Genomic DNA, 144,179 nt, shown 5'->3' with positions numbered 1-144,179 from the left:
AAATTTTAAATTTTTCCCATGGTGATAACCTTGTTCTCTTTACTAATTTAGGCCAATAAATCAAATTTCTTAATTAAGGCATTTACGTCAAAATAAGGTAGCCACATGATCTATCATCAAGAACATGTCATTTCACATAATGAGTACAAGTGTCAAGTGACACACACAAAATGCACTCTACATCACACATGACACATTCAGAATCAACACATGAAATACTACTACATGTTGGGACTAAAAATTGCATGGTCAATTTTGAGTAGCATTGAGAAATTCAAGCCATATGAGTGCTCATGAATGCATATGTACATGGCTATACCTTTGAGCCCCATAAGGTGTTTAATGCTTCTAGCACCTTTTATTTAGTGGGTCTATGTGTTCCACAAAGTTAAACTATCATTCTAAGCCATTTTGTGAAGTCCTATTTTGGACATTTGTTAAATCTGCATTTTTGTTCAAGTGTCAAACAATGACAGGAGGTTGTGTTTGTCATTGAATATCTCACACCTAGAAATGGTTTGTGTTTTTGCACTTTGGGAGTGTCTAGTTCCCATACCTGGGAACCTATGTTTAAGATTTCAAGTAATTTTTAATCTGTTTGACTATGTTTTGAATCCCTTAAAGTTGGCAGTTTACTATTTTCATGCTGATGCACATTGCACATAATTCTGGGAAGCCCTGTTTGATGTGTTATAACGTTGACCTAGTTGACCAAAATGTTGAATTTTGTTTTGCATTTTGTTTGATAAGTTTTCAAACGTGATTCCAAATGCAATTTCTAAAGTTTTACTGGTGTCATCATTTGTAGATTGTTTGGTACCCCTATTTAGGACGTTATATCTTAAAATCAATGATAGGTGAGATCAAATAGATTGCACCACTATGTTGTACTCTAAAAATACTTTAAGTGTGTCAGTTTGCAAGTCTTGACGAATCCATCTGCATACTTTTCCAAGTCCTTTCCATTTGCAAAAAAATGTTTTCTATCAGTGCTTTTAGTTTGCAAAATTCTAAGCAGCCCACTTTGACCACTCGCCATTTGCATCTTGTTATTCATCATGAGCCCAAATTGCAGCTTTATACTCTATTTGCCCAATTTTCAATGTTGTTTTCTAACATGTTTGTTTGTAGGTAGTTTTGAGAGTTCAACTTTGATAGTGAATATCTTTTAACCTCAAACTTTTCATGAGACAAGATTTGACATGGTGCAAGAATGTGGAACAAAGAGTCAGTGTGCCATTTTTCAGAGCTTGATCAGGTGTTCTGGTCAAATTTTAAGGCCAGTCAATAGACTTGCTAGCTCAAATTTGACAGTTTGCAAAAAATGATAGAATGAGATTTCAATGATAAATTAATGCTTGAAATCAATTCCAGTGAATATTGAAAGGTAAATGGGCCAGTTTGAGGATTCAGTTGTTTGGAAATGAAATTTTTTTTTAGTAGAACCCATGTTGGGGCCCGACTGATTACATTAGGCAAAGTGAGTCAAAGCATGAAAATATGTTTGGTATAATGATTTTCAAAGGTTTTCAAAAGGAAAAAGATAACTATGATCAGATCATTGATAGATGTCATTGAAAAATTTCATTTCATAGAGCCCTATCCATAACCAAATTCATATGGCATTTTTATGAGAGAATGGTTTGATTTCAACTCTTCCTTTGTTTGGGATTTTCAAGTGCATCTACATGAGAAAAATGAAGGAGCAATGTTTCAAGATAAGTGGGAGCCGAGTCAAAAGCAATGGATGGACAAGATGGGGAACTCACAAAAAGGATTATGATTTCCCTAGATGAGTTAAGGCCATAGCAAGATTTTACAATAACTAGTTATAATTTTGGAAATTATAAATTATAATTATACATTTTCTACAATTGAATACTAGATATCAAGATGATAACAATTAAAACATAGCTTTTTCCTTAATTTCTAGTAACCATAAAACTAATTGGAAAATTGAAGAAAACTTATAGTATGAGTCTTACCCCAATAGAAGCATTCATGGATTTCAATGATGTCAATGTTTGTAAGTAGGAAGAAAAAGTAGAAGTGGACAACCTTTCTGCTCGTAGAAGTATCCAGGTACCAATTTATAAAGCTTGTCAAGATAGCATTTCTTACAAGCTTCCATCTTATCCAAACTCTAAGTTGGTTGTTACTGAAAGTGATTGGCCATGTACATTGCCATTTGTGAGTTCTACTCTCACAGAGCCTCTTATTGGTTTTCAAGACAATAGGAACAAGTTAGAATTCTCTGAAACTCCTGAAGGATCATAGGTCAGTGAATTTGAGGAACAATTTTCTAAAATTATTAGTGAATATTCATTACGTCCTGATTTTTGCGAGCTAGAAAGATCAAAGTATGTTTAACAATCCCTTTCAAATCTAGAGAGAGAGGGATATAGCTTTTTTGGGAATGCTTCAAGAAATCAAACCTTGCAAAACATGAAAGAAAATAAACATTTTGGAAAGGAATTTATCAAAGGCAATCAATAGGGAAAAAATGACATATTTAAAAAGGAGGACCATAAAAAGGGGTAGAACAAGCCGATTGCAAAGGAGTAAAGACATGAAGCAAGTCAAATAGTAGTCTACACTAGTTCAAAGAAGCACCACACATTAGAGAAGATCACACCATAAAGGGTAGAGCCACTGCTTGCAACAAGCCCACAGCTAAGGGAAAATGCAGTCCAAGTCGTTTCAGGTAGAACCCATGCATTAAAGGAAGAATGGAATTTTTTTAAAAAAAAGAGGAATTCAATTCATGTATAAGAAGCCACTAGCAGATGTAAAAGGTTAAGGTGCGAAAGCATTGGATAGATGCATTTAAACTCATAGGCAAAGACATCCACGGTAGTCAAAGTAAAGAAGACATCATGAATTTCATTAAATCCACACAAATATGGAGAAAAGACGTTAAAAATGAGAAAAAATCTATAGATAAGGAGAAGGTTCAATATAAAAAATAGAACATGTAGCAATAAAGGATAGTTCAGGTAAAGCAAACATGCAATTTCTTGAGGAGGAGAACTTGTAGTTTTAAAGGGAAGTGGCATGAGTAGCCAACAAATGACAAATAAAATTTAGAAGTCCCAACGCATGGTTAAAGAAGACCATCTGGAAAAAAGGAGAGCTCACGGCATTAAAAAAAAGTCCCACACACATTTTAAAAGCAGAGCTAGAACAAAAGCTGTAGGTGCATTTAAAAATTGCCAACACACAAGGAAAGCTATTGTGGAATGAGGAGACATCAAGCAGGGAGCTCTACTCATACAAACAAAAGAAGACCCCATGGCTTAAATAAGAGGAGGTGCAAGTTGAATAATGATGTGGGAAAAAATTAAAATGGAGTCAATTCTAGTAGTCAAAGCTTGAAGACACAATCTGCAAACGTATAAAAGAGAACCCACATTCTATAAAGGGTCTCCATGCATTAAGAAAAAAGGAGTCAACATAATATCCATGGCATCAAAGAACAATTAGCAGCAACAAAAAAAGTAAAAACACTACAACTTAGTATTTTTTAATTAGGTGGGGGTAATCATAGCAGCATGAAAACACATAAAGAGCCTCATGCTTTGAAAGGAAAAGTCATAGAATTATAGGAATAGTCTAACCACTTAGTCCCACATTGCTTGTGGGTTGAGATTTATAGTCTTTAAATAGAAGAACAAATAGATGGTTTATTGTCTTCAAAACCAATGGCTTTTAGAAAGTTGCAGGCTTTTTTGTAGGGCCCAATGTGCATGTGGACAATTGGCAGAGTACAAAGGCATTATTTTGAACAAACATTGAAGCATGCTGATGTGGCAAGGATGCAATGAGAAGATGCCATGTGTCAAGATCTGAGGGTTGGTGCAAGCCTGCAAGATGGAAGTGATCATAGTTTAAAAAAATAAGGGCATGCAAAAAAATTGACCTGTGGCAAGTAGGTCTCACATGCGATGAGGTGACACCAAAGGACCAGTTTGAAAGGGAGCATAGGGTCATGACATGTGTCATGATCTAATAGGAAAAACCTACCCGCATTGTAGAAATGCACACTAGTTAAATATTGTAGGCAAGTGGAAATGCCACACATTGCATCAGGCCCAGAATAGATGGTGATGTCACAGATGATGTGGTGATCGGGTGGGCCAATCATTAAGTGCCAGATGGCAGTTCGATGGGAGTGTGTAGAAATCAACCAATTAGGAAGTGATACATGGCAAAAGGCTTGGTCAAAGCTACTTTAACCCTGAATTTGAAGGGTGTGGATAAGGTGGCACCAAAGGAGCAGTTTGAGAGGGAGCATAAGATCATGACATGTGTCATGATCTAATGGCCAACACCTACCCGCATTGTAGAAATGCACACTAGTTAAATATTGTAGGCAAGTGGAAATGCGACACATTGCATTAGGCCCAAAATAGATGGTGATGTCACAGATGATGTGGTGATTGAGTGGGCCACTCACTGAGTGCCACATGGTAGTTCGATGGGAGTGTGTAGAAATCAACCAATTAGGAAGTGATACATGGCAAAAAGCTTGGTCAAAGCTACTTTAACCCTAAATTTGAAGGGTGTGGATAGATATAAGGATTTATTAAAAAATGATTTTTTTCTTAATCATTTTAAAAGGGCACATTTAGAATTCCTTTTAAATCAAAAAGGGGTTTTAATCTAAACTTAAAACTTTACATTAATTTAAATTTTTCAAAATTTAAAATATTTGAAGTTGCAAACCAGGTAGCTATACTAGAGGGACATTTTTCAAACTGACTTCTTGGGCATTTTTGATAAGCAAAATATTCGATGTTATATATTGCCAAAATCGAGAGAGAATGAACTTTTCAATTTTGAGGTTAGTTTTTGCACAAGAAGTAGTATGTTGGAGTTATTCAAGATTTTCTCTCAAGTTCCCAATTTGTAACTGTATTCAAGTGACAAAGTTCAAAACTGATTTTTGACATTGTAATGACCTGAATATGGTTAAAAGGTAGTGAAAATGCAGTTTGCGTCAAATTTGGTCACCCATATTTAGTAAAAATTGAGATTTCACTAGCATTTCATGAGGCAAATCAAATTTTGGTGCAACAAAAGGGTTTTCATCATTGAACAAAAGATATTTTCAAATCAGTTACAAGATGATGATAAAACCAAATCAGATCAAAATGGTAGAAAGAAGAGAGAGGTTATTTAGTTGCAAAAGATGGAATTTCAAGTGGACGCATGTCATTTTGAGATCAGATCTGGGAATTCTTGCTGACCTATATCATTCTTTCTCTCTTTCATTGTAAGGGTTGGCAATTTTCTCTATGAGCCAGTAGGGTTCTAGTTTTGAGAAAAAAATCACTCACTACCGAGACACCATTCTCTCATGTGAACAATAGTTGTAAAGATAACATAGATATTTATGAGATGTTAGGTTGTTTCATGTTTTGATTTCATGCATATGATTGTATTGTTTCAAGGAAATATATATGTGAGGCCTCGCCCCAACCCATCGTAGCATAGTGATACATTACTATTATTTTGATACTCATGACTTGAGATGTTGAGACATTATCTGATGTGTAGAACATATCATATTGTTTCATACTGTGTGATGTTACTTTCATATATTTGATGTTCATTATTTGATGTTTTATATATATGTATGTTGATGAAATCAGTAAATGTAGGATTGATACTTTGATTTAAGATATTTTAAATGGTTAAGAATTAAGTAGGATGAAAGAAACCCTGATTGATGTATGTTTCAATTTATGTGAATTTTTGATACGTATATATATATATATATATATATATATATATATATATATACATGTGATTTTATTGGACTACTGATCTGTGCAATGAGTGTGTAGGATATTTTAGCTAAGAAAATCGACAGAGGAATAGAATTGATCTTTATGTACTAATTTTGGAAATCTTGTTGTTTGTAATTCAAGTATTTTAACTGTGAGATGTATGTATGCATCTTTCTGTGATCAGTAAACATTAATGTTCATAACTATGTTCTTTTAGTGTCTCTTGACACTCGTGAATAGTTTGTGCTCTTTAGCGTGCTAGTTAGGGTTAGCTGTGTAACCCATGGTACTAAGTCAGATTAAGTTAGTATCTTTTAGTAGTTTGGTACTTAATTGAGTTTAGTCACCCTTAATCTAGATTAGTACTTAATTTGCATTTTAGAGTTGTTAGTTGTCCTAATTATTTTCCTAGCTTTTGTTTGGATCTAAACCTATTCCTAAGGCTTTAAATAATGAAATATTTATACCCAAGGGGTATGGGTATGGGTTGGGGGTCTTTTCCAACCCCTAAGCCCCTTTTGTTGACTTTTGAGATCACTCAAAAAGTCTCATTTTATCTTTGTGCGAAAATTGCAAGTGGTTACCATGAGTTGCCTCACCTCACCTCCACTTAGTGATTTAACCATAATGTGGGTTGAGTTAGGAGCTTCTAGATTTGTAGGTGGGTGGAAGAAGTTATTACCTTTGTGGTGGTTGAGTTGGAGGCTTATTTAGAGGCCCTTCTTGGACTAGTGGAGGTTGTTACCCAAACTCTACATTTAGAGAGGATTCTTGGAAGATTGAAGCAAGGAAGAGGAAAGCTCTACTCGAACTTGTTCTTTTGCCATTACCTCTTTGTGAAGATAGGAATTTCCATCTCCCTTGTTCAGATTTCATGTTTGTTTCATGTTTATGCTATCTTGTTGTTGTTTGAATGCTTGTATGTTTGTGGGTATGTTGGGAAGATTTGAAAACCATGTTTTTTTGAATGTCTTCCTTTCATGTTTATGTTTGAATTTTGAGATTTTCTTGTATGGGTGTTTTGGTCTTACTCACCCTTGGATAGGGTAGAAGTGACCAATTTTGGGAAAGGTCTTTTTAGTTGGACTCCAACCAGTGTAAAGTCTCTTCTCAGGATGAGAAGAGGGAGAGAGGGTAGGGTGTTATGGGCCCCTACCTGTCAGCACAAACCTTGTATGAGTATGGCATGCTAAAATGGAAGAACGGAAGTTCTTGGTTTATAGCCTTAATTGGGCATCTATTTTCATGTTGTGCTTGACTTCTCCTATTAGAAGAATCCACCTTTCCCTAGTGTTGATTCATTGTGAATCCTATTATGAAAACCTTGTATGAATATGCATGTTTGATTGGTTTCTTGGTCATGTTGGTTGTCACCTGATCAGGTTTTGTTTCCTCCATGGTGCATAGAAATGTGTTGTAGAAATTGTTATGGAACCCTTGAGGAGGGTCATGAAGGAAATTCAATTAGATTGTTGTAAATTGGGATTGAAATCCTATGTATTTGTATTTCAAAACCTTGTTGTAATTGCAATGACGTCGGGTTTTCTTCCTGGTTCTTTCCTGGTTGAGCTTTTGAATCAGGTTTGCCAATAAAAATGGTGATTGAGTAATATTGCTTATCATGTGATTTAATTGTAATTTTGAGTTAGATGGATGCACATCAAAAATAGGATGAATGGTGATGGTTTAGTTAAGCAAAATTTTCAAGTTTCCTTATATGTTCAAAGATAAAAATTATGTTAAGAAAAGACAAATGTATATGGTTGATATTTTTCAATTCAAGTATGTTTAGGAGATTAATTAATCTGGTATTAATTTGACACAAACTATTGAATCTATGTGTTAAATCTATTCAATATTTTTTAGTATATTAGGTTGTAAAAAATTCCTATAGATTTTCTTTTTTTAAAAAAATTACCTCCTCTTGGTAATATATCAATTTTACAATTTATACTTAGAAAATTTTGAAAAAAAAAATTGTTTCAAGAGAGTAAAAACTCTTTGTCTTTTGTATGGGAAAAGAATTGTTACCCTTTTGGTAATATCTAAAAGATTCTCTTATTAGCCTCTTTGTTTTATTGAATATTGTATTTAAAATTAAAAATAGTAATTAAATAAACAAGAAAAAAAAAAAAAAACAAGTTATAACTTATCATATAAACTTAATATCCTAAACTTACCTAGAAAACTTGATGTCATCAATACATACGCATCTCCCTTGGTGGACGTCAGTTCTAAAGCTCTATTTTAAAAATGTTTTTTTTTTTTAAAGTTGTTGTGCAAAGTCAAACTATCATCATAGAGATGATGTCACCCTATCATCTTCATGGAATTTGTTTACCCCAAGATCTGTCTTGCAATGTGAAAAAAAGAAGGAATTAAATTTTGTTTTGAAACTTTGTTTTGTTTCCTTGCAAATTTGTTTTGGGCACCTCCTTTATGGATGAGTCTGCACCAGCTTAGGCCTTGGGCAAAGCGCTATCCTTGGCTAGCACTTGGGCAATGCTTGACCTTGGGAAGCGCTCACCCAAGGTAGTGGGTAAGGGAGTCATAGGGGTAGGGGGAAAGGTTAGCATAGGTGTGATGTGGAGGAGTTTGGGTTTAGGTTAAGTTAGGGGTTTAGTTATTGTATAGTTTAGTTAGTTTGTTTTTTTATTTATTTTTTTAATTTGTGTCATATTAAATGATTAAATTAAGTTAGAGTGTTAAGAGAGTTAGTTTAGATTAAGTTAATTTTAGTTAGTTTCTATATTTATGTTAATTTAGTTTATTTTTAATATTATTTAGTTTTAATATAAAGGATAGTTAGTTAATTAATTTTGCTTAGTAGTTAGCATTATTTTATTTCAAGTATATATAAGAATTAATTAATTATTATTTGGTTTGATTTTGATTATCATTGTCTTTAATGGAAATATATTAATTAAGTTAGATTCTCAATTTAGATAAAATTTAATTATTATTTCTTTATTGTAATCATAAAGTTTTCTTAAAATGCTAAATTATCATTGATAGATGTTGTGTTTTTTTTATATATAGCAAAGAGATTATAAAAATTATTTTTTTATAATATTAACCTTGTATGAGATGAAAGATACTATGTACTAATTGGTAAATCTATCTTTAATTATTTTGTTATAGAGGAAATTTAAATCTATTGTTTTGAGATTAATATGAAATGAAATAAACGTCGATATTATTTTAATAGCGAGAGCTTCAGTTTAATGATTTATTCCTTCTCAAGATATGTAACTTAAGATGAGTTTTAGAGAACCTTACTTAAACTGTGATTGCAAACTTATCAAACTTGAGCATTTTAACTATTATTTTAAAAAAAAATTGTGTGTTTCTACCTCATAGTTTGGGCATGGCATTTTGGTATCAGAGCTTGTGTTTCAACACTAAGAACCTGAGACCATTGTGCTTCCTAAACTTAACTCAACTTTTAATTGTGTAGATGCCTCCTATTACTCGAACCAACCGGTGAGGCAGAGGTCATAGGGCTAGGGGTGGTAGAGAGGGATAGGAGGATGGACCATCTCCACCACCACCTCCTCCACCTCCACCACCACCGAACCCAAACTAGGACATTATAGATGCACTTTAGACTTTGATCGGTGTAGTTCAGCAGAGAGTAGTACTTGTAGTTCAACCAGTTTAGCAGATTCCAGTAGTGGAAGTAGAGGGACCCAGAGCAGGCAGACCCAGAGTCGGAGAGAGGACTAGGAGTCCCCTGCTGAGATAGATAGAGGGTCAGGGTGAGCATGAGGAAGAGTCAATACACTAGAGAGGAACCCCACTTAACAGACCTCCTAGACATATAAGAGATGACAATAGGGAATTAATTCGACTTGGGCCACCATTATATATCGATTCCACTGAGGGGACAGTAGCAGAGGCATGGTTGTAGAGCTTATAGCAGTGCTTTACATTATGCCCTATGGGAGTAATCTAAAGGCACACCTAGCAATTCATCAGTTGAGAGGGGATGCCTCCAATTGGTGGCATCAAGAGGAGATCATAGGTGGAGTGAGGATGGACACCCTCACATAGGAGTCTTTACTAGAAAGATTCTCAGAGAGGTACTTGTTAGAGCATTTTTGACAAAAACAGATAGAGGAGTTCCATTCTCTTTATCAAAGAGGTCTTATAGTGGCTCAGTATGAGAGCAAGTGTCTCGAGCTCCTTCCTTATGTGGAATACATGAAGGACGAGAAACTACAGGTGCATCACTTTATCATGGATCTGAATTTCTCACTTCAGGGCCCAGTTTGGATGGCCTTCCCTACAATCTTTAGATAGGTAGTGGAGATAGCACTAGTTTCTAAGGATACTCAAGGTAGGTAGGAGTCATGGGATTAGTCTCAGAACCAAAACTCTTCGCAGCAAAAAAACCCCCTTGGAAAGGGAATTAGAACTATACAGTAGGGTCCTCTAAGGGACAACAGTCTCAGCAGTCGAAACCCTAGCAGTAGCAACAGAAAAAACCTTCTCAGAGTTATCAGAAATCCAAGGCCAAGTAGTGGTAGTCACAAGGTCCTAGGTAGGATCAGAAAGTACATGCCCCACAGTCTCAGTCAATGAAGACCTAGCAGTCTTCTAGGGCTGGATACAGTGGATCCAGTAGGTCAAGAGGCCCACAATAGTCTAGATCATAGGGTGCATGATCTTATACTCGAGGACCATGCTACACTTGTGGTGGAATGGGTCATATAGCTAGGGAGTGTCCACAAGGACATGCATCTAGTGGTCAGAGTAGGGCTTTTTCAGAGCCGACAGTTGGTGACATGGGTAGATCCCATAGAGTTTTTACAGTGTTTGACAACCGCCAGGCTGAGCATCAAGCCATAGTTATCGAGGCTACAGGTATTATTTAGGTCTATATGGTTGCAATTTTATTTGATTCCAGAGCTACTGACTCTTTTATATCTCCATATGCGGTGGACCATTGCAGGCTAGTGGCAGTTAGACATGATGTTAGTTGGGAAGTAGAGTTAGCCTCAGGAGCCAAAGTGTCATTTAGTTCCATGGTGCAAAGTTGTCAGATGCAGATTGGAGACATGTCCACTAAGACTAATCTATGCATTACCCCTCTGGGTTCTTATGATGTTGTTCTTGGCATGGATTGGCTTTATGCCCACAGCGCCAAGATGGATTGTCAACAGAAGAGGGTGGAATGTGTGGATGATGATGGTATCTCTAGGGAGATCTTTGGAGTGAAGAGACATGTGTCCCTTTGCATGATTTCCTCTATGCATCTTAGATGGTGCATGCGAAAGGGTTGTCAGTTGTTCACTATCACCATTAGTGACAGAGAGGAAGATCTAGAGGGGGAGCTATTGCTCAATGATTTTCCAATCCTGCAAGAGTTTGCAAATGTTTTTCCTTCAGAGCATCCTGGTATGCCTCCACCTCGAGCAGTGGATTTTCACATAGACCTTGTGCTAGGAGCCAAGCCAATTTTGAGAGCACCATATAGGATGACTACTCATGAGCTCAATGAGCTAAAGGCTCAGTTGGAGGAACTTTTAGAAAAGGGGCATATTCGACCTAGTGTGTCACCTTGGGGTGCACTAGTGATCTTTGTCAAGAAGAAGGATAGATCACTTATTTTGTGTATTGATTATTGGCAATTGAACAAAGTGACCATCAAGAACTAATATCCTCTTCCTAGAATCAATGATCTCTTTGATCAGTTTCAAGGTGCCAAGTATTTTCAAAGATTGATCTGAAGTTGCGTTATCATTAGTTGAGGATTGTGGATAGTGATATTCCCAAGACTACTTTTCATACTAGGTATGGTCACTACGAGTTCACAGTAGTACCATTTGGCCTCATGAATGCTCCAATTGTATTCATGAGCCTCATGAATGGAGTATTCCATACCTTTTTGGATAATTTTGTGGTTTTTTATCTTGATGACATTCTGATTTATTCTCATGATTAGAGAGAGCATGAAGAGCACCTAAGGCAGGTATTGTAGAAGTTGAGAGAGAATCAGTTGTTTGGTAGCTTGTTGAAGTGTGCATTCTTCAGACCCCAGATACATTATTTGGGTCATGTCATATTAGGTGATGGAGTCTCAGTAGACCCATCAAAGATTAGGGCTATCATGGATTGGCCAGCGCCCACTAGTGTTACTGAAGTGAGGAGCCTTATGGGGCTAGCAGGATATTATCGACATTTCATTTCAAGATTCTCTAGATTGGCACACCCCATCACATCTCTTTAGAAAAAGGGGAAGAAATATGAGTGGATAGAGAAGTGTGGTAGAGCTTTTCAAGAGCTCAAGAGAGCCCTCACAAGTGCACCGATTCTTGCAGTACCAGATCCTATTGTAGATTTTGTGGTGTGCATTGATGCATCTTTAGATGGTTTAGGGGCCATCCTTATGCAGGAAGGATGACCTATTTCCTTTGAGTCTAGAAAGTTGAAGACTCATGAACTCAATTGTCCTACTCATGACCTAGAGCTTGCGGAAATGGTTCATGCCTTGGTGAGATGGCAACACTTCCTTTTGGGTCATAGATTTGAGCTTCATTCCAATCACTAGAGCTCACAATACATATTTTTTTAGCCAAATCTTTATGCTAGGCAAAGAAGGTGGATGGAGTTTCTATGAGAGTATGATTTTGATGTTCATCACATCAAGGGAAAAGAGAATGTGGTTGCAGATGCCTTAAGTAGAAGGTGCCATGAGCTTTCATCTATGACTACTTGCACTGACTTGAGAGAACGGATCTTACAGCATTTACCAGCCGATGAGCTTTATGTAGAAGTGAGTCAAATAGTGCATTCTCAAAGACCCTTGGAATTGAAGTATTCAGAGTATTCCTTGGATTCTAATGAACTTTTGCATCATCGAAGACGTATGTATGTACCTTTCAATGGGGGTTTGTGTCAGCTTATTGTACTTGAGGCTCATAGAGCACCTTATGCAGTGCACCCCGGTGTTAAGAAGTTGCATGTAGATTTGAGGCAGTTGTATCACTGGCTAGGAATGAGAGTGTATATTACTAGCATTATTGTGAGATGCCTTGAGTGCTAGAGGGTGAAGGTAGAACACCGTCATCCTGGTGGGCTTCTTCAACCGCATGAGATTGTAGAGTGGAAATGGGATACTATATCTATGGATTGTATTGTTGGTCTTCCTATGTCATCTTGTTGACACGTTGACCAAGGTTACCCATTTCCCACCTATGCATACTACATTCACAGCATGAGATAGCTCAGGTGTTCTTGCGAGACATTGTTAGACTTCATGGTGTTTCCTGTAAGATCATCTCTCATAGAGACTCATTATTCACTTCTTCATTTTGGAGAGAGTTGTAGGAAACTTTGGGTACTAGGCTCAATTTTAGTACAATGTACCATCCTTAGACTGATGGCCAAATTGAGTGAGTGAATCAAGTTTTGGAAGACATGTTAGGTATGTACGTGATGGAACATCAGGTGAAATGAAAGGAATACCTACACCTTGTCGAGTTTTCCTATAACAATGGGCACCATTCCTCCATAGATATGCCACCTTATGAGGCCTTGTATGGGAGACCATGCAAGACACCCTTGAGTTGGGATGGGATTGAGGATCGAGTATCTATTGGTCCCCAATTAGTAAAAGAGATGGAGCAGTAGGTGACCTTGATTAGACAATGCTTGAGAGATGCACAGGATAGGCAAAAGAAGTATGCTGATGTGAAGAAGATGGATCGAGAGTATCAAGTTGGTGATAGAGTGTTCTTGAGGGTGCGACCACACAAGAGTCTAATTTGATTTGGAAAGGGATCTAAGTTAGCACCCTGGTTTATTGGACCATTCAAGATCCTAGAGATGATAGGACCTGTTGCATACTGTTTAGCCTTGCCACCTAGCCTATCATGCATCCATGATGTGTTTCATATTTATGTTCTTATAGGATACATTTATGATGAGTCTCATATTATAGATTGGGATTCTTTACAGGTGGAGTTGGATGGACAGCTAGCATTGGAGCCTATCCACATTATTGCCCGACGGACCCTAGCACTTCGAAGCCGAGAGCTAGACCAAGTTAGGGTCCAGTGGGATTATTACGATAAGGTTACAATGTCATGCGACGATGTAGCACCGATGTGATCTCAGTACCCTTATGTTTTTTATGAACTCTAGGAGGAAATTAATGCCTAGTGGGAGAGGATGTGAGGCCTCACCCTAACCCATCGTAGCATAGTGATACATTACTATTATTTTGATACTCATGACTCGAGATGTCGAGACATTATCTGATGTTTAGAACATATTATATTATTTCATGCCGTGTGATGTTACTTTCAGATATTTGATGTTCGTCATTTAATGTTTTATGTATATGTATGTTGATGAGATTAGTAAATGTAGGATTAATACTTTGATTTAAGATATTTAAAATGGTTAAGAATTAAGTAGGATGAAAGAAACCCTGATTGATGTATGTTTCAATTTATGTAAATTTTTGATACATATAGATGTATATATATATATATATGTACATATATATATATGTATATATATATATATATGTATATATATATATATGTATATATATATATGTACATATATATATATATATATATATATATATATGTATATATAAATATATGTACATGTGATTTTACAGGACTACTGATGTGTGCAACGAGTGTGCAAGATATTTTAGCTGAGAAAACTGATGGAGGAATAGAACTGATCTCTATGTGCTAATTTTGGAAACATTGTTGTTCGTAATTCAAGTATTTTAATTGTGAGATGTATGTATGTATCTTTTTGTGATCAGTAAATGTTAATGTTCGTAACTATGTTCTTTTAGTGTCACTTGACACTCGTGAATTATTTGTGCTCTTTAGTTTGCTAGTTAGGGTTAGCTGTGTAACCCATTGATGTAAGTCAGATTAAGTTAGTATCTTTTGGTAGTTTGGTTCTTAATCGAGCTTAGTCATCCTTAATCCAAATTAGTGCTTAATCTGCATTTTAGAGTTATTAGTTGGTCCTAATTATTTTCCTACCTTTTGTTTGGCTCTAAACCTATTCCTTAGGCTCTAAATCATGAAATATTTATGCCCAAGGGGTATGGGTATGGGTTGGGGGTCTTTTCCAACCCCTAAGCCCCTTTTGTTGACTTCTGAGATCACTCAAAAAGTCTCATTTAACCTTTGTGCGAAAATTGCAAGTGGTTACCCTGAGTTTCCTTACCTCACCTCCACTTAGTGATTTAACCATAGTGTGGATTGAGTTAGGAGCTTCTAGATTTGTAGGTGGGTGGAAGAAGTTATTACCTTTGTGTTGCTTAAATTGGAGGCTTATTTAGAGGCCCTTCTTGGACTAGTGGAGGTTGTTACCCAATCTCTACATTTAGAGAGGAGTCTTGGAAGATTGAAGCAAGCAAGAGGAAAGCTCTACTCAAACTTGTTCTTTGGCCATAACCTCTTTGTGAACGTAGAAATTTTCATCTCCCTTGTTCAGATTTCATGTTTGTTTCATGTTTATGCTATCTTGTTGTTGTTTAAATGCTTGTATGTTTGTGGGTATGTTGGGAAGATTTGAAAACCATGTTTTTTTGAATGTCTTCCTTTCATTTTTATGTTTGAATTTTGAGATTTTCTTGTATGGTTATTTTGGTCTTACTCACCCTTGGATAGGGCAGAAGTGACCAATTTTGGGAAAGGTCTTTTTAGTTGGACTCCAACCAGTGTAGAGTCTCTTCTCAGAATGAGAAGAGGGAGAGAGGGTAGGGTGTTATGGGACCCTACCTATCAGCAGAAACCTCATATGAGTATGGCATGTTAAAATGGAAGAATGGAAGTTCTTTGTTTATAGCCTCGATTGGGCATCTATTTTGGTGTTGTGCTTGGCTTCTCCTGTTGGAAGAAGCCACCTTTCCCTAGTGTTGATTCATTGTGAATCCTATTGTGAAAACCTTGTATGAATATGCATGTTTGATTAGTTTCTTGGTCATGTTGGTTGTCACCTGATCAGATTCTGTTTCCTCCATAGTCCTTAGAAATGTGTTGCAGAAATTGTTATGGAACCCTTGATGAGGGCCATAAAGGAAATTCAATTAGATTGTTGTAAATTGGGATTGAAATCCTATGTAATTTATATTTCAAAACCTTGTTGTAATGGCAAAGATGTCAAGTTTTCTTCCTAGTTCTTTCCCGGCTGAGCCTTTGAATCTGGTTTGCCAATAAAAATGGTGATTGAGTAATATTGCTTATCATGTGATTTAATTGTAATTTTCAATTAGATGGATGCACATCAAAAATAGGATGAATAGTGATGGTTTAGTTAAGAAAAAATTTCAAGTTTCCTTATATGTTCAAAGATGAAAATTATGTTAAGAAATAGCAAATGTATATGGGTGATATTTTTCAATTCAAGTATGTTTAGGAGATCAATTAATCTACTATTAATTTGACACAAACTATTGAATCGAGGTGTTAAATCTATTCAATTTTTTTTTGGTATATTAGATTGTAAAAAATCCCTATAGATTTTCTTTTTTAAAAAAAAATTACCCCCTCTTGGTAATATATCAATTTTACAATTTATACTTAGAAAATTTGGAAAAAAATAATTGTTTCAAGAGAGTAAAAACTCTCTGTCTTTTGTATGGGAAAAGAATTGTTACCTTTTTAGTAACAGAGAATCTAAAAGATTCTCTTATTATCCTCTTTGTTTTATTGAATATTGTATTTAAAATTAAAAATAGTAATTAAATAAACAAGAAAAAAAAATAAGAAAAAGAAATTATAACTTATCATATAAACTTAATATCCTAAACTTACCTAGAAAACTTTATGTCATCAATACATACCCATCTCCCTTGGTGGACGTTACTTCTGAAGCTCTATTTTAAAAAGTTGTTTTTTTTAAAAAGTTGTTGTGCAAAGTCGAACTATCATCATAGAGATGATGTCACCCTATCATCTTTATAGAATTTTCTTACCCCAAGATCTGTCTTGCAATGTGAAAAAAAGAAGGAATTAAATTTTGTTTTGAAACTTTGTTTTGTTTCCTTGGAAATTTGTTTTGGATGCCTCCTTTATGGATGAGTCTACGCCAACTTAGGTCTTAGGCAGAGTGTTGTCTTTGGCTAGCGCTTGGACAATGCTTGACCTTGGGAAGCGCTTGCCCAAAGTAGGGGGTAAGGGAGTCATAGGGGTATGGGGAAAGGTTAGCATAGGTGTGATGTGGAGTACTTTGGATATAGGTTAAGTTAGGGGTTTAGTTATTGTATAATTTAGTTAGTTAGTTTTTTTATTTTTTTATTTTAATTTGTGTCATATTAAATGATTAAATTAAGTTAGAGTGTTAAGAGAGTTAGTTTAGATTAAGTTAATTTTAGTTAGTGTTTATATTTATGTTAATTTAGTTTGTTTTTAATATTATTTAGTTTTAATATAAAGGATAGCTAGTTAATTAATTTTGCTTAGTAGTTAGCATTATTTTATTTCAATTATATATAAGAATTAATTAATTATTTTTTGGTTTGATTTTAATAATCATTGTCTTTAGTGGAAATATCTTAATTAAGTTAGATTCTCAATTTAGATAAAATTTAATTATTATTTCTTTATTGTAATAATAAAGTTTTCTTAAAATGCTAAATTATCATTGATAGATGTCGTGTTTTTTTTATGTATAGCAAAGAGATTATAAAAATTATTTTTTTATAATGTTAACCTTGTATGAGATGAAAGATACTATGTACTAATTGTTAAATCTATCTTTAATTTTTTTTTTTTATAGAGGAAATTTAAATCTATTGTGTTAAGATTAATATGAAATGAAATAAATGTCGATATTATTTTAATAGTGAGGGCTTCAGTTTAACGATTTATTCCTTCTCAAGATATGTAACTTAAGATGAATTGTAGAGAACCTTACTTAAAATGTGATCGCAAACTTATCAAACTTGAGCATTTTAATTATTACTTTTAAAAAAATTGTGTCTTTCTGCCTCGTAGTTTGGGCATGACAGAATACATATGAATAAGAATTTCATTAGTTTTATTCTGGTTCTCATCTTTTGTCTCAATAATCTATAAGTCTTATGTGGTCTTGGAACAAAGATCTGAGATCCATTTGCATCCCCTTTAGGTTTAATGTTTGATGTATTTTACTATTAGAAGAAAGGGCCAAGTAAATGCTTGATATGTTTAATAGGGTTACTGGTTACTTGAGAAGGATATTTTGTGAGAATGAGATCTAGATGAACACTGGTGTCTGAATCACAAGGTGATTAGATAGATCTGATGTCTAGGTATATGAAATATGTATTCAATTCATTGAATTGCCCAATGTATTAGGCACTAATCAGTTATAGGATCACTTGTTATACTGCTGCATATTTGAGGTTGTGTTGAATCAACATCATTAATCAAATATTTTCCCTTTCATGTTGAAAGTTATTCAAAGTTTAACTTGCACTTAGCTTACAGTGTCAGGAGTCATGTTCTTAGTTATTTCATGTTTGTGATTACATGGTTAAGTATAGAAGATTTAGGAGTTTTTATCTACTTTGTGAGATTCACAGATATGTTTTTCATTGGTACCATATTGATTGAATCTAAGGTCCACCCACCTAGGTCTTGCAAAGCTTGAAGTAGAAGAAGGGTCAAGCCTTATACTTGGCCCAGTGTCTAAAGGGATATGTCAAAAATGGGAGTTAGCTACCCCTAGATGTGTTTTGTTCTCATCAAGGTAATTGGAAACTGGTAACTTTTTCAAACTTCAACACTACACACATACATCTCACATTTACAAAATAAACACATCACAATGAGGTTTACAAATCTTATGAAGATTCACCTTTTCAAAGTCATTTAAACATGTGTATATACCTTTTTTAACCATTAAATTTCCATGGTTCCTCTTTTGCACATCAAACTTGAGCATTAGTAGTCCAATAGGGTCAAATAAACATATACTACATAAGTGCACATAATAATAATATCCACATTAACATAATTTGAATTAGATTTCCTTTCCTAGTCTTTTCAATTATTCCATTTCAAATGTTAAGATATCAAAATCTACATGTCATAAGTCATCACTATCAAATTAACATCTATCTGTATATCCTAACCATTCATCTGTATGTCATAAAGCATCATAATCAAATTAACATTTATCTATAAATCAAAAATCATTAGAATTAAATTAACATTTCACATTGCTCAAAATCTGATAATATCATGTCATAAAGTTGCATCCTTATATGTTCGAACATTTCTTACACGATAATAGGTCCTTAGTGCATATAACAATGTAAAACACTACTAAAGTATCAAAATTAATAGATAAAGCAATCCAATGTCCATTTAAGTCTCGAATAATTATCAAAATATCAAGGTCTCAAATATCAAAATGTAAATAAAACATCCATGCTTTGATGGGTCAAGGTAAAGCCTCACAATTAGCATGAATAAAGATGCAAGGTGTTGTGAAAATTTAAGTTAAATCTTCAAAGTTTTCATGTTGTTGAGCATGAAAAGTTCTTTGTGTATGTCAAGTGAAAAACTAGTTAGTGTTGACTGTACAGTAGCTATTGAGTGATGGTCATATCATTAGATGCCAAGTGCAACAAAAATCATGTTGATGCCAAGTTTATAATTATACAAGCACTAAGCATTAATTGCAAGGTTTTTATAGGGTCTATGGTTTTTTTTCACTCATTCTCATCATTTCAAATTTGAAGTGAGAGCACGCGATGCAAAGGGAAATTCAAAAGTTTGTTTGCAGTGATTACAAAGATCCTAACAATGATTTTACTCATGTTTTTTTAATATCAAAGGTATTTATTCATAAGATGAGCTATGCAGTTTGAAATTTGTATAAACCCTAGTTTTTCAAGTGGCATCTAGCTCAAGGAATGTAGAGGGATAAGAAGTTTTAAATTATCAATTAGTTAGCAATGAGATAAAACAACTAGACTTCAAATCAATTCTAGATGTTACATATAAACAAGAGCCATCCAGCACACTATCCATGATTCCCCTAAAAGTTATTATGGTTCAGGAAGTTAGAAAATGTTATAACTGTAAGATATGTGGAATTGGTGATATGGTGATAAGGGAAGCATAAGATAGATTGTGTGAAAATGGCATTTAAAAGAAGAATTCAAAATTGTAGAAAGGAAGGGGTTTGATCCATGCCCTAGATTTCCCCATAATGTTCAAAATAGAATGGATAAAGACCATATTGAGAAGAATATACAATGGACCCCTATGGTTGGAAGATGGACCAATCAAAATTTCAATGAGAATAATTCATAGGATAACTAGTTTTCCAACCCTAGATTAGCCAAAGACTCTACAAAATGACTCAAAAGAGGTTATAGAGAAAAATATAGGAGCCAAATGGAACAAATGTGGAATGACAATTGATACCATTATAGACCCTCTATTGGACTTTTCCATAAGGGTAATTTTTCATATGTTTCATTAATCAAGAAGATTGAATAGTGTACCATGTATTGTAGTAGATGTAGGATACAAAATTGTGAAGAAGGTGTGGATACAATTGCCTAATTGTGTGTTGTCTTTGATGTTACAAAAATGTCATATCAATTGCCAGCTAATATTTACTGAGTAGGGTTAGCCAATGAAGGATTTTATTTTAGCATAAGAAGCTTATTTATTTTGAGTATTGTTTATAGCCAACTATGGTGATAATTATTGGTTATTGTAATTTGTAATTGAGCTGACTTGATAATCTGGACGGTAGAAATGAAATGTCAAGTTGAGATTTTAGTGTGTGTAAAAAATATGTTGATTGAATTGAGAAAGAAAGAGTAAGAATGAACTTGAAGGATAACTAGGTATCCTTATGGAATAGAGAAGTGTTATTCAATCAAGAAGGATCAAGTATGAAGTAACATAGAGATCTGTAAATAGTAATTGAGTTGCATCACAATTAGGTCATTTCATTATTACTCTCTAACCATTGTAGTAGTGATCTAAATCTCTTAACAAAGTTGGTTTAATAGCCAGTTGTAAATCCTCTAACAAGGTGACAATTCCATTGAATTGTTTTAAGACCCCTTGCAAGGCCACTACTTACAAGGTGATTAAATCCTCTAATAAGGTCACACCTAATAGTGTGTTTTGTAACGTTTAACCAGATTGGCTCCTAATAGGGCTCACTTTAGAAGAGTGAAAATAGTAACTAGTTACATTGGTCATTTTTTCCATATTGGGTTTCCACGTTAAATCCTAGTGTCTTGTGTATTCATGTTATCTCTCTTATGCTTGCAAATTAATCACTATGAATTTTTATGATCAACTAAAAGTAAATCACTCTACATTTACTAAGTTACAACATTTTTTTGTGTATACTAACGAACAACAACAATTAGTTTTATTTGACATCTAAGGGATCTGAGATATATTTTAGTGGTAACTGATTCACCCCCCTCTCAGTTACTCCTATATTTCCAACAATTGGTATCAGAGCTTTTGGTGCTTGTAAGAAGGTTTGAAGGACCTAAGCTAAAGATTAGGATGCCTTACAAGAGAGAAATTCCAAAGCTAAATAGAGAAAACTTTTCAACATGGAAAGCACTCACAAGACTTCATCTAGCCTCCATTAGTGATTCTAGCTTGAAATACCTCGATGAAGAATACACAACTCCCACTGGTACATTATCTATTGGAGACATTGCTGAGAAAAAGAACCATAACACTATGATGATTAATATTGCATCTACTCTTAGCTATGATGAATTTGATGATATCAAGGACTGTAAATCTACATTTGGTATGTGGGACAAGCTAAAGGATATCTATGGTGGTGATGAAAATGTGAGGAGAGCCAAAGTAGAAAGCCTTAGAGGATAGTTTAATCATATGAGAATGAGAGGAGATAAAAATGTCGTCAAATATGTGGAAAGAATCAAAGCCAGTGTTAGTGTAATCAGAGCATCTAGAGGAGAAATCAAGGATGAAACTATTGTAAGTAAAGTTATTAGAACGTTACTTTCTATCTATGTAATTAGAGTATCTACTATTCAAGAAAAGAGGTGTGAACCAAATCATAAGATAACTTTGGACACCTTAGTAGAAAGATTGACAACTTTTGAGCTAGACAACTATGACAATTATGTTCCAGCTTCCAAGAATATTGAATCTGCATTTGAAGCCAAACTTTCACTAAAAGAAAAAGACAAAAAAATAAAGGATATTCAATTAGAAAGTGAAGAGAAATTAGATAAAAGTTTTGATAGCGATCTTGAAGTTATTGAAGCTTTACTTGCAAGGAAGTATTCTAGAGGCTGAGGAAAATACAAAGGAAAAGTTCCCTTAATCTATTTTTCATGTGAAGAAATTGGTCATATTACTCCCAAGTGCCCAAAAAAAGAAAGCAAGGATGAGAAAAAAAGTCACAAGTGCAATGACAAGAAGGATTTAAAAAATTACAAATCATTTAATGAAAAGGTAAGAAGACTTGTTTTATCTCTAAAGATTCTAATAACAGTGAAGATGAGATTGTATACATTACTGTGAAAGATGAATCTGATGAAGAAGAAGATACTATGACACTTATCTCTCATGTCAGTAAAAATGGCACATGGATCATAGACAGTGGATGTTCACATCACATGACTAAAGATAAAACAAATTTTGAACACTTTGAAGACTATGATGGTTGTAGTGTAAGGTTTGGAAACAATGAACCTTTTTGCATAAAAGGGAAAGACCAAATCTCATTAACCAAAGAACTTGTATGTGACAATGCCTATTGGGTTGAAGGAGTAAAACATAATCTATTGTGTGTGGCACAGCTGATCAACATTGGATTCAAGGTGAAATTCATGCATGACAAGGGAAGATTGTTGGATGTAAAAGGTAATCTGATTGGATCAGGCAAACCAATAAGAGGTAACCTATTTTATCATGATCTTGGTGATTGTTCATGTTTTATTGCTCAAATAGAAGAAAGTTGGTTATGGCACAGAAGATTGTCATGTAAACTTTGATAATATGGTCAAAATAAGAAAATTCAAAAAAGTGAGAGGTATTCCTAGTTTGAACAAACCAGATGTTGGTTTATGCAAGAATTGTTAGATTGGTAAAATGTGAAAGACTAGTTTTAAAAGAAAAAACTATTAGTTTGAAGATGTCTCAAAAATTGTGCATACTGACCTATGTGAAACCATTGGAATAGAAATCTACAGTGGAGAAAAATCCATAATTCTTTTTGTTGATGAATATTCTAGAATGATGACTGTTATGTATCTTAGAGAGAAGTTAGAAGCATTTGAGAAATTCAAATGGTATCTAGCAAGAATAGAAAAGGAAACAGGGAAAAGATTGAAGTTCCTAAGATCAAATAGAGGTGGTGAATTCATCTCCAATGAATTCAATAACTTTTGTATTGAAAGAGGAACTAAAAGACAACTATCAGCCCCTGGTACTCCTGAGTAGAATGAAATAGCTAAAAGAAGAAACAAATCCATCATGGATTATGCAAGGACTCTAATGATTGAAAAGAATGTTGCCATCAAATACTTGAAGGAAGCTATTATCACTTCAGTTCATACTTTGAACTAAGTATAGTTGAAGAAGGACTCATATAAAACTCACTATGAATTATGGTATGGCTATAAACCTAGTGTAAGCTACTTGAAAGTATTTGTAAGTAAATGCTATATCTTAAAAGAGTTTAGAAAAGGAAAGTTTGATGTAAAAGGTGATGAAGGTATATTCTTAAGATATTCTTATAGAAGTAAGGCATATAGATGTTTGAATTTTTCTACTTATAACATCATAGAAAGTCCACATGTGAGAATTGATGAGTTTGCATAAAGAACTAAAGAAGAAAGAAAAAAGGGACCAGAAGATTACAAGAGATTTGTTTACTTTGAACCTGATACATTTCTAGACACATCTATCAATAAGGATATTTCAACTCCCAAGTTTTCCTCAGTTACTGAGTTGCAAGAAGTTCAAACTAAGTCACAAGAACCCAAGTCATATTCTAAATCTATTGAGCCAATGCCTACCAAGTTTGAGCAAACTGAGCTAGAAGATGAAATTCAATATGAAGACAATACAATTCATTGAAAAGGCAAAGAACCTATATTGGCCAAGTATGTCAGAAGGCATCATGCACCTGATCAGATTATTGGAGATAAATTAGAAGGTACTATGACAAGAAGTAAGCTAAATGGTACGTGTTTACATGCTAATTTTGAACCTAGAAATATTAAAGATGCATTGGAACATAAAAGTTGGATTGAGGGTATGAATGAAGAAATAGAACAAATAGAGAAGAAAAAAACTTGGACTCTTGTTCCTATGCCTAAAGATAAAAATGTGATTGGAACAAAATGGATATTCAGAAATAAGCTAAATGAAGATGGACAAGTATCAAGAAATAAAGAAATATTGGTGTGTAAAGGATATTCTCAAGAAGAAGGAATTAATTATGGTGATACTTTTTCTCCTGTTGCAAGATTAGAAGGTGTTAGGACTCTACTTGCATAGGCTACTCACAAAGGATTTAAATTATATCAAATGGATGTTAAATCTACATTTCTCAATGGTATTCTTGATGAAGAAGTCTACAATGAGCAATTAGAGGGTTTTTTTGATACAAACAAAAAGGATGTGGTCTACAAATGACATAAAGCACTATATGGTCTGAAAAAAACTCCTAGAGCATGGTATGAAAGGTCACACAACTACCTTATATAGATTGGTTTTCAAAGAACTAATGATAACAATAGTTTGTACATACAGGAAGGACCAGATAACAAGATTGTATTAGCAAAAATATGTGTGGATGACACTCTATTTATAGGGAATGATGATCTATGCAAAGAATTTTTAGAACAAATGAATGAAGAGTTTGAAATATCCATGTTTGGTGAGATAAAATTTTTTGTTAGACTATAGATATATCAAAGAAAGAATGGCATCTACATTACTCAATCTAAGTATATCAAAGAGATACTCAAGAAATTTGGAGTGGAAGATTCTAAACCAGTTGGAACCTCCATGTGTACTAGACTAAAGCTTATATAGGTAGATCAAACCTTATACAGATCAATGATTGGAAAATTATAGTATGTAGTTCATACAAGGCTTGATATTGCTTTAGTAGTTGGGATAGTGGCAAGAGACTCGGCTAAAACCATAGAAAATCATATGATGGAAATCAAAAGAATTTTGAGATATCTGAAAGGTACTGAAGATTATGGTCTATGGTACAAAATTGGAGGAAACTTAGACTTAAAGGTATTCATTGATGTTGATTGGGTAGGAAATCTTGATGACAGAAAGAGTACAAGTGGTGGAACATTCTTTCTTGGTAAAAGATTGGTATCTTGGACAAGCAAGAAGCAAAATTGTACATCCCAATCTATAACAAAAGTAGAATATGTTGCGACAACAATGAATTTTTGTAATATTATTTGGTTTAAATAGTTGCTAGAAGGCATGAAGGTTGAGATCAAAGAACTAGTTGTCATGTATTGTGATAACACCATAGCAATTAAAATATCATTTTGTTAAAGAATTGGTATAGGATTAAAAAACCAGATTGGAATATGTTCACACAAAAGAATAGATTATAGACATATTCACTAAGCCATTACCTAAGGATGCATTCATGTATCTAAGAGGTAAGTTAGGGTTCATTCCTCTATCTAAAGCTTACTAAATAAAGTTTTAGTGATGCATCAATAGGAAACAAGTTGAAGATCAATCAATTGATGCAACATAGTCAAAGGGAATATTACATATGAATTAGTATTTAAGGTAAATTGATACTAATTTGGTATGTGTTGTTTTTGGAATGTGTTGTCAAAGAGGGAGAAGATTATTGTCATATCTTTCTGAAATTTGTTAATATCTTTTGAGAAAAGAAGTACACTATCTTAGAAGTTATGTAACTCCTTCAAAAAGGGAGATTACTACATGAAGGAGAAGAAGTTTTTGGTTAAAATATAAGAGGGAGAAAATTTCTATCAGAGAAAGACTTGCTTTCAAATTTTATTGTCCTATGACATGTTGTGTTGCCATCAATGCCAAAGAGGGATATTGTTGGATACAATTGTCTAATTGTGTGTTGTCGTTGATGTTGCACAAATATCATATCAGTTGTCAGCCAGTATTTATTGAGCAGGGTCAGCCAATGAAGGATTTTGTTTTGGCATAAGAAGCTTATTTATTTTAAGTATGTTTCTAGCCAACTATGGTGATGATTATTGGTTATTATAATTTGTAATGGAGCCGACTTGACAATTTGGATGGTATAAATGAGAGGTCAAGATGAAATTTTAGTGTATGTAAAAAATATGTTGATTGAATTGAGAAAGAAAGAGTAAGAGTGAACTTGAAGGATAAGCAAGTATCCTTGTGGAGCAAAAAAGTGTTATTCAATAAAAAAGAATCAAGTATGAAGTAGAATAGAAATCTTTAATCAAAAATTTAGTTTCATTGCAACCAATCATTTCATTGTTACTCTCTAACCATTGTAGCAATGATCTAAATCTCTTAATAGAGTTGGTTTAATAGCTAGTTGTAAATCCTCTAACAAGGTGATAGTTCCATTGAATTTTTTTAAGATCTCTTGCAAGGCCACTCCTTACAGGGTGATTAAATCCTCTAACAAGGTCACACCTAATAGTGTTTTATGTAACCTTTAACCAGGTTGGCTCCTAATAGGGCTCACTTCAAAAGAGTGAAAATAGTAACTAGTTACATTGGTGGTCTTTTCCATATTGGGTTTCCATGTTAAATCTTGGTGTCTCATGTGTTCATTTTATTTCTCTTATGCTTGCAAATTAATCACTATGAATGTTTAAGATCAACTAAAAGTAAATCATTGTACATTTACTGGGTTACAACATTTTTGTGTGTATACCGAATAACAATATCAATCAGTTTTGTTTGACATCCAAGGGATTTGAGATATGTTTTAATGGTAACTAATTAACCCCCCTACCCCCTCTTAGTTACTCCTATATTTCCAATAGAAGGATCATAGCTATGATCTAGATGAATTTTAGTTACAACAAATAATTGAGAACCTAGGAGCCACTAGAAAAACCAAGAGTGCATAGTGCAAATTTGGATCAATCCTAATTTGCATATTTTTCTATGCACATAATACATTTTCATCATTTGGCAAGGTGAATTGGAAGATGAACGGGATAGTAGCTGTACAAATCAATGAATACATTTTAAACTATCTTGAAAAGTTATTATGAAGACTTTAAGAAGTTTATGAAGCTGAGGATGATAATATCTATTTCACTAGTTGAACAATGTTACAATGAAATATGTTTTCTTGTAGATATTGATTACATATATGTGCATGTTTCCATACCTAGGGTAAGATGGCTAAGACCCTTAGGATATGAGATTAATGTTGATGAAGCCTTAACTGCCATAAGTGCACTTCTTGCTAAAGAAGTTGATAAAATAGCCAAACATTTGGAAATTATGATGTGATGAAGTCCAAAGTAGAAATGGAGTTGAAGACAGTCTCCACAATAAAGAAGAAAGACAAATTGGTGAAGAAATTAAATGCTAAATTTGGTGAAGGTGTTGAAGAAGAAGGAGATGAAGAGGATGAAGAGGAACAACAAGATAAAACTAAAAAACCTCTTGCATTAACCCAAGGCATGGGTGAGGATAAAGAACAAGAAGAGGGTTCCTAGGAAGATGAAGTAGAGGAAGCATTAGTACATGTTGAGCCTAAGAAGAGAAAGGCTAAGTCACATCCTATGGGAAAGGCAAAGGCAAAGAAAATTGATAAGCCAAGATCAACAAAGCCAACAACACCAACAACTAGAGCAAGCACATAGGCCATCACACAAAAGGCCAAGGAGAAAGCCAAAGAAAAGGCTAAGGCTATAGAACAAAGAGACCAAGTGTAGAAGAAACAAGAAATAAATACATTACACAACTAGATGCTAATGATGAGAGAATAGAATCTAAGGATACAAGCCAATTTAATGTGTTAAGTCATACACCTCAATTTGATCTTGACAATATCTATGTGAATGTCAAGAATAATGCAAATTTGTCTAGTTTGAAAATTGTTGATTTTGAAAAACTTGGAAGGGAAGAATAAAATTAGTAGAAGAATTAATATATGCAATGATGTGAAAACTCAATAATACTCCACTTGAGTTTGAAAATACTCTACCAAGAGGTCTATATGACATTATTGAGGAAAAGTTGCATTATTGTTTAAACTTGGAGAAACAAATCAAAGAATCTACATTGGAATGAGTTATGCTAGAATTGACAAAAGGACAAATTACCAAGGAAAACAAGAAATATGGTGGAATATTTGCACCTAAATACAGAGCCTTCAACATTCTTTAGAAAAAAATTGAAGATGTTGTGAAGAAATCCACCCAAATGTGGAAATTGATTTATGGGTTAACAACTATCAAACAAGGAGAAGAATATCCCTTTGAGGGAAGAAATAATGGTGATGAAAATGATGATAAGGAGAGATGAGACCAGCATATGGTCTATTTTTTCATTTCATTTTCAATTTAATTTGCAAACTTTCTAAAGACTTTGATGTTCAAAAACATGATGTTTATGATGATTTCAAACAAATGTGTGCATAATTAATTTTTAGGATTAAAAAGAATAAGTTGTGAAAAGACATGTCATTTAATTACAAATAGTGAGAATGATGCTTTTTCTTCCTTAGCTATGTTAGGTAGTTCTCCTACAACAATATGACATAGGGTAAACTAATTTAGATAACATGTTTTGAATAAGTCTTGATGTATGTTATTGTTTTGGAGGCTCTAATATTTTATAGATATAAAAACAAAGCCAAGTCAACCAAGTGGGAGTCAAAGTAATTGCTCACATTAATAGACTAGCCTTGAGTGGAGGAAATTAAGGGGTCATGAGCTCCTAAATTATTGTTCTATTGGGCACCAAAATTTATGTGCATATTGTAATAATCAATGCCATCATTTGTTTTGGTAGTTGATGAGTCTTGAATTTAGGAATTCTATTCCTAGTTTGTGTTTTAAATAATTGGAAGTCTATATTCTAGAAGTGTTAGGTTTTAGTCAGTCATTTTTCAATAGAAATAAGAAGTTGTTGAATTTTTAAGTACTGAATATAATACTATTACTCATCAGTACGTACATTTTATTGTTATTAATAAAAAGACCATTTCAGGTTCACTTCTCTATGGGGGCCCACATAAGGAGTGAACTAATTAGTTAGCATAGGATTTATATACAGTTCGTAGAACTCAAGTAGACTTTATTGTTGTTATAGCCAATAATAATAGAATTAGTGGGCTATTCCTATAGCATAGGAATTTGAAGTAATTCTTAGCTATATTTTCATGCTTTATTAAAATAAATTTGGTTCTCAACCTTAGCATAAATTTCCTACAGTTTAAGAACTTGATTTTTCATCGAGTAGTTCTTAAGTTGAGATAAGTTTGAAGCATATATTTTGTGAACACCATTTCATCTTTATGTCCCTGGTTGATAAATTAAATGAGTACAAATGAGTTGGATAAGAACCACTTTAGATGTCCAATCTTGGGTTAGGTAGTCCATTGTTGTAGAATTTTGATCCCTTTCTTTGGCCAAGCAAGGAGTATGACAAGGAAAAATTAAATATTGTTGAAAAGGAAGCACAAAAGAATAATGAAGAAATGGAAACAAATGGAGAGCAACAAGAAGAACAAAGTGTGTAGGACACACAAATTGCCGAGTGTCAGCCCTCCACATGACACCAATTTAACTACAAAAATTATGATTGTCAAGGATGTTTCTAACATTTCAACTTAGAACATCAATCCTTTGACTACATAGGATCTAAAAAAGATACTAGACCATTCTACACTTTAGGCAAGATTACGTGAAAATCTAGTATTGGTTAGTGTGGATGAACTTCAAAAGGTAGTAGCTAACATAAAAAGGCATAAGGTGAATACACAAGAACCACCTTCTGCTAGCCCTTTAGCTACTAGTGATCAACCTTTGATTCAAACATTAGTATACACATCCATAAAGGTTGACACAACTATTAAAATTGATTTACTAAAAAAGATACTAGACCATTCTACACTTTAGGCAATATTACATGAAAATCTAGTATTGGTTAGTGTGGATGAACTTCAAAAGGTAGTAGTTGACATAAAAAGGGATAAGGTGAATACACAAGAACCACATTTTTCTAGCCCTTTAGCTACTAGTGATCAACCTTTGATTCAAACATTAGTAGACACATCCATAAAGGTTGACACAACTGTTAAAATTGATTTAGTTGAACAGAGATAGAGTGCAACATAAGAGAAAGAAACAACAAATGATCAACTTGATGCATAAACACAAGGTATAAGTCCAATCATTGTGATTTACCAAAGAAAAATTAAAAAAAGTAAGGATGCACTAAGGGGAAAGGAGCAAGAAGCCATACAAGCATTGGTAACCTTACCAACATCTGACACTCCTACAAAAGTCCTTCAAAAGATGAGCACAAAAGTTGTATCCCTACAAATTTCAACACTAGGCTCAAGCTTTTCTAATATTGGAAAGGTAATTCACTATGGAGATTCAACTATAGATGAAGAAAGAGTGATACCTAAGTTTAATTATGTAACAATGACACTAGAACAAATAAACACATTACAAAAAGCTTTAGAAAAGAAGAAACACCAAGAAATTCTTAGAAAGGAGTATCAAAAAAAAAAAATCATTAAAAGAAACTAAAGACATCTTTTTAGATGCATTCAACTTGCCTACTCCTAAACAAACCAAGCCACTAATGGAATAGTTATTAGATGTTGTGGAAAAGGTGATTAATGAAGACCTAGATATAAATGCCAAACTTTTGGAATGGTCTAAAAGAAAGTTTCAAGGAAAAGGAATGAAAATTTATCTAGTGATATGTCAGTGTCACCAGTTGCTTTGGTAAATAAGGTTGAGGATGTGAAGAAGGTACTTGAAAATATTTTCTCATTATACACCAAACTATGTGATCCCACACTCTTCAGCCAAGACACTAGACATAGAATTTTGAGCCTATAGAGGAATCTAAACATTTCAGAACCTAGCTCAAAGTGAGCAACATTTCCACACATTGCTTCAATCATAGAGTCAATTAGCTATGTTAATAGTAGAAGAGGCTAATACAAGAGCCAAATTGACACAAATTTAGGCCTCTCTTACCCCACACATGGAAATACTCCATAAAGAACTAGTCTATTAAGAAACATTGTTGAAGAAAGATCCCAATCTTTCAACACTAGATGGACTTGTACACCTTGTAGTATATCTAGCTATCCAAATAAAGTCATTGGATGTTGCATATGACAACCGGGATACTACTCTAAAAATAATAATGAAAGTCCATATGTCCTTTTTGGAAAAATACACTATAAGTGTATAAACTCTTTGATATAAGTGTCAAAAAGGAGGAGATAAATAAGCAAGGGGGAGATAAAGAAGCAAGGGAAATAAATCACAAGAAGGAATAAATATGTAAGAAAGAAAGAAGAGAATAATGAAAGGGGAAGAGGTGAATAAAGGAGATGAATCAGATTTTGACCTCATTGACATACATATTTGAAGAAATACAATGCAAAGATAGAAATAGAGAAGAACCAACTAAGGTAGAGCATAAAGAGCATAAGTTGCAAGAACATTGAAGGTAAAGAGTATTAGTCAATAGAGACAAATCTACTTCGAATGGAAAATAGATTTTGGATACAAAACAAACAAATTAACTCAAGGGAAGTAATAAATTTTGAGGTACATAGACTATTACAAAATTTGAAAATTTGAAGTTCTATATAAAAGTTGGGTCATACATATGTTATACTTCAGTACATTAGATTATTTGTATATATTCAAGTGTTTTTGACACTCATGTCAAAGCGGGAGATTGTTGATCTTAGATTGGTTTTGACAATTGAGTGTCAACACACTTAAGAAATTTACTTAGTTTATGCCAAACTAGTAATGCATGCCAAGTTGCAATGAGTGTTGAGTCACTCATGTGTCGAGTCAGTCAAGTGCCAAGAAGATAGACAATTCCAAGTCATTCAAGTGTCGAGTGAATAGTAGATGCTAAGAAATTTAGGTGTTGAATCAAAAATAGAATTATAGTATGTGCCAAGCATCAATAACTTCAAGTGTTGAGTAATAGAAATTGGACATATTTGTTTGTGATTGCACAAACAACTATGTAAACTATTTTCAAGCCAAACTAAGGATAGATTACAATCTTTTGTAGATAAGGATGAATCTACTTGCAAAATCCCTATGTATTTGCATGGAGCCAATCAGAAAATAGGAAGGATTAAGTGGAAAAAAGGATGAATCTTAGTTGTAGATTCATACCTAACCCTAAGCCACCAAAGTCTTTATAAGGAAGATGAAGCTCCAAAGGTTTTAATGTGAGAGAGATCAAGTTGTAGAAGGGTAACATGGGATGAACAATCAAATTTCTTTATAGAGCATTCAAGGTGACTTAGCAATGAGAGTGAATTATAGAATCAGTTAGAGGAGAACAAAGGATAGATAAAGATACAACATTGATACATCTGATCATAAAGGATCGAGAAGGATATAGTGTAGATTTGATCTTTAATCATTTAATCTAAAGCCAATAACAAGATCTATGCTAAGATATTTTGACAGGTGATTTCTGTTAAATCTCTTAAATAGAGTGGTCCTAATAGGCCTTATCAAATCCTTTAATAGGGTGACATTCCAAGTCATTGATTAGAAGTCCTTTAATTAGGAGCACTTCTAACAAGGTTTTGAAATCCTCTAACAAGGTAGGACTTAATAGTCTTTGTAAGCCTTTAATAGGGAAAACCTTTAATAGGGTATATCATGATTCATGGTCAAACCATTGTAACCTTAATTGGCTACACTTTACAACTGCAGTAGTGAAGATTTATGGGTGTCATCCCCACCCAAGTTTTACCTTCTCATTTGGAGGGTTTATGGGTAATCATATTTGGTGTCAAAGTGTGTGTCTCTAATTGTATAGATGTTTTCGATGCATTTGTTTTCATGTTATTTCAATTTATCTATTGAATGCATAAGGTGGATGTGAGGTGAAAAGTTTTATGGGTTCATGTTTTAACTTCTAATTCACTCCACCCCCCCCCCCCCCACAAAGTTTACATTTCCCACTTGTAATTCCAATAGTTTTCTCCTTCCTATTTTTTTATGTCTTTTATTTCATGTGTTCGAGTGTCAAAGCCTCGATTATTGTAGATTCCAACTTTTTTCCATTCTAATTGTTTGTGAGGATTTTCCATTGCAATTGTGGGCAACTAAAGTCAACATTGGGCAATACTAGAAATGTATCACACCCTTAAGGAGAAATATTGTGAGATATTGGAAAGTGTTACACAAAAGTAGTAAGTTTTTTTGTATAACACTAGCCAAGTATCATACCATAGTATTGAGGTATATTGTGCAATCCATGAAAGTGTTGCTTGGTAGTAATAAGTATCGCATGATGCTAAAAAAGTATTATGTAGTAGTATTGTGAAATCTCATATGACACTATAAAAGTATCATCTAATTTCTTGAAAAAAAAATTCTCTATAAAATAGCAGGTATCTCTAGACTTTTTGGTTGAGAGTCAAAGGGTGTTTTGTGTACCCTTAAGGGTTGCACACCTTCCTAGTTGAAACCATATTTTCTAAGGGGTTTAAAAATATATAGTTTAATTATAAGCTGATTTATATTTAAATCTTTATACTTAAGATATACTTTAATATATGTGATGATTCATTTGAGATAGGTTCCAAACCTCTCTAAGTTAAGATTAAGATTCTATGAAATTTTAGGGCTTTAGAAATTTAGATTTAGCCAATTTTTAGGGCTTCAAGATTTTAGATCTGGCAAAATTTCAAGATTCAACATTTATCTTTTATCATGGTGTCTAGTAGATGAGTGGTTGCAACTTTCAGCCCACATCTTGAGCATGGTTGTTGTCGGTTTGTTCTTGTAATTCTTGATAATTTTATGTTTAGAAGTTGGAAATAGACTTGTATGTTTAACCATGCTAGGAGCTTGTTCTTTGGGGCTTAAAAAGAACATCTCTCCTTGTGTATCCTCATAATTTGTATGATCTTGGGTTCATTAGTTATGGTTTAGTTCTTGGAGATCTTTGGAACTGTTTTTAAGACTTCCATTGGTGTAAGTGATCATGTGAGCTTAGTAATGTTCCCTTTTTTATCTTATATAGTTGTTTCACTCTTGCACTCAGTTACTTTATGTTGTTGTTAGTAACTTATATTAAGAAAAAAAATATTCAATTCATGTTTTATCCTTGTGTTCCAAGGATCTTAGTGCAAGGCATTACACTAACCATGATTTTTTAAATAGCAATCAAATTGAAGAGAAAATATCTGATCCTAGAGTAGAAGAAACAGTTGAGTTGACAACTCCCAGTAGAATTATAACAAACAATATGAATGATCAAGGGGAAGTTGTAAGGAACAAGGCTAGACTTGTCTACAAATTATATGCATAGCAAGAAGTGTTGAGAATAGATTGAAAACAATAAAAGAGGGAGATTGTTGAGAACATACAAGCATAATCAAAATGTTTCAAAAAAAATTTGTCACTACTATCAAACCTACCATTTTCTATTAAGATAACTATTTATATGATTTAAGTACTATCACTTATTTGATTTATGCAGAGGTTTTGATCAAAAGATGTAACAATAGAACCTAGAGGAAAGTTTGAGTTATGATTATGTAAAGAAGTACAAAAATCAATTGTGATAGTGATAACATGATGTATTGATAATATACTTAAGGTTATAAAGGTTGGTTACACTAAGAGAGTTTAGAAGAACAAGTTAAAAAAAAGTTTGTTTGCCAAGCTTGATTGAGTGGATAGTAGGTGTTGAGCAAAGTCTATGCAAGCCAAGCATAAAATTAGTTGAAGCCAAGTAAAATTTTATTCTAGTGTATGCCAAGAAAAAAAATGGATGTCGAGTAAAGTTTAGTTGATGACAAGTAGTAGTAAACTTTAGTTCATGCCAAGTAATTTCATAGAGGATGTCGAGCAATGCAGTATGCGTTCACCATCATAAAAAAAATAATGCCAAATGGTTTCTTTGTTTAAAAGATTTTAAATTTGATGGATTTGATCCAACAAGTTTATTTTCTTGGATTGTGTTAACTAGGTGGACAATAAGATTGATGAGCTAGTGGCATAGAATTCAAGGTAAACAAATTCTAGGTGAATTCAAAGAGGATTCAAGGAGAAGTTTCTAGAAGAGATATGTAATAAGGGGTAGAATTATTGTATCCTACCTAATCTATCTTAATCCTAAATTGGACAATGGAGAATGAGTGGCACAAGATCCTAATTTCCTATTTATAGGAATAACTAGTTAGAAGAAAAGGTTGTCATATGCAAGAACCTAAGGAGTCAAGGGTTTTGCTTCATCAAGTGACCTAAGAAAAGAGTTTGTAATGGCATGTTAAGCAAGAAGGCTTAAGGGTATGAATTATTAAAGGGTGAACAAGCTATCAAAGCTAAAAAGTGCAAAGGCCAAGTAGAATGGAGGACTAAAATAAAGATTTGTAATATACAAATGGAGTTGTAAGTTATTATCAGATCAAGCCTCAGTATTACTCTCTAATAATTGTATTAGTTTAGGGTATATCCTTTGGATTAAGGTTGACCTAACAGTTATTTGTAAATCGTTTAATCAGTTTATATTCCAAGTGAATGGTCTAAAGTCCTCTAACGAATCTCACTCCTAACAAGGTGATTGAAATCTTTTAACAGGGTCACATTTAATAGTGTGTATTGTAACCTTTTTACGGTTGGCCTTTCATAGGACATCACTTTAGAAGAGTAAAAGAGGGTAGCATGTTACTAGTGGTTTTTTCCAAACTAGGTTTCCACATAAATAATTCTATCAAGTGTGTTGATGAATCTATTATGGTTCATGTTTAGATTTATTCAAGTTGATTTAATAATAATCTATAAGTTTTAAGTCATTGCATAATCTTATGGATGCATGCATGAAGATAAATGTTTTATGGGTTCACTAAAGTTGTGAAAAGTTTTATTTATACATCTAGACCTCAGATAACTAATTCAACTCCCCCCTCTTAGTTATTCTAAAGTATTCCAATAAGAAGGAATATACTATGAGGAGATTTATGCTCCTATAGCAAAAATGGAAGTAGTAAGAATGTTCTTTACTTATGTAATGAATAAAAAGTTCAAAGTATATAAGATGGATGTTACATTAGCTTTCGTAAATGTAGAACTTGAAGAAGAGGTATATATTGAGTAGCTTGATGGTTTCCCTCTAATATAGGACGAAGATATGATGTAAATATTGAAAAAATCTTTATATGGACTAAAGCAAGCACCTAGAACCTAGTATGCAAGGTTGGATAAGTACTTAACAAAACTTGGATTTGTTAAAGGTATGATAGATAGAAACTTGTATTTGAGATAAACTAAGAATTTTTTGTTATTTATTTGATATTTTTTGATGGCATAACCTTTGGAGGTAATGATTAGGTAAGTGATAAATTTTCTAAAGAAATGAAGAATTATTTTGAAATTAGTATGCTAGGAGAAACAAAAATTTTCCTAGGATTGTAGATTGTGTAGAATAGTGATGGTATTTTAATTTCACAAGATAAATACTTCAAAGAATTGTTGAAAAGATTTGGATTTTAAAGTTGTAAACCTATTGGTACACCTATGATAACCGGTCACAAGTTATCTACAAAAGATGAGACAACTACATTTGAGCAAAAGAAATATAGATTTACGATTGGAGGTTTCTAATATGTGACTCAAGGTAGACCATATATAGAAAATGTAGTTAGTAATATTGCTAGATATCAAGCTGGTCCTAAAGAGTATCATTATGAGGTAGTAAAGAGGATATTTAAATATTTGAAAGGAACATCTAACTATGTAATTTAGTATGATAGATTGAGTGATTTTAGTCTATGTGCATATACTAATGCAAATTGGGGAGGTAGTATGGATGACTAAAAGAGTATTAGTGGTGGAGAATTCTTTCTTGGAGGAAGATTGGTTTCTTGGCTAAGAAAGAAACAAGATTATACTTCACAAAGTATGCTAAGGTAGATTATGTTGCAACCACAAATAATTGTAATCAAGTTATGTGGATGAAGAAGACATTGAAGGATATCATGATTGAGTTTACAGAACCTATTATCATATAGTGTTATAACACAAGTACTATAAGTATGTCTAAGAATCATGTGTTGCATTCTAATACTAAGCATATATCTATTAAGTATCATGGCTTGAGAGAGAAGGCAATAGAGAAAGAGATTAGATTGGAATATGTGAGTACTAAAGATTATATTGTAGACATCTTTATGAAGTCCTTACCTAAAAATACATTTGATTATTTGAGAGCTATACTTGGGGTTATACCCATGCCTACTTCTAAGTAGATGATGTAGAGATTGCATTAGTTCAGTGGTATAGAGCACTATTGTTAGATTGAAATGGATGTTGATGCTTCCTATATGAAGGAGTATCTATTATGAGATGATTCATTGAGGACTCTTGGTATTTGGTCTTGAACAATGCCTTTGGACACTTGATCTAGTTGAAGACTTGGAGCAGTTAATTGAGATAATGAGGCCTTTTTCATTGATGTCAACTAGGGAGGATATGCAAAAAAAATCTCCTAAGTATGTATGGAGAGAAGAGTGCACAAAAATCTCTACTTTATTAGGGATATTTGGAAAGATTCATGTAAGAAAAAGAAGAACAACAAAGAAGTGTTGTAGAGGATTTAAGATTTGATTGATGAAGAGGATTTAAAAAGATGAGTGCAAAAGCAATAATAGAATACTATTTGGTATTCTTAGAACTTAGATTTTTTTTCATCTATGTTGCCACCAATGCTAAAGGGGGAGTTTATTAGCATAAGTATCGATGATACTACATTGGGGAAGTTTCCTAAGTATTGGAGAGTATTGACATTTTTCATTCATCACTTTGTTGGTCATTGATTTCAACATATAAATAAGTTTGTAAAGATTGACAAAGTAGTAGATAGAGACCTAAGTTGTGTGGATAATATTTTGATTGTCTTGTGATGCATGTTCATGGACATGTTCGATATAGTGTCTTAATATGAAGGTTCAATGCACAACACATAATTTGAAGATGTACAAAAGTTGTACCTAATTTACAAAGAGAAGTACAAAGATAGAGTACTTGAGCATCAATTTTTGATGTTTGCATTATATCATTTGATAGTGATGTAATATGTTGATGTGTAGTCAACCAATGATTGATGACACTCTGATGATAACATCAAAAAATATGCAAGCCTTAATGTCACACATGTTAGAATTTTTATCATTTTTCATTGGAAACTATTATTATAATTGTAAATGAATTAATTATCATATTATAATTAATTAGGAAAGCCTCAAGGTTGACTCAAGGAATTATTTTGAAGATATGGTATAAAGGAAAGATGTTTTCCTTATTTGTAAATGTGTTGTGATCATTATATTCAGTGCAAAGTGAGAAACGGATTAGAGTGTTTAGTAAATGTGACTAAGCAATCCAAGAGATTATTGGATGTGAGATTTATGATCTAGTTACAAGATCAAAAGGAACAAAAGTCTAGTTGACAAGACAACAAAAGGAAGGAGTAGTAAAATTCATTTATATTATTCTACAAGGAATAATACATAGATCATTTGGACTAAGGGTATATCTTTCCCTTTAAGCTATTTTTCCAATTGGTCCAGCTATATTCTACAATTCTTGATAGGGTTGAAATAACTTGGAATAGGTTTGGAATCTCCTATCAAGGATTAAGAGTCTCCTAACAAGGACTGATATGTACTGAATGTTTTTATAGACTCATAATAGAGTCCATCCTCTAAAAAGGAATATTTATATTAGTACTTCATCTTTTGGGCACCATCCCCACTCAGGTTTTCCCTCTGATCAAGGTTTTCCCTAGTTAATATATATGGTGTTATTTTTCATTAGTATCATGTTGTGGTTTATGATTATATTTCTCATATGGTTAAATTTTAATAAGGTTGATAATTGTGATAGTAGTTGGATAAATGATTCACCTTGCTCTCATTTATATTGGTGAACTATATATTATAGTAGGAAGACCTATGTCTACTAGATACAAACTACTTAAGAATGATTAATCAAAGGACATAAATTAGACTACCTATAGATCCATGATTGGAAAACTTTAGTATGTGGTTCACACAAGGCCTGATATTGAATTAGCATTTGGTATAGTTGCAAAAAAAATTGCAAATCCTAGAGCAAATCATATAATGGGAGTCAAAATTATTATTAGATGTCTAAAGACACTGAAGACTATGGTCTATGGTACAAGAAAGGAGGAAAATTTGAGTTGAAATCCTCTACTAATGTAGATTGGGCTAGAAGAATTGATGATAGGAAAAGAACCAATGGAGGAGCATTCTTTCTTGGAAAGAGTTTAGTATCATGTACAAGTAAGAAGAAAAATTGTATCTTTCAATCTATAGCATAAGTAAAATATGTGGTTGCAATAGTCAATTATTCCAACATAAACTGGTTCAAGAAACTATTGTGAGGAATGAACGAAGAAAGCAAGGACCTAGTGGTTATCTATTATGATAACACAAGTGTAATAAACATATCCGAGAATCCAATAATGCACACTAAGACAAAATACATTGCAATCAAGTATCATTTTATGAGGGAATTAGTTCAAAAAAATGTGGTACGATTGGGATATGTAAACACCAAGGAATAAGTTGCTAAAATATTCACCAAGCCATTACCTAGGGATGTATTTTTGTACCTAAGAGGTAAGCTAGGGTTCATTCCCCTATCTAATGCTCACTAGAGTACAGATTAGTGATACATCAACAAAGCTCCAATGGCAAACTATCAAGTTGATGCAAGGATTTTAGAGCATATTACATATGAATCAATAGATTAGGTACATTACAAATTCATTGCATAAATTATTTGGCATTTGATGTTGAAGAGGGAGAGATTGATGTCATGCCAAATAATTATAGGAAGAAATTTGTAGAAGAGAAAGAGGGAGATTTTGATTAGACAAAGTCTAAAGATAAGATGTCAGAGGGAGAATCTTAGATGGATTTCTCATGGATAAAGAGTTAGAATGAAACTAAGGATATTATAAAATCTTATAAATCATTCTAATGCTCTATATTATTCTTTACTAATGAAATGTTGTATTTCCGTTGATGCCAAAGAGGGAGATTGTTGAAAATAATTAGTCAATTGTATATTGCCTTTAATGTTACACAAATGTCACACTCCAACTGAGCACAACTAGTGTTAACCAAGCTCATTTGGGCACCAAAGAAAACTCTAGTGTCAATCAAGAAAATACAAAAGGAACCAAGTTCAATTAGTCATTAAAGAAAATCAGTGTAAACTAAGTCAACTTAGTCAATGAAGGGTGCTAGTATTAATTGAGTCAAGTCAGTTACCAAAGGAATCCAATATTAACTGAGTGACTTATTTAAGTGTTAGCCAACTATCAGCAGAATACTTTTTTTGATTAATTCATTAATACAAGCCAACCTAGTGGATGCTAAATATTTTTTTGTAAGGGTATCAAAGCCGACTTGACATTGGGTTTCATATATATGAAAGGTCAAGTTATGGATTAAAATCTAAAGTATTAGGTTTAGACACCTAAAAAATCCTTTAGAACATAAAGAATTTTTATTTATTAAAAAGTTCCCTGATGACATCATCATTTCTTAATTAATTAATTATTTAATTTATTTATTTATATTTTTGCCATTAAATCCCTTTATCTTAATTAAAAATATTTAATTAAGGAATCCCTCCCAAAAATGTTTAAATCTTATTTAAACATTATTTCCTTATTTATTAATTATTTAATTAATAAATTGACCAAAAATCTCAAAAAAATAATTTATTTATTTTTTGCCCAAAACTTGGCCAATTTCTTTAAGACCACTAACCTCTTCCAAAATCTTCTAATCCTTCTTTAATTTCGATTAAAGGCTAATCCCATCATTTCCTACCCCTAATCCCAACTCAAAATATTTAATTAAGATTAAATATTAATCCTCATGTTTATTAAAAATGCTTTAATAAATATCTCCTCAACCCAAACCCTTGAAATAAATAAAACTTTATTTATTTCCTAAAAACCTTACTTATCCTCATCCTAGGAAGTTCTAGACTCTTCTAGAAAGTCTTCATCCTCATCCAAAGCCTAGACTCTTCTAGAAGCTGTCAATCTTTATCTTTGACCCTAATCCTAATCCCCCCCCCCTAACCTTGTCACATTTTCTAAACATGGGTTAAGACTTGCTAACACAAGCTAAAGCCAACAAATATCTCCTCCTTCACCCACCCTCATTAAATGCCATCCACTTGCCCATCTCTAACAAGCCTAATCTAATCTTAACCCAAGCCTAATCCAAGCCTTAATCATTTGCACATTCCTAAGTCAAGCTTAAGACTTTCTTAATCCAACCCAAGTCAAAATATCTCAACTCTCTCACAAATATCCCAACCATAAAGCTTTATTAAGCCCACAAAGCCATAAATGACTCTTATAAGCCCATTCATTGCTCTTACAAGCCATTATGAGGGTCTTTATGAGCTTTGAGCCTCCTTTGTTGACCCCTCAACCCCTCTTGCTCTAACCAATGACTCTGTGACATGTGTCACTCTCTGATTGGCTATAAAGAAGCACAATCCATGTGCTCTCCTCTCATTCAATCTAAACCTTCCATAAGCTTTTTTCCATCCTTGCATCCTAGCACTTGATCCCTTAAGCCCTTTGCCTATTTAAAGAATCCTCTCCCAAACTATTTTAACACAATCTAGAAAGTAAAGCCATAATGCCATTTTGAGAAGCCATTTCTACATCAAATCCATTCACCAAAATCTATCAAAAATTCTCCATTGAATCCCATTTGAGCATTTGAGCATACATACATAATCAAGCCATCTTAGCTATTAGACACACCTCTACATCAAGTGATCATCCTCATTGAGAGAGCCTATCCATGGCTCATATTATCATTTGAGGACTTCACTTTGTCTCTCGTGAAGTTATGTTAAATTAGTATGCAAATGCTTTTTGATTGTTTTAATTTGGTGTTTCTAACATACTAAAGTAGCATATACATTTTGCCACGCTCAGTGGGACCCCACATGGGTCATCTTCATTAGCTTTTTTAGTCAAGTTTTGTATGTCATTTTCTGATTTTGGCTAATTTTTCTTGTTTTTGTGATTGGTAGGATTGTACAGATTAGTTTTGTAGGTCCACATGAGCATGAAGAAGACAAAGGAACTCATAGTCTATCTCATAGTGTTCGCAGATTTTTCAAGCTTATAGGTGGACGAAGCACTTGGAATTCTTCTTCCTCTTCTTGTCTGTATTCTTCTTCTATTCCGTCTACTTCTTCTTCTTGAGGGATCTTGGCCTTTTTTTTTTAAGGAAGCAAAATCATACACACTTTTTTTAAGTGCTTAAAATGAACCCCCAAATCATACTTAAATCCATTAAATACTAAAAATTTGCAAAAAAAAAAAAATCTTTTAACAAGTGAAACTAAACCAATCCAATCATTTGCATCCTTGCAACATCAAGGTTTTAGATGCATTCATGCAAAGTTAGGAACACTTCATTTTTGGAAATTTAAAGAGAACTTCAAGTTTTCATTTCAAAAGGTTCAAAATCAACACTAAGTGCACACTAAAATCTAAATCAAACTCAAAGCATCAATCAAGGATAAAATGAACCTCATTTGCAAATATTTTAAAGTTCTTTTAAAAATCTCATGAAAACTAAGAGTCCTAAATGGTTGCCAAAATTTTCCTAACAGCTTTGTTATTTGTTCCAAACAAATATCTTGTTGCAAAATCTTGAATGTTTCCTAGGTTTTTCATGCATCAAAACAATCTAGGAATATCATTTTTTTAGGCTTAAAACATGCAAACTAGAACAAAAAATCTTGAATGAAAACCAAAGTCCAAAGAGTCATTTTCACTTTTGAGTCCAAAACAATCTTGAATGATCTAAGGTTAAAAAAAAGCACTTCAAAGTTCTTAAAACAACACACAAAATCTCAATCTTGAATGCTCAAAGGAAAAAACTTGAATGTTTAATCACTTTTCTTTGAATGCATGTTGCTAAAATCACTCTTGAGTGCCATGGATTAAAATAAAGTTTTTTTTTTTTTAATGAATGCATGATTAAAACAACAAATCCAATCTTGAATGCAAAAGGTCAATTAATCATTACAATATCTCACACTTCGTCTTTTGGGGCATAAGAAGAATATACATTTTAGAAACTTTCTAAGTTATAAAAACAAATAAAGACACTTTGAGTGAACTTGTTGTTGGACTCACCCTCTTTAATCACCCATCATTCTAACCATTGGTTGCAATATCAGCACCATATATGGGGATGGGTCTACCTAAGAAGGTGTTAAGTGCTCCACAAAAATCAAATTCCACTCACTTGAGTTTTTATTGGTTTTTCTAAGATAGAAATTTTTTTGAATGCACATTAGTCTCACTAACACTTCATTTGGGAATAAAAATTGAATAAATCTTGACAGGGAGGGCCTCTGGGTGCATGCTTGAAATCATTCTTTACACACATCTTTGTTCTGGGCTTAAAACAAACTCACACTCAATCTTGAATGCCTTAAAGAAAATCAATCGATACTTGACATGGAGGGCCTCTAGGCATGGGAGTTTACTTTTTGTTGACCCTAAATCTTCTTGGTGTATTCATTATTTGATCACTTCTCTTTTGTTGGTGCATTTTAAATTGGAATTCAACCTTTGCATCTTAAATCATGTGTGTTTTCAAAAGGTCTAGATCAAAAAACTTAAAGTGTCAATTGGAAAAGAACTCTATCTTTTAGCCCAAGATCATCCAAGTCTTCTTTCCCCTTGTCATCTTTCGAGGCCATCTTGGGTGCATAAGATTAGGATCCAAAATCTTGTCTTAGCTTTTAGGAGGCCTACTTGAGGATTTTATCACCCCTTGGGACAACCTCAACTCCAGCATTCCGGCAGAGTATAAAGATTGGGAGGTGAATCCAAAGACACCTCTCTTAGGATCAAAATTTTGTCACTTGGGCTAAGCCTCAAGGAACTTTATACCCTTGAGAAGTGAAAGAGGAGAAGTGGGTTATCGCTCCTCTTGGTTGTGTGACATATTTTTGGTTTCATCTACAGATTTGGGCCTCAAATACCTTGCGTATATTGAGGAATTCCTAGCTAAACCAAATTTCATTGTTGTAGAAAGCTTCCTAGGATGTTGGTGTGTTTGACGTGCTTGCTCCAAACTTTTGTCTGCTTGTTTGTTCATAGCTTTTGAATGAATGTTTGCCAACTTTGATCAAAATCCCATAAAAGCAAAAATCTCCCAGCTCAAGGCATACTTAGCATAGTCACTACCTCATCAAAAAATCATCCAAGCTCCTCTGTCGGAACTGAATCTATCTAGTTCTTTGCTTTAGAAAAATCCCAAATCCAAAGTCCATCCAAATCATCCCCCCAGCTAGCTAGCAACCCAACTCAAAATCACCCAAGCCTTTAAGGAATTGTTGTTACTTTGCAAGAGTTTGCTATCCAATCAATCTATCCAAATCCCTCAATCTCCCCAAGGTTATCCCTTTGATAGAGCTTTGTCTAGGGTAATCTAGCCTTGTCACTTGTCATCCCTCATCACATTAAGCTAAAGGTTGGGATCCACAAGTGGTCAATCTCATGTCATGCCCATAGGATCATTTTTCTATCCTCAATTTGACACCAAAAGCCACCAATCTTGCACATAGGAAAGCAAAACTCTCACTTTTTGACAGCATACCCTTGAAGTCTTCTATCCACAAGAAAGCCAAAAATCTCCAGCCAATCCTCCTTAGGTCTGTCATGCACCTTTGACTCTCCCTAGGAAATCTTTCATCATCCAATCCAAAATCTACGCTTAATCCAAATCCAACCATGAGCTTCCGTGTTCATCCATATGCAAGACCCCATCCCCATCTAACTCATCATCAAAACATGAAATCCCAACCCTATCATGATGAGTTTGGTCACATTTTCCTTTCTCTCGCTACATCCTATTCCAATGATGATGAAAATCTTGTTGACTATGATGGATATCTTAAGACCCTTAGATGCCTTCCACCAACCATCCCCCAAAATCGAAGAATTCCTCCAAACTATCTAGTCATGCCATCTCATATCCCAACTTCTCCTCCATCACCTAATCAACCAAGCTTCCAATCTTCCACCCCCATTACACCAGCTATTCCTATCAACCCACCATCTCCACCTCTAACACACGAGTCTCCCAGGAATCTCCTAGAGGAAATATAAGAAAAGTTACCTCCAATAGTCGATAAGCCATGTCATCTAATCCAAACATGTGAAGTAGTCAGTGATGAAGCTTCCCCATCTATAATATCACTTCCATCTCTCATAGCTATCATCCCCATACCATCCATCAAATTGCTTAAAATCCTTCCACTTCTTGCAAGCATCAAAATACCACCACCTGTCAAATCCATCCAAATCCTATCCACATCACCTCCAAGAATTTCCCAAATCTCTTGTAATGACTCTTACGCATCCATCTTCTACTCACACATCTCCACTACCAAATCTCCCATCTATCCATCCACTACCATTGAAGAATTCATCCCTTCACCTCCTATTGCACCATCCACTCCAATCCAATCCTATCAAGATCCTGCCGAAAAGCATGTTGACATCCCCCAAAGAATAAATGAAGATATCATTGTACCATGTCTTCCATCCATAGTGCAGTCACCATCCCCTCCATCTCCAAAACCTCAAGCCATACCTCCTCTATTGCAAGATATCTTTTCATCCCATCAGCTAAATCAAGATCCTATCCTACCATCTCCTATGATCCATGCTTCCATCTTACCACCTATCTAAGCTATTCCACCATCTATAATCTACCCTCTTGGTTCACTTACATTCATCCATGGTGGCCCCCTCTTAGTAGAAGAATTAAGAATAGTATCTCCCTGTTGCAGTACATCTAATAAAGCACTTCTACCATTTTCTACAAGCAAAAAGTTTCCTCAGCTCATTCAAATGCTCAATCAATGGCATTATCAAGGTCAAGGTTTAGGACCACAAGAGAAAGGAATCAAAAAGCCTATTATTGCATAAAAGAATCAGGATTTCATGGTCTTGGATATGTATCCAAAGGCTCACCATCTAAAAGTGTTGGTGCACTCCATCCCCAAACCAAGCCTATCTCCAGGCCCACCATGCCAGCCTCCCATCACTCCTTCAAGAAATCTTATGTCATCCCCCCTCCACCATCTTTGCAACCCAAAACAACCTACCATATCCCCCCTTCATCCGCTAAATTCATTTTGGGTCCCCATATCCCAAAATATACCATCCTCCATCCTCCTATCAGCCATCATAAAAATCCTATTCCCTCCATTCCTATGCAAGATCAAAAAAGGCACATATCAGGGCACATCATCCATCATCATCCCCCTACACACTCTTCCATATCCTCTCCATCTCACAAAGCTTCTCCTAACCATCTTCCCAAAGCTTACCACAACAATGTGAATGCCAACTTCAAAATGCATAAAGCTAAAAATCCACATCCTAGGAAATCATATGTCTATTCTAAAAGACATACTCCAAAAAGGAAAAATCCAATCAAATAATGCAAAACAATGCAAAATCCTATGAAAAGAAAATCCAAAACCATGTGGATCCCAAAGAAAAAATTTGAAGCCCAATGCATAATGGCATCCACCATTGCTAATCCCCCATCCAGTGATTCATGTCCCCCATCTCCTAACTCCATCTTGGGTGCCTATATCCCCAAGCACGCTTCCAAAAATCCTCCATCAAGCTCGTATCTACCATCTATCCCCCATATGCTCTTTTCACACCTATCCCAACATGTGCCAATGTTGATCCTACAAGCATCCCCATCTCATGCTCCTTTCCAGCCTTTTCATCCCTCCATCTCCTACCATCAATCCCATCTAATCTGATGTATTGCATAAATCACACATCCAGTGTACCAATAGTTAGCAACAAAATTGAACATTCCAACAGCTAGTGAAAAATCCTAAAAAAAGCCAAAACCAGCAGAAGAAAGCCAAAATCATTCCAGCTAAGTCCAAAGTCAAAAAGTCAAAAAAATAAAAATAAATAAAGCATCCACTGGTGAAAACTTGGCAATTCAAGCTCCTTGGACAAGTACCATGATGAAAACTTGGCAAACAAGCATCATGCATAATCCAACCATCCCTAGCTTAGCCTATCATCCTCATGCTTTTAGTCATATCTTGTCATCTAGCTCCATCTTTCAATTTATCCACCTATCTTTCATCCTCTAGCTTTTATATATCACTATCCACTTATCTTTTTCAACCTCACCCCATCATCCCAGCTATCAAACATCTCCCTAGCGCCTTCATCATTTCCATCCTAGCTTCAATCCTATCGCATCCATCATAAGACCTCCTTCTGCATGTCATCTTCTAACTGGGGGCACTATATTCCTTGGAGATCTTGTCTTGTCCATCCTCCCTTTTCATTGGCATCTTGCTCTAGGCTATCCTCATGCAAATCCAATGCCATCTTCTCATTAGCCATTCACTCTAGCACCATCTATTAGCTCAGCTATGACCAAACTTAGCATTGTCCCCATCCTTGGTCGCACATCTATCATCATCATTGGATGCATCCTGCCAAATCCATATCTTCCACTATCACCTCATCCTTAGCTTCTACATCTTGCACCAACTTGAGTCATCCTGCTATCTTATCATCTGGAGCTCATGTACAACTTGTAAATAATCTTGTATTCAATGCTTGTATCATACCTTGTATCATAGCTTGTATATCCAATCTTGTCCAAAAAAACTTGTACATTTGTACCATATCTTGGTCCATCAGCTTGTACATCCTCTTTAGCTTAGTACCATTGTATCTATCCAGCTTTTGTGTCAGTTCATCCTTGATCAACATCTTGCACACATCGCACAAATCTTGGTTAGCTATTCTAATGCATCCTTTACCTAGATCTCCTATCATCAAAGTGTTATCCTTCTCATTTCAGTTTGCCAAGTGCATCACTCATCCAAATCCACCAGCTTAGGTGTTCTTTGATAGATCCTTGCAGGATATAGCTTTCCTCATGTCTGATCTTGGTCTGTTAGTACCTCATCCTACCCATCTCATTGGCAAACAATTCTCTTTTGGAATTTTGCTTTCTTTTGATTTGGAATCTTCCCTTTTGTGTCTTGAAGTATCTTTTCCAAGCAATCTTTTTGTTCCCTCCTCAAGGTTGCCACAATCTTCCATATCATGGTATGCTGCGAATGGGGCACTCTGAGCATACAATTTTTATCAAGTCTTTCATTTGTTTCTTTTTTGCTTGTGGGTTACCTAGTGTCGGTTCCACACTATTTCTTTCGAGTTTCATGTGTGATGCTGAGGCAATCCTTGTGTGTTTGTTTTGAGTCAGTCAGTCAGTCCTCTGGATGGTTGGTGACATGGCCTTGATGTTCTTGGTAACCTTGGCAATTAACCAACGGTCCTATAGCAAATCTAGTGCTCAACTACATAGTGGTACTTCTCTTTGAAGTATCCCCCTACTAAAAAAGATTCAATGGATTTCCTTCGTCTCCATTATCTAGCATCTATCTCTCCTACCCCAGCTTGTTCAATCGTATCTCTTAGAATCAATCATCACTCCTAGCTTTAGAGATCCACAATCCTAGTCTTAGGGATCCACCCATCAAACCAATCCACCAAGCCTCATCTTTCAAGATCCACAATCCTAGTCCTAGGGATCTCCGAAACCCATCTTCCACCAATTTGACTCTTTGAAATCCTATTGTATCAGATTTATCATCCCATCATCCATCTCCCTATCCCGGATTCCTTTTTATAGTGCTCTACTCCTTCATCCTCCATCTCCCCTGAAGTCTTAAGCTTATTTTGTGCCTCTGATTCTCCCTTTATCATTCTCCTATAGTGAGAGTTTGAGCTAATTTAGCCCCTTCTCTTTGCCAATCTGAGTCTCCTTGCTTATCTCAAATTCTTGTATTTTTCAAGAAGTTGTCAAGCCTCATTTTCTCTCCCCACCACCTTCTTGAGGGAGCATCTCATAGTCTAGTCTCTCCTTCTTATCCAAGAGTGGGACAACTTTGTTGCTAAATCATCTTCCTCGTGTCATTTATATTCAAACTTCTTTGAAATAGTGTTATCTCAACACTATGTCAAAGAGGGGCAAAATGTAGACACCTAAAAATTTCTTTAGAAAATAAAGTATTTTTATTTTCTGAAAATGTCTTTGATGACATCATCATTTATTAATTAATTATTAATTTAATTAATTTATTTATTTTTATGCCATTAAATCCCTTTATCTTAATTAAAAATATTTAATTAAGGAATCCCTCCCAAAAATGTTTAAATCTTATGTAAACATTATTTCCTTATTTATTAATTATTTAATTAATAAATTGACCAAAAATCTCAAAATAAATAATTTATTTATTTTTTGCCCAAAACTTGGCCAATTTCTTTAAGACCACTAACCTCTTCCAAAATCTTTTAATCCTTCTTTAATTTTGATTAAAGGCTAATCCCATCATTTCTTACCCCTAATCCCAACTCAAAATATTTAATTAAGATTAAATATTAATCCTCATGTTTATTAAAAATGCTTTAATAAATATCTCCTCAACCCAAACCCTTGAAATAAATAAAACTTTATTTATTTCCTAAAAACCTTTCTTATCCTTATCCTAGGAAGTTCTAGACTCTTCTAGAAAGTCTTCATCCTCATCCAAAGCCTAGACTCTTCTAGAAGATGTCAATCCTTATCTTTGACCCTAATCCTAATCCCCCCCCTAACCTTGTCACATTTCCTAAACATGGGTTAAGACTTGCTAACCCAAGCCAAAGCCAACAAATATCTCCTCCTTCACCCACCCTCATTAAATGCCATCCACTTTCCCATCTCTAACAAGCCTAATCTAATCTTAACCCAAGCCTAATCCAAGCCTTAATCATTTTCACATTCCTAAGTCAAGCTTAAGACTTTCTTAATCCAACCCAAGTCAAAATATCTCAACTCTCTCACAAATATTTCAACCATAAAAATTTATGAAGCTCATAAAGCCATAAATGACTCTTACAAGCCCATTCATTTCTCTTACAAGCCATTATGAGGGTCTTTATGAGCTTTGAGCCTCCTTTGTTGACCCCTCAACCCCTCTTGCTCTAACCAATGACTCTGTGAGATGTGTCACTACCTGATTGGTTGTAAGGAAGCACAATCTATGTGCTCTCCTCTCATTCAATCTAAACCTTCCATAAGCTTTTTCCCATCCTTACATCCTAGCCCTTGATCCCTCAAGCCCTTTGCCTATTTAAAGAATCCTCTCCCAAGCCATTTTAACACAATCTAGAAAGTAAAGCCATAATGCTATTTTGAGAAGCCATTTTTACATCAAATCCATTCACCAAAATCTATCAAAACTTCTCCATTGAAGCTCATTTGAGCATTTGAGCATACATACATAATCAAGCCATCTTAGCTATTAGACACACCTCTACATCAAGTGATCATCCTCATTGAGAGATCCTATCCATGGCTCATATTATCATTTGAGGACTTCACTTTGTCTCTCATGAAGTTATGTTAAATTAGTATGCAAATGTTTTTTGATTGTTTTAATTTGGTGTTTCTAACATACTAAAGTAGCATATACATTAGAAAGAATGAGAGAGATTTGAATTAAGAAGAATTTTTAAATTAAGATAGAACAACCAAGGAGATCAAAAGAATATTCTGATAAAAAAGGATCAAGAGGATAAACTAGAATAGTGATCTAAATTTGCAAAGTCAAATTCTTCATCAATTAGTTTAGTCATTTTTGATCTCTAACAATTGTAGCAGTGAATAAATTTATTAATAGAGTGGCATTTCTAGATTGGATTGTCTAAAGACCTCTAAAAAGGCCACTCAAAATAGGGTGATTCAAATCCTCTAATAGGGTCACACTTAACAATTTTTTTTAACCTTTAATAGAGTTGGCTCCTAATAGGGATCACTTTAGAAGACTAAAAAGTTGTAGCTAGTTGCATTGGTGGTTTTCCAAAATTAGGTTTCCATGTTAAATATTGGTATCTCATGTGTTCATGTTATTTTTTTAAAGCTTTATGTTTTTGAAACTAAGTTACTAAAGGTTAATTCACATTAATATGTACTAAAACTTCTTTGTTAACTAAGTTACAATGTATATCTAGTTCTAATAGAGAAGTTCAAGGATTTGGCTTAGTGAGAAGTTTGTATTTACTCCTAAGGGATTTGTAATTATTTTTGCACTAAATAATCCATCCCTCCCCTCTTAGTTACTCTTATATTTCCAATAGCTAGTGCTAAACCTAATATATAAATTTATATTATTACTTTATAATCATTGTAGCATAAAAATCATTTTAACCTAGTGGACCTAACAAGTCTTTAAAATTTCATATGGTTAACATCAATTAGTATTGTTTATAATTTCTTTAGAGAAGGCCACTCTTTAAATAAGATCAAAAAGTGATAAGGTCTAGATGATATTTTTGAGTAAATCCTCTAGAACAAGGTCACATTAATAATATGTATCTAAAATTGCAATAAGGATGGCTACTAGATAGCCCACTTCAAAAGAGTGGAAATTTTGGATTGTTGATACTAGGTGGTTTTTCCCTTGATAGACTTTCGATGTTAAAAGACATGGTGTAAAATGTGTGATTTTTTTATGTTTCAAGTTGATTTTCATGTTATTTACTTTTGACTAGGACTCATTAAAAACTATGTTTTATTATTGACATTCAGTAAAATAATGAATAGTAAATAAATAGTTTGGAATATATTGATTATAAGAGTTAATTGTGAAGTTAAATGAGATCATCAAGTATACGTTTGTGATGTTTATTGATATTTTTTGGTACTTAAGTGTTTGAAGGGACTATAGAGTAATTGAACATAGCTATTTCACCCCCACGCCCTAAGTTGAATAAGGAGAATTTATAATCATTTAAAAGATAGAATGATGCAATACCTATCTTGAATTGGAAATAATATAACTTACTTTTTGGACAATGAATACTCTACACCTCATGCTCCATTGATAGTGGAACAAATGACTAAAAAGAGGAATCATAATAACTTAACAATTGAGATAACATCTACACTCAATGATTCTAAGTTTTAAAATATCAAGAAATTCACAAAAGATAAATAGATGTGGCAAAAATTAACACTTGTACACGATGGAGATCAAAATGAACTACAAGTTAAAGCTGAAAGTATTAGAGACAAGTATGATGACATGAAAATAAAAGAAGGTGAGCATATTTTACACTAAGTGAGCTATTGCAAGCATGAATGCTACTGATATTCCTATGGAGGAATATTGTAGATATGTTACTATGATGATATGTTACATTCATGATTAAGATTTTCATTGATGTCAAGATAGAATTTTTTTGTGGTATCTGATAGAAGAAAAATAGAAAGATCAAGTTGGTATAGATGGAAAGTTGAGTATTTCTACTATCCAAGGTTATGAGAAATACTTTTGAATATTTGGTATATGAAGTTAATGTTGGAAGAAGAAATGATAAGTCTAGAAGAAGTTATGCAAGTTTTGGTGATGTTTGTTCTGATATAGAGTTTATAGAGGCATGTTTTGGTAAAATTGTTATATCTCTTTGCCAATTTGTTATTTTGGGGATCAAGGTTGAGCACATGTAGAAGAAATGTTGGTGATGATGTGGTTAGGTTTGGTAATCATAATATTGTGTATACATAAAGTTATTCAAGTTGCAAGTAGAGGATTTATGTTATTGCTAAGTGTAACATGTTCTTAATGTGGTCCTGTAATAATTAATTGAGCAGGTCTAATAGCTGACTTAGGGAATTGATTTGAGGACTCAGTATAAAGGAAGGACACTTTCTTTTATTAGATAAGAGAAATAAAAAAGTAACTTTGTAAATAGTACAAGTGTGGAATACAAAGTTGAGTAGAGAAAAGAGAAAGTGAAGGAAACTTCATTGCCAAGATTTTGCTAAGTGATTTGAGGTTTGATATTTGGATTTAAGGTTCATAACCTAGTCTACAAGGTATGACACTAATTGTTTAGTTGATAGAACAAAGGAAAGAAGAACATAATAGTAAATTGAATGTTTGAACAATGAGCTATCCTTGTAGTTGAAATTTCATGTTTGGGTAGTGGGCTCATCTTGCATACATTATATTACACTTCCTAACAGGGTTGGCCTAACTCCTAATAAGGTTGGAATCTTCTAATTGGGATTCAAAGTCTCCTAACAAGGACTCTATGTACTAGATTTTGTAATAGACTCCTCATAGGGTCCATCCTCTAACAAGGAATATTTATATTAGTACATCATCTTGTGGGCATTATTTCTGTCGGGGTTTTGCCTCTAATCAAGGGTTTCCCTAGTCAACATATCTAGTATAATTTTCTATGTGCATTTTATTATGGTTTCTATTTTTTTTTTTTTGAATGGTTAAGTTTTTTTAAAGAATATAAATATTTTAATTATTAAATAATTGATTTACCCCCACCCCCTTTCCCTCTTAGTTATCTTGGTGGACTATTATTTCTAACAATTTGTATTAGAGCATCAATTCATTGAAGATAACATTTAACAACTTTGGGAGATCCATGGCAAGAATGTTCAGAAAAATACTCCAAAGTTTGATGTAATAAATTATGATAGATGGAAAGAAAAGATGAAGACACATTTGTTGTGTATGGGTTAAGGATATTGGATCTTAACAAAATTAATAAAGACAATCATTTCTGAAAAAAAGATTTGGAAACTTGTACAGAGGTAGAAAGAGATCTTTTCATATGTGAAATGAGAGCTACACAAGCAATATTAACTACACTTTCGAAAATTGAATACAATGAGGTAAAATCAATTGCTACTTCACATTTGATTTGGAAAGCTTTGGAAACTAGTTTTGAAGGTGACAAACATTCTAATAAGTTGAGATTACAAAGTTGGATTTGTGCATTTCAAGATTCTAAAGTGATGGAAGATGAATCTATAAGAACATATATAGGAAGGAAATCAGAAATTACTATAGGTACTAGATATTAAGGAGGAACCAAAGAAGATGATGAGGTTATATGGAAAATATTGAACTAACATCACCATTTAAGTTAGTAGTTTAGATGATAGAGTTGTTGATATCTTGTACCAAAGATTTCACAAAGGAGACATTTCTTGGAAGACTTGAAGTAATTGAGAATGAAATTAGACAGTCTGGAGAATTTACCATAATAGAGATAGCTTTCAATGCCTTAAATATTCAACCTAATTTATCAAGGAGCACAAGTGCTAGGAGAGATTTTTCTAGCAGCAACAAATTTGAGGGGGATAGAAAGATTGAAGGAGTAGCCCTTTTGGTAAGAAGAGAAAAAGGAGGTAAGAAATTTTTTTAATGTTGAACTTATGATGAATATGGTCATTATGCATCTAAGTGTCCTAAAAGAGAGAAAAATTATAAAGGCAATTACAAGCCTAGAAAAGATAGAGAATGTTTGTATTAAAATGAAGATAATGATTCTAATGAACAAGCATTAAGTTCTAGTGATGATGAAATTAGATTTGTGGTTATTAAAGAAGAAAGTATAGAGAAAGTATCCTTGGTGTCATAGGTTGAGAAGAAATCTAATTGGATAATTGATAGTCGTTGTTCACATCATATGAATGGTGATATGAAAATTTTTGTTGACTTCAAAAGTTAGGATGGAGGAGTTGTTAGAGTTGGAAACAATACAACATGCCAAGTTAAAGGTATTGGATCTATAACTCTTGATGGTAAAACTAACATTTATATTTTATGGTTTAAACCATAATGTTTTAAGTATTGGACAACTAGTAGAAAAAAGATATCAATTGTAGTTCATAGATAAGACATGCATGATCAAAGATAATGATGGGAAGGTAATTGGATCAAGAACTAGATCTAGATTTAATTTAATTTAGTTAAATCCTACTAAAATGACATGTTTGGTTACAAAGGTAGATGATAGTTGGTTATGGCATAAGATATTTTGTCATATAAACTATAACAGTATTGTGAAGACTAGTAATATGTTTGTAGTTAGAAATTTTTCAAAGATTGTAAAGCCTACTAACACAATTTGAAAGGAACATGTGTTGGCAAAGTATAATAGAACTTCTTTTCCTTGCAATAAGTCTACTACTTAAACAAAGTTGGAGATTTTACAAACAGATCTTAGTGGTCCCATGAAAAAAAAAGGATTCTATGGTGAAAGCTATTTTATGATTCTATTTGATGACTTTTCTAGAATGATGTGGGTTGCATTTCTTAAAGAGAAATTTGAGGGATTTGATAAATTTAAGATATTCAAGAATAGAGTTGAGAATGAATATGGTATGAAGATTAAATGTTTAAGATCAGATAGAGGAGGGGAATTTACTTCAAATGAGTTTAACATGTTTTTTTTGAAGAAAATAGAATCAAAAGACAATTATCAGCTCTAAGAACCCATGAATAGAATGGTATTGAAAAGAGAAAGAGTAGGTTAGTTACAGAAGCTGCAAGAGCTATGTTAGCTAAGAATAATGTATCCAAGACATTTTGGAGAGAAGCTATAAATACAAGAGTCTATACTATGAACACAGTGCAAGTCAAGAAAGACACAAACAAGACCCCTTATGAACTGTGGTTTGGTCACTCACCTAAAATTAATTATTTCAAAAAAAATTGGAGTAAGTATTGTGTCAAAAGAGATGATGATATTGGAAAGTTTGATGCAAGAAGTGATGAAGGATGTTTCTCAGTTATTCATTGAAAATAAAGGCTTATAGATGTTATAATTAGAGAACTAATACAATTATGGAAAGTGCAAATGTGAGAATCAATGAGAAATTTAGGATACAAGAGAGAATAGTTGATTACAGTTCAGATGGTGATGTTGTTTTTGAAATAAAAGCAACCAAAACAAGGGGCTTGGCCCATTAAAAACTAGCTAAATGAATACTAGCACATATCCATCATAACAAAACTAACCCCTATTGCTTTTTAAAACAAAAATAGAAGTTTATGCTATAATAACTATATGCTTTAAACAAAATCCATGTTAACAAGCAACAAAAGCTTATACTAAAATTATAAAGATATCTACAACCTTTAAAAAAAATCCCTATTAGCTAATAGAAGTCATTTAAAAAAGACAAAGGTGTGAGAGCCTTAAAACCAAAAAATTCTATAAACCAATGGATTAACAAAATGTAGAAAAAGAGAAGGGGGGAGCCATTAAGATTTCTTGACCTCCTTCTTCCCCAAGAGGAAATTCACCCAGTCTTCCACTAGGAAGTCATAAAGTAGCTTGGAGTCCTCCTTGGGTAGGTCCCCTTCAGCATCCCTCAACAGGCACATAGTGGTAGCCATTACATGAGTGACTTTAAATGTAAATTTGGTTAAGAGTCCCATTCTTTCCTCTAGTGCCTAAATTCTCTACCGCATCACATTACTAGCCTTATTTGAGAAACTTGGATGTTTGTCCTTGCCATTCTACATATCCTGCACAATAACGGGTTTAGTGGCCTTTTTAGAATCTACCTTAATAGGTGAGGAGATCGTAATGAGGGAAGACATCCTATCCATCATTTCAACAAATTGATCTTTAGTAAGGTCCATACACCCAAGCACCACCATCTCCGAGACATATGAAACCTCTTTATTCTCCTTGACATTACCCAAGATTGACCTGGATGAATCAAAAATCTCTTCTTCCACCCCCTCCATACCTCCCTTGCCAAAGTCAATAGTTTTCTCCTTCATTCTTTTTTTGTGGTAGCCTAAATCCTTACAATCTAATTCCTCCTCCTATGAGGCTCCCTCCATGAACTTCCTCTTAGCTTGAGATTTAGCTAACTACCATTACCCAAGATTGACCTAAAAGAATAAAAAATCTCTTCTTCCACCCTCTCCATACCTCCTTTGCCACAGTTAACAATTTTCTCCTTCATTCTTCTTTTGTGGCAACCTGAATCCTTAGAATCTAATTCCTCCTCTTGCGAGGCTTGCTCCCTTAACTTCCTCTTAGCCTAAGACCTAGCCAACCTCTCTGACCTCCTCCTTCCCCCTCTCTCCTCATCCTCTAAATCCATTTGCATTTTCTCCTTACCCTTTCCTTTTTTCCCTCTAGAGGAGGGATCAATTGGGACCCAGTAGGAGAGGGCTAAGGTGTGGGGGCTCTAGGACCAGTAATCCTAAGCGGGAAAATTTGGGGCCTAGGGTTCAGGTGAATAGAAATATCAACTTGTTGGAAATATTCAAGATATGACAAGTTACTGAGAGGGGAGGGGTGAATCAGTAACTTTAAAATTTCAAACAATAAAACTGCATACTGATATATTCACCATTCATCCAAGTAACCTACTGTAAGTATGAAACAAAATCATTTGCAACACTTGAACACACAGATTTGGTGACCCAGAAACCTTCCAAATAGAAAGTAAAACTGGGGTGGGGATGAAACCAACAAAGCTTCATTACTGCAGTATGAAGTTGGCCGATTAAGGCTTACAATGACCACTTCTAGTGATCTGCCCTGTTAGGAGCACAAAGGATTGCTAGATCCACCTTGTTAGAGGATTTACAAACATACAATAAAGTATGCACTCTGTTAGGAGATTTACAAAAGACTATTAAGTCTACCTTGTTAAAGGATTTACAAAAATTGATTCACTTGTTAGAATGAAACAGTGAATCTGATTACAACTGATTGCTAATAAGATCGTCTATGCTCTGATTCACCTTGATGTGATAGATAAAACTTTTTTTCTCCAAAACTTGACCTTGCTGAATACCTTCACAACTCAGCACACATACTTTCGCACGCATGTATTTCTTTCACACTTTCACACTTTCATTCATTACCATTACTATTACCATCATATTTGAATGATACAATACATTGCATATATATACCATCCAAATAAACAATACATGCAAGGTTGGCCAAAACAACAAGTGCAAATCTCTATACAAATTCGGCCCAAGGTAAAAACTCAGGTTCACTGAACTGACTCGGTGTCCTTCTAATACTCAGCGTCCACTGCATTACTCGGCATCGTCATGCACTCGGTAGAAGTGAAGGCACAGTCCATACTAAACACTTTGAGTAGTTCTGAACTCGGTAACCACTGGAGACTCGGTAGAAGAGATGTCACTTGGTGAACACTTCTATCTGAACTGTAGCTCAGTGATCAAAGGAAACACTTGATAGAACCTTGTGACTCAGTGATAGTTAGTTTCCTTGATAACCGTCTGAGCTCGGTAAAATTAATTTCCTTGATAACCTCAGGAGCTCAGTTATCATGAAGTTCTTGGTCAATACTAAGTACATCTTCACTCGATCAAAACTGATTCCTTTCTTTACCTCGAACACTCGGTAAACACTGGCTGCTTTATTCACCTCGATCACTCAGTAAACACTGACTTCTTTGTTCACCTCAATCACTTGGTAAACACTGACTTCTTTGTTCACCTCGATCACTCGATAAACACTAACTTCTTTGTTCACCTCGATCACTCGGTAAACATTGAGAATTAGGTAAAGCTTGGCTTACAAAGGAATGTCCGGTGAGAGCTCGGTAAGCATTCAGAATCCAATAAGTGTTGTAACTAATGACAAAAATGTATCATAATGCCAACAATCTCCCCCTTTGGCATTAGTGACAAAAACACTTATGAGACAAAATTTATCTGACATGCTGATGACTGATTCTGAATATACATAGCTTTGTTATATACAACTCCCCCATAGAATGTACATACAGTATTTACATGAGCTGTATATCTCTTCCTTTGTACAATTTTTTCGAAAACACTTATTCACCCATAGTATACATATCCAACAATAATCTCCCCCTTTTTGACAATAATGCCAAAGAATAAAAGAATATATATACTTATATAGAAACACCAAAATGAGAGATGAACTCTGAATGTACCTAAAGAATAAGCTGGAGAGTCTTATCCCAATTCTCTTGCAAAATTTTGCAGGTGGAAAGAGCTACTTGAACTTCAGCTGAAAGTTCAATCACATGGTCTGCAATGGAGAAGTTATTATCATGGATTAATGTCTTTGAATGTGCAATGTGCTTTTGCATTGAATCCATGATGGGAAGGATCATGTTTTGGATATCTATCAATGTAAATCGGATCCTTGCCTCTTCTCTCAATAGCTTTGCCTACTTCTCTGACAAAAATTTGATCCTGAGGTGATGAGATGAGCTTGAACTGGGGTCAAGCTTCAAGTTCTATGTGCTCACCTTTAGATCCTCATCAATTTTATTTAGTTTCTCTCTTATTCCCTTAGTGTACTCAGTAACATCACAAAGCTTAGCAAAAAGAGATGTTACATTATTAAAAGAATTTTCCATATCTGCCAAAACTGAGGTTAATGCAACCTGATTTATTGCAATGTTCTGGGCAATGTGCCCCAACACCTTATTATCAAATTTATTTTCTGCATGCTCAATCAGCTTTTCTTGTCTGGAGGCATCTTCATTGAATTTATTAACTGCCTCTTCCAATTGAATCAAAATGTGTTGAGAAGTATCAACATCAACACCTATAGCCTCAGTAATTATGTTCTGGGCATCCTCAATTATCCTGTATTCCTTATCCCTTTCCGATCTTAACTGCATCTAAGTAGCCTTTTTCTCAATAAGTTGACTAGCATACCTCATTTCTTCAATGGTAGCATTATCAAAGTCAATCTTTGGAATTACTATCTCTATGTCCAAGTCAATGTCTTCAGGAATTTCCTTTCCAGTGATCATAAGTCTTAATGGTTGCTTTTGTTTGACTTCTGAGATGACTGGTTTGACCTTTGGAATAGACACAACAGTAGAGACAAAAGGCCTAACAGTAAAAACTGGGATGCTTGAGGGTTGAGTGCCAATAGGAGTATGTACAGGGTCAAAAATTTGAGTACTAGCCAAAAATGGTGATACACTCGGTAATATAGTATCTAAGCTCACTATGCTTGAAGTAGATGGTGACAAAATTGTAGAACAAATTGGAGTAGTCAAAATTGGAGAACTCACAACAATACCAACTGATGATGATGGAGTCGAGGAGGCCAACTCGGTAGATGAAGAGGGGTGCAGCTCGGTAGACGAAGTGGTAGTCACTTCCACTGATGATACCTAGAGCTGAGATATGGTAGGTGTAGATGGTAAATCTGGTGTAGATGAACCTACTAAAGCTGACTCCAACCTTGATGATGTCACAGGTTTAGCTAGGGAGTGAGGAAGGGATGCAATAACTGCTGCTACAATTTTTACCGGATCATCCTCCTTATCTTCCTCTTCAGATTCTTCCTCTTTGTCTTCTTCCTCTTTCTCTTCCATAATTGCATGCAACTCTCCTGGTGTAACTATGATGGATGGAGTGCTATCTGATTCATCACTGCTGCTGCTGCTATCATCATCCTTTATTTCTACTAGGTCTACACTGGGCTTATGTAGATGATAGATGTTTTTCCACATGTTTGTAGCATCATTTACAACATGCTCTATATCTTTGATCAAAATCAAACAAGTGTGGAATCTGATCATCATTTTACCTTCATAGGTTTTCAATTCAAATTTTACCTCTGCTCCAGTGAGACTAGGCTAAAGATTCTTGAAGGATTGCTCATATATATCTTTTACCGTCTTGGTGGCTAACTCCCATCTTGACTGTACTCTCTCCAGTAGTTCTTTAGAGATATGAGGAGCAATCTGGTCCAGGGAGTATTTCCATTTTCCCATTTTGTTAAGTATCAGTTCCTCAATCTGCATTTTCTCTGCATCAGTCCTTGTCTCAAATTTCAATGCCTTGAAATTTGTGATGCCAGCTACTTCTTCCAATGATTTGAGCCTTTGCTCAAATGTAGGTGCAGGCTTGACCAATACAGGTTCTTGAATACCTTTTCTTGTCCTTCGAGTAAATATTGTAGTAGGCTGCTTCTTGGGCTTGGTAATGATTACCTTGCCTTTCTTCTTTGCCGGTTGCTCTTCTTCTGATTCTTCTTCTCCTTCTTCTTCTTCTTCACTTTCTTTATATTCACCTTTTCCCTTGGTGAGCATAAGAGGACCCATTGCAGTTTTCAGTTTGGCCACTTTCCTCTTACCTTCGCTGATGGCCTATGGAATTTTGATTTCCAGTTCAATTCTGGCCTTTGCTTCATCATAAATACCAAAAATCCGTTGCCTTGGGTCTACTGGCTCATTTATCAGTGCTTCAATGATATCCCTTGTTTCATCAATATTTACCTCATATGGAAGAGGTTTCACCCATGCAACTCGGGGTCTAACTGCCTATATGTACACCTTGTCACAGTCAACCATGAAACATACGTCATCTTTATATTCTTCAACAAGCCTAGGAGGAATTCTGAATTGGTTATTCATCCTCTCCTTAAAGTCTTCAAAATAGTTATCCATGATACTATCAAAATTTTCTCCCATCTCTGCTATAAACTCATTAATCTGATACAAAATTGGGACATCTTTTCTCCATTCTATGGTTCCCTTTGATGGAAAGAATTTTTGTACATAAAATAGTAAACATATTAACAGAGATCCAAATTTATAGGGGTTATTCTTCAATGTCCTTATACTGTCCATGTTCTTGTTTAACTGCTTCAACATTACTTCTGACAGATCAAACTCAAGTTTCTTCTTTACAATTTTCAGGGCCAAATCCACAGCTTCACACGGTACACTATTTAACCTGTTGGAACTATATAACTTATATGCAATAATATGTATGCCAAATCTTAGTTCTGGATCTATTACAATGTTAACCTTCAAACCTCTACCATCCCACTCGGCTAGGGTTTGCCTTTGTAACTCATCCCATCCTAGGGTTTTGGTGGTTTTGGCTTTGCTGAGCATCGGGAGACCCGTGATTTTTTGAATCATCTTCTTGGTTATCAAAATGGGTTGTTCCAACCACAAATGACCATTATGCACTCGACTCAAGATATACCTAATCCATTTGGTTCGAAATTTTCTAGGCATATGCGCGATGTGAGTCAAACCTTTAGTTTCCAAATGCTTGTGCTCGATTTTGAGAGAACCATTTACACATAACTTCCCTAGGGCATTATCCATGTCCAAAGTCCCTATTTCTTGAATAGCACACTTAAAATGAGTGCAAATGTCATTCAAGAGGAGTACCTTGGGTGGAATCTATGATTGAGCTCCATTGGGATTGAGCGATTCAGCGATGGCAGGAATGAGCTTGAACGTAGGTGCCTTCCATTCCGTTCCCTTCACAAGCATTTCAGAACCCTTCTTCACCTTGTTGCTGCTGGTGCTTGCGGATGCCATTGCTGCTCGGTGAGTGAAAAGGTTTCGTAAGAATACTTTGCTGGAAAATCTCTTCAAATCGCTTGAACTCGCTTGAAAGCCTATTTTTTCTGTGTAAATCTCGAATTCGCGGTGAAAAATGAGGTCAAAATCTGCCCTTTTGATGAAAAATTTGCCATTAATGTTCAGTACGGAGGTAGCTGCAATCGACAGACTATCATCCACTAGCTCAGCTTAAACTTTGCAACTCGGTTACCAAAAGAAAATAGGTTAAACCAACCTTAACTCGGTAAGAGAAGAACCAACCATGCTCGGTAAGTGCAACTGGTGAAAGAAGCCTTATTGCACCCGACTGAGCTCGGTAAGGTCATGTATCGACCATGATCCTGATGTATCTGAAATATTGATTTGATCATATTTTCATTCTAGGACTGCTTAGGATATTGCTTTGTAGATACAGTCCTGGTCTTATCCTGATGAGTCTTAATTGGAAATGGTAGAGTCACTCACTTCTTGAGTGACCATTCCATCACTTGAATTATCTGGCTCGGTAGACTTAGGAATCCATTGCTGCTTCATTTGCTTCCAAATATTGTCTACTTTGATTTTCTTCTCATCCTCGACTTTCTTTATGTTCATGCAGTTTTTAGATATATGACCAAGTTCTGTACATGTATAACATCTTACAGTGGTATCCCTTTTTCTTAGGTGATGCCTTGCACAGTTTATGCCAGTATGACCATATTCTCCACAATAATGACATCTGCACCAAGTTTTGCAGTCCCAACCAAATATTGCTTTGACAAGTTGTTCAGCTGGATTAAATGATTTGGATTTTCATTGTGATGCCTTATGACCTTGCTTTTGGCATTTGTGACATTTACCTTCAAATTTCAGTTTCTCTTTGCATTCATTGGCTTTGTGTCCATGCTGATTGCAATTGTAGCACTTTCCATTAAATTTGCCTTTTCCATTGCTCCAACATCTGTTAGATGTATGACCTAACTTACCACAGTGGTTGCAAGTAGGTCTTTGATTCTTTTGAGTACCCTGTTTGGAGGATTCACCTTCTTCCTTGTATCCAAGGCCTGCTTTACCATTTTGTTTATGAAAGTTTTCTTCATTTTGCAGATTCAATTGATCCATGTCCTTTTGAGATTTTACCATTCTCTCATTGACTTGTTTTTCAGAGATTAGATCACTTTGTAAGCTTGCATTGATTTGCCTTTCAGTAATTAAGTCATTTCTTAAATTCTCATTCTCAGATCTTAGATTCATAATTTCTTCATTTGCATTAGATAATTGAGTTACAAGATTTTCAAGCTAAGAGGATTGATTATTCCTTACCTCTAAGTCTTCAGCTGCCTTGTTCCTTTGTTCCAAGATTTCACATAGCCTGATGGACTAGATTTCTTGTTCCCTTTTGAGCTTTCTTAATTCTTCCTGCAGAGATCCATTCTTTTCTAAAAGTTCTTTGATTGCTTTGTCAGCTTCATCTGAACTACTTGATGGTGAGAGATCTTCAATCTTTTCTTCAACATACTGATGGTCATTCATTTGCCTTGCAAGTTCTTTTCTTCTTTTCAAGGATTGTGAAAGATGCTCTTTTGCTTCATTGAGTTGAGCCATGGCCATTTTCAGATCTAGCTTTTCATTCTCAATAGTTTTGTCAAGTCTGAATATCTCCATTGTCCTTGATCTTTGCAAAAGCTGTGAAACTTTTATCTTGAGAACCTTATTGCTCTGATACCAATTGTTGGAAATATTCAAGATATAACAAGTTACTGAGAGGGGAGGGGTGAATCAGTAACTTTAAAATTTCAAACAATAAAACTGCATATTGATATATTCACCATTCATCCAAGTAACCTACTGTAAGCATGAAATAAAATCATTTGCAACACTTGAACACACAGATTTGGTGACCCAGAAACCTTCCAAATAGAAAGTAAAACTAGGGTGGGGATGAAACCCACAAAGCTTCGTTACTGCAGTATGAAGTTGGTCGGTTAAGGCTTACAATGACCACTTCTAGTGATCTGCCCTGTTAGGAGCACAAAGGATTGCTAGATCCACCTTGTTAGAGGATTTACAAACATACAATAAAGTATGCACTCTGTTAGGAGATTTACAAAAGATTGTTAAGTCTACCTTGTTAAAGGATTTACAAAAATTGATTCACTTGTTAGAATGAAATAGTGGATCTGATTACAACTGATTGCTGATAAGATCCGCTATGCTCTGATTCACCTTGATGTGATAGAATAAAACTTTTCTGCTCCAAAACTTGACCTTACTGAATACCTTCACAACTCAGCACACATACTTTCGCATGCATGTATTTCTTTCACACTTTCACACTTTCATTCATTACCATTACTATTACCATCATATTTGAATGATACAATACATTGCATATATATACCATCCAAATAAACAATACATGCAAGGTTGGACAAAACAACAAGTGCAAATCTCTATACAAAGTCTGCCCAAGGTAAAAACTCGGGTTCACTGAACTGACTCGGTGTCCTTCTGATACTCAACGTCCACTATGTTACTCGGCATCGTCATGCACTCAGTATAATTGAAGGCACGGTCCATACTAAACACTTCGAGTAGTTCTAAACTCAGTAACCACTAGAGACTCAGTAGAAGAGATGTCACTCGGTGAACACTTCTATCTGAACTGTAGCTCGGTGATCAAAGGAAACACTCGATAGAACCTTGTGACTCGGTGATAGTTAGTTTCCTTGATAACACTCTGAGCTCGGTAAAATTAATTTCCTTGATAACCTTAGGAGCTCGGTTATCACGAAGTTCTCAGTCAATACTAAGTACATCTTCACTCGATCAAAATGGATTCCTTTCTTTACCTCGAACACTCGGTAAACACTGGCTGCTTTGTTCACCTCGATCACTCGGTAAACACTGACTTCTTTGTTCACTTCGATCACTCGGTAAACACTGACTTCTTTGTTCACCTTGATCACTCGGTAAACACTGACTTCTTTGTTCACCTCGATCACTCGGTAAACACTGAGAATTAGGTAAAGCTTGGCTTACAAAGGAATGTTCGGTGAGAGCTCAGTAAGCATTCAGAATCCAATAAGTGTTGTAACTAATGACAAAAATGTATCATAATGCCAACACAACTTTCACAATCCTAGGGGGGACCAAGGCAAGGTGAAATTTGTATAGCCTAAAAAATTAGACCTTGGTGCAGAATAGTAAAATTAACCCCCCTTCTCATTTTATCTTTCACATCCACAATGCTATCTTTAGGATCATGCAGTAGGAAGAAGGGAATTGAAAGAAAATCACGATGTCTAAAATGATTAAGAAGAGGAAAATAGTAGTAGTAGAAAAATCCATGCCTTCCTTCTAAGGTAAGATATTTCATTAGAATCAAACAAACCTCATTCTATGGGTCAAGTGACTTCTCCCTCATGAAACCCACTCTATGTTGAACTAGTTCCTCAGTATCCTCGAAGAAACATTGCATACTAGTTTCATCAGTCACCCATGTCACCCTCTTCCATTTTCTTATTCTCATCACCATGCCCGTCACCATAGCAATCACCTCCTCTAAAACATGAAATGAGATATAATTAATGGTCACCTTTCGATTCTCCCATGAGTTAACAAATTGCATAGAAAAATTCTTGTCATGACCATTTAGGATCTCCATGAATGGGTCAAAACTATCCTCTCTCAAAATGTACTAGACCAAGGGCTTCCTCACACTATCATCAATCATAGCCAATTAAATGCACAAGTCACCTCCCATATCTCTAATTTTTTCCTCTCATCTCTCTCTATTCAAAACCCAAGCCCTAAAAAAAAACTTCATTCTTAGAAAAATAAACCTATAAATAGATATTATAATTACTTTTAATAGTAATAATGGAACCTACTAAATTGGTGAGAAAGATCATGAGTTGGTTGCTACAATATTTTTTCCAATCGTTTCCATCATTCGTAGCACACCACAAATCTATAAAATATAAATCTTTTTTTTGCATAGCATACGATGATCTATAAAGGGAAATGAATAAAAAATACCCTATTTCAAACTTCCAATTTTTGGGCCATGAGTTATAATTATTTCCTGTACTCAAGCCTTTTCTCTTTACCACATAAGCATCAAGTACATTTTGACCCTGCTAGCTCAACAACATTATTAAAAGTAACCAGCTAGGATTCATCATTATTTATTTCCTTATTCACTAACTCCCTCACCAAAATTGGCAAAGCATTCAAATTCCTCCAACTTCTTAGCCCTTCCAATTTTAAGCCAATTGTTGCCATGACATTAGCTAAACTATTTCCCTCTCGAAAAATGTGATTCAAATAAAATCTATTGAGGGTGGCTAATAGGTACTTGATATCATTAATAATAATTTTGATAGCCCATCCCTCTTTCATATTGCCTTTAACTATCTCAATAATGACTTTAGAATCACCTTTAGCTTGTACATCCTGCCATCCCACACTCAAGACAAACTTTAAACCCTAGTATAAAGCCATCACTTCTACAACATTATTTGAAACTTTTCCTAACGAACTAGCATAAGCCAACAACATCCTTTCGCTCTAGTTCCTAACAATCCCTCCCCCCATTTATCACTCCTTCCTAGCCACACCATCAAAATTAAGTTTGACCCAATTAGCTAGCGGGGGTTTCCATCAAGTTCTCTTTCTAGCCATAGGATTAGAGTTGTTAATCTCCATAATCCTATCCATCAACAACTAGCACTTCATAATTCTAACCTCCAAGGTAGAAGGGGGGAATGGTGGACTTCTCCAATTATAACATCTAATGTTATCAACTATCAATTTGGAGACCATATCAACCATGACCTTCACCTTCCTCTCCTCATTCTTAGAAACCCTATTATTTCACTCCTTCCAAATACCTTAGCACACCTAGGTGGGAATAATCTTCCACAAGTTGATAAGTAGGGGGTGGGTGAAGGGGCCCTACCAGTTCACCAAATGCCCCACCTTCGTATTGAACACCCAATTCACCTCAAACTTTTGGAGGATTTTCCCCCACACCTTAGAAGAAAATCTAAAATGTAGGAATACATGGTTGATGCTCTCTTCCTCCCTCTTACACATATTAGACCTATTAGGTAATTGGAACCCCTCTTCCTCAAGTTGTGAATAGTGAAATTTTTCCCATGGATAGTGGTCCAAAAGAAAATGCTGATTTTTGGGATAAAATGGTTAAACCAAACATTTCCCCAATCATTAGGTTCAAGGGATTTATCAAACATTAGTGTGTAGGTAGATTTAACTAGGAAATCCCCAGCTAAGGTGACCATCCAAATGAACTCATCAATCCTTTCCCTTCCTAGGATTCTATACTCTTCTAGGAAAGAATTCAGCTCATTAGTCAGGGCCCTTCCTATCAAGTCATTTTATTTCAACCTCATCTTCTTCTATTTTCTTCCTAGGCCAATATAATATGTAACCATTCTACCCCCCATATCTTGGATGTTATATTGAAGGGACCCAAACTTAGTTCTTGAAAAAGGTTTATTTGTAAGCCATGGATCCTCCTATAAATTGATCTAGTTACCATTCCCCACAAGCCACCTTACACCCTCCCTCAAAAGGGTTCTATTTCTCACAATGTTACGCTATATATTAGACCCCATGGGAAGATCATTTCTCTAGGTACAGTGAGAGAAATTAAGATTACCAAGGTACTTAGCTCTCATTATATTACACCAATTAGAGCCTCCCCTCATTAAATTCCACACCATGATGATGTTGTTACTAAGCCAAGGAATGATGAGGTATTTCTTGAAGCTAACAATGATTTGCAGAATGAAGGAGACCCAAGGTAAGAACAAATCTCAAAACATTTGGTAGATCAAGGAGTTGAGATAGCAACTCCTACTTCAAGAAAAATAATGATAAAGAATCACCCATCTAAATTGATCATTGGAAGTAAAGATAAAGGTGTAATGACAAGAATAGATTCAATGAAGAACTATGTTTGATGTCTGAAGTTGAGCCTAAGAATGTAGATGAAGCATGCAAAGGTGATTATTGGAAACAAGCTATGAAAGAGGAATTGGATTCCCAAACAAAAGACAAGAATGTGATAGGAACTAAATGGGTATTAAAAACAAAAATGAATGAACAAGGTGAAGTTGTAAAAAATGAAGAAATATTGGTATGTAAAGGTTACTCACAATAAGAAGGGATAGACTATAAGCAGACCTATACTCTAGTGACTAGAATAGAACCAGTAAGATTTTTCTTACCCTATGCAACATAAAATAAATTCAAATTATATAAGACGGATGTCAAGCTACCATTTCTAAATGGTGAACTTGAAGAAGAAGTTTACATTGAGTAGCCTAAAGGATGTCCTTTGACAAATGATAAGACATAATATAAAGAAGGAAGAAAGCATTATATGGCTTGACACAAGCATTGAGAAACTAGTATTTGAGGTTGGAAAAGCATTTGACAAAGATTAGATATAGAAAAGGTATGGAAGATAGTAATCTATATTGGAAAGAAATTGATGATGGTTTGATAATTTTGGTAATATTTGTTGATGATATCATATTTGGAGGAAATGATGAAGAAAGTGAGAAGCTTGCTGAAGAAATGAAGAAAGATTTTGAGATGAGTATGATAGGAGAAATGAAATATTTTCTAGGATTGCAGATTGTATAAAATAAAGAAGGAATCTTTATTTCTTATACTAAGTACTTGAAGGATTTACTAAAAAGATTTGGTTTAGAAATGTGCAAAACCATTGAAGCACCTATTGTAATAGGAAACAAGTTATCTACAAAAGATGAAACACTTACTGTTGAGTAGAAAAAGTACATAGTGATGATTAGAGGATTGTAATATCTGACTCACACAAGGTCAGATATAGAAAATGAAGTTATAATTGTTGCAAGATTCCAAGATGATCCTAAAGAAGCATATTATGTAGTAGTTAAAAGGATATTTAGATATCTAAAGTGAACATTTGAGTTCTGATTAAAGAATGATAGATCTAATGATTTCACTCTAAGTGCTTATATTGACACTAATTAGGCAGCCAATATGGGTGACAGAAAGAGCACCAGTGGTTGGGCCTTCTTACTTGGAGGAAGATTAATTTATTGGCTAATCAAGAAGTAGGATTTCACATCACAATGTACAATAGAAACAAAATATGTGGTAGTAGAAAATGATTGCAATCAACTTATTTGGATGAAGTAGATGCTGAAGGATATAAGAATAGAAATAAATAAGCCTATTTTCATACATTGTGACAACACAACCATGGTAAATATGTCTAAGAATCTAGTTTTGCATTCAAAGACTAAGCACATTTCTATTAAGTATCATATTTTGAGAGAGAAAGTTGTAGTTAAAGAAATTAGATTGAAGTATGTGAGCATTAAAGAGAAGATTGCATATATACTCACTAAGCCTCTTCCAAAAGAGACTTTTGAGTATTTGTGAGGTATGCTTGGGGTTATGCCCCTTCCTACATCATAATAGAATATACAAGAGTGCATTAGTCTAGTATAATAGAGCACCATTATTGTCTAGATTGAATGCTAATGCTTGTCGTATGGGGGAGTATCTGCAATGGACAGAGTCATCTAGGACTCTTGTTGAATGTTATTTTGAAAAATGTCTTTGGACACATGAGCTAAGTAAGAATCAGTTGTTATAGATTTTGATTTAGTAAAGTTGGTTGCTAAAACCTTTGACATTGATGTCAATGGGGGAGAAGTATTTACATGAAAAACATCATGTTGGGGAGAAGAACAATAGCATGAACAACATGACAATTTTATAGAAACCACATCTAGGTTAATGAAGAGGATTTGAAAAGATGATGAACAATATTTTGTTGGTATTCTTGGAACTAGATTTTTTTCATCTATGTTTCCATCAATGCCAAAGGGGGGGATTGTTACAAGCATGAATGCTAATGATATTTCTATTAGAGAGTATTGTAGTTATGTTATTATGATGATATGTAACATTCATGACTCAGTTTTTCATTGATGTCAACATAGCAATTTTTTGTGGTATTTGACAAAAGAAAAATGGAAAGATCAAGTTGGTACAAATGACAAGCTGAGTATTCTATCTATCAAAGCTTATGACAGATACTTCTGAATATATAGTATATGTAGTTAATGTTAGAAGAAGAAATGATAAGTCTAGAAGAAGTTATGTAAGTTTTGGTGTTATCTATTTTGAGATAGAGTTTATAGAGGCATGTTCTAGTGAGCTTGTTATATCTCTTAGTAGATTTTTTTATTTTGAGAATCAAGGTTTAGGACATGTAGAAGACATGTTGGTGATAACATGACTAATTTTTCTAGTCATAATATTGTGTGTACAGAAAGTTATTCAAGTTGCAAGGTGAAAGATTTATGTTATCACTAAGTGTAAGATGTTCTTAATTCAGTCCTATAATAATTAATTGACAAGGTCTAATAGATGACTTATGGAATTGATTTGAGGACTTGGTATAAAGGAAGGAAACTTTCCTTTATTAGATATAAAAATGAAGAAAGTAACTTTGTAAATATTACAAGTCCAAAAAGTGAAATTGAGGAGAGCAAAGCGAAAGTGAAGGAAACTTCATTGCTCAGGTTTTGCTAAGTGATTTGTGGTTTACTATTTGGATCCAAGGTTTGTGATCTAGTATACAAGGTCTCATAGTGATTGGTTTAGTTGATAGAATGAAGTAAAGAAGAACATAACATTAAATTGCATGATTGAACAATGAGCTCTTCTTGTAGTTGAAATTGCACATTTGGGTAGTCGGCTCATCTTGCATACATTATACGACAACTCCTAAAAAGGTTGGAAAAAATCCTAGTAGGGATTCAAATTCCCCTAATAGGGACTCTATGTACTAAATGTTTTAATAGACTCCTTATAGGGTCCATCCTCTAAAAATGAATATTTATCTGAATACATCATCTTGTGGGCATCATTCCTACTGGGGCTTTCTTTCTAATCAAGGGTTTCTAGTCAATATATTTCGTGTAATTATCTATGTGAATTTTATTATAGTTTCTATTTTTTTTTTTTCAATGGTTAAGTTTTTTGAAGGAAGATAAATGTTTTAATTACTAGACAACTGATTCACCCACCCCCCCCCCCCTTTCTCCCTCACTTAGTTATCTTGGTGGACTATTATTTCTAACATGAATTGAATCAAAGAAATTGTAAGTGCAATCAAATTTATTGGAGGAATTATCGGTGAAATTGAAATTTTTAGTAAAGTTCTTAAACTCTTCTATTTGTTTATGGTATCAAAGTTTCTACAATTCAAGATCTAATAGCTATGCTTGCTATTATTTTGACACTTGAGAGTTTAGTTGGTTAGTTAAATATATTTGAATTGATCAATTATAATAATAGTATGGTTATACATGGAAATGATTTTAAATCTTTGGTAACCATTAGAAAATCAAAGAGGCAAAAGAAAAGTAAGAAAGAAAGTGAATATGAAGCTGAAGATGATCTTAACGAATTTGAATAATTAGTTGGAATAAGATTGTCAAGATGTAATGTTAAATAAAAAGGTAAACTACACCTATTTTTTTTCAAGTGAAAGGAGTTGGTCATTTTTCTGCTAAGTTTCCTAAAAGAAGTAAGAGTGAAAAAAATTACAAGAAAGATTACAAGTACACAAAGAACAGGGACTAAGACAAAGTGAAGAAATCATGCTACATTATTGAAGAAGAGAAAATTGAATCCAAAACTAGTCAAGAAAAGAAAGTAGTTGAGATGGTATGTATTTCTATGGAGGAAGATCCCAACGGAGAAAGGTATAAGAATGAAATAGCCCTCATTTTACATATTAGAAAGAATGGTTGATGGATTATATATAGTTGATGCTCACATTACATGATTGTTGACTTAAATAAGCTTGATAAATTTGAAGAAATTGATGATGGTGGAACTATTAAGCTAGGTAATGATGTTATCTTTTGAAAGGAAAAGGATTAATAATTTTGAAAAATAAGATCAGATTTGATGATGCTTACTAGGTGAAAGGATTGATGCAATGATGAACAATCTAGGTCTCAAGTTAGAATTTTTGAATAGAAAAGTCAAGATAGATAATGATGATGGAAGTTTGGTTTGAAATGGGATGCAAAAAAGAGGTAACTTATTCTATCTTGATCCTACAATTTATACATGTAATTTTCTAAAGTTAAAAATGTATAGTTCTAGTATTGAAGGTTCTATCATAGAAACTTTGAGAAGTTGGTGAAGATGTGTAGAAGAAAAAATGTTATAGGCTTACCAAATGTACAAAAACCATACAATGCTATGTGTAAAGAATGTTAGCTTGGTGATGATGAAATTGAGTTTTTCAAGTAAGGCATAAACTTCAAATGATGTTTTCAAAGTTGTGCTTACTAACTTGTGTGGACCTATTGGCATAGAAAGTTATTATGGTGACTAACATTTCATCATGTTTGTTTATGACTACTCTAGAATGATCTTTGTTATGTTTATGAAGATGAAATCACATAATTTTGATATGTTTAGATTGTATAAAGATAGAGATGAGAATGAAATTGGTATATCATTGAAATTTTTAAGATTTGATAGTGTTGGTTAGTTTATGTCTATTTAATTCACTATATTTTGTGTAGGATGGTATTAAGATATAGTTATCTACACCAAGGAAAAAATAATAGAATGGTATTGCTAAGAGAAGAAATAGATCTATTTTTAATTGTGTAAAGATATTGATCATTTAAAAAGATGCTCCAAAAATGTTTCTAAGAGAATCTACTAGTACTATTATTTATACTCTCAACTGAGTTCAATTCAAGAAAGGAAAAAACAAAACACCCTATGAACTAGGGTATGGTTATAGCCCTTATGTAAGTTATTTCAAAATCTTTAGAAGTAGGTTTTATATTCACAAGGATGCAAGAAATGGTGAACTTGATTTAAATGGAGATGAATTTGTATCTCATGGCTACTCATCTCATAGTAATTATTATAAATGTTTGAACAAAGTTCCCAACAAAAATATTGAACGTGAAAATGTAAGGATTGATGAGTTTGTAGAGAAGAACAAAGTTGAATGAAAGAAGGAACCTGAAGATTACAAGTAGTTTTTGTATGTGTATGAAAAGGCACTAGACACACTACCTAAGTTACAACCAAGAGCTACCACATATTGGAAAGTATCACTCGATTTACTCACTTATTTACCTTAGCACCAGAGAGTACAACCCGATCATGAAGATGAACCCTTACCAAGTTGAGAAAATGCTAAAAATTAGAGAGTTGAATTTGTATTAGAAAAATATATGAGGAAGAATCATTAGCGAGAGAAATATTGAAGTATAGAAAAGAAGTAAGATAAGAAATAGTACATGCTCAATAGCTAATTTTGAACAAAGAATAGTTAAGGTTGCATTGGAAAATGTGAAGTGGATAAATGCTATGAATGAAGAGATTGATCATATTGAGAAGAATTATACATGGAAATTAATCTTGGGACCTACAAATAAGATTGTGCTATGAACTAAATGGATTTTTAGAAACAAGTTGAATGAAAATTGAGAAGTGGTAAGAGATAAGGAAAGACTAGTTTGTAAAGGATATGCTCAAGAAGAAGTAATGGATTATGGTGAGACTTTTGCACCTGTTAAAGATTGAATGCAGTATGAACATTTTTTACCTATGCTATGTACAAGAAGTTCAAAATTTATCAAATGGATGTCAAACCTACATTTTAAACTGAATACATGAAGAAGAAGCATACATAGAATTAATGAACATTGATAAATACATTTTTTTTTTTGTTGTTAATCATCTATTAGACGTCTTTTTGAATATTAAATGTATATAATTGATAGACTAATAGACACTTTTACCTATATTTTTATGCTTTAAGTTGATTTTGGATGAAGAATTAAATGCTGACATTCGAATGATAATGCACAATTTTTCTAATATTGTATTGATTAAATCTTGTAAATTTTATCATTATAATGAATATTTTGTGCTTTACCATTTGTGAGGTGATTACAGATTTGAAGATAATGATTTTTGAATGTCATGACAAGATAGAATTTAAACTTTTAGTTAACAGACATTGTCATGACAAGATTGAAGTAATTAATTGGAATAGCGTAAGAAAGGTGCAAATTATTTAGTTTGAAATACTAAGTCACTAATACATGTTCATATGTGTTTCAAATAGCTAATCGCATGTTCCATCTCTCCTTTTACTTCTATGGCTATTCAACAAAAGTTCTAGTTTTTTTTCCTTTTAGATTATTTATCCTCATTGTTTAGATCATTAAGCTTTTGAATTTGAATTAGGAAAATCATCTATAAATATTCCATCGCTACTCCTATTTTAAGAATGTTGACTTTAGTAATTATTCTTCAAATTGGTCATCTAGTTAGTATGTAAGTTCATGAAATTTATTTAACTTTTTTCTTACTCTTATATTCTGTACTAGTGTTCTCTTGGTTTTTAATTTGAAGATTGGATAATAGAAAGGATTTATTTTGGATCAAATTTATGTGTTATACGTACATGCATGGGAACATATTTCAAAAAATTTGACTTTGGATATTTAAGGTAGTTTATATGGTTGTATTTCTTGAAATTTATCATACTCAAACTAATATTTTAGGAATCATTACATTATTTGTTAATCGTGGATGGGTGAAAGTAGCAATTACACTTGTTCGTACTCTTTCTATGGTTAGAACTGTTGTTATTCCTCATAGTAAGAATTAAATATTTTAACAAGTAGATTAGTTTCTCAAAGACATAAGTTGTGGATTTTATAATTTTAGAATTTAGATTAATTATTTTGGTAAAATAATTAGGAATCTCTTTATTTGGTAAAATGTTATTCTAAGCCAGTTAGTTTAGAAAGTGAGTGTTGTATTTCTTATCTCAAATTGTTGAAACTAAAGGGAATATATTCAAAGTCCATTTTAGGATCAAAACTGTAGAAAAATAATATTATTAGGTTTTGTTGTTGTAGTAGGGTTAGAATAGATCAAGAGAGTTTCAGATAGCTTAAAAGTTCAAAGTTACTCATTTTTTATAGTGTAAAAGGCCCCTAGAAATAACAAGTCACATCAAAGATCCTTATAGGAGATAGCCTTATACGTGCACTCATTGATGTTTGATTAAAATTTAATGATGGAGTTTGACAAAGAAATAATATTGTACATCATTTTGGCATCATTACCAGTGACATGTACATGGTTTGAGGAACTTGTTCCGTAATAATTGTTTGTATTTATAAGGATCTTGACTTTTGAAGATTGATGAGATGATATAGATGACCTAGAGATCAATTTTGATGATACCTCTCTCTTAGGAATAATCAAAGGAAGGAAAATATTAAATAATTGAATGAAGAACATTATGAAGAAGATATTGATGATAATCACATTGAATCTAATAGACTAATTAAGAAATCAAAGAACAACACAAAAACAATAATGAGGTGCACGAAAACCACACTAGGAAAAAAAGGGTGACTGTAATATTAATGGTCAACCACTTGATATAAAATTTCAATATCCTATAGATATAAAAATATGGGAAGATGAAGCACCAATGAAAAATGCTTTCATAGCCAATGTCCCAATTTTTTATGAAAAACTTTGGAAGACCCTAATCAGTTCCTCTTTGAGTTGAAGGTTCTTTGTCAAACCTATGATTACACTACTAATCATTAAAATTTGAAACACTTCTCAACTTTGAACGAATCTTCTCTAAGATGGTTTATGGACCTTTGGCCTAAATCTATCACAACTTGGGATGAAATGGAAAGTGTATTCCTAGATAAATATTAGGATTACTACTAATTCAGAGATAGAAAAGAGGAGTTGTTCTGAATGAAGAAAATGGAGGATAAAAGATCAGAAGACTATGTTGATAGGATCTATTTATTTCACAAAAGATGTGAAAATGGTAAAACAGAGGATATTACAAAGACAATATTCTTGAAAGGAAATAATGAGAATTCAAGGCATTCCTTGAATCTTATGGAAAAAGATAATATCAATAAATTGAACCTAGATGAGATTATTCATATCTACCAAAATTATACTCATGCTAGGCATGGTACTAGGGGTTCTAGAAGAATAGGAGGACAACCTGATGTATCCCAGGTAATGGAGGTGATAGAAAATCTTAAGATATATATTCTTTTGTAGTTGACAAGTCAAATGGACAAGAAATTTTTTAAACCACTGGCTATTTACTATTCAAAATGTAAGGTGAAATATTTACCAAGGGAATGCCCATTATAAAATACTTAAACTTTTCCATATGTGATGGATATTATGATACTAGAACCTATAAATTATTGTCATAAATTGTACAAGAGATAATAAAAATGATGGACATAGAGTAGGATTTGAATTATGTAGGTTAGAGAATCAAAGACAATTTGGAAATAGGAATAATTGGAACAATAAAAATGCATGGAATAATTAGAAAGCTTGGAAAAATCCTTGTTGGATCAACCAAAACATTCTACCTCCAAATATGCCTTTAGAACCTCCTCCATAAAAATAAAAGCAATGGTTGTAAACTCAATGGCAACAAAATCCACCTCCTTAGCAAAATCAACACAATCAATGGAAACCTAATCAAAATTAGAACCAACCATGGAAATAAAATCATAACATTAACAAAAAATGGGAAACAAATAATAACAACATGTCAAATAAATCAAATGAGTAGGTGAATCAATAATTTATAAACTTTAGTCACCTATTGGATATTATCTTTAACTTTAAACCATAAATAATAGAGTAATAAAGTAATGATATGTAATGCTACACTAAAAAAATCAATAACTAGGAAACCACGAATGAGCATAAAGAACCATAGAATATTTTTTTTATTTAATCATCTGTTACAAGAATAAGAACAATGATTGAGACACTCTCAATTTGTAAATCTCAAAATGGAAGAAGATATCATCCAAATAAGTTTCCATTTTGATGTTAACACATAAAGAGTTTAGTACAATAATGAAGTACAATATCATTCTTAGATGCTTATGTCCAACATATGGACTCTACAAGTATCAAATTCTGTTTCAAGAAGTAACTTCAATAGTCATCATTAGCTACTTATTAATCAACTTGAAACACCTAAAACACACACAAAAATACAACACAACACAGAGAGGGCTCAGTACATACTGAGTTAAAAAGCGTAGTCCACCTGCATACATGTTAGAATAAACATATGTAAAACCATAATGCAGATATCTAAACCACATAACATAGTGCAATTCTAAAATTAATATGCAAGAAGTAACCATCTTCTTAACAATGTAAAATTAAACTCGCACTAAGAATAACCAGTAAATGAATCATATATATACTGAGGTGTCATCACTATGGTACTAAGATATTGCATCCGCATATGGTAAGCTCATAGACAACACATAGTGGAATTCTTTATGGTACTCATGAAATGATGAAATAGAGACTTGCCTTGTTCTCCGTACTTAACCTTACTGGTTTAAGTCATAGGTAAGGCCAATTATCTTATGTATGTAATTAACCCACCTAATTTATCTTAAAATTATCACTAAATTAATTAAATAAATAGGATAAATCGATATTCAGCCACCTCGATATATGTTCATTACAGCTATCCTTAAAATACACATCAAACAGATATTCTAAGAATGCACATGCAACGAATAACAGTCAGTTTTCACATGATATTACATTCTTCATCTTTTAAAAATCTCATCTTCTACTGCCAGATTTGAAAGTAAACTTAGGTTATTTTAACAATAGAAATAAATATTACAATATTATGATCTCGTAAATATAACTAAACTATTACATCGGTTTAATGATATTTACTAGTCGTAGTACTATACTACTTATTCCTACTATTATAATAAACTAAACTTATCCTTTGAAATGACGAAGACAATAAAACAATGCACATATGATATTCTTGCTTTGAATGATATATCATCAAACACATATATTATAAATCTATCTTTTCCATTGAACACAATTTCCAATTCAATATTGGATAGAAAACATCATTAGAATAATAGATTCCAATTTGCACACATATAATTTTCATCATAATATAAATACTATTGGCATATCTAAAATGCTTCAAAACAAATCAAATAAAATCATGTCTAACAATTCCCAATAGTGTATAGTTAACTAAATTTTTTTAGCTCTGTTGTTGTTTCAAAACAAAAAGAACATAATCGATGATACCGAGTGTTCATACAAACTCATTACCAAATTGCCAAATTGCAAGTTCTAATCCATGGACAACATATTTACTATTTAGAATCTCTAATTTACTAACAAAAAAGATGCAACACAAACTAACCTAATACTAGTTTATGCAACATCTTGTAACTTTTACAAAGGAATTCGAACCATACTACAATGTTCAGACAGTGTATTGGTTGTTGTACATGGAAATTTTCAACCATTTCAATAACCATAAAAGATGCTATGCTAATAACATGTAAATTCAACATTGTTTTGGTTTCATACTAACTATTCGACAAAATGCCTCTGCCCTCGACTATGGTCATGAACCCATAATATAAAGCAAACTCATGACTGAGGCCAAACCTCTCACCTATTTGCTGCAGAAAACCAAATGAGCTTTGAGATATGGGTTCTCACAAAGCTTGCCTCTTTGAAAGCCCAAAACATATTTGTTATATCACAATAGCTAGCAAGGTAACTACCACAACCATGTGTTTCTCACAGGCTTAACTCGGTGTAAAACACATGTTTGGGGCAAAGCCCAATTAAATATACATATAACAACACCTAAAACAATATTTCCATAACTCCCATTCAAAGGTGGATATATACAGGGCTAAGCATTGCCCATAGTGCCATGCTCTGCATATATCCATCCTTGAGTGTAAAATTCACATCAAGAAAAAAAAACAAATAACCATTTGCAACATGCTAATCGATATCAAAATGTAATCATAAAAAGAGAGAGAGTAGGGTAAGAAATTGCCCCTACGTGAATATTGAAGATGGAAAATACTCTACAATTTAATCTCGATGCCAAAGCCCCAAAAGCCGAGTCAAAATTGGTAACAATCTTCACACAGATTACACATATAACTTGCAAATGACTTCACAATGGAGTGAAGTAGAAGAACCCAATAATAACAACAGATAACTTCTGATGAGTAACTCCATCAAGCTTAACCAAATATGCAAGTTTCCCTTCCAACCAACACCCTTCATTATGCTGATACCTCAACAACAAGATCACAAATGTTAAGCCAAACAGAGTGATGCGGCCAAGTTTTTGGCCCAAATTTTGCAAAAAATCCAACTCGTAACAAGATATGGCCAACCAAACCTTAAGTGCCATAACTCCTCATAACAAGCATTCAATACACATCAAGTATCATAAAGCCATGTATTTAGCTATGTCAAAACCATCGCCATGAATTTGGCTTTCAACACAATGAATATATTTCCTCTTTCATGGCATTCAATACCTGTTTAGGGTTACATGATACTTAAGAGGTAATTAAACCCTTTTAAAATAGAAAATGTTTATACCCATCTCAACTTAGGATATTTAGCCCTTTTAATAAAAAGTATATATATATATATATATATATGCAATACAAATTGTGGTTCTTTTAAGTAACAAGTTAATATGAGTCATGTAAAAAAAATCAACTTAAGGATATAAGTATTTAGAAGAATCTAATCCCTTTAGAGCATATGCCTATATGCTATACTGAAAATAAATCCAATGAAATAATCCAATCCCTTCTCAGTCACACATACAAAAATATAATGACAAGATCTCAATACATACAACATATTAACATTCAAATCATTTGAAATGTCAAGTTAAACATACAATATATTTACTTTCTTTCCAAAGCATTCAAACACAGAATGTAGTTTAAATGAGTTAAAACATAATAAACATAATTGATACCCTATCAACATGCAATCATTAATATGCCAGTTTGAAATCATAAAATCCTAAATCACATTCACTTCTAATAAAATAGTTCTAAATAGAAAATACATTCAGCATAAGTCATGTGTTCCAAAGAACAGTAATATAACCAAGTTCTATAGAAATAAAAACATAACAACTAAAAGAAACTTATAACAACAAGATCCTAATATGCAGAAAAATTTGAAGTAGTGGTCAGGCATGACATGATACCCACTAAATAATATAATGATATATATGTTCCTTATTAGAGGATGGACCCTATTAGGAGACTTTGAATCCCCGTTAGGACTTGTAGTACAATAGATGCAAGATGAGCCCACTACCCAAACATGCACTTCCAATTACAAGAAGAACTCTCTTCCCAAACAAGTAATCAGACTTTTGAAATAAATATTCTTTCTTAGTTCAATCTCATATCACAAAATAGCTTCACAAAATTTTCATATATCACTTTCACAAAAGTTTGCATACAATTGGTCAACACAATTTCTCTGAGATAACACACTAGCACAATTGCACAGTTGAATTTGCAAGATAGACTTTACATAAATACCATTCCTTTACAAAAAAAGTTGCAAGTTTGGTTAAGACCATAATCCACTTTTCCAACATAGAGAAAACATCTAGGATGTTGGCCCTAATTAGACAAGTAATTATTTTTTAAACAAAATAATTCCTTTCCTTCAATTTTGTTGTCCTATTTCATTGGTAAAACACGAATATCTCTTTTCTATATAGTCTATACTAATTTCGACTATTATACACATCATCATCAACATGTATATAATCTCCATCTAACTTTTCTACTCATAATATAACATGAGCAACAAGTTATATGCAAAACAATACATTGTTGTATACCAAATTCATACCTAGACAACTTTATGTGTACCAAAAGCTAAGTATCTTTATTTCTAAGTTTTCCTATAAGGATGTACATCATGTGTTTCCATAAATGACAAAGATTACATATCCTCATTAGCCAATTATCAACAATCTCCACCTTTGGCATTGATGGCAACAAAATAGGGAAAATTGGTTAAGTATCAAAAACTTAAAATAAATAACACATTGGCATTACATCTATTGCAATTTGTCCATCTTACATATGCTCTCCTTTACAATATGATTTCATATCTTACAGTTTTATCTTCTCTTTACTTGATTTACAATTTTCTTATGTACTTCTCCCCCTTTGACATCAATGACAAAGGTTAAAATGTCAAAAAACTATCCAAAAAATTATTCGTCTGCTAGAAAAATCTTTATGAACATTAGCCTTAAACTGTTAGTATCTTAATGCAACCATCAAAATTTTCCTTAAGATCATTCATACCTTTTGTCTGTATATGCTTGGTTCCTTCTATCATGGTTCCTTCTATCATTTTTTATGTTTCTTCAATCATTCCTTCTATTTTTGAAGTTTCTTCCATTGTTCCTTCTATCTCTAAAGTTTCTATCCATTCTAGAATAATTTGTTTTATGTCCAAAGTTGTTGCATAACTGACATACTAGAGTTCTACTTCTAGGATTCTACTAATCATTAGGTGCATGACAATTCTGAGCAATGTGTCCAAATTTGTTACACTTATAACACACAATCTATATTCTATCTTCATAAGATCTTACTTCTCTCAATTTCCTTTCATTATATCTTCTTTTATCTATAGGGTTAGTATTTTTAGATATTCTACTATTCCTTCTATCATTATCATACTTAGGTTTCCTACAATGAATTGCTTTATGACCCATACCATGAAAATTATGACAATAAAAATTGTTAACATGTTTAAATGGATTATTTGTACAATCTATTTTCATATGACCTATTTCACTACATGAAAATCACTTACGTCTAAATTCATTCCTATTTTCCCTAGGAGATTCCACTTGCTTTGGTTCATCAAAAATATCAACTTCCTTGTCTTGTCCAACTTCTTTGGTTTTATGAGAAGATTGACTAGATTCAATCTTATCATCAAATTTATCTTTTTCTTTTGGATATGATCTAATTTTAGGTTTCTTCGTAGACATATTAAATAGATAACCAAGACTAGTCTTATCATAAGTAGGTCTCTGTATTGACATTGAACCATGAAGCTTTTATCTACTAGAATAAAGCTTGTCAAATTGTTTCTTACACTAAGTTAATTCACCTTTAATAATGGTATTGTATCTCTAAAGTTCTTCATGATCTTCTTTCAATGGTTCAAACTTAGATGTCTTCTTTGCTAGACTTGCTCTAAGATCTGCATTCTCAATCTTCAAATCAAATTCAATTTTTCTAGGATCACCCCTCAAAGTTAACTTCAAATTTGTAATCTTTAATTCATGCTTCAAGATCTTATACTCTATCTTTAGCTTTGAATAATCATCATCACTAGTTTCAAATTTAGTAGGTTTAGGCTCAGATTTGAGATTTTTAATATTATCCTTCAATTATCCAATATATACTTTATAGTCTTCATATTTTTCCTTCAACTTATGTCTTTCTTCAATAAGGAGATCAATTTGTTCAAGTACATCTTCAAGGTTCTACATCAACTATTCCATATCCATAGGGATCTTACTCAAGTGGTTAAGCCTCTTCTAAGTAAATAAACTCCAATACTAATTGTTAGAAATAAGAATTACTGAGGGGGGAGGTTGATTTAGTAATTTACAAGCTTTAGTCACCAACTAGATATTATTGTTAACTTTAAACCATGCATAACAAAGTAATAAAGTAATGTTGAATAGCAATAGTAACCATGCACAAAGATAACTCATAAACCCATATTTTGTTAACTAGGGAAACCCTGGCCAAGGGTGTGGGGATGATACCCACTAGATAATATACTTATATATAATTTCCTTGTTAGAGGATGGACCCTATTAGGAATCAATAAGAAAATTTAGTATAGAGAGTCCCTGTTAAGAGACTTTGAATCCTTTTTAGGAGATTCAAACCCTGTTAGGAGTTGTAGTACGATAGATGCAAGATGGGTCCATTGTGTAAACATGCACTTCCAATTATAAGAAGAGCTCACTACCCAAACAAGTAATTGAACTTCTAGAATAAAGATTCTTTCTCAATTTGATCTCAAATCACAAAGTATCTTCACAAAATTTGCATATATTTCTTTCACAAAAGTTCACATACAATTTCTCAACACAACTTTTCCAAGATATCACACTATCAGAATTGCACATTTGAATTTGAAAGACATCTTTTGCACAAATACCATGCCTTTACACAAACTATTGCTTGGTCAGCTAAGAGCATAATTCACTTTTCCAACTTAGAGTAAACATCTAGGATGTCGACCCTAATTGCACAAGTAATTATTTTGTAAACAAAATAATTGCTTTCCTTTAATTTTGTTGTCTTGTTTTATTGCTAAAACATGAACATATTTTTTTTTATAGTCCTTAAAGACTTTTTAGGTTATACACGTCATTATCAACATGTATAAAATCTCCATCTAACTTTGCTAGTCAGAATATGATGTTAGCAACAAGTTATATGCAAAATAATACACTATTGTATACCAAATCCATACTTAGACAATTTTTTGTATACCAAAATCTAAGTATCTTTATTTCCAAAGTTTCTTGTAGTCATGTATTTCATGTGTTTCCATAAATGAAAACAATTACATATCCTCATTAGCTAATTGTCAAAAAAATCAACCTCAGTGGCCCCCCTCATCCAAAGAATAAACAAACCAATTCTATTGATACTAGTCATGATGGTCTTAAATTTATTGAGGTTAATGACATTTTAATAAGGAATAGGATTATTCCTTCTTCCATTCCTATCAAACCTTGGTAAGTGGAGAGATCTCATGGATTGAGAAACTCTATAATGAAAAACCCCAAATGGAACAAACAGAATTGAAGAAAGTTCCACATCCTAAAAGATTCAAGAAGCAATAAGAAGCTCTAGAAAACTCCAGTGAAGGTCATGGTGATATAATGTATTTTAAAATAATAAATAAATTAAATAAGATCAACATGTAAATTCCACTTTTACATGCCATTAAAGATATTCCTGAAATTAACAATCTAATTAAAATGCCCTATATTAAAAAAAAACCTAGAAGGAAGAAGAAAATGTCTCCTATCATCCAGATAGGAGCTAATATTACATATGTATTGGGAAAAATATTATTACCAAATAATTATGGTAATCAATGAAATTAATGCAAGAGCATCCTGGGTTACACTACTATCCTGCATGTTTCTAGTTTTTATCTTGTTGCTAAATTGGGTTCTACTAAAATTACATTTTTCTGGTTTCTAGTTGATTGTTACAGATCATGTAACTAATTTTCCATAATGAATGAAGGGATTTGAACTTTAGAGATTGAATAGGACCTAGAAAAATATCTATTTTATAACGCATAATTCCTAACTCTTTATATTTTTGGAGATGGCAATTCTCCCAGAACATCGATTTCTCTCAGTTTTGTGCAATAGTTTCCTGTGCTCAACTTTTTGAATGGATGCACACTTTTCCTTAATGAATTAGAATTTTTGCACTTAAGGAATTGTAGAGGACCTAGATATCTACCAAAAATTCAAACAGAAAGTACTAACACAATCATAGCTAAGAGATATCATGATTTTGTTGGGACATCAATTTTAGGATAGTTAATTGTTGTTGTTGGCTACCTTGTGGCTCTTCATGTATTTAATGTTAGGTTTATTTTCATTTAATATTTGATGAGAGCAAAATTTTGGATTCTTAATGTTCTAGAATTATCTATAAGCCATTTTGGCTAGTATAAATAGAGTGCTTAGGCTAGGAGCTAGCACAATTAAGAGTTTTAGGAGATGATTTGAGAGCAGAACTGGAAAGTGTGAATTTGCTACTAGATCTTGGATTTGAATGTATTTTTATTTGGTCATAACTTAGAAGGCCTTATAGCTAGGCATGTATGTTGAATATTTGAAGAATCAATGAAACTATTTTACTCTTGTTCCTCCTTTGGTTTCTATTCTTTATGTTTGCTTATGTTGTGTTAACTCTTGCAAGGTGGTTCAGAGATCTGGGTGAGCCATTAGCCCTAGTTTTCCCTTTGTTACCCTATATTAGAAATCCTATGATTACTTTAAAGATTGGAAGAGAGGAAATGATCAATGTTTTGATTTATCTAGGAATTTCTATCAATATTATTACAACTAATACTATAGAAGCATTGGGGTTTACAAATATACAACCAACATCAATTTTACTAATGTTTCCTGATAATTCTACTACCAAACTAGAAGGAAGCCTAGAAGATATAATAGTGGCTATTGAGACTTGGGACTATCCTATTGATTTCTTGGTCTTAAAATGTAGGAAGACAGATGTAGGTTATCCTATAATATAGGGAAGATGTCATCTTGCAACTCTAGCATCCATGATAGATTGTAGATTAGGGAGTATAAAATTTTCAAATGAGTTGAAACAAAAGGAATCATCATTTTTTGTCATAGCTAAGCCAACTCTAAAAGATCATTCACATTTTTGGGTAGATAGTGAAATAAAATATATAGGAGATGAAGTAGTCCATTTGGAAATTATAGCATTGAAGGAACATTTAAATAAATTCCAAGGGTTTGTGCAGAATGATTTGGAAATCTAGATGAAGAAAAGAAAAAACAAAAAAAAATACAAAAATGATGAAGATAAACATGCAAATAATTGTTGGTCATAGATTGGTTTTGAAAATTGAGTGTTAACACTCTTAAGAAATTTATAAGTTGATGTTGATTATAATATAGATGTTGAGCTATAGTATGTGCTAAGCCAAAAATTCAACAGGTGCTGAGTTATTTAGTTGCCAAGAAAGTTTCAAGTACGGAGTGACAATTGATGCCAAGCTAGTATATGTGTTGAGAAAATCATAGGAGCCGAGCAAGACATAATTCCTATTATTGCTAAGCATCAACAATCAGTAAGTTCTGAGTAACACAAAATCAACATAAGTGGTTGTGCCCTCACAAAATTAGATGTAAACCATTTTTGAGCTGACTCAAGATGAATCTTGAAGGATATAAAAGACAATATTGAATCTATCAACATGCAACCAATTAGAAAAATGTAAAGAACATACAACCAATTAAGAAAAATGGAAAGAATTGAGTAGGAAAGATGGACGAATCTCAATCGTAGATTCATAACTAACCCTAAGTCTCAAAACCTTTTTAAGGAGGAAGAAACCCCATAATTCAGTATCATATGGGAATGCATGAGAGAATTCTAGTGAAGTGAAAGGGATGTAAAGACTTAGAAGAAGAACATCATTGTAAAATCAATTTATCAGAATGAAGTATCAACACTACAAATGGAGTTATATCAGATCAAGAAGGATCAGATCAGATTGGATAAAAGAAGGATCTAGAATCAGTAATTGAAGATTATATGTCATTAGATCAACACATTATACTATACTTTCTAACCATTTTATTAGGAGAATGAAAATCCTATGATGATAGGTTGGTTCAACAACCATTTTGTAAAACCTTTAACAGGGTGACATTCCAAGTGAATGTTTGTAAGTCATTTACATCGGTCAATTTTAATAGGGTGTAAGAGCCTTTAACAGTGCATGCCTTTCATAGGGTAGATCATTGATGATGGTCAAAATTTGTAACCTTAACTAATTACATATTGCTACAATGATAAGCTATGGGTGTCATCCCCACCCCAGTTTTACCTTCTCATTTTGGACGGTTTCTAGGTGATCAAATCTTGTGTTATCTATTTTCATGCATGTCTTTACTTTCATGTTTATTAGAGATGTTACATGTATTTATTGATTTTAGTTAAATAGCTTTATAGGTTAAAGTTTTTTACTTTTGATTCAACCCCCTCTCAGAAGTGAATATTTCCATTTGTAAATTCCAACAATTGGTATCAAAGCTGAGTTCTCACAAGGAGAAGTCTTACATCTTAGAGAAAAAGATCTAGAAATGGAAGTCTAAAAACTTGGGAAGATCATAGAGAACTAGGAAATTGAGATACATCTCATTCTACACTCTCTGGAAGAAGCTAGGGAAGAATTGAGGAAATCCTTAAAGAGAAGAATAGAGATTGCCATAGCTGAGAATGATACATAGTACAAGGTGATTGACACCTCAAAAGTATTTTCTGATGGAGATTCCAAGGATTTTGATGCAAAAATATTAGATCTGAGAGAGAAGAATAGAGCTCAAGTAGAAGAAATCAGAACTCTCAAGATTGAACAAGAATCACAAGCCATGATGCTATGTGAAGTGACCGAACAAAAGAAGAGAGACATTGAAGATAAGGCTATGATAGAAGTTGATAAAAGAAACCTTTCCAATAGATTGGAGGAAAATTCAATTGAGCTTGCAAAAATTTACAATATGTAGTTGGACACCCTAAGCCAGATGATGAATGCACATCATGCATTGAATGTCAAGGACATTGAGATCTCCACACTAAAGATGCAAAATGAACAACTACAAAATGACTTGAGAAGAGAGAAGGAAATTGTAGAAAGCTTCAAAAAACCTAACAAAGCCATAAATTATTTTGAATAGCTACTAAAATCACCAAAATCTAGCAATGACACTATAGGATTAGGATACATGAACAGTAAAAAAGGAGAATCATCCAAAACTATAGAGGAAAGAAGTGATAAAGGTAAGAATACTAAACTCACTTTTCATTTTTGTGGTATAAATTGACATACCTCTAATGTGTGTAGGAGTAATAATGCCAATTAGCATGAAAAACCTAAGAACATAGGTCACTATCACAAGTGCAACAAGCAAGGTCATCAAGCACATGACTATAGGACTAGAACTATTAGAACACCAATATTTGAAGATCACTACTACAATTGCAAGAAGTATGGATATAGAGCTTTTGAGTGCAAATTAAAGCCTATGTTGACACCTAATCAACCAACAAGGTCAAATAATCATGGACATCACTACAATTAGGACTACAACACCAAGTAGAGTCGCCACTACTGTCAAGAGTATGGACACATTCTTGAAAATTGCATAAGGACACATTTCACTAGAAGCTATAGCAGATGGTTGAGCCAAACTACATGCTTCAATTTTTTGAAGACAAGACACATCATCAAGAATTTCCTAATAATGTCAAAGGCACCTAACTCATAGTTTAACAAAGGAAATGGTAGGGTAGATGTTGAACACATTAGACAAGAGATGAATAAAACATGGAAGAAGAAAGATCAAAGTAGCACATCCAATGAAGGGATCACTTCACCCAAAAGGTCAAGTGGTCACACTCCATCCAACTAAGCAAAAGAAGGTATGTGGAACTGATATAAAATGCTTTATCATACATCAGTTCCAAGACAAGTAAGTACTAAAAAGGAAAGATAGGCATGAATAGAGATGCAAAGTAAAAATTTCAAGTTTTCACAAGTGTTATCGAGTTACCTTCACAAGCTGAGTAAAATCCTAGTGTGTGTCGAGTTGTTTGTCAAAGTCAGTAGAAGCCAGGTGGTTAGTTGTAGTTGAGTCAGTAGTGGATGTCAAGTGAAGGAAGATTCAAGTTGAAGCCAAGTACTAGAAAACTCTAGTGTATGCCAAGTGTTGAAAAGACAATGGAACCCGAGTAAACTAGAATTGCTTAAGGAGCCAAGTGGACAGTTGAAAATGCACTAAGAATTAAATGCTATGAAATGATGGTATATGATCACATTTTGAATCATGTTTCACCATGGCGAGAAAAAATAAAAAATGAGAAGAGTGCAAAACAATTTCCAAGAAAATTTTCAAGCATTTGAGTAGATTTTAACACAAACTCAGCACAGTTTCTTTGAATTTAGGGTATTTATACTGGTACTGAGCTATGTAGTTTCAAAATTTCTTTCTGTTGAAACCCTAGTTTGAAGAAATGGCCTCCAACTCTATAAAAACTTAGGATAAAGAGTCATTTGAAGTCCAGTTAGTATCAAATGAAGTTAAGAAACTAGTTTTCAAACCTATCCTTGAAGTTGCATACAAAAATGACCCTATTGGAGCCCTATCTATAATTCCTCCTATGGTAGTAATGGTTCAAGATGTTAGGAGATTCTATAACTATAAGATTGGTGCTATTGGAGACATGGAAATTAGGGAGGCATACAATAAATTGTGTTAAAATGGGGTCTTTAAGGAAGAGTTCCAAATCATTGAGAAGAAGGGCTTAACCTGTGCCCTAGATTTTCCCATAGTGTTTACGACTGAATGGATCAAAATTGTGTAAAGTAGGATACATGATGGTAGTTTGTGGTTAGAAGATGGGCCAGTTAAAATATCAAAAAGGGTTATTCATAGGGTAATAGGGTATCCAACCCTAGAACAACCTCAAACCCTAAGGAGTGACTCCAAAGAAGCTATTGAGAAGAATACTGGAGCTAAGTGGAACAAGAGAGGCATGACCATTGATACCATTAAGAATCCTCTTGTTGATTGTACTGTCAGAGTCATTTCTCATAAATTCTACCAATCAAGTAGACTCAATAGTGTTCCCTATATTGTAGTGGATGTTGGTTAGAAACTTGTTAAAAAGGATCATACTTATGATCTAGCTAAACTGCAACTCTAATAGATCAATCCGAATTTGGGAGCTATAGGAAGAACAAATGGAGCTCAATGTAAATTTGGAGCAATTTTGATATGTATATTTTTCTATGTATAGAATGGATTCCCCTCTTATGGAAAGATAAGTTTGTAAACTAATAGGTCTATAGTAGCCCAGGTGAATGAATACATAGAACAAATGGGAGCCAATTTTGAGACTATCATGACTAGTTATTTTGAAGATTTCAAAAAATCAATGAAACAGAGACTTACAATTCTAGTCTCACTTGTGGAGTAGCATATAAATAATATTTTTTTTCTTGTTGATATTGATTACACCTACATCCAAGAAGCCATATCAAGGGTAAGATGGCTTAAGCCACTTGGTTATGAGATAAATATTGATGAGGCATCTGCAACAATTACAATATTTCTTGCAAAAGAAGTAGATAAAAGTGCCCAACACTTTGGCACTTATGATGTTGTCAAATCCAAGGTGGATAAGGAACTAAAGACTAGTTCAACAATGAAGAAAAAGGATAAATTAGTGAAGAAGCTCAAGGCTAAATTTGAAGAAGGGGCTACAGAAAAAAAAAAAGAAGATGATGAAGAAGAAGAAGAAGAAGAGGAACAAGGGCAGGAGACACTAGCACTAACCCAAGGAATGGCTAAAGATGTTGAAGAATAGGAAGGTGCTGAGGAAGAAGAGGAAGCACCTAAGGTAGAGCCTAAGAATAGGAAAGTATAGAAACAACTTGCTGATCAGCCTAAAGGCAAGAAGAAAGCTAAGCCAAGCCTAGAAAAACCTACCACTAGAACAGATACAAGGGCTAAAACAAAGGTGGCCAAGGAAAAAGAAAAGAAGAAAGCCATAGAGCAAGGAGGACTAGTAGAGAAGAAGCAAAGAAGAAAATATGTGGTACCTCTAGAGTCAGATGAGGAGAGAAATGAGTCTGATGATAATAACCAATTTAGAGTGGTAAGTCACACCACAAAATCTAATTTAGAGAACACATGTGATAGCATTAGGGACAATGCAAACTTGTGAGGGCTTAAAGGCATTGATTTCAATAAGTTGACAAGAGAGGAGCAAAACATTGTGAAAGAATCAATATAAACCATGATGAAAAAGTTCAAGAATACTCCACTTGAACTAGATAATACTATGCCTGAGTTATACTCTATTGTAGAAATAAATGGCATTATTTCCTAAACATGGAAAAGGAAATAAGAGAGTCAACATTGGCCTGTGTGATGCCTACACTCACAAAAGGCCAAATAATAAAGGCTAATAAGAAGCATGGGAGAAAATTTTCACCCAAGTATAGAGCCTTTAACATATTGTACAATAAAATTGAGGATGTTATGAAGAAGTCCGCACAAATGTAGAAATTGATTTATGGGCTGACAATAGTGAAAGAAGCAGACCCCTTTGAGGGTAGAAACAATGAAGAGGAAGAATAAAATTATAAGGAGGAGGAAATAGAGAAAGGAAAGGAAGAAGTTATAGTGGAGAATGAAACACAAAAGGTTGATATGGCAACTACTAAGGAGCAGCAATAGGAATAGAGTGTGCAAGACACAAAACTGGCACCACCAAGTCCTCCACATGTAACTTCCACACTTGCAAAAATAGTAATTGTAAAGGATGTTCCTAACACCTCTAGTCAGAACATAAACCCACTGACTATAGAGGATCTTAGAGAGATCCTTCTCCAGACTACTTTACTATCACAACTATGTACCAATCTAGTCTTGGTGAGTGTGGAGGAACTTTGAAAAGTTGTAGCTAAGATTAAAAAGGAGAAGGTGAATCCAAAAGAACCACCTTCACATACACTAATAGCTATAAGTGGACAACCACAAGAGAAAGTAGCACAAGATGCATTAGCTAGGGTTGATTCCATAGTCATAGTGACTTCAACTATCGAGGAGACAACAAAGGAGAAAATAGGATAGAAGGATATCTTTGTTCCTATAGAACAAGGAGAAGGTGCACCACCTCAGATCATAATTATTGATCAAGGAAAAATTTAAGAGGACAAGGAGAGAAATAAAGAGAAAGAACAAGAGGCAATTCAAAAATCAATATAATTGTCTACAATAGGGACTCCCATAGGAACAACATAGTAGTTGAGCACTGATGTAGTACCACTTCAGATATCAGCACTAGGCTCAAGCTCTACTAAGGTTTCAAGGGTACTTCACTATGGAGACCCTGCTCTTGATGATGAGATAATCATTCCAAAGTATGACTATAAAACTATGAACATAGACTAGATTAATGAAGTGCAAGAGGCACTAGAGAAGAAGAAGAAATACGAGATACTCAAAAATGAGTATAGGCAAAGGCAAGCTTTGATTGAAATTAGCAAAATCTTTCTAGATGCATTCAGCTTGCAAGTACCTGATGTAACCAAGACCATAATGGAGCAATTAGTGAGTATAGTGGACTAGGTACAAAATGAAGAACTAGACACAAATACAAAATTACTAGAATGGTCTGAAAAGAAATTATAAATAAAGGTGAATGAATGCATATCAAGTGAGATAGCACTGTTACAGGTGGAGCTGGAAAAGAAGGTAGAAATGGTCAAAGAAGTACTTGAGAAAATATTCTCATTGTACTCCAAACTATTTGATCCATCAATTTTCACACTAGAGACTAGAAAAGTTAATACAAATACAGTCTATCATAACTCGTCACATGGAATTTTTGCACAAAGAACTAGCCTATGCAAAGAATGTCTTGAAGAAAGATCCCAATCTTTCTACATTGGAATGCCTAGTAAACCTTGCAGAAAACACAACCATCCAGCTTGAAGCAATAGAAATTGTATTAGACAATTGGGATACTACTCTGAAGACCATAATGGAGGTAAAAAAATCTTTTCTGGCTAAGTATTCAATTAATTTATAGAACCCTTTGACATAAGTGTCAAAAAGGGAGAGATAATAAAATTTTGAGTTTTGAGGAGAAGATAAAACTAAGGGAGAGATAAGGAGATAAAGCCAAAAGGATACAAAAACTACAAGGTAAGATGTGTGAAAGGGGGAGTAAAAATAGAGCAGATGGAATAGGAAAGATAAGGTTGAATGATAAGGAAAATCCTAGAAACAACATGTGTCAAATTCAACATAAGGAGTTTTGGATACAAAAATGGAACACCAGCTCAAAGGGAGTTACAATTTTGAGGTATGTTCACAAAATTTTGAATAGTTTTGAAATTTGGTGCATATGCTAAATAAGATGTATATTATACTCATAGAGATCATATTCATAATGTTTAGTTAAGTTTTTTTGACACTCGTGTCAAAGGGGGAGATTGTTGGTCTCAAATTGGTTTTGACAATTGAGTGTCAACACACTTAACACATTTTTGTGTTGATATCGAGTATAATATAGATGCCAAGCTACAATATGTGCAATGCCAAAAATTCAATAGGTGCCAAGTTATTCAAGTGCAAAGTAAGTTTTAAGTGCCAAGTGAAAATAGATGCCAAGCTAGTATATGTGCCGAGTAAACCATAGGCGCTGAGCAACATAGAATTCCTATCGATGAAAAGAAAGATAGAGTTACTATAGGAGACAAGCAAGACATAATTCCTATATGTGCCAAGCATCAGCAATTAGTAAGTGTTGAGTAACATAGAATCAACATAAGTGTTTGTGCCCTCACAAACTCAAATGTAAATTTTTTTTGAGTTGACTCAAGATGAATCTTGAAGGATCTAAAAGATAAGATCGAATCTATCAGCATGCAACCAATCAAAAAAATGGAAAGAACATGCAACCAATCAAGAAAAATGGAAATAATTGTGCGAGAAAGATGAATGAATCTCAATCATAGATTCATACCTAACCCTAAGTGATGCAGAGGTGGTGGATGGCAATCTCCTTGATCATATCAGATAATAATCTACTTCAAAATTTAAAAACTTTTTCTTTACAAAATTCCCCTCAAGGCTTCCTTTCTAGGCTACCCAAGTACACCTAGTGCCTTCAAAACATCATATCTTTATAGAAGAATTAACCTTCATTTAAAATTCATTAAAATTATTCTCATGGCCTACTTACCATGTCCCAACAACCCATTTTATCAGCACAACCAATCTTCTACCCAAGACTCACATTCAACCTTTAAAGCTAGTAGCCTTTTCAAATGGATCAACTTCCTTAAACCCAACCTTAGATCTCCACTAGAAATTGGTTCCCCTATCACCCTTAATTTTTTGAGACAACCTTTCCTTCTCCCTAATTCTCTATTCAACCTCTCTAGGAGCTATCCAAGCATACCATACTCGTTTAATCCATTAAACACGACCTTGCAAACAAATTCTCATACCTTATTGTTGTCTCCTGGATAGACCCACAAAATAATATCTATAAATTTTGAAATAGAAAATATTTTATCAATCCAACCATTTATATTTGGCATAATTTTTCCCCAAACAACATATAAAAATTTGAGAGAAATCCAACAGTGGGTTTGGGAGATATGACCTCCGCAACAACACCCAATTTTTTGTGACAAAATCTCTCTCTCAGTGACTATCATAGACCCCTTTTTCACATTCAATCATTCTCTAGACCACTCAAACTGATTGAATGCATCATTATGGATCCATAAAAAAACAATCCATCACCACATATCCCCCAAAATTAAGGGAATTCACTCTATGGTGACTGGTTCCAAATCAGACCATGTTCTTTGTGAGCAAACTTCAGTACAACCATTTGTAGTTCTTCAACCACTTCTTCTCAAATCCCCTGCATAAGATAAGTATGAAATAGGAATATATTACATATTCATCCTCTCCCAAGGGTGGGAGAGATTCAAAATTCTAAGAACTTCAAAATAATAAAAGGTTGACTATGTCTAATTAGTCACCGGTTTTTATACACCAATCTAATATTCTTCACCAAAAACTCAATGAAACGATAAGAAGAATGGAAGGGAGTGTGGGATATAACTAATGTCACATTCTACATCCTTCCTACATTAAGATTACATTAAAAAAAATTACTACAACTCATTGTCTCGTACTTGTAGTGTGAATAAAGAGTAAATTGCAGAGAATAGACTTAGTTTTATTGATTAAAACTTCACTCCAATACTTTTCCCGGTATCCAGCATCTCTCCATAATATCTAATAATGGCTACATCCCCTCTATAAAGCCTTTCAAGGCCAGATATTCTCTACCCAACCATAAAAATTAGTTAAATGACTTTTACAAGTTGGTTACAATTTAGCTCTTTAGGTACATTTTGTCCATTTAATACCCTTAAGCACTATGACAAGCCTTTATAGATTTAGGCTTATTACATCCAAATATGTCAACTAAAAAATGGATTATAGATTCAATTACATTCAACTCTAGATATATCAAAACCATTTTTCCTTCATGAGTCTACATGACTCTCATTGCATGCCTTTGCCAAGGTGCCCTGCACCATACTCCCAAGGATCAAATCAATCCAAGTCTCTTTGGATTGGGTAGTTCTCTTCCTCTTCCTCTAGTCTTTTTCCACCTCTTGTTGAGGATTTTATATGTCAATGTAACCTACAAACAAGTATCATGTGCCAAGCATACACACTTGCATTCTCCATCTCATAGATGTCTACAACCTTAGTACTTGCATGGAGAACAATATAGAATTACTGCAAACCTTTCATGAAAATGTTAGAAAAAAAACCAATCAAATCTTTAACCAAAAAAAATGCTTGGTGCTACACTCATTCATCTATTGCTATCAACACTTCCCTTATCTACTCCCACACTTCTTGTGAGTTCTCTATCCTAGTAGAAAGATCAGTTTCCAAGGTCTCTCAATGACGATGTGCTCCTTCATGCCCCTATTCTAGGCATTCACTCATCATTCCACATTTCTCTTTCCATTACTCAACTATGCCTTCTAACTCACTCCACAAATCTATCTCTTCCCCATGAACACTTATATTCAAACTAGCCTCCTCACCATCAATTCATTGTACCCTCTTAGTGGGTCCACTATTTAGTAGTTTCCTCTCTTCAACAAGCCTCTTGATAGGCCATACCAATCTCTTCTTCATCTTCTTATGCCCACTTGTGGCTACTTCCTCCAAATCATTCTTCAAGAGTTTTAACTCTTCAACCTCCAAGGTCCCTATCATCCTTGAGACCTCCTTCAATTCATCTTACCTATGCCATCCTTCTTGACACTCAAACATGTCATCTATGGCTTGTTTAATAGCCCTATCTTCTCTATTTTTCGCAGTAGCATATAAGGGACAGATGATTGTCCCAACTTGGATATCTCCACCCATACATTCACTCATTACCTTAGGATCTTTCAAAATCTTCACCTCTATCCCTATCTTTTCATCCTTTTGAGCCTCTTCCATTTGTGACTCACCTATCACCATCCTCACTATCATATCATCTTCATACCTTGATTTCTCTTGGTTCACCTTCATAGGCTTCTCTACTTTCTTTCTTGGCTCTTCATATAAACCTTGCTCATCCACTATTCTCTCCTCTAGGATTTTTATTGGATCCACAACTCCTTGTACCTTATTATAGGCCTGATATACCAAATCAAATGCTATCTTGCTATCCACCTTATCTTCTTCTTGTTCCCTTTTTCCTAGGAACCCCACTCTTTCAAATTAAAAAATTGTTGGCATCCTCCATGATGCTACCTCTTCTTTCAAAGATCTTAGTATAATGTGACTTCTTCCATGCTTGAAGGCATAACTATTCAATGCCCCATCATATAATGTATGCTTCTCTACTTGCCATGCCCTCCCAAGGATCAAATGCCATCCTACCAATGGAATAACATCACATAAAATAGAATCCTCATAGGCTCCAATGCTAAAAGGAACATATACTTGCTTTCTAACCTCAACTTGGTGTCTATCATGCAATCCTTGTACCATGTAAGGTCTTCTATGCACTATTTGTTGTAGGTTCAACTTCTCAACCATCTCAACTAAAACAAAATTGAAAAATGAACTCCTGGAAATGACCATTTTGCAAACCTTACCCATACATCTGCATTGTGTTCTAAAGTGTGAGTATCCATGAGTCCCAAAATCTATATTCATGATGGATTCAACATATTTTACCCATCAATCTTACTTCATCTACAAACTAAGATCCATCCAACCTTGAATCACCACCTTGGAATACTCTTAAAGGATAATTCAACTTCAAGGTTCGACAAGGCATTCTAAGTCATCAAAAAACTTAGTTTGCCTTCTCCTCCTCTCCTAAAGAATATTCTACACTCTAATACCACTTGATGCAAATGTGGTGGATGGTAACCTCCTTGATCATATCAGATAACAATCTATTCAAAATGTAACAACTTCTTCTTTACAAAATTCCCCTCAAGGCTTCCCTTCTAGGCTACCCAAGTACACCTAGTGCCTTCCAAACATCATATCTTTACACAAGAATTAAACCTTCATTTTAAATTCATAAAGTGTCATATCATGGATGGCTTACCATGTCCTAAAAACCCATTTTATTAGCACAACCAATCATCTACCCAAGACTCACATTCAACCTTTAAAGCTAGTAGCCTTTTCAAATGGATCAACTTCCTTAAACCTGACCTTAGATCTCAACTAGATATTGGTTCCCCTATAACCCTTAATTTTTTGAGACAATCTTACCTTCTCCCTAATTTTCTATTCAAACTCTCTATACCCTATCCAAACATATCATACTCCTTTCATCCAATAAACACAACCTTGGAAAAAAATTCTCATACCTTCTTGTTGTCTCCTGGATAGACCCACAAACTAATATGTATAAATTTTGAAATAGAAAAGATTTTCTCAATCCAACAATTGATATTTTTCATAATTTGGTCCCAAGAAACATATAAAAATATGAGATAAATCCAATAGTGGGTTTGGGAAATATGACCCCCACAACAACACCCAATTTTCTGTGACAAAATCTCTCTCTCTCTCGGTGACAATCATAGACCCCTTTTTCACAATTAATCCTTCTCCAGATCACTTCAATTAATCAAATGCATCATTATGGATCAATACAAGAATAATCCACTCACCACATATCCCCAACATTAAGGGAAGTCACTCCATGGTGACTGGTTCCAAATCAGAGCATGTTCTCTGTCATCAAACTTCACTACAACCATTTGTATTTCTTCAACCACTTCTTCTCAAATCCCCTGCATAAGATAAGTATGAAGCAAGAATATATTAAATCTTCATCCTCTCCCACCAATCACATGGATTATAGAGGGTGGGAGAGATTCAACATTCTAAGAATTTCAAAACAATAAAAGGTTGGCTGTGTCTAATCAATCACTGGTTTTGATACACCAATCTAATATTCTTCAACAAAAACTCAATGAAACGATAAGAAGAATGAAAGGGAGTGTGGAATAAAACTAATGCCACATTCAACATCATTTCTACATTAAGATCACATTACAAACAATTACTACAACTTAATGTCTAATAATTGTACCGTGAATAGAGAGTAAATTGCGAAGAATAGACTTAGTTTTATTGATTAAAACTTCACTACAATACTTTTCCTAGTATCCACCATCTCTTCATAATATCTAATCATGCCTAAATCTCCTCTATAAAACCTTTCAAGGCCAAATATACTCTACCCAACCATAATAGTTAGTTAAATGACTATTATAAGTTGGTGACAATTTAGCTCTTTAGGTACATTTTAACAATTTAACACCCTTAACCACTATGAAAAGCCTTTATAGATTTAGGCTTATTACATCCAAATATATAAACTACAAAAGGGATCATAGATTTAATTACATTCAACTCTAGATATATCAAGACCATTTTCCCTTCATGAGTCTACATGACTCTCCTTGCGTGCTTTTGCCAAGGCACCCTGCACCACTAAGTCTCGAAACCTTTTTAAGGAGGACAAAACCCCATAATTCAGTATCATATGGGAATATATGAGAGAATGTTAGCTAATTCAAAGGGGTGTAAAGACTTAGAAGAAAAAAAACATTGTAGAATCAGGTTACCAAAATAGAGTATCAAGACTAGGAACAAAGGTATGCCAGATCAAGAAGGATTAGATCAGATTGGACAGAACAGGGATCTAGAATCAGAAATTGAAGATTTTAAGTCATCATATCAACACATTCTACTATACTTTCTAACCATTGTATTAGGAGAAAAAAAATCCTATGATGATAGGCTGGTTTAATAGCTATTTTGTAAAACCTTTAACAAGGTGACATTCCAAGTGAATATTTGCAAATCCTTTATATAGGTCACTTATAACTATGTGTAAGAGCCTTTAATAGGGTAGGCCTTTCACAAGATAGATCATTGATGATGGTCAAACTTTGTAACCTTAACTAGTTACATATTGTTGTAGTGATAAGCTATAATTGTCATCCCCACCCCAATTTTACCTTCTCATTTTGGAGGGTTTATGGGTGATCAAATCTTGTGTTATCTATTTTCATGCATGTATTTACTTTCATGTTTATTAGATATTGTTGGTGTAAATAAGTATTTACTTAGGTTAATGCATTATTTAATTATATTTTCATTATTTTATATTTATTTAGGTGAGACACTTAGGAGTTTATGTACTCTCATTGATGTATGGAACTCTAATTATGCACATGGTGTCTAGAACATAGGAGTTTGCATCATTCACTAAGTTTTCATGTTGAAAACATTGCTATATGCACTCCTTATTTAGCACATGTTGTCTATACCACTGCGTGCTACACCATTGTAGGCTTATCCTCACATCATTGCACTAAATTTTGTGCTTAATGGAGGATAACCCATATTTGGTGGACATGTGCTTGGTTGTATGACTTATCATGATGCTGACTTCTATGCATTCTAGAATCTCTCTTGAGGCCTTTATATACAAGCACTCCTAGTGTACTCTCAAGCTGGCATATTGAATGAATATCATCATTCTGATCATACTCTCTCTATTTTGGTCTACTGTGTGCTTGCATTGAGTTCTTTAGTTCTTGGGTGAATTTTGGCCTAAGCCAAAATCTTACATGGTACTAGAGCACTGAAGAAGATTCTCTACACATATTCATTCAAGACCATTCATGCTTCAACACCTCGACACAAATTCAAAGGATCCGCAGAAATTGGAAGCATCTAGAGCCAGATCTAATCTCACCATTGCATCCAAAGTGTCAATTTAGTGAACATCAACTATAAATTTGCCTATGCTAGGTGAAAGTTGATCTTGAGCCAATTTTTTTAAAAAATAAAAACTTGGAAGCCCCGATTTGTAGTTTGGGTATGATCATTTTATTGATTTGATTACTTGATTTTCATATCTGTATTTATTTTCTCTGTAATTTTTTTTTCTAAATTTCTATTTTTAGAATTATTTCTTAGTTGGCTAGGCTAGGAAATTTTTTTTAGCTGAACCAGGTAGTGACACCCTAGCTCGACTCCCTATTTTTTCGTGGAATTTTGGATTAATTTATTGCAGGTATATTATTAAATCTGTGAGCCACACATTAATTGGCCATACCTACACATATAATCTGGCCGTAAACCAATTATCCTACTGGCCACATTAAATCTTGAACACCTCTACATAAAATTTTGCACATATACCTCATCAGTCGAGCCTTCCCTACACTGGCGGGCAACCTTTCATTTCTTTTCTAAAACATAGTGGCTTCATGATATACAACAAGAAATTTTGCACACCCATGAATGTGAGACTAAGCATGGAAAATCTGACAAAGGTAAAAGAATTTCTAGTAGTCCAACTAATTTCTCGCTCATGGAAAAAGAGTCTCTGGCACCCTGTACAAAATCTGGCCTGCTTCATCCACCACCTACGAACAAAGGATATTCTGGATAGCACACAGAGTACTTCTTGGCATGTTTGAAAAAATTTCAGCATCACTATTTGCATATAATCTGATGGATGTTTCAAACATCCTAGCACTAAATATAGCATCAATAGTCTTTATAGTGACCACCTAATCAGAATCTTGGCATGTGTTTTTCAATTCTAGCAAGATGCAACAATCTAGCAGCATGAAATTTTTTTGCCCACGAAAAGTGCTTTTCAGTGAAGGAAACCCTTTCCCACCCTCTGTTCATCTGCACTAAAGCTGCCACATGGCATCTTTTAATTCACACACATGGTGAATTCTTATTCACTTGACAAACTACATTTAGTAGTACATGTAGGCAAACATGTCTGTATGTTTTGTACACTCCATATAGACATGTACAGTACAATTAGACATGTCATTAGCCACATCAAGGCACATAATTTTTTTTGACATCATCAATTCACGTGTCCAAATTTGACATCCATCTGGACGTCAAAAGAAGCCAATTTTGAAGTACTACAATGGTTGTATGAACATCAAATTTAACCTATCATTCATAGATGCAACCCCTCTCTAGATTGATTTTGGTTTTTGTAGTCTGACTTTGGGAGGCCATAACTTGAACATTCAAACTCCAAATTAGGTGAAATTTTTTTTTTGAAATTGGGTAGAATTTCCTATATTTTGTAGTGGTGCATCTCTTTTCTATTTTTGGTTCAAGGATTGTTTAGAAATTGCATTTTTTGGTGATTGTACCTACATAGTCCTGCATTTTGCAACTTCAAATGCTCCATACGAGCACATCTGGAGTGGAAAACAAGTTCCATTTTTTTTTAAAGTGCATTATTTTTCATCTACTTTCTAGATCTTCTTTTAGATTGTAGGGTTGTGTGGACAAAAGTATCACTTTTAGAAATAAGGCATTTCTTTGCCTTGTAATGCTTCAATATTGTAGCATATTGTAAAGTTCTAGATTTGTAATCCATATAGAGATTGTAAGAAGAAAAATCAAAAGTCCACAAAGGCTAGCATTATCAAGTGGCCTATTGTAATCGCACTATAGATAAAGTGCCCAAAGCATCTATTTTGGGGTGTTTCTTGATTTAGTGAAAAGGGGGAGTGTTCTTGGTGTTGTGTTCTCTCTTTTATACACTTTTCTTTCATTTTCTATATTATGGCCAACTTTAAGTTTCCTAAATTAACTCCTCATAACTATGCTACATGGTCAATCAAATGTGGTATCAATTAATGCATAATGGAGTTTCACAACATATAGATGGTACTCTTCCTAAACCAACATGTGACAAAGTTTTAAAAAGTGATATTTCAGCTTGGGTAGCAATGGATAGAAAAGACCTAGGTGATATAGGTTTGGGGGTTAATGATAAGATCATGTATCAAATCAAGAAGTGTTCTACATCCAAGGGAGATCGAGATATCCTTAAGAGCCTTTATGGTAAAGTGTTTAAAGAGGATGTTTTCAAAATTGAAGATGATCTTGTATCCTTACATCCTAAGTCATATGACTCAATACACAATTTCATCATCAAGGTGAATAAATTGAGGACAAAGCTTACTAATTGTGGGAGTTCTATCGAAGATGACAGATTGATCTATCTCATTCATAACAAGCTGCTGTCAGAGTATTCCACATTTGTATATTATTTTAACACCTCAAAGACTACCTTAGGGTCTACCTAAAAATAAGTCACTTTTGATTAATATGCTAAACTATTGGATGATAAAGAAAAGAAGTTAAAATCAATGGGGATTCTCAAATCACCTCAGTTTAAAGCATTGGTGGCCAACAAGGAGGTTCTCAAATTTTAGCTAGATAGTCTTCAAATAAAGGAAAGGGTAAGAAGAAATGGAAGAGAAAATCTAAGGATGCAAAAAAAAAACACCACAATCCAATCAACAAGGCAAGTCCTTGAATTCCAACAATAAGGGGGACAACAATAAGGAGAAGAAGAAGTACGCTTATTGTAAGAAATTGGGTCATGAAGAGCATGAGTGTTATCTCAAGAAGATTGATGAGTTGACCAACATCATGATGAAGCATAATGTTCAATTTCCTAATGCTTATAAGGATAAGGGGTCTTCTTCAAATTCAAAGGGCAAAGGGCAAGCACTCAAGGCTAATTCCAACTCTTTAAAGGAATGGATATTTGACTCAGGTACCTCATATCGCATGGGTTCTTCAAAGGAGGATTTTTGTTCAATGAAGTAGTCTAAGGTACTGCACATCTTCGTGGGAGATGATAGAAAAATGGAAGTTGAAGGAAAAGGAAATGTGGATATGGAAAATGGAGAGTTTCAAGAGGTTCTCTATGTTCCAAACCTTAGTTCAAATCTCCTATCAATCTACCAAATCACTCACCTTGGAGATGGACATAGAGTTGAGTTCCTTCTAGAATTAGTAAAGGTACAAAATTTTAAAGATGATTCATTGGTTGCAGTGGGGAAAGTGAATCACAACAAAAGGTTATACTCTTTCTCTCATTTTGTAACCAACTCTCCTTCAAAGGCTTTGTTATCATAATCCAATTATGCAATTATGGCATGAGTGGTATGGTCATCTTGACTTCTGCTATCTTCAACAACTTTGCACATATAAAATGGTTAAAGGTCTACCTCAAATAAACTTTTCTAAGGGTGAATGGTCAACAAATTCAATGGATATGCATCCAGAGGGGAAGTTACAAAGAGGGAAGTCTTCAAGAGCACCAGGTGTTCTATAGATGGTCCACATGGTATTAGCAAGTCTTTTTGCATTCAACCAAGGTTGCTACATACTTACCTTTGTTGATGACTTTTCAAGGTTCACTTGGGTCTATTTTCTTCATAACAAGAATGAAGTGTTGGACAAGTTTCTAGGCTTCAAGACTCATGTATAATGGAAATCCAGAAAGACCATCAAAGTACTCTAAATGGATAATGAAAGCATGTATGTGAATAGAAGACTTAAAGACTTTTGCAGACATGAGAGCATTGATCTTTAGACTCCACCAGCATTTAGTCCACCTAAGATAGATGTTGTAGCTTTGAGTATTTGCACTCTTTAATCTATGGCAAGTTACATGATCCATGCCAAGTCTCTAGATCTATCATTAGAAGTCAAAACAATCTCCAGTGCCACTCACATTTTTAATCATTCTCCTCATCCAGCCTTAGATAGAAAAACTCCTTTTGAGGCATGGTGTGGTATAAAACCTATTGTGACACACTTTAGAGACTTTGATTATCCTGCATGGGAAAAGACATCTTCTAGGGGTTGTAGGGCACAATAACCTTGGCCTTGTAGTTTCATTGGTTATGAAGACAGTGTAAAGGCATATAGACTTCTAGATCTTGAGACACATCATATTTTTGTGGTGAAGCATGTATACTTTGAGGAAAGTTCACCAAGTTTGTCCTCTACTCCTCTCTGCACATCACAAACTATGGAAACTAATAGTGACACCAGCGATAGTGCTTCAATAGCTTTAGAAACATGGGGTTCTATCAATAGTTATAGTGAGAGGTCACTACATCAATTCAGTCCACATGCATGCATAGCCATAGTGATAGGTCTAGAACAATAGGGTACATTCAGCCTTCCAAAAATATATGTTAAGTGATAGATTTGGAGGATAGTATTGATGATCTGCCTCTTCTTCTTGATGTAGAATCATCTTCTTCAGTTGTCACAAGGGCTCCATCCAACTGTCTTGTTCATTCTCTACATGATCAATTGTCATAGGTTGAAGTGATTGTGGATACTTACGATTAGTAACTATAGCAGGGTTGTTCATCAGTTGCAAAGATAGAAAATTCTTTGAGATAGGTTCTTTAGTGAGTTGAGTAGGTTTTAGAGACATCACTTATTCATGAGATTCTTTCCACATATAGTAGAAGCGTCTCATTTGTACCCTTGACATTGTTTCTTCCTAAGCGAAGGGACACCATTCTATAGTCTTGGATCAGCTTCTTCATCAGAGTAGTCACTATTTGGAATTCTTCTTTGGGGGGGGCACCTATCCTATCTCTCTTCCTCTTCTCATCATTCTCTTATGTATATACTAGATGTATGCCATAATTGGGGGGTCCTATTTACTCCATTGATCCATACATCATTTAATCTCTCTTTTTGGGGGAGGGTTTTTCCCATGAGGTTTTCACTCTTTCTCTGCTTTATGAGAGACTACATATCATTATGTACATGGGTACCTAACATGGCTTAGTAGCTAGGACCCATACTGGATTTCATCCTAGATTTTATAAGCTTAAGGGCATTCCCCTAAGTTGCACTTAGGGGGGGGGTGTTGGTGTAAATAAGTATTTACTTATTACACTTACTTAAGTTTACTTAGGTTAATGTATTATTTAATAATATTTGTATTATTTTATTATTTATTTAGGTGAGACACTTAGGAGTTTGTGTACTCTCATTTATGTATGCAACTCTAATTATGCACATGGTGTCTACAACATAGGAGTTTGCATCATTCACTAATTTTCCATGTTGACAACATAGTTATCCACACTCCTTATTTAACACATGTTGTCTACAACACTGATTTGTGTGCTACACCATTGTAGGCTTATCCTCACATCATCACACTTAATTTTGTGCTTAATGGAGGATAACCCATATTTGGTGGACATGTGCTTGGTTGTATGACTTATCATGATGCTGACTTCTATTCATTCTAGATGCTTTCCTAAGGCCTTTATATATAGCCACTCCTAATGTACTCTCAAGCTAGCATATTGAATGAATATCATCATTTTGATCATGCTCACTCTATTTTGGTCTATTGTGTACTTGTGTTGAGTTCTTTAGTTCTTGGGTGAATTCTAGCCTAAGCCAAATTCTTACAGAGATGTTAGATGCATGTATTGATTTTAGTTAAATACTTTTAGAGGTTAAAGTTTGTTACTTCTGATTTACCCCCCTCTCAAAAGTGAATCTTCACACTTGTAAATTCCAAAAATAATATCATTTCAATACTCTCATAATGATACTTTTCCTTTGAACTCAGTTATGAAAGAAGTCCAAAATGAGAATAAAGGGACCAAACATATTTTTATATAGAAGGAAAAGCCTCTTATTATAAAATTCCACTTGATGTGGGCCCAAAATAAAAAACATAAACAAGTCTTAGAAAAGCATACTCAAGAATTTTATCAGGATTATCAAAACATGTGTGGGATATACCTTGAAATTTTTATGCATAATATTTATACAAAGGATGCCAAACTAGTAAGGAAAGGATAGAGAAGGAGAAACTCTGCCTTAAGAGAATTTGTCAAACAAAAAATTGAATAGTTGTTTAAAGTAGGTTTTATTTATGCAATATCAAGTAGTTAATGGGTTTCCCCATTGGTTATTGTTCCTAAAAGGAATGGGAAATGGAGAGTTTTTTTTAACTATTAAGAAATTAAAAAGGAAACTAAAAAGGACTACTTTCCATTACCATTCATTGACCAAGGGTTGGATAAATTGTTGGCAGTAGTTACTTTTTATTCCTAGATAAGTTTAGTGGCTACAATCAAATCTAGGAAGGTTTGAAAAACAAAGACAAGACTACATTTATACATCCTTGTGGTACCTAAGCCTATAGAGACTTACCATTTCATTTATGCAATGGTCCAGAAACATTTCAAAGATCACTTCTAGCAATTTTTGCAAACCTAAAAAATTCTTCTGTGGAAGTTTATATCGATGGTGTTACACTCCATGGGTAGAATTTTTAGGAAGCAATAGAGAGTTTGGAGAAGGTTTTAAAAATATGTGAAGATCATAGATTTCCTTTTAATCATGAAAAATTATCTCATATAATGAAGGAAGGTATTGTACTAGGACATCATATTTCCAAAGTAGGAGAAAATGTTGATCTTGGAAAGATAGAAATTATCCAATAAATTATTACTCTTGCAAATAAAACTAGTGTCCAAAGTTTTCTTGTACATGTAGGATATTACAAATGGTTCATTGAAGGATTTAGAAACAAGGTTGGTCCTCTCTTTATCTTCTAAAAGAAGGATTCCATTTTTGAATGGACAAATACTTGTTAGAAATATTTTGAAAGAGTCAAAGAAGAATTGACGATGACACTTCTTAATAAGGAAAAAAATTGGAATGAACCATTTCATATCCATATTAATGCACCAAATTATGCAATAGTAGTTGTCTTTGGGCAAAAAGATGAAGAAGGAAACATGCATGTGATATATTATATTAGAAAAAAAATTAAGTTCTCTTATGAAAAACTATACCACAGTAGAAAAATCATTTATCATAGTAGTTTATGCTATAAAAAAACTCAGACATTATATAACATGATGTAAAATGTTTATTCACACTAATCATTATGCTATAAGATATATCATGAATTAAAAAAATTTGGAAGATGGGATTATTAGGTGGCTTTTGTTATTGTAGGAAATTGATATAACCATAATTGATAAAGTTGGAAAGGATAATGTTGTAGATTTTTTGTCACTGATGATTTTGTAGTGGAAAAATGAAATGGTCAATAATTCATTTCTTGATAGACATATATTTTATATATCAGTACATTTAGAATGGTTTGCAGGTCTTGGAAATTACTTAGTTACATGAGGACATCTAGCTCATTTCTCATCATTGCAGAGTAGGAAACTAGTTTTAAAAAACTCCAACTATGTATGGATAGATGTACTTTTATTTAAATATTATTCTAATCACGTACTTTATCATTTCTAGTAGGAAGATGAATACAATGATGTTATTCATTCTTCTTATTATGCTCCTGAGGGAGGGCATTATTCAATTGTCAAACCAATACAAAAAAGTTTAGGATGAGGTTATTTATGGCCTACACTAACTAGAGATGTCTCATTCTAGATAAAGCATTGTGATGAATGTCAGTGCATACAGTGGCCCACTCCAAGTAGTGCAATGTCATGATAGCCTCAAATGGCTTTGGAGCCATTTGAAAAATGGGGTAATGACTTTATTGGACATATAGATCCACCTTCCAGAGGAAATCAACACACATTTGTCATAACAAACTATGTTACTAAGAGGGCTGAAGTGAAGACATTACCAGTTGCTCAAGAGGTCAAAGTAGAAGACTTTATGTACAAGAATATGATGAAGGGTGTTCCTCTGAATACCACAAATACATAATAGAAACAAAGAAATAACAAAAATTGGAGAGAACAAAATGTGAGCTTCTTATTATTGTTGCAAATGAAAAAATCAAAAGAATTTTTAAATATAATATGAAAACCCACATGGGTTCCTTCTTTACAATATTTTTTAACATAGAGCTATGAACTATCTCCTAGATTTGTCCTAGACAATGTAGAAGCATTCCTTAGCTAGGCATTTTTAAACCACATGGGAAGATTCTAGACATCAAACCCGAACCATTGAAACTAACTAACTTTAAAATTAAATATAGAGTTGACCCAAAACACATTTGACACTTATTTTGGATATTTTGGCCAGCCTAACTTTGAAAGGTGATAACTTTTGAGTTGTTTCTCTGATTAGCTATTATAATTACTTTTTGGAATCTTGAGCTTCTGATCTACAAGGCTCAACTTGCACAAGCTCCACTCAACTACATTTTTTAGCCCATTTGGGGCCTCTAATGTCTTCAATGATAAGTGTGAAGTTTTTATACTAAAATTCTACAACAAAAATCTACAATAACTTCATGAATACTCATGATATGGCACTCAACCTCGATTAAGAGGCCAGTATATCTAAGATGAACATCAACCTCTAAAGCTAAGATATTCCAAGATCATATGACTAAATTACTAAGAAAATAGCCTCCAAAAATAAATACTCTACATTGAAACAACACTTATTATAGAAATAAAAAGTAAATATTTTTTGGTGATGCAAGATTGATCCTACACCCAAGATGCTCCTAAATCAAATACCAGAGGTAATTTGAGAAGTGAGCTCATCATGTCTTATGTTTTCTAAGGAAAACCAAGATGGCTAAAATCATACATTTCTATCTAGGATGAATTTTCTACTAACCTCCCTTTCAATTTGACCAGGTACTCTTCATAATTTATATTCCTTGTACTTTTGCCAATGTGACTATCTAGTATCTCCTCAATCTTCTTTGTAACTAAACTAGCTATTGAAATACTTCACTACACTTTTGTAATGTTATCTCCATCACCTCCTTTATAATACTCTAAAAATCTGAAATGTTAAATACTTGTAGAATATTTAGTTCAACAGACAACTCCACTTCATAGTTATTTCTAGAATCATGCCTTTTCACTATCTTGCATGGTAAAAACTTCTTCATTTTCATATTATTATATGTACCCATTGGAAGATACTCATTTCTCAAATGAACCATGACTTGATATCTAGTATGAAATTCATTATACCTTCTTTTCACATTTTCCTTGGTCTTGTACTACATATTGATCTTTGTAATGTCCTTCTTCACTTTCTCATGGATGTTCTTTAAATGTTCAATAAAATATTATGCTTTGGTACTACTTATTTCTCTTTTATCCAATCACCTCAATTTAGAAACATTTTTTAGAATGCTCCCATATACAATCTGGAATGGTGATTTACTAGTACTTTTATTGACAAAATTATTGTTTGTGAATCCTAACAATGATAAAATAAGATCTAAATCCTTTGGTTTATTTCCAACCAAGTATCTTAGCATATTCCCTAAACTCTTATTCACAACTTCAATTTGTCTACTAGTCTTTGGATGATATGATGAACTATACTTCAAATCTACCTTCAGCTTCTTCCACAATGTACACCATAAATACCCAATAAACATGGTATCATTATCTAAAACTATAATCTTTGGCAAACCATGTAGTGTCACCACTTCTCTACAAAAAAATCTACCACATGAAAAACATCACTAGTCTTCTTACAAGGAATAAAATATGTCATCTTGGAAAATCTATCAACCGTCACAAATATTGAATCATACCCTCAGCATGTCCTTGGTAAACCAAGGATGAAATTCATATTGACATCCTCCTACAAGTTCTCTGGTACAAGTAATGGTTGATATAACCCTATATTTCACTTCACTCCTTTTTCCTTTAGACATACTCTAGACAAACCTCTTAATATATTCCTACAACTATGCCTTGTAATAACTGTCAACAACTAAAGAAATGGTCTTATCTCTACCAAAGTTTCTAGCTAATCCTCCACTACACTTCTCCTTGATGATATTATCTCTAACATAATTTATCAAAATGCACAATTGACATCTTTTGAACAACATATCATCTTGAATTAGGAAACCCAACCACTTTTTCATGTCAAGTATAATAAGTTTTGTACAAGCCTTCCAAGCTTTAGCAAAATAGAGATCCTCTAGATACAAACTCTTGAGTTCCTTGAACCTAACCACCTCAATCTCCATTTCTATTAGAACATTTTTTATTCTGCTAAGAGCATCTACAACTCTATTAGACTTCCCAGTATTATATTTTTTTAAAAGAATTTATATAACTTTGCAAAAAATCAACACACTTCAAATGCCTTTGGTTCAATTTTTCTTGACTATTCAAATGTTGTAAAGCTTGATGATCAATATACATGAAAAACTCATTATAGTGTCTCCACTTCTTCAATGCCTAAACTTTGGCATAAAATTATTGATCATAAACTTAATATTTTCCTTTAGCATCATTCAATTTCTCACTAAAATAGGCAATAGATCTACCTTCTTGGCTTAGAATAGCTCCTAATTGCAATATCACTAGAATTACAATATACTTGAAACACCTTATTAAAATATGGAAGTGCTAAAATAGCTACTCTATAATTTTCTGTTTCAATATATGAAAACTCTTATCTTCCCCTAAAATGTACTTAAATCATTTCCTATTTTGTCTAATTGTTTCAGTTGAAGTCCCACAAATATTTCTAAAACCTCTGATAATTTTTTTTTAAAAATAGCAAGTCCATGGAAAGATATTACCTCACATGCACTCCTTGGAGTAAGCCCTTCAAGGATAGCCTTCAATTTCTCAAGTTCCATTTTTAGACCTTCTACTGATACTACAAATCCCAAGTACACCAACTCCTTCTTTAGAAAACTACACTTCTTCAAATTTATTAGTAGCTTTTATTGCCTCAAATTATCAAACACCTTCCAAATATGCATCAAATTATCCTCTAATATCTTTCTAAACATCAAAATATCATCAAGGTTATCAATGACAAACTTACCCAGAATCTCCTTCAATACCTCATTCATGAGCCTCCTAAAAGTACATGGTGCATTGGTTAGCCCAAAAGGCATGACTAAGTATTCATATATCCTTCCCTTGTCCTGAAGAAAATCTTTCATTCATCTCCTTCTCTGATGAAAATCTAATGTTACCCACTCTTTATATTTCTCTTTGTGAAATATATAGCTCTTCTCAAACATTCTCTCATATCATCCATCCATGATAATGGAAATTTGTTCTTGATTGTGATATTATTAATAGCCCATGATTTTTTCACATCCTCCATTCTCCATTGTTGTTTTTTGCTAATACTACTTGTAAAGAACATGGACTCAGACTCTCTAGAATAAATCCCTTATTCAAAAACTCATGCACTTGTTTGTTCAACTCCTCACTTCATGCTTGTGACATTTGGTGTATTACCTTATTTGGAAATCATTATCCTAGAATCAATTCCATCTAGTAATTGATCTTCTTCATTGGGGGTAATCCATCAGGTACATTATTTGACACAATATTAGAAAATTCTCCCAATAAATCTGCAATTTCTATAGGTGAAAGCACAAACCTGTGTTACCCTTTTGTAAAGGAAATGACTAGCAAAAGTATAATTGTTCACCTTTAATGATATAAATCTTTTATTATCATTTAGAATTTGAAAATGAAGTAAACTAATGAAATGTGTAGAAATGCACAAAGTTTAGGATTATAATTTTTAATAATTATTTGGGATAAGAATTGATATATTTTCCTAATTTTTATAGATAATTTTTTAGTTGTTGAAAATGCTAAAAATTAGGGGTTTAGTTCCCACCACAAAACTATATGGAAATAAACTTATTTCCATTTGAACTCAAACTGTGTTATAGATGAAATATATAGCTAGAATAATAAAAAAATAATTTTGTCTTTAGACCTATATTTTCTTTTCTATAATGATTCAAATTTTAACTCACTTGAAATCAATAGTTTTAATCTCCCACCACATTTTTCAAAGAAAATCTATTCTAACCCAAAGAAAAATTATACATTCTAGAAGATGACTCTCTCCTCTAGAATGCCATGTAATTTTAAATTTTTTTCATATGATTTAATGTTTATCTCTTTCTAAAATCCAACATCATTTTGAGTGTTAAAATATGTGGTTGTAGATTTTTTTAATTAAAATATACTCTATCTAATTAAAATAGTATAAACTCTATATGAGACTATTCTTGACTTTGAGCTCTATGAAATGATGTTTATATGGTACTAAGAAAATATCATAAAAATAGTAAGAGTTAATCAAATGTCAATTTTCTAAAATAATTTTATTGCTTTAGTAATTGGATGCAAAGTAGTATAAAACATGAATTTAATAGACATTTTTAATTGGAAAAGTAAAAGACCATATATAACTTAGCTATAATGAATTTATCTAGATCATATGTTTGAACAAAATTTATATTTAGATATAAATACTCAAATTTAGTCATTTTGATAAGTTAGCCTGAAAGGTGACATAGCTTTGTATTTTTACCCCTACAAGTGCATTCTTTATTTCTCGTTTACCATCTTTTGGTATTACAAAAAACTACATATGCTCATGCTTCATACCTTTGAGAATCTTCTTTCCATCAACAAAACATATTATGTAAGCACTACATACCTTTTCTTCTTTCTTGTTCAATATTTTCAAATTATGTTCTAGTCCATCATTTTTCTAAGTGTAGGTATTTACTCACTCATCATGTACATCATACTTATCAAACTACCACAACCTACCTAAAAATATATGACATGTATCCATAGGTATGATATCACAAAGTACCTCATCTTGGTACATTATAACCTTAAACTTTAGTAGGCACTACTCATTAACCATGACCTTGTGGTCATCATACACTGAGGCAATATGCTATAGATTTGAGTATTTTTACCTCTTCAAATTTAAATTTGTGACCATATTTTATGAAACTATATTTTTAGTGCTTCCTCCTTCAATGATCACATCACAAACTTATCTTCACTTTTTAACCTTGTGTAAAACAAACTCCTCCTTTGATTAGGTTCATTTTAAAAACTCAATAAGACTCTTTGTTTAACTAGGACTTCTCCTATTTTAGTAGCTTTAGAATAAGTTGATTTAGCATCTTCATCAACATGTGCAACACTGGCCTAGCCTTGAGTTCTTCTATCCATCCTTCCTTCGCATTGGAAGTACTCAAATTATTTATGCCCTTCCTCTCTAGAGTGAAATATTTTCCACAAAGACCTCCTCATCTAGATCCATTGCCTTTTTTGCTTCCTCTCTTATGTAACTTTTTGATCATAGAAATGATTGGAATTGTTGCCCCTCTAGTTGTGACTTCTAGTTATAGCCTCATTCTTGTTCTTCTAATCTTCATTTTGACCTCAATAAGACAACACACCAAGTCTTCCACTGTGACCTCTTCCACTATTCTTGTTATCAAACTTCATGTTTGAATTTTTCTTAGCTCTTAAGGAAAACTCATATTCATCTTCAATACTATTCATTCAAACTAGATTTAGCTCCTCCTACATTCTTGACCTTGACCCATTAAGATGATGGGAAAAATTATCCTTATCAACTTCCTTATGATCTATTCAGATGAGAACTCAGTAGAAATCCTTGATATACCACTTTCTTTAACCCTTGGATTCTCTTTAGAAAATCAAGCACATAATCCATGAGAATGAATTATTTCTTTACTATAGCTATCATCTAATCTTATCTGGTGATTATTTTATTTTCTCTTCTATTTCACTCCAATTGAATCTCCTACCACTAGATCTTTGCATGTCCCTTTAGTTTTGTCTTTCCAAACTTGACCCTATCAGGATCCTCAATATCTTCATAGTCAAAGTATTCCTCTAATTCATCAATCTAATCCATCAACTTGTCTAGATTAATATTTCAAAAAAATGTGGCCAAAACCTGAAACTTAGGTCCTTTCCAATCTTTGAGATGGCCGTGAAAAGTCTTTCTTCCTCTAGGATAATAATCACCTCTACTTCAGCATTTTCTTCTTCTTCCCCTTCATCTTCACTTTCATCTCTTACGAAAAGATTTATTATTCTATGTATTTTCTCTTATAATAATTTCATCCATCTCTAGAGGGATCTAAAACCTTAAGTGTAACAACTACAACTTTTACACCATGCTCTCTTTGTGGAGGAATTTTCATGCTTTTGTTGAAGCCCTAGTGTAAACTACCTGAAAATTGGTGATTTGTGTACATGCTCAGCCCAAACCATGGTCCTAGTGTAACTACCTCATAGTCATAAATCTATCTACATGCTCAAGAACTCCTTTGGAACCACTCAATGAAGGGTGCTCCCCTTAATACTATAAATACATAATAGAAATAAAGAAATAACAATAATTAGCAAGAAAAAAATATGGGCTTCTTATTATTGCTACAAATGCAAAGTTACAAAGTTTTGAAATAGAAAATGCAAACCCATATGGGTTCCTTCCTTACAATAAATTCTAATGTAGAGTTGTGAAAAATGACCTAGAGGTGTCCTAGATAATGAGTGGGCATTCCTTACATAGGAATTTTTACATTGCCTAGGAAGTTTCTTGACATGAAACCCTAACATTTTAGTTAGCCCAACTTTGAAAGGCTATGACTTTCAAACCATTCACTTGATTCACTAATATAAACACTTTTTAGATTTCTCTTCTTCTAAACTATAGAGCCTCACTTGTCTAAACTCTAGTTGACCCCATTTTGGAACTGGGGCCTTTAAGTTATTTTAACAATGAGCTTAAAATAATTATAGGAAAATTGCACACCAAAAATCTACAATAACTCTATGAATACTCATGATATGGAATTGAGCCTCAACTATCAAGCTGATATATCCAAGACGAATATCTAGCTTTGAAATTAGGAAATTTTGAGCTCATATGATTAACTTACTAAGTAGAAAGCCTCTATAAATAATAACCTGCACTACAAGAACCCTTATTCAAGAAAAAATTATGAATAATTTTTGTGTGATGTAAGATTGATCTTACACCCAAGATGCTCCTACATCAAAATATCTATTGGAGTTTTGGAATGCAGAGAATTATCATCTCTAACCAAGGGGCTCAATTTATGTCCAATATAATAGAGTTATTCATGAAGAAATACCAAATAAAAAACATGAAATTACCTCCTTATCATCCACAAGAAAATAGTTAGGTAGAAGTTACAAACAGATAAGTTGAAAATATCCTAACCAAAATAATATCCTCAAATAGATAAATTTGGTAATTAGATAAAGCAATTTTGGCTTACAACACAACATGGAAGACAACTACTTGATTCTCTCCCCATGAATTAGTTTATGGAAAAATGTCAAGTTTTCCTATTGAAGTTCAATATTAGACTCTAAGAATGGAAAAATACATTGCCATTCCATTGTCCAAAGAAGATGAAGAGAAAATTCAACAATTAAAAAGATTAGATGAGTAAGATTTGAGGCTTTACTTCATATAGAGATGATTTTATAGAAGAGAAAAATCTTGCATGACAAACATATCAAAAGAATAAACTTATAAAAAGGAGATTGGGCATTGTTGATATTGTGGTGACTGATCATATAGTGTGTGTTGATGTTGTTTTTATATTTTTCAGGAAAACAAAACTAAAAACATTGTAAAACCCTATAATGGTTGATTTTAGAGGTTGTCCTAAAATGTTGTTATAAGTGGCTGAGATGCATAATTTATTGTAATTTTTGTGTACATTTTTTCTGCATAATGAAAAGGTTGAAGGGTATGTAGGTGGGTATAGCCTAGGTTTTGGGTGAACCACATTAAATATGTGTGTCATCTATGTTCTTTGTGTATTCTTCTTTTGATTATGCCTATAACTATTTATTCTCATATTGTTTTGGATCTATCAAACCCTAACAATTGGTATCACAAAAAGTTTTGTTGTTGTAGATTGACAAGACTTTTAGATTGGAGTGGGAGAAATGGAGGATTTCAAATTCAAGATTGAAAAATTCAATGGCCAAAAAAAATGCAGATGGGAGATTATTTATATCAAAAGGATCAACGAAAGCCATTAGAAGGAAAATCCAAGAAACAAGGAACCATCATAGATGAAGATTGAGAGATCTTGGATAGGAAGGCACTGGGATCTATTCGACAGTACCTTGCACTATTTATAATATTCAACATATCAAAGGCAAAAAAATACAATAGAGCTAATAGAGACATTGGTTACATTATATCAGAAACCCATAGCTTCAAATAAGGTATTTCTTATGAAATGTTTGTTTAATATGGAAATGGGTGAGGGAGAATCTATAGAAAATATTTTAAATGAATTTAACATAGTTACCAATTAGTTGTCATCTATACAAATTTTTTTTGATGAAGAGGTTAGGGCTCTCTCAATCTTAGTTATGGCTATAAGTAACTCCATCTCTAGTTCAAATACTTTAAAATTTGATGATGTTGTTAGTGTTATCCTAAGTGAGGAAATATGATGAAAAAGCATAGGCAAAACTTTGACCTTATTGGGTTCCACCTTAAACATGGAGAACAAAGAAAGAAAAAGGGAAAAAGGAAAAGGAACTCTACATGATAAGTCATGAGGGAAGTCAAAGAAAGGACATTCTCAATATAAAGGAAAGAAAGATTGTTGGTACTGTGGAAAGCATGGTCACCTAAAGAAAGATTTCTAGTCTCATCAAAATAAACAAGGAGACAAAAATGAAGATGATAGTGAGGAAGCTAATGTTGCAAGTAATACTTTACAAGATTCTTTAGTCTTATGTTTGGATAATGTTAATGATTCCTTGGTAATACATTTTGGGGCTTCATTCCATGCTACATGCCAAAGAAAATATTTTCAAAATTATGTTCAAGGTGATTTTGGATAGGTATATTTGGGTGATGATGATCCCTATCCCATTGGAGGAAAAGAAAAAATAAAGATCAAGTTCCCAAATGGATTTTACTAGATACTGCAAGAGGTAAGGCATATCACTAATTTAAGAAGAAAATGAATTTTTGTAGAAAAATTGGGTAGTGAAGGATGCATAGTCATGTTTTTAGACAATATTTGGAAGGTCACTAAAGGTTCATTAGTAGTAGCTAAAGGTGCAAAGGTAGGCACATTATATTTGTGCACTAGTAACATTTATTCTACCTTAGCATCTATTGATAATGTTAATGTAGGGAAAACTACTATAGATCTTGCAAGAATAGATTAGAAAATGTGGCATCATAGGCTTGGGCACATGAGTGAAAAAGAAATAAAAATCCCTCACACTAAAAATCTATTTCCAACACTAAAAAATAATTATTTGGAGCTTTGGGAAAATTGTGTTTATGGAAAATAGAAAAGAGTTAGATTTCTTAGAGTTGGGAAAGAAAAGAAAGTGAGAAATTAGAGATAGTGCATTTAGATGTATGAGGACCAGCTTAGGTATCATCTCTTGGTGGCTCTTGTTATTATGTTATTATTTATAGATGATTCAACCAAGAAAATATGTGTATATTTCCAAAAACAAAAATATGATGCTTTTGAAACATTTAAGAAATGGAAAGCTTTGGTTTAGAATGAGACAATAAATGTTTGAAGTGTCTTAGATCTGATAATGGAGGTGAGTATTGCAGTACAACCTTTGAATATTATTTTTCTCTTAATGGAATTCAAAGGGAAAAGATAGTTCCAAGAATCTCGCAAGAAAATGGGGTGTCAAAAGGAATGAATAGGATAATAATAGAATGTGCAAGGACCATAAGATTGCATGTTGGTCTACCTCTTCATTTCTAGGTAGATGTTGTAAATATTATTGTGTATTTGATAAACAGAGGACCTCTAGCCCCTTTGGATTGTGGTATTCCAAAGGAAACATGGACTAGATGAAGGTAAATTATTCAATTTTGAAATTTTTTGGTTGTGAAGGTATTGTCCATATTGATAAAGAAAATAGAACTAAGCTTCATGCTAAATCTTTAAAATGCAACTTCATTGGATATGGAGTAGATTACTATGGTTATCGATTATGGGATTTTGGAAATTTTAAAATAACCTAAAGTAGAGATGTTATATTCCCTAAGAAGGTCATGTATAAAGAACATTTGTAGGAAAAGATGCATGAATAGTTCAAACAAGAATATGTAGTGTTAGATGAGACTCCTAAAAATGAAAATTGACTGGTACCTAATTCTCTACAAGAACAAGTTATCTCAAAAACTCTTGTAAGTGTTAGATGATCTACAAGGTCAAATAGACCTCTTGAAAGGCATTCCCCTTTGTATTCCATTGTATTTACTAATTATGGTGAGCCGAGAGAATATGAAGAAGTAATACAAATGGATGCCAAACAATAGTCGAAGTTAGGAATGAAAGAGGATATAGACACCTTATTGAAAAATAAAACTTGGGACTTAGTCCATTTTCCTAAAGGAAAATGATACTTTCCTATAAAATGGGTTTATAGGCTGAATGAGGAGGATGGATGAAAGAAGATGTATAAAGCCAAACTTGTGGTAAAGGGTTTGCACAAAAAAATTTATATAGATTTTAATAAAATATTATCCCCTATTGTTAAAATGACTTCAATTAGAACTATACTAATTCTTGTGGTTGAAGATGACTTGCATCTTGAACAACTAGATGTCAAGATAACTTTTCTCTATGAATATTTAGAGGAAGAAATTTTCATGTAGAAACTAGAGTGATATGGGGTGAAGGGTAAGGGGAATTTCATGTGTAGGTTAAGGAAAATTTTGTATGATCTGATTTAGGCACCTTGATAATGGTATTTAAAATTTGATAGTTTCATGGCTAAACAAGGGTACCATAGATCTCATTCTAATCACTGTGTATATTTTAAGAGATTGGATAATGGGGGTTACATTATCTTGTTACTCTATGTTGATGAAATGTTTTTTGTTGGGTCTATTATGTAACAAATAAATGAACTTGAACATAAATTAGCAAGGTCATTTTCTATGAAATATTTGGGTTCTAGTAAGAAAATTATTGGTATGAGGATTACATGGGATAGGAAAAATAAAACCAAGAATTTGTCCCAAAGTGAGTATATAAACAAGGTATTGAAAATATTTAATGTGCAAGATGCAAAATTAATCAGTACACCTTTGGCTAGAGTAGGATGTTAATTTCACATAAGTTTGTGGAAGGATTTTTCCTTTTAACATAAAGGTAATACATCAACATTCATGAGTCTTGGTTGAGATTGAAACAATCACCAAGAAAAATTTTAAGTTGGAAGATTTGGTTGAACAACTCTATAATACACAAGAAGATGAAAGGTGACATGAATTGGTCAAGAGAAAAGGAAATACAACATGAATCAATAGGGTCTCTCTCTCTAATCCTTGGAAAAGCATTGTGGTTTAGTTATTGAAGTATTTCACTTGTGATGGATGGTATGTGATGCTATATCATATTTAGTATGGAGAAAAATGGCTAGAGATAAGAGTTGACCTTAAAGAATTCCTATCCCATCATTTGTCACAAGTAATCCATAATGCAAGGACACAATAGAGGGAGGTAAGATACAAAGCTCTTATGCATTTTATTTTGAAACATCATTTCAAGAAAAGTGTAGAAGTGGAAGGTTCATGGTATAATTTCTTAACTAGGGTAGGAAATAGTAGAATATCTAAGGTTAAAAGAATAAAATAGGTACCTATGGCTCAAGAAAAACTAAAACCTAGAGTTTAAGAGAAACAAAAAGCTAAACTTTAGAGGAAAGAAAAATAAAAATGAAGAAGGGATTTACCTATTATGACACAATATTCCCCTCAACTTATTCAAAATATTGTATGTCCTAGGGAGTTACCTACTTTTATAAAGAAATAAAAAAACCTTTGGTAAATCATAGAAGAAACACTTACATCATATCTCTAAAGAAAAATGTGAGAAAAAAAATGTTTTAGATGAAACAAAGAAAATATGGGAAGATACCATAGGACATGAATAACATGTGCCAAGCACCAAACAAAATAATGATTTTCAAGGAGTTACATAAGAACCTCATGTCAAGGACAATGTTCTTGAAATAAAGAATCTAGTACAAAATCTATAGGAACCCTTACAAGAAGCTTTGACAATAGCCATAATTCATGCTAGGAATTTTCAAGAACCCTCACAAGTTGAATCAAGCCAAACACAAGTCCAGGATAGCAGTCCAAAAGATTATATTTTGTATGATAGTCAAGAATTTTCTTACTCTATCCATGGGTCCCCTGTACAAATGGAGGCAATTGAAGTTTCTAATGCCAACAATTCTAGATCAGGAGAAAAGGAATTTGAGGAATAATTTGAAGTACCTATATCTCATAATCAGTGGTATGAGAAAGAGGTCATAGATGTACAGGTGTTTCAAAGGAGAGAAGGAACAAATATTCTACAAGAGGAGATAGTAGAAGGACTAGTAATAAGATTTGTTACTAAGGAATAAATGAGGTTGAGAGAAGCACTTCTCTGTCAAAAGGAAAAATAAAATGAGGAAGAAATGAAAATGAGAGTTGAAATTTTTTCCTAGATACTTGATAGAGAAACATAGCTCAAATATCAATTAGAAAATTTGGAAGTTGAAAGTAAGACCAAGGAACAAACATTGAACATAATGCAAGATCTAACCATGATACAACAAGAAATTACATAGGCTAAAATAGGGTGTAAGGAGTGGATAGAAATGATAAGAGAATAACTACAAGATGTTAGAGTACAAAGACAACAATAACCCTTTATGTCAACCACTCCACTGAAGTATTTTTCTCTTTCTTCCCAAATATAGAAACAAGAGGTAAAGAATTATATCACCAGTTGGAATGGGTAACCAAACAAAAGAATATAGCTAAAAGTAGAGTATTAAAGGATTAAATTTTTCCCTAGATTTCCCAAATATCTTCAAATTTGTTCGTATTAAAGTTATGGTTAGTCAAATTCATGATATGTACTTATGGTTGAAGATTGGAACAATCAAGACCCTAAAGGAAATCATTAATGCCATGACTCTATACACCATCTATGATTGAATGAAGATAATGTGATGCCAAAACAAAGAGGTGATAGAGGAAAACACAAAAGAATCATGGAATGGAAGAGGATTGACCATTATAACCAGTGAAGATGACCTTTTGATTGAGTTTCTCATTCAAGTGGTTGTGTACAAGTTTTATTAGTCAAGATGACTAAATAGTGTGCCTTATGTAGAAGTTGACCAAGCATGGAAAATTGTCAAGAACCATGAATATGACCTTGTAGAGCTACAATGGACACAATTAGCTAATATTTTAGTTTTATTCATAAGTAAAAAAATGTATGTGTAATTTTGAGTCACTTATTATATGTATACTATTTTATTCTTAGAATTATTTTCCTCTAATTGGTGATGTGTTATGGGAAAAAATAATTTTACTTGTGATAAGGTAGATTGGTGCTTTCATTCTACAAATTGGTGAGAATTTTTAGAGTGTAATGGATAGTTTTTTTAAAGATATCAAATAGAAAATGAAAAAATGGACTAGGATCCCTAAGTCAAATTCTTCACAAGTATTACGATGAAGTATCATTTGTTCAAGAATAACACCTAGGGTAGCATGGTTGAGAGAAATTCCTTATGAGATCAATATATAGAAGGTGACTATTTCCATTATTTTGTTGTTGGTAGAAAAATTTAATTCAAAGACTAAACTTTTTGACAAATATGAGGTTGAAAAGACCATGATTACATTGGAAGTAAAGATTTCTCCTATGAACAAGAGGAAATAGAAGATGATGGAGGATCTAGAAGTAAAATTGGGTAAAGAAGATGAAATGGAAGAACCCCTATAAATCGGTCAAGGTCTAGGAGAGGATAACAGTAGTGATGAAGATAAAGATGAAGAAGAAATAAAAAGGAAAAGGAAAATAACTTTTTTTTGCTGAGCTAAAGGAATCCAAAGCTAAGAAGATTGTACTAGTAGATCCTAAGATGAAAAAGAGCTTAAAGAAAGTGGTAACCCCACCCACATCTATGCCATAGAGGGTCACAAGATAGAGATCTAAATAAATAACCCCTCTAGCTACTAGTCTTGAAAGAAAGGGATTAGTGAAAACCACAAAGATAGTTAGAGGTAAGAGTCTTAATGAGAGGACACTAGAGGCTATTGAGACCAATCAATGCTAGGAGAAGAAGAGACCTAGAAGAAAATTAGTTGCTAAGCTAGATGATGAAGAAGATGATAAGGCTGATTGAGTCATGTTAGATTACTTGAGTCAGTATCAAATAGTACCAAGAAGAGAACTTTAAGACAGGAAAAGTTAATTAGAAAATTTAATAAGCTCAACTAGCTTAACTAGTTTTGAACATCTAAAATATGAAACTTTAGATAAAGTTGATAATGAAAAAGTAGAGCAAGTAGTAGTTGATATGATGAATAATTTCAAATATGCACCAATAGATTAGGAAAAGAATTGCTAGTAGAGTTGTACAATAAAATTTATGTAAAGTGGAAATGGGCTCCTACCCCTAAGAGGAAGATAAGGGTAGCTACATTGACTCAAACTATGCCTAATTTAGGAAAAACACATATGAGTTTAGCTTTGATGGATTAAATAAATAAATTTGTGCCGAAGATAAGGGAATATAAAGTTTTGAGCAACAAAATTGAGGATGTGGTACAGGAGAGTAAGTAAATATGAAAGAATTTTTTTGGATTGGTGGCTACAATTGAAGAAGAAGAAGAAAAGGGTGTTGATAGAGTTGACCTAGATAACACAAAAGATATCTAGACTAACATCAAGAAACTTGTATAAATTTTGCACAAATATAACAAGAGGTTGTGAGGGAATACAAGAGACAATACAACCAAGTGTGACAAGAACTAAGCATCAAATATAGGAGACAAAGGAGGAAGAGGTCAATCATATGATAGTTCAGAGACTGAGTGTGGATGTCTCATCACACACTTTATAGATAGCATTATTGAGTTTTAGTACTCATGATTTTAAAGGAAATAGGTTAAAGAAAAAGGTTAAATAGTCACCCTAGGGAATCAAAGGTAAACTAGTTACCTTAGATGAGGATATTGTCATACCTAACTAGGATAGGTATACTTTAACATAAGAATAAATAATAAGTTTGAGTGGATTATTTGCAAGAAAATATAACCATGCCAAGATTAGAAGGGAGCATCACAAGAAATGATTTTTGTTAGAAATATAAGATATTCTTTGGCTGCCATTGTTACAAAAGATTTAGATGAGCATCACTCATTCTTGATCAATTGATACATAGTTTAGATCAAATAAATGATCCAAATATTGATGTTTAGAAGAAGATGATGGAGAAATTTGAGAATAAATATGATAATAAAGTGATGGAGAAAGTCTTATTTGAGTTAACTATAAAAATCATTGAGTTATCCAATAGAGTTACTAATCCTACTAACAATCTAGGCTCTATTGACTCTACATTTGGTACTCATGCAAAAGTACATTAAGATTTCTCAAGATTTAATTTAGAGCAATCAACAATTATATATTGGAGAAAATATGGTTTATCTTGCAACCACATTAGAGATTAAAAGTCACATTCTTGATGAATTGAAGAAGAATTGGGAGAATACAATGGATATGAATCTTAGCTTCCACAAATTATTTCTACAGAAATATGGCACAATTTCTAGACCTTAGCTACATGTTCAAACATCTATATCAAAAACAAGGGGGAATTAGTTGTGATGCATGATCAATGGTATGATGGTGTAAATCTTTGTATAGACATTAGATCATGTTGGTAAAATTTTGAAATTTTGTCATAAGAAGTCAGAACTGTGAAAGGAGTTCAGTATTATAGTCTAAGGAGTTTAGTATTATAGTCTAAGTGGGAGTACTTTTTCTTATTGATATATAATATTTGATCATGATAAATTTTTCTTGCCACTAATGTCAATGGGGGATATTTTTGATCCCTAAGTTATGTTGAATATTAGTCTTGAACACTTGGTCATATATTTGGTAAACTAGGTTAGTCATTAATTCGATTGAGTTATCTCATATAGGTCAAGAATTATAAGTAGACTTGTGCATATTTCATGTTTAAACTAAGAAATAATGACTAGCAAGAAATTCTACAGTCATTGAGTATTCTAATACATGTTGAGTATATCAATGTTGATTTGCATAGTATAAGCTAAGAAAGTAAATACTAAGTGACAACATGAAGAAAATTTATGACCAAGCATCAGAATATTCAAGTGTCGAGTAAACTAGTCTTGACATAATTGTTTACAATCACACAAACACCAAGGTAAATAATTTATGTTGATCTAGATATGTATGCTTTTTTTGAAGGAGTCAATTATGGAGTTAATCGCATATTTTGTTATGGATCATTGATCCCTATCCAAGGTAATTATCCAATCAGAAAAATGTAAGGACTAAGTGAAAAAAGTGAAGGATGTGGATCATTCATTTTGATTTGGAAACTTATATAGATGGTTATAAGAAGAGGATCTAAACTGTAATCTCATAATGTGTGCAAGAGAGGTTGCTAGAGGAAAAGTGTAAAGGAAATCCAAACAGAGAAAATGAACTAAGTAGCAAAGGGCATAATACAAATATATCAAATTGGAGATTTAATCAAAGATTGTTAAGAGAAGATCTCTTATTTGCATTTGAAGTGGAGACTAAAGGATAGGGTACTAATACATTCTAGCAAGTCTTTTAGGGTAAATCTCTTAATAGAGTGATCCTAACAAACTTTTGTAAATCTCTTAATAGAGTGCTTACTATTAATCTTAGATTGGTTTTGACTAGTGAGTGTCTATACACTAAGTCATTTACATAGTTCATGTTGAAAAAGTAGTATATGTCAAGCATGACATGTATAAGATAGAGCATGTTGAGTCTACAGTGAGTTCCAAGTCAATCATGTGCTAAGTCACTCAAGTGTCAAGTAGAAAGTGTATGTTGAGTCATTGAGATGTTGATTCATAGTATAGAAATTAGTATATTTCGAGCATCAGAGACTTCAAATATTGAGTAACATAGCTTTTTCATTATTTTTTGTATTGGTAAAAACTACTATGTAAATCCTTTTTTAGCAAATTTATAGGTTGAATTATGATATTTTGGTGATAAGGATGAATCTTTAGTTGGATTCCCTATGAACTACATGCATCCACTCAGGTAAAGAGAAGGTTTAACTAAAAAAATGCATCAATCATAACTATTGATTCATACCTAACCCTAAGTCACTAGGTCTTCTTAAGGAGGAAAAACCATACAATCCTTATGTGTGTGCAAGGAGAAAAGAGAGAAGTTTCCATGTGAAAACTAGGACATTCATGGTGACCAATGTATAATGATATGAAATTATATTGAAAAATTAGTTAAGATAGAATAGAGGAAGGAAATAGTGAATAGTGAAGAGAGATTTAATCAAGAAGCATCAAGAATACATCTGTTTAGAGGTGATTTGTTAGCAAAAAACAAAGTGCTAACCACAAGATTAATGTTGAGACACTCTAATAGGTGAATTAGTTAAATCTCTTAATAGAGTAGTCCTAACAGGCTATATTGAAAACCTCTAACAATGTACTTACTTAATTGTGAGTTGAAATCCTCCAAAAAGGCACACTTTTAACAAGGTGTTGAAATCCTTTGATAGGGTAAGACCTAACCATCTTTGTAAGCCTTTAACAAGGTAGACCTTTCATAGGTTAGATCATGTCTCATGATCAAACATTGTGACCATCATTTGATACACTTTATTATTGCAGTAGTGAAGATTTGTGGGTGTCATCCCCACCCTAGTTTTACCTTCTCATTGGAGGGTTTCTAGATAATAATATATGGTTTCATATATGTGTGAATACTTATTTTTTACATGTTTTAGATGTACTTACTTTACATGGTATTTCAACTTACTTATTGAATGTATGAGACAAATGTCCCCCGCCACCCCCCACCCCCAAGAAGTTTACCTTTTATATTGTAATTCCAATAATTGGTATTAGAGATTTGTTCTCTAGAAGAGAAGCTTTGTAGCATTAAGGAAGTAACTTGGGAGTGGAAGTCTACAAGTTGGGAAAGATTATTGAGAATCAGGGAATTGAAATACAACTCATTATACATCAGTTGAATGAAGCAAGAGAAGACTTAAAAAAATATTTAAAGAGAAAGAAGGAAATTTCTATTGAGGAGAATGACACACAATATAGAGAGATAGACACTACTAAGCTATTTTCTAATGGATACTCCAATGAATTTGATGTATTAGATGCAGATCTAATGGAAAAGGATAAAGCCCAAGCTGAACAAATTAGAAATCTTGGTTAGAGGAAGAATCACAAGCCATACTACTATGTGAGGTGACTAAATAGAAAAAGAAAGCTATGGAAGGAAAAGCCATGATTGAAGATGATAAAATATTTTTGATCAATAGACTAAAAGAGAAACCATCAGAGTTAACTAGGATGTCTAACATACAATTGGATACTTTGAGTCAAATGATGAATGACAACTATGAATTGAATGTCAAGGACATTGAGATAACAAAATTGATTTTGTAGAATGATAAATTGAATAATGACCTAAAAAGGGAAAATGAATTTTTTGAAAGTCTTAATAAACCCAATGCAGCCATCAAATACTTTGATTAATTATTAAGATCCCTTAGATCCAACAATGATATATCTAGATTGGTATACACAAGTACTAAAGAAGGAGAGTCATCCAAAAGTACTAAAGAAAGGAGTAATAAAGGTAATAATTCTAAACCTAACTATCATAATTATGGTAAGAAAAGGACACATTAAAAATGTATGTAGGAGAAAGGCTATAAATCAAAATGTTGAGTAAAGAGCATGGGTCACTGCCATAAGTGCAAAAAATAAGGTCATCAAGCACATGAATGCAGAACTAAGGCCATGCACACTCAAAGATTTGAAGGATATTGTTATAATTGTTAGAAGTATGGACATAGAGCTTTTGAGTGTAGATCCAAGTCCATGTAGTCATCAAATAGGAAAAAAAAAAGGTAAAGAACAATGGAAATTCTTTTAACTGGGATTATAACACAAGGTATAGTTCTCACTATTGTCATGAGTATGGACATCTTATTAAGAATTGTATTAGAACACACTTTTGAAGTGACTAAAAAAGGTGGTTGAGTTAAACCACATGTTTTAGTTGATTGAAGATTGGTCACATTAGTTGATATTGTCCAACAAGGTTGAAGGCACCAAGTTTTGAGTTTAGTAAAGGAAAAGGAAAGGAAAATAAATTGAAAATGTTAGAAACAAAATGAACAAGACATGGAAAAAAAAATAGGACTATAGTACATCAAGTGGTGAAGGGATCACTTCACCCAAAGGGTTAGGTGATCATGGCTCATCAAACTAAGCAATCAAAAGGTATGTGGGACTAATACTCAAAAGTTATATCATACATCAATTTCAAAAAGGATTTAGTTTTGAAAATTTTACATAAGCATAAATAAATATGGAAGGTTCTATTAGGAATCAAAGAAAAATCTTTAAGTTTTAAAAGTTTCCTATGATTGCCAAGTGAAATAGTAGTGTATGTCAAGCTAAAAAATTGGTTAGTTGTTGCCAAGCTCGTAATAGTTGCCAAAAAAATGGAAATACTAATGGATACTAAGTGAGCTAGTAATTAATTGATGTTGAGTTTACAGTTGTGTAAGCACTCAACATTAATTATAGTATTTCAAAGGAATATTTGATCAATTTCAGCACATTTAACATCATTCAAAATCAAGAGAAAGAAAAGAGAGCTAGAGGCAATCAAGAAATTTCATCTGAAGCATTTGCAAGATATTTGAATAGCTATTCGACATCATCTCATCAAATTTTGCAAGGTATTTGTTGTGTGTTGAGCTATGTTGTTTCTAATTTTGTAAATCCTAGTTTTGTAAAATGGCATCTAGTTCTTCGAAGGCAAAAGGTGTAGAAGGAAAAGAGGTTTTGAATGTTTGATTGGTTAGCAATAAAGTAAAACAACCTATTTTCAAAGCCGTATCAGACATTGCATATAAACAAGATCCCTCTAGTGCATTATACATGATACTACCAAAAGTATTAATGATTTAGGATGTCTATAAAAAGCTATATTTATAAAATTGGTAGTATTGGTGACATGGAAATCAAAGAAGCATATGGAAAACTTTGTGAAAATGGTATATTAAGGGAAGAACTTAATATTTTAGAAAAGAAAGGGTTAACTCGTGCCCTATATTTTCCTAACAATTGTAAAATTGAATGAATCATGATTATTTTGAGTAGGATTCATGATAGTTCACCATGGTTAGACAATGGGCCAATCAAAATATCAAAGAGAATAATTGATAGGGTTACATGGTATCCTATTGGTATCAATTACCACTAAAATAAATCCTAGATACCTTACATGTCAATAATAAAATTTAGAATGAGAAAACCGATTCTTGTTGTCACTCAGTAAACACACAAAAAAATTTGTAACTCAGTATATGTAAAGTGTGAATTACTTTTAGCAAATCTGAAAAAATTAACAATAATTAATTTGCAAGCATAAGAGAAATAACATGAACACACGAGACACCAAGATTTAACATGGAAAACTAATTTGGGAAAAACCACTAATGTAACTAGTTATTGTTTTTCACTCTTCTGAAGTGATCCCTATTAGGAGCACAACCTATTAAAGGTTACAAACACATTATTAGGTGTGACCTTGTTAGAGAATTTAATAAACTGTTAGGAGTGGTCTTGCAAGAGGTCTTAAAAAAATTCAATGGAATTGCCACCTTATTAGAGGATTTATAACTGGCTGTTAAACCAACTCTATTAAGAGATTTAGATCACTACTACAATGATTAGAGAGTAACAATGAAATGACCTAATTATGATGCAACTGAATTTTTGAATCCAGATCTCTTTTTTTCTTAAACTTGATCCTTCCTGATTGAATATTACTTTTCTGCTCCACAAGGATACCTACTTATCTATCATGTTTTTTCCCTCTCTTTTCTTCTCAAATCAATCAACACACTTGCACACACTAGAAATCTCAACTTGACCTTTTATTTATACCTTCCTGATTGTCAAGTCAACCCAAATACAAATTACAATCACCAATAATCATTACCATAGTCGGATAGAACCAATACTTGAAATAGTTAAGCTTCATATGCCAAAATAACAAAATCCTTCATTAGCTGATCGTCCTTGGTAAACACTAGTTCTATGATGATTTCTTATGTTAACCAACAGAAGCTCAATTAACACTACAAACTTGCAAAAATCCTTTAGTAACCAAGTGAACTCAATTAGCACTAACTCTATCCAATTTTCCTTTGTTAACCGTGTGAACTCAATTAACACTATTTTCACCATAATTTCCTTTGAGGCCCAAGTGAGCTCAGTAGACATTGTCTTCATAGAGTAAACTTCAAGAACACTCGATAGAAAATGAAAACTATCTTGCTGACCAAGTGAGCTCATTAAGCACTTACTAACAAATGATATGACATTTGTGTGACATCAAAGACAACACATAATTAGATAATTGTATCCAACAATCTTCCTCTTTAGCATTGATGGCAATACAATATGTCATAGCACAATGAAATTTGAGAACAATATTCTTTTGACAGATCATTTCTCCCTCTTTGATTTTACACAAGAACTTCTTCTTTAATGCATTAATCTCTCTATGTGAAGGAATTACATAACTTCTCCCTCTTGAAATGACAAAAACAAATTTCAAAAATATATGATATTAATCTTCTCCCTCTTTGACAACACATTCCAAAGACAACACATACCAAATTAGTATCAATGTACCTTGAGTACTGATTCATATGCAATATTTTCTTGACTATGCTACATCAATTGATTGATGTTCAACTTGATTCCTATTGATGCATCATTGAAATTTCATTTAATGAGCTTCAAATAGGGGAATGACCCCTACCTTACCTCTTAGATACAAGAATGCATCCTTAGGTAATGGCTTGGTAGATATGTCTGCAATCTATTCTTTTGTATAGATATATTCCAATCTAATTTTTTCTCTTGCACCAATTCTTTGACAAAATGATATTTTATAGAAAATTTATTTGTTTTGGAGTGCATCATTGGGTTTTTTGATATGTTAATTGCACTAGTGTTATCACAAAACATGACTACTAGCTCATTGATTTCAACCTTCTTTCCTTCTAGCAATTATTTGAACCAAACAATGTTAGAACAACTCACTACTATTGATACATACTCTACTTTTACTGTAGATTGGGATATGTATTTTTACTTCTTTCTTGTCCAAGATGCCAACCTTTTACCAAGAAAGGAAGCTCCACCACTTTTACTTTTTCTATCATCAAGATTCCCTACCCAATTAGCATCAGTGAATACCTTTAGCTCTAGGTTTCATCCAAGTTTGTACGATAAGCCATAGTCCTCAATACCTTTCAGATATCTCAACATTCTTTTTATTGCCATCATATTATTTTCTCTAGGTTTAGCTAAGAATCTTTCCACTATCCCAACTGCTAAGGCTATATCAGGCCTTGTGTGAACTACATACTACAATATTCCAATCATTGATCTATATAAGGCCTGATCCATTTCTTTGGGATCATCATCTTTGGTAAACTCGAGTCCATTACACATGGGGGTACCAACTAGTTTAGAATCTTCCATACCAAACTTCTTGAGTATCTCTCTTACATACTTGGATTGGGTGCTGTAGACAACATTCTTGTTCTATTGTATCTACAATCCAACAAAGAATTTTATTTCACCAAATAAGGAGATCTCAAACTCTTTGTTCATTTTTTCTAAAAATTCTTTGCATAGATCATAATTTTATGTAAATAGAGTATCATCCACAAATATCTTTGTCAACACAATTTAGTTATCTAGTCCCTCTTTGATGTACAAACTACTATTATCATTTTTTCTCTAAAAACCAATTTGTATCAAGTAGTTATGTAGTCTTTCATACTAGGCTCTAGGAGCTTGTTTGAGACCATATAGTGCTTTGTGTAATTTGCATACCATATCCCTTTTGTTAGGATCAACAAAACCTTCTGGCTATTCAATGTAGACTTCTTCATCGAGAATTCCATTTAGAAATGCAAATTTAGCATCCATTTGATATACTTTGAATCCTCTATGAGCTACATATGCAAGTAGGGTCCTAAAACCTTCTAATCTTGCAACAGGAGTAAATGTTTCACCATAATCAATTCCTTCTTCTTGACTATAGCCTTTACATACTAATCTAGCTTTGTTTCTTAATACTTATCCATCTTCATTCAACTTATCTCTAAATACCCATTATTTTCCAATCACATTTTTAACTTTATGCCTAGGAACAAGAGTCCAAGTTTTGTCCTTTTCTATCTGTTCTATTTCTTTGTTCATTGCCTCAATCCAACTTTCATTTTCTATAGCATCCTTAACACTTCTAGCTTCCAAATCAGCAAGTAAATATGTACGTTTCAATTTGATTCTTGTCATAGTACCTTCTAATTTATCTCAAATAAACTGATAAGGTGAATGATGCCTTCTGACATATTTGGCCAATATAGGTTATTTTCCTTTTGAATGAGTTGTATTGTCTTTATTTTGAATTTCAACTTTAGGCTTGGATCGTTCACACTTGATAGGCATTGGCTCAATAGTTTCAAAAAGTGACTTAGGTCCGTGTGACTTGGCTTAGTAGCTATAGAGGACTTAGGAGGTGAAGTATCCTTATTGTTAGATGTGCCTAGCAATGTATCAGGTTTAAAGTGAACAAATCTTTTGTAATTGTCATGCCATACTTGTCACAAACGAAAATATAACCATAATTTTTTCATTTTTTTATAAGAAGAAGACAATGATAACTCGATCGTATTTCAAACTGCTATAAATGGTGTGATGTTATGAGCACTCCATCTTCTGGACTGGACACGAACTATGGGTTGCAAAAGTGGGGCTTTACGTAGTGACAACATAATAGTAGGGGTCTAAGGGAAACTATGAGAATATGATCATTGTTGAATCCTCGATTTTTAAGTGCTAAATTATCCATTAGATTGGCATCGCCATTTCTAGCATTATTTCATTAGCTAGTCATTGTTAGCTTTGTTCAGTATTATTATTATTTTCATCCTTCTTCACATCTTTTAGGCTATGATTTATAATATTTATTCTCCCTACTAATATTATACCTATCACCACTAGAGCTCGTAGAATTAAATTAAGGTTAAATAAATAACAAACATATGGTTAAATTGTGTATCTTGACTATTATATTTAAGTAATTATATTAACCCTAATACACTTTTAAACATAGCCAAACAAATTAAATACAATAACCTTATTTGAATCTACTACATGTTTACATTATTATCCCTTTTTATCTAAAGATTACTCCTAAATTTCCTCACACTAAAATTTAGTTCTAAATCTCACTAATTTTATTTTATTATGTTTTTTTTTAATAATTCCTATAACTCTTACTTAATATTACCTATGGGTGCAAATCCTATGTGCTAGTTTTATTTCCTAGGTACTAGCTAGGAAACGTGCCATTTACATAAAGCTTTTAAAATTTCCTAAACTACCTTGCAACACGTGCAAGACCTTTTTTCCATGGACATGAGTGAGCAAGGAAAATTACAAATCCCTTACCTCATGCCTAGGGCTAGTCGTCTATGGAAAAGTGACAAGGTCATGATTAAGGGATAACTTAGGTTGCTTTTGTTTTAAACTTCTTAAACTCCATGCTTTCTTTTTGGTGGCCGCCTCCTCTTGAAATTTTCTGCCACATGCTTGGCTAGAGTAAAGACTATAGTATAAGGACAATTTCGAATTTGCAAAACACCCACCCTCATTAAGAAGTTTGGTGAAGGAGGAGGAGCCCACTATATGATGGGATTGCAACAAGACTTAAGGTAAATAAATTCAGTGGACTATAACATAAATCTGATTTGGTTATTGCCTCCATTCGACCTAGGGAGATGAGAGGGGGATGTGACCACCCACTTGGGTCATCACATATATATTTTTAATTTGTTTTAAGTTATATTATCTATGTGACTCTATAACCAATGTTAGAATTTTTCTTTCACATTGCTTTCACATTTATGATGTCAGAGCCTCGAGTTGCTGATAGGAATTAATATATATTTGTTTGTGTAATTTTATTCACAAGGAATATGAGGTCACATCTTATGAGGTCTAAGTTAGGATTTTATTAACATAGAGTCTTTTGGAAAAGTTTATTTGACTCACCATATATTATTATTTTACTGTAGGTGCATTATTTTATTAGTCTGTAATAGCATGAACTATATTTTTGTGTTTACCATACAATTTCCAGAGTCTAATTTGTGCTCCTACAGGTCTTGTATATATATATATATATATATATATATATATATATATATATATATATATATATATATATATATATATATATATATATATATATATATATATATATATATATATATATATATATATATATATATATATATATATATATATATATATATATATATCTATGTTTATGGGACTTACTTCTTAGTAATTTCAGCTTACCATTTTATTATGAACCATGCTTAGCATGATCTGCTATTGCAGCTACATAAAAATCTAGTTTAATAATTCTCATGAACATAGCAAAGAGATATCAACTTTTGTATGCATGTCTTAAAGAATTCGCAAAGCTTGAACAATATTCCTATCTATCAATGGAATTTCTCTCCACTATATAAGATTTATAATTGATCACAAGGTCCTTAACCATTCTAATAACATAGAGATCATGACAGTAATGGATAATATGTTGCAACATCTCATACAATAGTTGCTTACAGAAATTTGAGAAAAGAGCAAGATATCAAAATGAAAGAGTGCAGTGTATAACTCAAGTCATAGTATGTTCCTACTTCCTTTCTCATAAAATATCAATAAAAGCAATGATAAACATATCAACACCACTCCAATAACCACAAGGTGATGAAGACTCTACTCCCAATACATAATGGAGAATTATACAACACAATACATGATGAAGGATTAATCAACAAAATACCTTTAAGTCTCTCTACAAGAAACTACTAACAACATATTGCCATACAAAAATATTCATCTTTGGAAGGAGTTCATTCCTCCATGTCAACACTGGGTAAATAATGAACTTCTTGTCCATCAAATTTCCAAATTCCTCAAGTGAAAACCTACAAGAGAAAGACAAATTTGGGAACCATGGAGGCTCACCTCCCAACCTAGGCCTCAAGGAGGCCACCCACTGAGCTCGGGGAAACAAGACATAAACGGTTGCATTTATCACATTCTCATGCCATGCAAATGCACTACAATAAAATCAGATTTACACAAGACATCACAACACATCCCTCCCAAGGTTATGCACAAAGATTCATCAAATGAATCAAGAAATGGGTGAATGTGGGCTCTCATCATGAGGAGGATTACATAACCTTTATTCACAATCTGCAGATTTTCCCAATATCACAATGCCTTTTTGAGGCAATTCACATCATCCCTTCTTCATACCACCTTATACCTCCCAAGATGCAAAAGAGAAATACAATTTTCATACCATGAAACATATATAACCATCTCCACACAAGGGAGAACTCCTCAACTCCATGTGTGAGCCCAACTAACCCCTTCACCCCAGGCATCTCTTCCCTCCCAAGGGTGCGTGATGCCTCACACCCAATTCACAACACATATAACATAAACCACAACACAAGAAGATTCACACAACACTTACCACATACAAAGTAACACAAGATCCCTTCAAAAATACACCACAAGACACCATGAATCCACAATGAAATGAAACACCATTTCTATTCTACATGAAAAACAAGGAGACTTCATGGATCATGTTACCAACCTTCCTCCAAGCAAGGCAATGACTACTTGCAGTAGAGCTCCCTTCCCTTCCTTCAATTCCTATTAATCTCTAAAGTAGAGAGTTGCCAAGTAAGTTTCAATGTTTAGCCAAACCTCTATTTATAACCCTCTAATTTTCGGATTCAATCAAGAATGTCATTTTCATGGGGTTTGCTAAGTCCACTAGACACCATTAAGGTCATTAATAACCCCCTAACCTATAGTACTAACATGGGTAAGGTTAATTTTAATCACATTGGGCTTTAGAATTACTTCATGACCTTCCTAAAGCTAGATAATACAAATTTCAATTTTCTTTTCCAAAGGTAATCTAGTTCCTTAATTGTGGTATATAACACGGAGCAAGGTGGCCATATGATCCATTAACAATTAACATTTTATTTCCCATGACAAATATAAGTGTCAAGTAACACACACAAAAGCACTAAAACACTTTCCATCACACATTCAAATCTTTACATGAAAACCATACCACACACATGCATCACACGCTCATGAAATAAACACATCACAACGAGGTTTATGAATCTTACAAAGATTCACCTTGGCAGAGTCATTAAACATGTGTCTATGCCTTGTTTCCCCATAAAGTTTCCATGGTTCCACTTCTTGCACATCAAACTTGAGCATCAGTAGTCCAAGGAATCAAATAAGCATACGTAATATAAATGCAATTAACAATAACCTATATCAACATAATTGAGGTTAAACATCCTTTCCTAATCTACCAATGTTTTCACTAGAAGTATTAAGATATCAAAAGTTGCATGTCATAAGCATCATAATCAAACTAGTATTCTTCCATACACTAGAAATTAACATTTTACATTGCATCAAAATCTAATAGTATCATATCATAAAACTACTCCAAACATGTTCCAGTACTTCCCATGTAGTAACAGGTTCTTTATACACATAATAAAGTAGAACACTATGATAGTATCAATTCCATAGATGAGACAAATCTACTATCTATCTAAATCTGTTAGCATATCGATGTCTCGGATATTAAAATGTACACAAAATGTCTAAGCTATAACAGATTGGGGTGAGGCCTCACATCCTCCCCCCAGGCATGAACTTCCTCCTGGAGTTCATCAAAAAGATATGGGTACTATGCCTTCATCTGAGCTGTATCCTCCCATGAAGATGAGACCTCGTCGTAACAATCCCACTAGACCCTAACTTGGTCTAGTTCTCTGCCTCGAAGTTGAGGGTCTGTCGAGCCAAAATGCGAATGGGCTCCAATGTCATCTGTCCATCTAACTCCACCTGCAAAGCATCCCAATCTATGATGTGAGATTTATCATATATATACTTCCTCAATATAGATACATGAAATACATCGTGAATGCATGATAGGCTAGGTGGAAAAGCTAAATGATAAGCAACTGGCCCTATCTACTCCAAAATCTCAAAAGGGCCCACAAAATGAGGTGCTAACTTAGAGCCTTTTTTGAAATAGATTGGACTCTTATGAGGTCGCACCCTTAGAAATACTTTCTCTCCAACCATGTACACCCTATCCTCCCTCTTAGCATCTGCATATTTCTTTTGTCTATCTTGGGCTTCCCTAAGGCATTGTCTAATCGAAATTACTTACTGCTCCATGTCCTTGACCAACTGTGGCACTATGGATACCCTGTCCTCTATCCTGTCCCAACTTAGAGGAGTTCTGCAAGGTCTCCCATACAAGGCTTGGTAAGGTGGCATGCCTATAGAAGTATGATGCTCGTTATTGTAGGCAAATTCTGCTAGGTGAAGGTACTCTTCCCACTTGGACTGACGATCCATCACATACATTCGTAGCATATCTTGGAGGATCTGGTTAACTCTCTCTGTTTGCCCATCTATTTGAGGATGATAAGCTGTGCTAAAGTTGAGTTTGGTTCCAAGTGATGTCTACAACTCCCTCCAAAAAGATGATGTAAACAAGGAGTCTCTATCAGATATTATCTTATGAGGTAAGCCATGGAGTCTAACAATATCTCGCAAGAATACTTGTGCCACTGTGGGTGTTGTGAAAGTGGTACGAACTGGTGAAAAGTGAGCAACTTTGGTCAAAATGTCAACTATCACCATGATGGCATCGTGACGTCGAGAAGACATTGGAAGACCCACAATGAAATCCATGGTGTTAGTGTCCCACTTCCACTTGGGTATCTCATGTGGCTGTAAAAGTCCACCTGGATGACCGTGGTCTGCCTTAACTCTTTGACACTCTAGACACCTTGCAATAATGTTGGCAATATGCATTCTCATCCCTGGCCAATGATATAACTATCTCAAGTCTGCGTGAAGCTTCTTAACCCCTGGATGTGCTGCATAAGGTGCTCTATGGGCCTCCAAAATAATGAACTCTCGTAAGGCTCCTATGGAGGGTACATAAATGGCCCTTATGTTGCCATAGACCCTCAAAATCTAATGAATAATCTATAAATTTACCCTCAGGGGTTCTCCGAGATTGGTGTATCTGGAAAAATTCAACATAGAACTCATCCTCAGGTAGGCGATGCAAAATATGTTCCTTCAAATCTGTACCAGCAACCATTGAAGTGAGCTCATGACGCCGTCTACTCAAGGCATCTGCTACCACATTTTCTTTACCCTTAATGTAATGTACATCAAAATCATATTCACATAGAAACTCCATCCATCTTCTTTGTTGGGAATTAAGATTTGGCTGAGTGAAAATGTACTGTAGACTCTAGTGGTCTGAATGAAGTTCAAAGCATCGCCCTAAGAGGAAATGGTGCCATTGTGCCAACACGTGAACCACTGCTGCAAGCTCAAGATCATGTGTAGGGTAATTAAGCTCATGCCCCTTGAGTTTTCTTGATTCATAAGCTATAACTCAACCCTCCTGCATAAGGATTTCTCCTATTCCCTCCAAGGAAGCATCTGTGCAAATGAGAAATTCCTTCGAAGGGTCAGGTACTGCTAAAATGGGTGCACTTGTAAGTGCTCTTTTGAGCTCCTGAAAGGCTTCTTCACACTTTTTTGTCCACTCAAACTTTTTCCCCTTTCTCTGTAGAGAGGTAATAGGGTGAGCTACCTTAGAAAAACTTGCCACAAATCATCTATAATATCTTGCTAACCCCATGAAACTCCTGACCTCTGAAACATTAGTAGGCGCTGGCCAATCCATGATGGCTCTAATTTTAGATGGATCCACCAAGATCCCATCTCTTGATATTATGTGATCCAAATAATGCACTTCCCTTTTGAAAAAGGCACACTTTGATAAGCTACCATAGAGTTGATTCTCCCTCAAGCATTGCAACACTTGTCATAGATGCTCTTCGTGTTCCTTCTCATCTCGAGAATAGACTAATATATCATCAAGAAACACTACAACAAATTTGTCTAAGAAGGCATGGAATACCCCATTCATGAGACTCATAAATACTGCTAGGGCATTCGTGAAACCAAAAGGCACTACTGTGAACTCATAGTGACCATATCTCGTGCGAAAGGTAGTCTTGTGGATATCACTTTCCACGATGCGCAATTGATGGTATCCTAACTTCAAGTCAATTTTAGAAAATACTCGTGCACCCTGTAACAGATCAAATAAGTCGTCAATCCTAGGCAATGGATATCAGTTCTTGATAGTCAACTTATTCAGCTATCGGTAATAGATGCATAGCCTAAGTGATCCATATTTCTTCTTTACAAAGATTATCGGTGCTCCCCATGGTGACACACTCAATCAAATATGGCCCTTCTCCAAAAGTTCCTCTAGCTGAATTTTGAGTTCATTGAGTTCATGAGGAGTCATCCTGTAGGGTGCTCTAGATATAGGTTCATCTCCTGGTATGAGATCAATGTGAAAATCAACTGCCCTAGGTTGTGGCATACCAGGAAGCTCCGATGGAAACACATCTGCGTGCTCTTGTAATATTGGATAATCTTCAAGGGAGGATTTCTCCCCAACATCTTCCTCACTATCACTAATAGTGATGACATACAATTGACATCCCCTTTGCATGCACCACTTAAGTTGCATAGCGAAAATCATATGGAGGGAGACAGGTTTCTAAACTCCCAAAATCACCCTTGGTGTACCTTGTTCATCCACATACTCAATCTTCTTTCATCGACAATCCACCTTGGTGTTGTGGGCGCTAAGCCAATCCATGCCAAGGACCACATCATAGGATCCCAATGGGGTAATATGCAAATCTGAAGTGGTGATCACACCATCTATCTGAATTGGGCACTTATGAATCAAAGAATCAACTGACACCCTAGACCCTGAAGCTAGCTCAACCTCCCAATTAATATCTTGTCTAGCTGCCACTAGCCTGCAATGCTCCACTACAGATGGTGAAACAAAAGAGTCTGTAGCTCCGGAGTCAAACAATATAGTCACCTCAAATCCACTAATCATACATGTAGCCTCAATCACTATAGCTTGATGATCATCTTGATGGTCATCAACTACTGCAAAGGCCCTATGGGACTTGCCCATGTCACCCACTGTAGGTTCTGAAGTAGTCTGTCGCTATCTACCAACCGTAGGACTATGTGGACATTCCCTCGCTATATGACCCATACCACCACAAGTATAACATGGTCCACGAGTCTGAATCTATACTCCCTATGGCCTGGACTATTGTTGACCCCCAGTTCTACTGGATCCACTATAATCTCCCTTAGAGGACTGCTAAGTCCTATCTGGCTATATATACTACCTTTGTGGCTTCTAATCCCATCTAGGGCCCTGCGACTGCCACTGTTTGGGCTTAGAGCCCTGGTACCCTTGTGATGGTTTCTACTTAGTGTCCTACTATCCCTTTTGCTATGTTTGTGGCCCCTTTGAGGGCCCTGATGAATAAATCTGATTCCGCTTTTAAAAGGGTTTTTGTTGAGCTGACTGTTGGGAGGAATTTTGATTATGGGACCTATCTCGAATTTCTTGTCTAGAATGATTATCCTCAGCAATCAATGCTGTCTCAACTGTCTCTCTGAAGGTAGTAGGAAAAGCCAATTGCACTGGCCCTTGAAGTGACAAGTTAAGGCCCTTAATGAACCGATGAATACGAAGCTTCTCATCTCTCATGTACTCTACATAAGGAAGTAACTCCAAGAATCTATTCTCATACTGGGCCACTGTGAGACCCATCTACTGTAGGTCATGAAACTCCTCGATCTGCTTATGTTTGAAGTGATCTGACAAGTATCTGTCCCTAAATTGAGCCACAAAGGAATCCCAAGTGAGTGTTCATATATCAATCCTTCCAATGGTCTCCTCCTACGGCCACCATGTGGAAGCATCATCACGTAGAAGATGTATTGCCAATCGTGCTTTTAGGTTGCTCCCATGGATACACAACCCAAAGCACCTTTGTAAGCTCTGTAGCCACACCTTCGCTCGTGTGCCATCTGTGGTACCAATAAATAGGGGCGGCTTAAGTTGTAGTAGATCACCGATCTCATCCCCGATATCATGGGGTGCTCTAGCCGGTGCTTGGTCTATTATCGGGGGTGGCTCGGCCTAATGTACTGATGCTTCCCACTGACCCTCTACAAGTCTAGGTGGGGGACTTTGACTTCTTTCCCTGATGTTGGCCCCATGAACCCCTACACCCTGTTGTCCCGGTGGTGGTAATCTCTGCTGCACTACCCCAATCAAATTATTGATAGCATTCAGAACTTGATCAAGATTTGGTGGGGGCCCTCCAGCATCCTTTCCTACCCCTCTTGACCTGCGGGGTTTACTCGTGGACCTCTCGACCGTCGATGACCAGTATGAGTGACTACGTGCATCCTACACATTGTACAATTCATAAGTTAAATGGAGTGGGTTAGGTTCCTAGTGTTGAACCAAATGCTCTGATACCAAAATGTCATGCCATACTTGTCACAAAGGAAAATATAACCATAAAGTCACAAAGAAAAATATAACCATAATTTTTTCATATTTTTATAAGAAGAAGACAATGATAACTCAATCGTATTTCGAACTGCTATATACGGTGTGATATTATGAGCTCTCCATCTTCTGGACTGGACACGAACTATGGGTTGCACGAGTGGGGCTTTACGTAGTGACAGCATAATAGTAGGGGTTTGAGGGAAACTATGAGAATATGATCATTGTTGAATCCTCGATTTTTAAGTGCTAAATTATCCATTAGATTGGCATCACCATTTCTAGCATTATTTCATTAGGTAGTCGTTGTTAGGTTTGTTTAATATTATTATAAATTTCATGCTTCTTCACATCTTTTAGGCTATGATTTATAATATTTATTCTCCCTACTAATATTATACCTATCACCACTAGAGCTCATAGAATTAAATTAAGGTTAAATAAATAACAAACATATGGTTAAATTGTGTATCTTGACTATTATATTTAAGTAATTATATTACCCCTAATACACTTTTGAACATAGCCAAACAAATTAAATACAATAACCTTATTTGAATCTACTACATGTTTACATTATTATCCCTTTTTATCTAAAGATTACTCCTAAATTTCCTCACACTAAAATTTAATTCTAAATCTCACTAATTTTATTTTATTATGTTTTTTTTAAATATTTCCCATAACTCTTACTTAATATTACCTATGGGTGCAAATCCTATGTGCTAGTTTTATTTCCTAGGTCCTAGCTAGGAAACGTGCCATTTACCTAAAGCTTTTAAAATTTCCTAAACTACCTTGCAACACGTGCAAGACCTTTTTTCCATGGACGTGAGTGAGCAAGGAAAATTACAAATCCCTTACCTCATGCCTAGGGCTAGGCATCTATGGAAAAGTGACAAGGTCAGGATTAAGTTGTTGGTGCTAAAAAATTGCATGGCAAATTTTGAGCACCATTGAGAAATTTGAGCCCTATAAAGGCTTTTTGATCCGTACGTACCCGGTTGTCAGTATGAGGCCTAAAAGGTGTTCAATGTTTCTAAAACCTTCCATTCAGCCCATCTACCTGTTCTATGAAGTTAAATCATCAATTCGAGTCATTTGGCGAAGTCCTGTTTTGAGCTAGTGTAAAATCTGCATTTTCACCCAAGTGTCAGATAGCGATAAGAGGTCATGTTTGCACCTGAATATCTTGAACCCAGAAATGTTCCATTACTTACCGCTTTGGGAGTATCTAATATCCATACCTAAGAACCTATGTTTCAGATTTCAAGTCATTTCAAGTTCATTTGATTAGGTTTTGAATCCCTCAAAGTTGGTCAGTTACTGTTTTCATGCTTTTGCACTTTGTTCATATTTCTAGGAAGCCCTGTTTGACGTGTTATAACTGTTCACCAGTTGACCCGAGTGCTAAAATTCCTTTTGAGTTGTATTGTAAACTTCAGAGAATTTCCATGCTTCAGTTTTTAAGTCTTGAAAAATCCGTTTGATCAGTTTTCAAACGCGTTTCCAAATGCAATTTATGACTTTTTACTAGTGTCAGCACTTGCAGATTTATTAGTACCCCTGTTCATGATGTTATAACACGAAATTCATGATTGGAAAGATCAAACGTTTTATTCCCTTGTATTGTCCACTGAAAATACTACAAGTGTGCCAGTTTTTAGAACTTGACGAATCCATATGCATGCTTTTCTAGGTCAATTCCATTCACAAAAAATTGCTTTCTGTCAGCATGTCCAGTTGCAAAATTCTAAGTAGCCTACTTCGAACAGCCACCATTTGCGCCCTGTTATTCGTCATAAGCCCAAATCGCAAATCCATAATGTCCTCATGACAGAGTACCGGTAACCCAATTCTTAGAATCTCAAGTGCCCATTTGTCCAATTTTCTAGGCAATTTCCAAACGCACTTTCCAGTTTTCTAACATGTTTATCTGTAGGTGATTTTAAGTTGGCAACTTCGGAGGTCAATATCTTTTGACCTTGATGTCATCATGCAAAGAGATCTGATAGGGTAGAAGTTTGCAGAGAAAAGATTCAATGTGTCAGTTTTCAAATCCTGATCAGGTGTTTGGGTCAATTTTTAAAGGCAGTCAATAGACCTCCTGACACATTTTTCACAGTGGTGCGGAAATGATTCAAAATAAGTTTTAATGGTTGTTTTAGTGGTGAAATTGGTTTCCAGTCAGTTCAAGATGGTTAGTAGACCAATTTGATGGTTCAGGTGTTTGACAACAAAAATTTTTTAGCTGGACCCACTTGGGGTCCGACTGAATACTTGCGACACGTGCACCATTTTTAGTAAGTATAAGTACTATTAAATTGATTCATTGATAGGTATACTACATCAGCAGCATGAATCAATTAGGAAGACACACCTTAAGTTTGATGATGTTCTCAATCCACCATCTTTGGACGTTGCATGTAACAAAATAAATAATTTGTCCAGGAACAACCAACTGGGTGAGTTGAGAGATAAGGTTCTTGATGATTTTTGGGAAAACACCTAGAACCTACATTCGAAGTTCCATGTGGAAGATGTCAATTTCTATCCCATGGACACATGCTTATTGTTGTTGGAGGACATGGGGGCTATTCTGGTGGAAAGTAGTTCATTTATGCTAAGCAACTTTGTGAAACATTATCTCATCTCTGTTTTGAGAGAGCATTAAGTGTTAAACTAGTGGACATTGTTGACTTCAGCGAAAGTTTCCTCAAAAGGGTACGTGATCTTGTAGGTGCAGACCCAATCTTAATGGTTGCAAAAAAAGATTGATCTACTTCCAAAAGGGACTGATCTAAATACTGTCAGGGATTGGCTTTTTGAGGCAACGATACAAATAGAAAAAAATCCAATCCATGTCCATTAGCAGGGAAGCTAACAATAAAAAGAAACTCATGTAATGCAGAGGGGCAGACCAATCTTTAAATTGCGAATAATAGATCCGCAGCAGGGGATTATAGAACAAGTAGTAGGAGACGTTGAAGATCCCATGCAAAGGAGAATTCATGAGCAACCTGTAGTCAACACTGGTGAGTAGACTTAAGATGCAGAATTCACGCACTGAGATGAAGACAACAGGGAATCACCTTGCAAATGGGAGACTCAGCACTGAGAAACATTCCACCAATGACATTAGATGAAGGCATATTAAGTAGCTCACGCATTAAAAATGTAGTAACAATAAAAAGAAACTCATGTAATGCAGAGGGGCAGACCAATCTTTAAATTGCGAATAATAGATCCGCAGCAGGGGATTATAGAACAAGTAGTAGGAGACGTTGAAGATCCCATGCAAAGGAGAATTCATGAGCAACCTGTAGTCAACACTGGTGAGTAGACTTAAGATGCAGAATTCACGCACTGAGATGAAGACAACAGGGAATCACCTTGCAAATGGGAGACTCAGCACTGAGAAACATTCCACCAATGACATTAG

General features: G+C 33.8%; 1 protein-coding gene across 1 annotated transcript; it reads right to left on the bottom strand.

Annotated features, from left to right (window-relative positions):
- Nucleotides 1-138,955: 138,955 nt before the first annotated feature.
- LOC149535475 (uncharacterized) lies at nt 138,956-139,333 on the bottom strand. Its single transcript, XM_089806138.1, has one exon. It carries the CDS (start codon nt 139,331-139,333, stop codon nt 138,956-138,958), a length of 378 nt encoding a protein of 125 aa, XP_089662264.1.
- Nucleotides 139,334-144,179: the final 4,846 nt, after the last annotated feature.

This window comes from Cupressus sempervirens, chromosome 10 (genome assembly GCF_028749045.1).
Source record: "Cupressus sempervirens isolate cs-2001-9-10 chromosome 10, ASM2874904v1, whole genome shotgun sequence".
NCBI lineage: Eukaryota > Viridiplantae > Streptophyta > Pinopsida > Cupressales > Cupressaceae > Cupressus > Cupressus sempervirens.
This window is presented reverse-complemented; position numbering and strand designations above follow the sequence as displayed.

Coding starts and splice junctions, on each gene's coding strand:
- LOC149535475 (XM_089806138.1), bottom strand. CDS start 139,333: ATGGGCAAGTCCCATAGGGCCTTTGCAGTAGTTGATGACCATCAAGAT.